The sequence below is a fragment of the Sarcophilus harrisii genome, chromosome 1 (genome assembly GCF_902635505.1).
Source record: "Sarcophilus harrisii chromosome 1, mSarHar1.11, whole genome shotgun sequence".
NCBI classification, from domain to species: domain Eukaryota; kingdom Metazoa; phylum Chordata; class Mammalia; order Dasyuromorphia; family Dasyuridae; genus Sarcophilus; species Sarcophilus harrisii.
The window spans coordinates 249,791,231-249,930,005 of NC_045426.1; the positions used below are offsets into that span (position 1 = coordinate 249,791,231).

Consider the following 138,775-nt stretch of genomic DNA (forward strand, 5'->3'; position numbering starts at 1 on the left):
CAACCTTTTGTAAGTACCATATTTGTTTTCAGTTCAATCAAAACACACACACACACACACACACACACACACACACACACACACACACGTTACTTTGATGATGAATAGTAAATTTATTTCAAGGAAACTCCTTAAATTAACTTTTTAAAACTTTCTTTGCAATTGCCTTCAAAGTCTTAGCACATTCTTGGTTTTTGATGGTGTGTTTGGTTTCTGAAAATAATCAAAAGTTGTTCTGAATTAAACCTGAAGAATGAAATGATAAGCTTATCAGGTGATATTTCATCTGGTCAAATAATTAATACTACAAAAGTTTGACTACCAAGTAATGAATATTTTCCTATGTAATCTTTCTCAGAAGGCAATTCCATATGAAGTTTTAAACATGTTCTTTTTTTTTTTTAATTTAATAGCCTTTTATTTACACGTTATATGTATGGGTAACTTTACAGCATTGACAATTGCCAAATCTCTTGTTCCAGTTTTTCCCCTCCTTCCCCCCACTCCATCCCCCAGATGGCAGGATGACCAGTAGATGTTAAATATATTAAAATATAAATTAGATACACAATAAGTATACATGACCAAACTGTTATTTTGCTGTACAAAAAGAATCGGATTCTGAAATATTGTACAATTAGCCTGTGAAGGAAATCAAAAATGCAGGTGGGCAAAAAATATAGGGATTGGGAATTCAATGTAATGGTTTTTAGTCATCTCCCAGAGTTCTTTCGCTGGGCGTAGCTGGTTCAGTTCATTACTGCTCCATTGGAACTGATTTGGTTGATCTCATTGCTGAGGATGGCCAGGTCCATCAGAATTGGTCATCATATAGTATTGTTGTTTAAGTATATAATGATCTCTTGGCCATGCTCATTAAACATGTTCTGAATACAGCAATAACAATAGAATAAAGACTTGTTCTTCACTTGTTTCAATGAAGTATGACTCTTCATGATCTTATTTTTTTTTTTTTAATGGCAAAGATAGTGGAATGGCTTGCCATGTTGTTCTCCAGTTCATTTAAGAGATATCTGAGCACTGGGGCAAATGGGTGAAGGGACTTGCTCAAGGTCACACTGCTAGTGTCTGAGGTCAGATATGAACTCATGATCTTCCTGACTCCAGGTCTGACATGCTATCCACTAAGCTACCTAGGGAACAGCACTTTAAACTAGTTATTAGCTCATTTGACTCTACTCTCCCCTTCATGTAGTCTCTATTACAACTAAACTGAAAATGGGAAATGAGGAGACTGAGAGAAGGTATTAGAAAAGATGGCCAATGATGTACTCTATTCTTTCAAGCAGATACTGACTTCTGAAATGAGCCTGGTTTTGCTTTCTTTTACCCTATGTAATCATAACAAAATGTCACCCATTTAGAGATATGTCATCCCAGTTCTGATGGACCAGGCCATCCTCAGCAACGAGATCAACCAAATCATTTCTAATGGAGCAGTAATGAACTGAACTAGCTATGCCCAGAAAAAGAACTCTGGGAGATGACTAAAAACCATTACATTGAATCCCCAATCCCTGCATTTTTGATTTCCTTCACAAGCTAATTGTACAATATTTCAGAGTCTGATTCTTTTTGTACAGCAAAATAACGTTTTGGTCATGTATACTTATTGTGTATCTAATTTATATTTTAATATATTTAACATCTACTGGTCATCCTGCCATCTAGGGGAGGGGGTGGGGGGGTAAGAGGTGAAAAATTGGAACAAGAGGTTTGGCAATTGTTAATGCTGTAAAGTTACCCATGTATATATCCTGTAAATAAAAGGCTATTAAATAAAAAGAGATATGTCATCAATTCTTATGTTGTCATCTCTTATAATCCCACCTCATTTGGGGTTTACATCTTGCCACAGGGAATGGAATAAAATCAAGATGATTCTCTAACTTGGCAATTGATTAAATGTGGGGAATGAGAGAATGTGAAGAATCAAAGATGAGTCAGATGATTTGGAAGAATAGTGACCTCAACAGCAGTAAAGAAGGTAAAAGGATGGCTATCTTTGGGAGAAAATGAGTTCTGTTTTATTATCTTTAGTTTAAGAGATGCCTATGGGACAACTAGACAGAGACATCCACAAGACAATTAATTGATGAGATCCTGAATGGTGGATGTGGTAGGCAGGGAGAAATTGGAGCATTGATAAAACTGTTCCCTGGAGTAGGTAGGAAAAAGATACTGATAGAGATCAATTTAGCTACATGGTTACACCTTCTTGGAGTTGGTACAGTCAGAAATTCAAATTATGTCAAACCCTTGAAGCCTACCCTCTGTGAGGTCATGGGCAACCTCATCTTGTTAAGTCTTGTCAGAAATCTCTATCATGTTCCTGAGATTAAATTTTCTCTATACATCAATTTATAGCACATGCTATCTTTGCTGCACTCCTTTGGGTCAGTCCTCCACAATACTGTCTCATGAAGTCTCTAACTCCACCATGCCTTATGGTGTCTCCCTTCTCAAAATGTATTTACAGCTCCTTACAGCTAACTAACTCTTTTAGGTGCTTAAATCAATTTCGGGATTTATCCTGCCAGCTAAGGGCATGCCCCAACCTCGTGGGATGCTCCCTTTCTCCTGGATAATTATCAGTTCCATCAAGGAACTTATATTACATTATTAATTATTAAAATCCCTTTCTTTCTAACTATATGTTCTCCCACTCTATTTCATATTTACCACTCCTGGTGTATCTATTTCATTTTGTCTATAACCTCTTTTCCTAAATAAACCTACCTTTTGCTAAAGAGAATGGCCATTGTGAATTTGTCACATGACTGAACCCCATTGGTGCTTTTCCTAAAGCACATTATCTAATGCTTCATCAACCACATCATAATGATGAGATTAGAACTAAACAGGCTAGAGTTTAGACATGTCTGTGACCTGTTTTCACAGAAAAGATAGCTAAACCCAAGAAAGCTAATGAGATCAACAAGAGTGTGTATACAGGTAGAAAAGAACAGTGGATGGAAGATGAGTCTTAGAAAAAAAAATTGTATTTATCTTTTGACTCAATTATACAAACAGTAGTCATCCATGTAGATGGAAGAAGTAAAAAATAAAATGAAAAACAATATAATTAAGTACTAGAAATTAAATGATTATCATAACCAGGAGTGTGTTTGGGGGAGGATGGTTGAGTGATGGTGATATAATCAGAACAATGTTTTAGAAATACTCAACACTGTTTCATGAGATGGAAGAGACTTAAGGTAAAGATACCAATTAGCAGATTACTCCAATATTCTAAGTAAGTAGTCTTGGGTGATTAAATTAGGGTGGTGGCCAAATGAGTTTTTAGAAGCATTCTTAATCTTCATTTTGCAGACAAGAAAACTGTCTCAGATAAAATTGAATTATTAGCCCAAGGTCACATAGTATAGTAATATAAAACAAGAAGTCTTTTGACTCTAACTTGCTCATCTATTAATGATAGAATGTGATATATGCTGTGTAGACAGCAAAAAAGGCCAGTCTAACTAATTCATGAGTGCAAGAATAATGTGTAATAAAATTGGAAAAGTATGTCTTGAAGGACTTGAAAATTAGAAAGATATAATAACTCACATTTATATATTCTTTTAAAGTTTTCAAAGCAAACTAATCTAATATTCATGTTAAACATCTTTAAAGGATATCTTCTAAGCATGTTTCACTTGAATTAGCATATTAGAGAAAACCTATCTCTGCCTAGTCTTCCAGTTCTCCCTTTTATAACTTTTTTCTTAACACAATCACTTAGAATTACATATGTACATAACTTTGCAGAATGCAATTAATAATGAATTTTCTCAAAAGAATAAAAAAAGTTGCTTAAGTTTATAGGATTCAGAAAACTACAAGAGACAATTCACCATGTTCCTATTTATTCTACTAAAAATGAGATCTCTTATTTCTTCCAACAGCAGATATGACTGTTTAAGAAATAGTTGAAATAATCAATGTAAATCTGTAAGAAAGGTGAAAATTAAAGATTGAAATCATTAATAATTTAATGGTATTCGATCCACTTAACCATTGGGGAAAAAAAATCCAAACAGCAACTTTTACAGTTCAAATGACAGGAGTAAAAACTTTTTTGGTGAGAAATTTAAAAAACACACTACTTCAAAGTTGGTGAGATCCTGTGATCACTACTGCTAGGCTCATAACCCAAAAAGAAGAAAGAGGAAAAAGCTATACGTACAAAAATAAGTTATTTAGCAGCAGCTCTTTCTTGGTAGCCCCAAACTGGAAAATGAAAAGGTACCCACATACTGGGGAACCACTAAAAAATTATGATAAATGAATGTAATGGAATATTATTGTTCCATTATGAAATGGACAATTTTAGAGGCAAATGGAAAAACCTCTAGGAACAGATATAAAGTGAAGTGAGCAAAACTAGAAGAGAATTTGTAACAATGATAACATTAAAAAGAAAACCAACTTGGAATGACTTTAGAATTCCAACCCAAAAGTCCAGAGGGCTGATGATTAAATATTCCACTTACCAGGAAGCCAGAGAGGTGCTGGACTTAAAATGCTAAATGGGATGTAAATTTTTGAACATGGACAATGCAGAAATTTGTTTTGGAGGACTTTGCAAATTTGTCACCAGGGTTTCATTTTTCTTTTCTAATTGTTCAATGAGGAGTAGAGAGATAATAAATACTTGTAAGAATAATTTTTTTAAATAACCTAAACAAAAAAAATAAAGAGAGTGTCACAGAAAGGAAGGCAGACACAGACCTTCAGACTCCTCACGAATGAAACTGGTTTGATTAGAAATAGATGGAAATATGGTTCAGAAACAGAGCCAAACATTCATGTTTTCTACAAATTCACTTTATTTGACTTTACTAAGAAACATACTCAACTTGATAATAGATATCTGGTTCTAGGTTCTTCCCTGATGATGTATTGTTACTGAATGCTAATTAATTTTTTCCTTAAAAAAATGTTTAATTTAAACTTATCATGGGGATTTAATGTGAAAACAAAAAGGCTACAAAGCTGCAAAGTTAATTTTCCTAAAGCACAGATCTGACCATGTCACTCTCCTCCTCAAACTCCAATGCTATTAGTCCTCGCATACCTCACAGGGCTGTTTTAAGGATCAAATTAAGATAATGTATACAAAGTGCTTTGCAAACTTTAAAATTGTATATAAATGTGAGTTATTATTACACTTTTCCAATTTTGAAGTCCTTAAAGACATACCTTTCCAATTGTGTTGCACTTCATTCTCCTTGCACTCATGAATTAAAGCTAGAAATTAAAGCTAGACTGGCCTTTTTGGTCCTCACATACACCACACTCCATCTCCCCTCTGTGCCTTTGCATAGTTTTCCCTTATGTCTGGAACACACTTCCTCCGTAATTCCACCTTTTGGAAATCCCCGATTTCCTTCAAAATTTAGCACAAGTATCACCTTTTACATGAAGTTTTTCCCGATTCCCTCAGCTGCTAATGCAACATTATGTTGTACTTTGTATATATACACACGTTTATATCTGAAGGGAGTCATTCAAATTCTCTATTTGAATTTTACAATGAAACATATTTAAGAATGGATGTTATGTGCACACACACACACACCCCTCTATAACAGAATGCAGGTTCCTTCAGGGCAACGGCAGTTTAGTGGCACTGAAGATTTTTATGGAACTAAATACAAACTTGAACCATTATTATCCGATGGCTGGTAATCACATTAGCTTGAAGAAAAGCTCAGAGCCTCAGATCAGAGAGAGTGTATTTGGAGTCGGAGGCCCGGGTACCAATTCCAGGACTGCCACCGACTGTGAGACCCTGGACAAGAGACTTGTAACTTCGCTAAGCCTGTGTCGTCTGTGAGGCTTCTTCCAGACCTTAAGATTATAAGGCTAGTCTCTCTGCTCCGGTTCCTCACAGGAGAGGTACACAACACACCACGGATGTCACTGAGCATGTGCGAAGGTGCAGGGCCCGCAGGAAGCCCCAGGCCTCTGCCGCGGCCCGCCTCCTGCACTCGCGGAGGGGAGTGGAGGAAAGGGGACGTCCTCCGAGGGGCCGGCCCAGGAAGGAGGCGGGAGAACGCGGGCCGAGAGCCCAGGTGCCCCAGTTCAGCCTTACCTCTTCTTCGCCGGGCCTGGAGCCTCTGGGCCGCGGGACCTCTTCTCCGGCGCCCCGCTCGGTCTCCGAAGCGCAGGTCCGGAGTAGTGTAGGCGGCCCGGGCTCCTCCGTGGGGCCGCGCAGCTCGGCTGGTGGTTTGGACTCTCCAATGTCCATGCGGGACCCGTCCCCAGGGGCCGGGCCGCTGGGGCCCGCGGCGTCGCCGGAGCGCTTGCTGGGAGAGGACAGGAGCTCCGCCATAGCCCCGTCCTCCCGCTTTCGTTTGCGGCGCAGCTCGGAACCGTTTACCGGCAACCGAGGCCCGAGCCCCGGCGGCGACCACGGCGATGGCGGCGGCAGCGGCTCGGGGTCGTCCAGGCGGCCGCAGGGCAGGAGCCGCTTCCAGGGCACGTGGAACGCCAACGGCTCCGCCGCGCGCCGCTTGGCCATTAGCCCACTAGGCCTGGCCTGAATCAGGCCTACTCCCAAATTGACGGGATTCGGCGAAAGCCGGGGGAGGGGGGTAGGGACAGACAGAAGATAAGGGTCTGACACCGGCTAGAGGGAGGCGGGGACGGCAAGTGGGTGTGGGGAGCCGCGGTGCGCGCGAAGAGCCCGACGTGGGCACGCAGCCTGCAGTCCGGACTCGGGGAGGGTTCTGCGCTCGCGCAGGTGTCAGCAGGCGGGGGGGAGGAGGTGGCGGCGGGGGCACTGCGGGTTTCGAATATGCGCGCGTGCTCGGTGCGGGCGGTCCCGGCCGAGCCAGCTGCTGGTTGGCGGCGGCTCCACTACCGGAAGTTAGCGGTCTACATGGGACGGAGGGGGGCGTTGCTGGGGTTGGGGAAGGTAACCGATTCTCAGCCCGCTTTGCGGAAAAAAACTAGTCTAGTTCTTTCCGTCCTGTGCCACCGAGCGTCTTTTGGGACCCTGTGTCCTGTCTAGGCACAGTGGGCGCTACCTACTAAGCTTTTTAACCAACATTAAATTATTTTTTCACTTTTAAAAATACACTCCCTTTGTAAGCTCGGGACCACCCCTAGAGGGGGTGCTCCAGGGTTTTTTCTTTGAACTCCGTAGGTGGAAATTTAGCTTTGTAGATCAACTAGCAGTAAGTTTATTGCAAGCCGTTACTGTGCTAAGTGCTCAACAAAGCACAGCCCTGTCCTCCTGCAGCTCTCCTTCTAAAGCAAGGAGTCACGGGCAGATCCCTTCTGGGGCACGTAAGTGTAAACTGGAGGCTGAAGCAAAAGAGAGGCGCAGCAAAGGCCTTTCGTGGAGGAGGAGAGAGAAGCATTTTTTTTTATTTTTTTAATTTAATGGCCTTTTATTTACAGGATATATACATGGGTAACTTTACAGCATTAACAATTGCCAAACCTCTTGTTCCAATTTTTTCACCTCTTAACCCCCCACCCCCTCCCCTAGATGGCAGGATGACCAGTAGATGTTAAATATATTAAAATATAAATTAGATACACAATACGTATACCTGACCAAACCGTTATTTTGCTGTACAAAAAGAATCAGACTCTGAAATATTGTACAATTAGCTTGTGAAGGAAATCAAAGATGCAGGTGTGCATAACTGTAGGGATTGGGAATTCAATGTAATGGTTTTTAGTCATCTCCCAGAGTTCTTTCTCTGGGCGTAGCTGGTTCAGTTCATTACTGCTCCATTGGAAATGATTTGGTTGATCTCGTTGCTGAGGATGGCCTGGTCCATCAGAACTGGTCATCATCTAGTATTGTTGTTGAAGTATATATTGATCTCCTGGTCCCGCTCATTTCACTCAGCATCAGTTTGTGTAAGTGGAGAGAGATATTCTTGATAGAGGTTTTAATTATCTGGCGTCTTGGGTGAAGTCCTGGAGAGGAGATGGGAAGAAATGAATACGGGAGTAAAGCTGAGGTTAGTTTTATCGAGAAAGTTGTATATGTTGAGATGGAGATAAGGAATAAATTAACATTCACTATATATAGTTTGAATCTCCTTTAAGCAGGTGAGACCATTTGCTGAAGGGTGGAAAGATGAAATGAGTTACCATATTATATATTACTTTATACACAATTAATGGGTTAATAGAGACAACAGAAATCAACTGGAGTAAATTAAAGAGTGTACCAGGTGGTGAGAAGAATGAAAAGAGCGTCATTAGGTAGAAATTGCTGTTGGTCAGAAAGAGTCTGTGATAAACTCTTAGTTCTGAATCTTCCTTTGGAAGCTCTGTACTGCAGGTAAAGCAATCTAGGGTGTGTGAAAATACAATACTGAAGTGATTAACCATAGATTTAGGGAACTAGGTTAAGTGACTGAAAGTGAAGGCAGAATGTTGGATCAACAAAAGATATAGCCCAAAGTCTGGAAATTTTTCTCTAGCATGATGCTAAATAGCTTTAATAAACATAATATTTTAATTATTCTTGATATAGGTACTCATTGAGAAGCCAACTAGGCAGTTATTTTGCCCTTGGATTGTAACTACTGAAAGCTTCAATAAGAAGGCCTTAGTTACCAATATTAGGGAATTTTTTTAAACCTAAATTAGGAAGATAAATGGTGGTATGGAAAAAAATACCCAGAAGCTGAGACCTAGAGTGTAGTCTTGATTTATTTTGGATAAATCACTTTATTCTTTCCCATTTTCAATTTTTACATCGGCAAATAAAGCAGATTAATCTCCAAGATCCCTTTTAGTTCCAATTCTAATTTATATAAAATTAAAATCTATAGTTTATATAACATGATATCTACATTTAATAGAGATCATATTTGACATTACATGGGTTCAGTTCCTGCTATACTTGCTTTTGATACGTAACAAGTTCACTGTATAACCTGGATGCTATCTTTTATGTCTATATTGAATGAACTTCCTGTGGCCTCACAATCTCAGAGGAGGAAGGAAATACCTTGTCTATTCTCTGCATGAAAAGAATCCCCACTACAAGGTAATACACAAGTGGTTATTGGGCCATTGCTTAAAGACCTCTAGTGAGGTAGAACTCACCACATCAATAATCATATTCATATTTCATATTAGGATATTCATATTAGGATACCTCTTTTTTTTTCCATCATATCACTCTTAGTTTTGTCTCTGTTGTCCCTAGTTCTCTGGAGCCAAACAGAAGATGGTATTTCTCAGAAGGATATGAGGGCCTTCAAGTCCTTGAAGGCAGTTATGTCATGTTTCAGTTAAACATCTTCAATTCTTTCAATTGATATTCATGGCATGACTTCAAAATCCTTTACCATTTTGGTTGCCCTTCTCTGGTTATTTTTCATCTAATAAGAATCCTTCCTAAAAAGATTTAGACTCAGAATTTGAACAGAATATACCAAATGTGGTTTGACTAGGGCAAAATAGAGTGAAACTGCCATAGATACTATAACACAATGTAAAATAACATTAATTTTTTTTGGCTAATATATCACATTGTTGATTAACTGAAATTGAAGTCTGCTAAACTCCTAATATTTTTCTTGTACTTTAGCCTAAGAACTTTTTGTTATCAGCAAACTTGGTAGTCATGATTTAAAACTGAGGCAAAAAATTCTGAGCATTATTATTTTATCATTAGAAATAGAGTATACCAATAAAATGGTCAGTGGCTAATTCAGTAATGTCAGAGATTTCTAGTGGGGGAAGCAGTTAATTTTTGTAAGTCCAAAACAAAGAGCAGAACTTGGTAGGCAGGAAGATGCTATGGTTATAAGGCTGACAGCATCTTGGGGCAGAATCATTATGGTTAGATTTCCTGAGGAATGCAAGCTAGTATCAACAAGGGACAACTGACTACTTCATTCTGTTCTTAAGGAATGCTGATTGATAATATGGGATCCATCTGTATCCTATAATCTCTGATAGTAGATTAGAATTAACAGACTCTCTGGCATTTAGAATGATTTAGCAAAATCATTCTTACACTTTCCTTAATGGTGCAAGGACAGTTCAGGGTCTCTTAAAGCTAGCTTCAGGACTTAAAGATAACATTAGATATCTTGATAATTACCCTAGAGCTAATGGTATAGAAGATAACAATCTTTTCCTTTTTAATTATAGAGACTTAATGGTCAAGCTGGCTTTTAAACCAGTTCAAAGGAGAAAGCTAAATTCCTGAACTTAACCAAAAGACATTGAAAGAGGACTTAAGTAGATAAAGAATTCAGTTACAATCAGTACAATATACAATCAGTATAGAATTAATTTGGATTTCTAAATAAATATGGCTTGATCCAACCACTGATAAAAATTGAATCACAGGATAGCTGAACCAGTTCAGAACCTTCATCTTTCCATCTTGGTTTTTTTTTTTTTTTTTCTATCCTTTTATAGGAAACCTCTACATCTGTGAAATTATTTATTCATTAAAATAATTTATTTCTTTGGCCCATGAGCTCCATACCTGTTGAATAGTGTACTTGGTAATAATATTACCTTTGTAATATTTTCTCTAAAATGTAATATTCTCTTGTTGCGGTTTTCTTGGGTTTCTCTGAGAGTAGCCTTCTTTTCAGTTCAGTAATCACCACAAGAGTAGCCAGGGATTAAAGTCCAAATTGCTCCCTAGAGTAGTTGGATCTGTTCACAGTTCCACCAATAATGTATTAGTGTCCCAGTTTTCCCACTGCCCTCCAACATTCGTCATTATCTTTTCCTGTCATCTTAGCCAATCTGAGAGGTGTGTAGTGGTGCCTCAGAATTATCTTAATTTGCATTTCTCTGATTAATAATGATTTACAGTACCTATTTATATGAGTAGAAAGTTTCCATTTCTTCATCTGAAAATTGTTCCTTTGATCATGTACCAATTGTAGAATGGCTTGAATTTTTATAAATTTGAGTTGATTATATATTTTGGAAATGAGACCTTGATCAGAACTTTTGAATGTAAAAATTTTTTCCCAGTTTGTTTTCCTTGTAATCTTACCTGCATGAGTTTTGTTTGTACAAACACTTTTTAACTTAATATAAAATCAAAATTATCTATTTTGTATTCAATAATGTGCTCTATTTCTTCTTTGGCCACAAATTCCTTCTTTTTCCACAGATCGAAGAGGTAAACCATCCTTTGTTCTTCTAATTTGTTTATAACATATAAATGAGAAAATTGAGGCAAACAGGGACTTAGCATAGGGTCACACAGCCCATAAGTTTTTGAGGCCAGAGTTGAACTTAGGTAGAGGAGTCTTCCTGATTCTGGACCTGATACTCTTACCTACTTTGCCACTTAGCTATCCAACTTAAGGAACAGAGGGATGACCTGGGCCAATAAAAATCATATCCTTGAAATCCAAAAGGTGTGTCTCCTTATAGCTTCTGTAGCTTTTCCTAGACCAGGCAGGTCTCTGACATAACCCCTCCCTGTCGAGACCAACAAAGAGCCTGTGGTCATATGTGCCCATTAGCAGGGGGCCAGAGCATATGCCCCTACCAGTGGAGGCCAAAGCATGCATCCCTAAATCTAAAGCAACAGTTCCAGTCCAACACTGTTACATGAATAAAAAAAATCCCTGACAATTAGAACAGTCCAAAGTGAGCCCTGGTCAGAGACTTTTTTTTTTTTTAATTTAATAGCCTTTTATTTACAGGTTATATGCATGGGTAACTTTACAGCATTAACAATTGCCAAACCTCTTGTTCCAATTTTTCACCTCTTACCGCCCCCCCACCGCCTCCCCCAGATGGCAGGATGACCAGTAGATGTTAAATATATTAAAATATAAATTAGATACACAATAAGAATACATGACCAAACGGTTATTTTGTTGTACAAAAAGAATCAGACTCTGAAATATTGTACAATTAGCTTGTGAAGGAAATAAAAAATGCAGGTGGGCATAAATATAGGGATTGGGAATTCAATGTAATGGTTTTTAGTCATCTCCCAGAGTTCTTTCTCTGGGCGTAGCTGGTTCGGTTCATTACTGCTCCATTGGAAATGATTTGGTTGATCTCATTGCTGAGGATGGCCTGGTCCATCAGAACTGGTCATCATATAGTATTGTTGTTGAAGTATATAATGATCTCCTGGTCCTGCTCATTTCACTCAGCATCAGTTCGTGTAAGTCTCTCCAGGCAAATCATCCTGTTGGTCATTTCTTACAGAACAGTAATATTCCATAATATTCATATACCACAATTTATTCAGCCATTCTCCAACTGATGGGCATCCATTCAGTTTCCAGTTTCTAGCCACTACAAAAAGGGCTGCTACAAACATTCGTGCACATACAGGTCCCTTTCCCTTCTTTAGTATCTCTTTGGGATATAAGCCCAGTAGTAACACTGCTGGATCAAAGGATATGCACAGTTTGATAACTTTTTGAGCATAGTTCCAAACTACTCTCCAGAATGGTTGGATTCGTTCACAACTCCACCAACAATGCATCAATGTCCCAGTTTTCCCGCATCCCCTCCAACAATCATTATTTTTTCCTGTCATCTTAGCCAAAAAAAAAAAGTCAGAGACTTTTAAGCAAAAATCAAATCTATGCCAGTTTATGTTATGGAAGAAATTTTTGTGCAGTACTGGTTAAGCTACATGCCCTCTTAAACTAAATTGCCAACTCTAAAATTGTGATTCTGTAGAGGAGGCAAGGGCAGCTGCTGTTTCATATTTACAGTTTCACACTCAGTAAAACTGATGCCAAAGGATAGAGGCAATCATGGAGCTACTTGCTGCTAGCACTGTATTCCTGACTTGTCTCACAAACTTCAGTCCCTAATCTCAGGTGGGCCCCTGTGCTTGGTAGTAACTTTGGCTAATAAAGGAATAATAATAAATAGGTCGCTGTCCGTTAACTGCCCCAGAACATTAATAAATATTAGATAAGCTGCAACAAGACCTGATTAGTGATCAATAGAAAGGACAGCAACACAGCCAGATTGATTGTATGCTTCTCTATCATAAATTTTTCTTTGGACTGAATCACAGAATTGCCATGATCCACTGCCCATTTTTAGAAATATTACTCTTAAGGTTTCATTTTTTAAGGTGCCACTTGCTGCTTAGGAAATGTTTAGTGATGATACTGACCAGATGTTGAAACCCCAAAGAACTTTACAGCTTTGAGGGAAGCCAGTAGCACTTAATGGATTTGATACTATTAACTAGATATTGTATCACTTCCCATCCTTAGTATTTTTGATTATATTAATTCCTGTTGTTATAAGGATAGAAAAGTCCATTTTTACAAGAAAACTTCTCATCTATAGTTTATTCTCATTTCTATTTCTTCCAGGCCTCTTTTAGATTTAGCTCTACTACATTAGCTAAAGTCAGGATAATACCTCAGTTTTGCATGTCTTCTGGGTAAAAAGAGAAGACATGCAAAACTGAAGTATCCTGACAAAAAGTTGCCAGATTGGGTAAAAGAATCTGGCAACTTTTTTTAGTGACAAGGAATTGGAAAGTGAGTGAATGCCCATCAGTTGGAGAATGGCTGAATAAGTTAGGGTATATGAATGTTATGGAATATTATTCTTCTATAAGAAACGATCAGCAGGATGATTTCAGAAAGGCCTAGAGAGACTTACATGAATTGATGCTAAGTGAAGTGAGTAGAACCAAGAGATTATTGTACACAGCAACAAGATTATGTGATGATCAATTCTGATAGACTTGTTTCTTTTCAACAATAAGGTGATTCAGGCCACTTCCAATAAACTTGTGATGGAGAGAGGCATCTGCATCCAGAAAGAAGATTGTTGGGATTGCATATACATTTACCTTTTTTGTTTTTGTCTGCTTACTTTTAGTTTTCTTTCTCCTTTTTTTTCTATTTGATTTGATTTTTCTTGTGCAGCATGATAATCGTGAAAATATGTGTTGAAAAATTGTACCTGTTTAACCTATATTGGATCACTTGCTGTCTAAGGAAGAGGTAAGGGAAGGAAGAAAAAAATTGGAACACAAGATTTTGCAAGAGTAAATGTTGAAAACTATCTTTGTATATATTTTGAAAATAAAAAGCTATTACTTAAAATAAAAATAAATTTAAAGGATCTGGCTATATCTAATGGTTAGTGAAAACAATTCTCCAAAATCCTAGGAAATGTTGAGCATAATAACTTCGAATTCCAAGGGGACACTAATTTTCGTAAGGGCAAGACTTACATATAGATGGTTATACACACACACACACACACACACACACATACTGGATTTATTATATGATACTTGTTTTCAAGATAACTGCTACCTCCTTTTATGGTGTTTCTCTGTTCAATGTTATTATTCTATCAGTGGAATTAAGTTTTGTGAATGGAAGACAAGTTAACAAACATCTGTATGGGCCAAGTACAAGAAAGGCAAAAATGGTCTCTGCCCTCAAGAAGCTCACATTCTAATGGAATGAAACTTTTCTAAGCACCCTCTTCTAATCATCAAAAAACAAACAAACAAAACCCTTTTATTTCATGGTACTCTCTAGGCCATTTCTCTCATTGCCAGAGACCTGATGTATAGCTATTGTCCTTACATTCCCTTAATAATCTGTGATTTTTTTCTATCCCACTTTAATTGAAACTATTTTCCTAAAGATTATCAGTTATCTCTCAGAATTATAGAAGGTTCTGTATTTAGGAGGTGCCCTCAGAGGCACCTGAAGGAGACTTCTTCTACAGTATCCCCAATAAGTGATTATTTAGACTCTGCTTAAAGACCTCTGTTGACCAAGAATCTACTGCTTAATAAAGGTGCCTGACCACTTTTGAACTGCCCTCTTGTTAGAATGTTTTTTCTTAAATAAAATTTGAATCTGACTCCAACTTTTATTTATTGCTCCTGGTTCTGCCACCTGGAGTTAAGTAGAACAAATCTACATACAAGATGTTCAGATACATGGTTTATACATAAAAGGTGATAGTATTAATAGTAATAGGAGAGCAAGGAATAGTTTGTCAAATCTATGAAGAAGTGAAAGCTTTATATATGATCAAATAGGAGAACATTATGAAATGCAAAATAGATAATTTTGATTACATTAAATTAAAAAGATTTTGCACAAACAAAACCAAATGCAACCAAGATTAGAAAGAAAGCAGAAAGCTGGGAAACAATTTTTTATAGCAAGTACTTTTGATAAAGATCTCACTTCTCAAACATAGAAAACTGAGTTAAATTTATAAGTCATTCCCCAATTGATAAATGGTCAAAGGATACATACAGGCAGTTATCTGATCAATAAAGCTTTTTATAGTTATATGAAAAAATACTCAATCACAATTGATTAGAGAAATGCAAAAGAAAATGTGGGAAAATTGAGACAGTAATGCAATGGTGGAGTTGTAAACTGATCCAGTCATTCTAGAAAGCAATTTGGAACTGACCAAAAGGCAATCAAACTATTTGATAACCTTTGATCTGATCCAGTAATACCACTATTAGATTTGTGAAAAAGATTCACATGTATAAAAATATTTAGAGCAGCTCTTGTAATGGCAAAGAATTTGAAGGAATGTACATCAATTGGGGAATGGCTGAACAAGTTGTGGTATATGAATATAAAGGAATACTATTCTATTAAAAATGCATATCGAAACATCCTGTTTTCACTTTTTTATGTCCTTTCCCTTTTGTTTTTTTTTTCTCTTACAGCATGACTTATATGGTAATATGTTTAACATGATTGCACATATATAACTATATCAGATTGTTTGCTGTCTTGGAGAGAGAAGGAAAGGAGGGAAATTTGGGACTTAAAATCTTATATAAAATGAATGTTGAAAACTATCTTTAGATGTAATTGGGAAAAAATACTATTTACAAAAAAGAAGAAAATGAGAGGAGGGGAGTATTCTGGATGTGCTCTAACTAGAACAAAATAAAGTGGAATTATAACCTCCCACATTCTAGATTCAAATCTCTTAATGCATATTAGGATAGCAATAACTTTTTTTAAGCTCTTAAATGAATATTTTGGAGGAAACAATTTTGTGTGATTTCATTTTGGAAAGCAATGGATGTAAATGTATACTTCTACTGATATTAGGCTGACTCAGAACATTTGACTGACCAAATCAAAGTATATTGGACTGACTTTCCTTGCATTAGTTCTTTATTAATTGAGTGCTGGATTTCATTCAATTCACATTTCATTGTTGTTGTTTTTTTAATTGTTTAATTTTTAATTTTGTGGTTTTTAAGAATGGATATTACCCTGAAGGTGCATAAGTATTAGAATCTTGTGAAATCAATGCCAAATCCTAAGAATAAATGATCAGAGCAAAAAAATATTGCTTATCAAATTTTTAAAAGCTGTAAAATGTTAAAGTTTATTAATGTCAGTAAGTCATTTTACTTTGTCTCAAATATACATAAACTATTATGTAACACTGTTGATACTTGTTCATCTTCTAGTTCACTAAAACTCCTAGATATTATTTGTAGGAACTGTTGACTAGTAACATCTCAACCCTATATTTGTGAAACTTGCTTTTTGACCCCAAGTGTACCTGTACTTATACATAGATGCAGCAGCTCAGCAATTACACCTGCTACTTCCTTCACTACCCTATAAATACTATTATAATATTTATTTTATATAATTTTGTTTATATAAATATAAATAAATATATACATATATATAAATTTATATAAAATATTCATTAATATAAATCTTAGCCTGTTTGTGCATTTATTGAAGGTTAAACATCGTCTTACCATCTCACTTGCCTTGATTTTGTATCTTGCTAATATATAACCTATAGGTCAGTTACATGTTACAATGAATAAAATGCTAGACGTGGAGTCAGGAAGACGCTTCTTCCTGATTTTAAATCAGGACAATCCATACTTCTCTCCCAAAGAAAACAGCTGATAAACCTTTAATGATAATGATAATTTTATGATCATTTTGTAAGTGGAAGAAGCCAAAAAGAGAATTCCTGACATTTTTTAACATGGAAAACAGGTTAAGAATTTAGGATTTGCTCCCTGGGCAGGTAACTTAACCAAACTTACCTCAGTTTCCTCCTCTGAAAAAATGAGCTGGAGAAGGAATGGCAAACTACTCTAATATCTTTGCCAAGGATACCCTAAACAGAATCACAAAGAGTTAGACACAACTAAAAAACTAACCGAACATCAATAAAAAATATAATCTTTAAAATATATCTATCCAAATACAAAAATTATTTTAGGAAGGAAAAAAAAACAAAGTAGCAATTGAATAGTTTAGTCATCTTACCCAGTGTCCATTATCACCATCCTATCAATCCCAATCTATCTTTTTTTGGATTCTCCAGAACCCCTACATAGCATATAGGTCATCGTCTTTTTCTTTTTTGGTAGTTGGATTTATTACTAGTTTTACCTTTTTCTGGGCTGTAGGTCTCTTGATGAAACACTTAGAGAGCCATCTTCCTTTTTTTTATACTCCAGTTACTGGTTCTTATTTTCATTTTTGAAAGCTGAATTTGTTGCTGAGTTTACTGTGTAGCCTAATCTGTCTCTTTAGTCATCTCTCTTTTTTACATAAATGTAATTTTTGCTTCCATATCTAGAATATCACTTTTTGAGATCTTTCCATCCCTCTTAGATTTTCTTTTTGTGAATGTATTTTCATCAATATGGTTGTTTCCTTTACTATTTTTTCCCTTAAGTTTTCCCTTCTCTATCCCATCCCCAACTGAATCATTTAACAAGGAAAATATTTAAAGAAAAGCTGAGGCAGCAACCATGTCTGATAATGTATGATGAATACATTTTCTGAGAGGAGCAAGCTTTTCTTTTCATCTTTTCCAGGACCAAGATTATTACCATTATAATTCATCAGAATTTTACTTCATTTTAGTGTTATTATCACTAGGTATTGATTGCCCTTTCTTTCATTTTTCAATCTTAAACTATCATTTCATACAAAATTTCAAGTTTCTCTGAATTCTTCATATTATTATTTCTTACTGCACAATAATATTGTATTACATTCACATTACAACAATTTTGTTCAGCCATTTTGTTTCTAATGCCTTGTTACCATAGTATGGTGCAATAATTACTTTGTTACTTAGAGGCCTTTTTTCCCCCAGCATCAATCTTAATAGTGGGATCTATAAGTAAAAGAAGATGAATTTTTAATAATTAACACAATTTTGAACTCTTTCCCTGCAAAATAAGTAGGCCATTGGACCCTACTGGTCCTTTCTCTGTACCCTTTGAAATATTCCTTTCCAAAATGTAGGGTGCATGTCAAATTATGTTTAATTTTCCTTTTCTTATCTATCACTCCATAATGGGGTGATCACTTGTTCCTAAATTCTTAACCTGTTTTCCATGTTAAAAAATGTCAGGAATTCTCTTTTTGGCTTCTTCCACTTACAAAATGATCATAAAATTATCATTATCATTAAAGGTTTATCAGCTGTTTTCTTTGGGAGAGAAGTATGGATTGTCCAGCAGAGGTCTGCAGGGACTTTTTAAAAGATTTTGTCCTGGATCTCACAATTTTGACATTATTGAAATAGCATTCTTCAAGAGTTGATTGCTCTCTCCTACCTGACCCTCTAAACAGCTCAAGAGTGACCCAGGGGTTTCTTCCCTTGGTGATTTCATCTGATTCTATGAGTTCAATTGTCATTTCTACATAAATAACTCCCACATCACCTGCATTCGTTAAATTTCACATCATCACCACAACAGTACTCACCTGCTGGACAGCTTTACTTGAGCATTTCATCAGCATCTTAAACTCAAAAGTTTAAACAGAATGTATCACCTTTCCCATGAAACTTCTCCCTATCAGAAATCTTGCACTTCTAATAAGGAAATTCCAATCCAATTAAGTTGTTAAACTCAGTCATGCTCAACTCTTTCCTTTCTCTCATACTCCATATCCAATAACTTGCCAAGTTTTGCTAACATTGTGTCCCCAGTATGTCTTGCCTCCATATTCTCTTTTCCACTGACATGGACTAATGTAATATCCTCTTATGTTTTCCAGCTCCAATTCATCCCTTTCTAATTATCCTCTACATAGTTGATAAAATTATTTGCTTTTTGAGCAAATGACATAGGTAGAATTGTGCTCTAAAACTTTGCTCAAAAGCTTTGGTAGTGAAGCTATTAGTGAAACACTAGTTGTCTGTCATGTTACTTTCATTATATCACCACCTCATCTTCTCTTCCAAATTTACAATTCCTTGAGTAAAATTTGAAAGTTGTCATTAACCAGAGGGAGGTGAAAGATGAGGACAGCTTCAGAGATATTACAATTCAGTTGGCATTAAAGGAATTTGAGCATTTGAAGTTCAGAGAATGCAAAGATGTTGATGTAAGAATAGCAGTAATTTGGCTGCTGCATAGCATTCATTCATTGTTTAAGGTTTTGAATTCCAGGCAAAAATGTGTCTGTAATACTTGAAATAAGATAAATTGAGGCACAAAGTTCCAAGTGAAATCAATTTATTGGCAAAGCAAAATCTACAGATAAATAGGATCTCAGTTTCTTCAGTAACCTAAGACTCCAAATGAGGGGGACAGTTTTATAGATTTGGAGGAATACAGAACAAAGAATTGAACTGGGTAAGTAAGTGGTTTTACTTACCATGGGATTGAGGATATGACTGATTACATAACTGAGGCACAGGGAACAATATGATTGGTTGGAAGTTTGGTAGCAATGATTCTCTTTTTCTTTTCTCCCATTCTTCATCCCCTAGACTAAGAAGTGATCATTGTTTGAGTCCAGATATAAGGTCAAAAGATAATGGCTCGACTTTTTGAATAACAAACCAAACATCTTTGAAGGATGGCTTGGATATTAGGCCAGATTCCGTGTTGTCCATGCATCCTCCAAGATTAGCAAAATTCCATGAGGTAGGAATAAATCAGCAATTAGAAAGAAAAATTAGATTTCTGAATTTAACCCATTACAGGTCAGCTGAATTCTGGACTATGATCAAAGACAGAAAACTATGATTTAAGCAATTATAGGACCAACACAGCTACAGGACAAAAATCAAGTAATTATAAATAGAGTCAATTTAAAAGAAGATACAGAATCAATCTTGATTATTTCATATCAATAAACATTTATTTGATGTTTTACTAGGTGAAAGGGAATGGGACTTTCCCAAAGCTAAACAGGTAGTAAACAGGTGGGTTTTAAACCTAGATCTTCTCACTCCAGAGCATATGGTCTTTCTATTGAACCAAGCTGCCTCCTGGCATCACATTCCCAAAAAGTAGATCACATAAATCATGCATTCAAATAATGAACACTTGTTAAGATTCATGAGAAGAGGGGTCATTGCTAGCTCCCATTACCATATTTCCAATTGTTTTGTTTCTTGTGCCTTAGCTTTGTAACCAATCGTGTTGTCCATGTTGCCTACTCTGTTGTTCTTTGAACTGTACTCCCCAAAACCTATAAAAGAGAAGCTGTCCATCTGCTTAGAGTCTTTGGCATAAATGGAGGCAAGTCATTGTCCTATTTATTGGCAGGCAACATGTCCCTTTTAATAAATGTTATTTTACTCAGAAAATGGCCTCAGTTTATTTACCCTTTTGTTAAATTTAATATTCAACTAACCTTCCTCAGAATTCTTCCCCTCCCCTTCTTTTGGGTCTGAGTTGGCAAAATTTCCACAAAAAGGGGAGAGGGAACTTTCTGTTGGGGAAATTTGTGGTGGTGGATTGGCTCTCTTCCTATTCACAACAGTTTCAGATCTTCTCCAGGAAAAAAGGGTGAGTATTGTGTGACTTATGATGTATTAATAGGTGCAATTTTGAATTTGGAAGTAGATTGGTTATATATAAAGGGAGTCATAAAAGCCTGGTCTGTCCTTCACAGGCAGCCTTAACAGATTTATCTCCATTGAACACCTTTTGACATAGGCTAGAGAGGTGAAAGGTTATGAGCTGAGCATGCACCAGACTACAACTGTTTTCTGGCCTTTAGATATTGAAAATTACCCGTTCACAACTACAAAAAGGTAGACATTGAATTACAAGCAGTATCCTTCCTTTCCAGTTCTTTCAGTCCTTAAATATCTTAGTCCTCCATCATTACATCACACTAAGTATAGGCCAACTAGAGTGATTACATCATTATATTACACTTAAGTATATGTGAACTAGAATTTGTGACTAAAATCTAAGTTCTCTATGTGACTCTCTGAATTGTAGTAGTAAAGGTCTTTTACAAATGCTTAAATATTCTAGTGAGTTTTGGGGTTAGCAGTCTTTAGAACTTATTTTAAGAGAAATAAAAGCATCCCCATTCCCTGTAAGATTATTTATTGTTTTATGGACAAAGAAGGTAGTTTTTCTGATTAGAGAGAAGATTGTAAGGAATAACAGTTAAGTTTCCAAATTTAAAAAATCCAGATTGCAGCTCATATTTTAAATATTAACTGTTTCGTGGTTCATGGAAAAAAGATAAATGTTTGTATTAATTAGGTAAACAAGATTTATTAGAAAAATCTAATTAGATATTGAAAATTTCACAAATTAAAAGCAAGTGGAAAAAAATTTAAAAGGAACTTCTGAATGAGTATGTTTTGAACTTAGAAATTTTACTGTAGATTATGAGATTCCTACTCATTTTTATAATAGATTGTGTATTTGAATTTTTGAGAACTATATTGCTTCTTTCCCAGAAAAAGAGCTTATTTTAGAAAGCAACTTGAAAAATAAGTGAGACTTATTTGGATAAATGCTTAGTGTTACTTTTGTGGATAATATAACAAAACTGTTATTTGAACAGATGATGTTTTTGCAAGGTGTTCAAGGTTTTTTTAATTGCCAAAGCATCTTATAGGATTTTTGATGCTTACATTATTTTTTTTTTAATTTGCTGAGGCAATTGGGATTAAGTGATTTGCCCGGGATCACACAGCTAGGAAGTGTTAGGTCTCTGAAACCAGATTTGAACTCAGGTCCTCCTGACTTTAAAGCTGGTGCGCTCTATCCACTGCACCACCTAGCTGCCCCTGTGCTTACATTTTTAAAAGAAATAATAGAATTAGCAATGATTCAATAGGTTTTTTTAAAATCATAACTACAGTGAAAGTTTTTATCATTGGTCTTGTTTAACAATATAAAAATTATTAATTAATAATTTTAATAATAAATAAAGATACTAATTACTATTTAATGCTAAATAAAAAAATACTAAAATAACAATACTAAACAATACTAAAATTATAGAGAAGAAATTAAATGAAGACAAAAGAATAATAGTCTGAAATAGTACTGAAATAAGGAAAATTTAGGGAGTAAAGAAAATAAAGTTTAAGGAAAGAATGTGAAGAAAGATAGGGGTTTTCATACCTCAGGAGAAAGTATAAAACAGACAGCAAGGTTTGAGGGAAATTTTTGCTTTGTTACAATAGAAACTTTATGTATTTGTTTTATGGAAATTACAGTAATAACAGTTACAACTTAGTTTGAAAGTAAGTAGAGAAAAATTGTAGAGCTAGGAGTACATTTATAAGCAATCAGTTCTTTCTGAGACTTTGGATACTGCCATCAGTAATTGTAGAACCAGATTTGGACTAATAGAATATGTCATTAAGTGTGCTTCCTCATTGGGGTAATTGGAATACATTAGAAATTAATATCAGACTGCCACTTTTTAAATCTTTGGCAAGTAGATTGGCTGAAACTAGTAGGGATCAAAATGTGAAATGCTTGGGATAAATGGCCCTTGTGAAAAATGTAATAGTAAAAAATTAAAATTATGATTTGAATTCCTGCATGATACTATTTAGGAAATAGATCCAGGTGTAATTGAATTTATTTTTTTATTTTAAATAAAATACATCTCTCCTAATAAGATGTTTATGATAAATCAATATTTTACTATTTGACATTAAGATACTGTTAAAAATGCATGTATCAGGAAGTGGAGCCAGAACAGCAAAATAGAGGGGACTCACCAAACTCTCCCTCAGATCCCTTCAAACTCCTTTAAATAATGACTCTAATCAAATTTTAGGACATCAAAATTCACAAAAAGACAGAGTGGAAATTTTTTTTTAATTCAAAGACAACTAAGGTCAGTGGGAAAGATCAGTGTATCAGTGTGGAAGTTGAGCATATGGTCCTACCAGGGCCCTGGCCTGGGCATCAGCAAAGCAGTAACAAGCCTTGAGGCATCTGAATCAGTGGCAGTAAAGACTGACAATTTCTTTCTCAGTCCAGAGATACCAAAGACAATTTGGAAGGTCAGCAGGAAAGATTTATCAGTAGGGTGAGCAAACCAGAAGTGGGTATGGGCAGTTTTCAGAAGCCTCAACTCACAGGAAGTCTCTTTACTATCCCTGAGGAAGGACTGTTGCTTTACCCCACTAGAATTTACAGCTACAATGGGGCAGGGACACTCCTAACAGTTCCAGGGCAGAAAAGAGTGCTTGTCAGAGCTTGTCAGAGATCCCTAGAAGGATCTCTGAAAACTGCTGCACAAAACTACCGAAGCTTGGGATAATGCACCCTCCACCCTGGAAACACAGCTCTATTTTAACAATGAGTTAAAAGCCAAGTAATGGGATGGAAAATGAGCAGACAACAGAAAAAGATTCTGACCGTAGAAAACTACTATGGTAACAAGGAAGATCAAAACACATACTAAAAAAGTAACAAAGTTAAAACTTTTACATCCAAAGGCTTCAAATAAAACAAGAATTGGTCTTGGGCCATAAAAAGCTCAAAAGGGTTTTTGAAAATCAAGAGTGATGGCAGAAAAATGGGAAGAGAATTGAGAGTGGTAAAAAAGGAAATTCAAAAGGCTAATAAGAAGAATGCCTTAAAAAGCAATTTAATTTTTTTTGTTATTATTTTTTTTTATTAAAGCCTTTTGTTTTCAAAACATATGCATGGATAATTTTTCAACATTAGCATTTGCAAAACCTTGTGTTCCAAATTCCCTCCCTTCCCACTAACCCGTCTCTTAGATGGCAAGTTTTCTAATATGTGTTAAATCCAATAGATGTATACATATTTATACAATTATCATGTTGCACAAGAAAAATAATATCAAAAAGGGAAAAAATATGAGAAAGAAAAACAAAATGCAAGCAAACATCAACAAAAAGAGTGAACAAAAATCACTATGTTGTGATCCACACTGTTCCCACAATCCTCTCTCTGGGTGTAGATGACTCTCTTTATCACAAGATCATTGGAACTGGCCTTAATCATCTCATTATTGAAAAGGGCCATGTCCATCAGAATTGATTTTTGTGTATTGTTGGTGTTTTTTCTTCTTTAAATATAATATAATAAGATGGTTCTCTCTGGGAGAGAGGGTTTCTTGGGGAGGTTTTCTGGAAGCAGCCTAAGTTTCATTTACAAGTAAAAATCACCCAAAATCGCAGCCAGCTGATAAAAGTTCAGATCTTTTATTGTGTCCTTCAGTATAGCCCAGTTGGCTCAGAGGTCTATATCTCTGCTTGGTTCCAAGAGTTTTTGCAGCTTTGTCCTTGGCTTCTGCTTCTGCTTTCTTCAGCCTCCAGCCAGCACCAAAGTGGAAGATGCAATGACTCTCTCTCTTGTCTTTGAGAGAGGGCTTGTGGGCTTCCTCCCAGAGTGTTCCTCTCCGACCCCAGTCAATGTTCCGAAGTAAGTCTGTCGAGTGGCTCAATGAAGCTCTATTTATGCTGAGTGTAAAAGGCTGACTCCGCCTTCTGGAGGCAGGATTAAGGGAGGTATAAATTCAGGTATCTCTTTCTAAACCCTGAAATCTCCCAAACATGTTAACTCCAATGAGTACTTAAATATTTCTTGCTTCTATGAGCTCTCTAAAGGTGTGAATACAAGCATTGTTTCTATCAGTTGTACTTAGTACCTTGTTTCAAATTCTGGCCCAAAATATCTCCTTCTAAGATCAAATCAATCATATTGAACCATGCTAAATTAGATAATTATTGTCTCTATCAACTCTAATGGCTTAACAGTTTGTAAAGATTCCAACAATGTATTCTTGTTATTGTGTACAATGATCTTCTGGTTCTACTCATTTCACTTAGCATCAATTCATGTAAGTCTCTACAAGCTTCCCTATAATCATCTTGTTGAGCATTTCTTATAGAACAATAATATTCTATAACATTCATATACCATAATTTATTCAGCCATTCTCTGATGGGCATCCACTAGTTTCCAGATTATTATCTCTACAAAAAGGACTGCCACAAACATTTTTGTACATGTGGGACCCTTTTCCTCTTTTATGATCTCTTTTGGATACAAGTCCAGTAGAAACACTGTTGGATCGAAGGGTATGCATTTTGATAGCCCTTTGGACATAGTTCCAAATTGGTCTCCATAATAATTGGATTTGTTCACAATTCTACCAACAATTATCAGTGTTCCAGTTTTCCCACATCCCTTCCAACATTCATTATCTTTTCCTGTCATTTTAGCAAATCTGAGAGGTGTGCAGTACTATTTCACAGTTGTCTTAATTTGCATTTCTCTGATCAATAGTGATTTAGAGCACCTTTTCATGTGACTAGAAATGGTTTATCAATTTCTTCATTTGATAATTGTCTGACCATTTATCAGTTGAAAAGGCTTGAACTTTTTGAGTCAATTCTCTATATATTTTAGAAATGAGGCTTTTATCAGAATCCTTGAATGTAAATTTTTTTCAGTTTGTGGCTTCCCTTCTAATCTTGTCTACATGAGCTTTGTTTGTATAAAAACTTTTTAACTTAATATAACCAAAATGATCTATTTTGTGTTCAGTAATGTACTCCAGTTTTTCTTTGCCCACAAATTCCTTCTTTCTCCCAAGATCTGAAAGGTAAACTATTCTTTGTTCTTTTAAGTTGCTTATAATATCTGTGTATAAATCATGAACCCATTTCGACTTTATTTTGGTATATGATGTTAGGTGCGAGTCAATGCCTACTTTCTGCTATATTAATTTCCAATTTTGCCAGCAGTTTTTGTCAAATAATGAGTTCTTATCCCCAAATCTGGGGTCTTTGAGTGTGTCAAACACTAGATTATTATAGTCACTATTTTGGCCTATAAACCTAACTTATTTCCTGATTGACTACTCCATTTCTTAGCCAGTACCAAATGATTTGGATAACTGCTTTGTTTTAGATCTAGTACAGTTAAGTCACCTTCATTTGCATTTTTTTCATTAATTCCCTTGAAATTCTTGACTTTTTGTTTTTCCAGATGACCTTTATGATTTTTTCTAGCTTTACAAAATAATTTCTTGGGAGTTTGATTGGTATAACACTGAATAAATAAATTAATTTAGGTAGTATTGTTTTTTATTATATTAGCTTGGCCTACCCATGAGCACTTGATATTTTTCCCATTGATTTAGATCTGACTTTATTTGTGTGGGAAGTGTTTTGTATTTGTGTTCATATAGTTCCTGACTTTATCTTGGCAGATAGAAACCCAAATATTTTATACTGTCCACAGTTATTTTAAATAGAATTTCTCTTTGAATATCTTGGTGCTGGACTTTGTTGGTAATATATAAAAATGTTGATGATTTATAGGGATTTATTTTATCCTACAACTTTGCTGAAGTTGTGATTGTAATGGGCTGAGGTTTGAGCTGATGCACTGAGGTCCCAAGTACATGAGGCTAGATAGTAATTGGGCTATACTCTATTAATATACATGATTGGATAAAGAATGGTCCCTGCCCACTCTCCTTGCAAGTCCTGATGTGTTGTATAGGAAATGACGATTTTGGTGGGTGGAGGCAGAGAGAGAGGGAGGAAGACAAGTGGGGAGAGATTGGGCTGGGTTCGAGACTCCGAGCTGCTGGTTGTGTGGCTGCTGGTCGAGCTAGCTTCTTGACTCAGCTGCACACATTGCTATTGCCGATTCTCTTCCACCTCCAATCCTTCTTCACTGAGAATAAAGACTGACGATTTTCCCCTAACCTGAATTCCTGACTCCTGTTGATTTAAAAATACACGATCTTAACATGTGATTATTTCAATTAGTTTTTTTAGTTGATTCTCTAAGTATAATATCATATCATCTTCAAAGAGTGATTTTTTGTTTTTCTCATTACCTACTTTAATCTTTTTCTTCTCTTATTGCCAAAGTTAACATTTCTAATACAATATTGAATAGGAATGGTGATAGTAAGCGGCCTTGTTTCTCCCCTGATCTGGGAATGGTTCTAGTTTATCCCTATTACATAGAATGCTTGCTGATGGTTTTAAAAAGATGGTACTGATCATTTTAAGGAAAATTCCATTTATTCCTATACTCTCTAGTGTTTTTAATAGGAATGGGTATTGGATTTTGTTAAATGCTTTTTCTGCATCTGTTGAAATAATCATATGATTTTTGTTAGTTTGGTTATTGATATAGTCAATTATGCTAAAAATTTTCCTAATGTTGAACCAGCTTTGCATTCCTGGTATAAATCCTACTTGGTCATGGGGTATTATCCTGGGGATGACTTGCTGTAATCTCTTTGCCAATATTTTATTTAAGGTTTTTTTGCATCAATATTCTTTAGGGAAATTGGTCTATTTCTTTCTCTGTTTTGATCCTACCTGGTTTCTGTATCGGCACCATATTTGTCATGAAAGGAATTTGGTAAGACTCCTTTCCATATTTTTTCAAATACTTTGCAAAGTATTGGAATTAATTGTTCTTTAAATGTTTGGTAGAATTCACATATAAATTCATCTGCTCTGGAGATTTTTTTTTTCATAGTTAATAGCTTATTCTATTTCTTTTTTCTAAAATGGGACTGTTTAAATAATTTATTTCCTCTTCTGTTAATCTGAGCAATTCATGTTTTTATAGGTATTCCTCCATTTCACTTAGATTATCAGATTTATTCACATACAGTTGGGCAAAATAATTCCTAATTATTGCTCTAATTTCCTCTTCATTCAAAGTTCTCCCTTTTTGATACTAGCAATTTTTCTTTTTTCCTTTTTCTAATCAAATTAATTAAAGGTTTATTTATTTTTTTCATAAAACAACTCTTAGTTTTTATTAATTCAATAGTTTTCTTACTTTCAATTTTATTAATCTCCCCTTTTCAGAATTTCAAATTTGTTATTTAATTGGGGGTTTTGAATGTTTTTTCTTCTAGCTTTTTTAGTTGTACACCCAATTCATTGATCTTTTCTTTCTCTATTTTATGCAAGTAACCATCTAAAACATAAAACTTCCCCTAATAATTTCTTTGGCTGCATCCCACAAATTTTGGTATGTTTTCTCATTGTTGTAATTCTCTTGGATGAAATTATCAATTGTGTCTATGACTTGTTGTTTCACCCACTTATTCTTTAGGATTAGTTTCCAATTAATATTTGGTCTGTTTTCCCCTGACCTTTTATTGCATGTAATTTTTATTGCATCATGGTCTGGGGGAAAAAAATCATTTTACTATTTCTGCTTTTCTGCATTTGATTTTGAGGTTTTTATGCCCTGATATATGGTCAGTTTTTATGGAGGTTCCATGTACCACTAAGAAAAATGTATATTCCTTTCTGTCTCCATTCAATTTTCTCCAAAGGTCTTTCATTCCTAAATTTTCTAGAATTCTATTTACCTCCTTAGCTTCTTTCTTATTTATTTTATGGTTCAATTTAGCTTATTCTGAGAGAGAGATTGAGATTCCCTACTAGTATAGTTTTATTCTCTAATTCTATTTACTTCCTTAGCTTCTTTCTTATTTATTTTATGGTTCAATTTAGCTTATTCTGAGAGAGAGATTGAGATTCCCTACTAGTATAGTTTTATTCTCTAATTCTTGCAGCTCCCTTAACTTCTCTTCTAGGAATTTGGATGCTATACCACTTGATGCATACATCTAGTATTGATTTTACTTCATTATCTATGGTACACTTTAGCAAGATGTAGTTTCCTTCCTTATCTCTTTAGCATAAAAGATTCTGTTCCAGCCTTTTACTCAGCTTTAAATATGTGTCTTGTAAACAAATTGTAAGAGTCTGGCTTTTAATACTATCTGCTATCTGCTTCCATTTTATGGGAGAGTTCATCCCATTCACATTCAGTTAAAATTACTAACTGTATTTTTTCCCATCTTGTTTTCCCCCAGTTATATTTTTCTCTTCTCTTTCCCCCTTTCCCTCCTCCCCAGTATTTTGCTTCTGACCACCCCTCCCTCAAACAGCTTTTCCTTTTTACAGCCCCTCTCCCTATCTTAAACCTTTCCCCTTCTACTTCTATTCTCCCCTTTCCTTTCCCTTTTCCCCTTCTACTTTCCTATAAGGTGAGACAAGCTTCTCTGTGAAGCTAAATATGTCTTGATATTTTCTCTTTTTGAGCCAAATCTGATGAGAATAAGATTCACACAGTGCTCATCCTCCTCCCTTCTTTCCCTCAATTGCAATATGTCTTTTTTTGCCCCTTCGTGAGATGTATTTATCCCATTTAAACTCCATTTTCCTCTTCTTACAGTAGAATCAACTGTCCTCTAGTTTCTTTTTTATATATCACAAAAAAATTTAAACCATATCTGTACCTTCTAAGTATACCCATAACAGAGATACAAATCACAAGAATTAAACATATCTTTCCATATAGGGATATAAGCTTTTTAACTTTTAAAAAAGTTTTTTTTCATCAAAAATATGTGAAATTCACCTGTTTCACTGAATGTCCATCTTTTCCCCTGGAAAAAAATAATGCTCAATTTTGCTGGATACTTGATTCTTGGCTGCAATCCAAGTTCCTTTGCTTTTCAGAATATCAGATTCCATGCTCTTCAATCCTGTAAAGTGGAAGCTCCTAAATTCTGGCTAATCCTGATTGTGGCTTCTCAACATTTGAATTGTTTCTTTCTGTTTATGACATTTTCTCCTTAATTTTATAGTTCTGGAATTTATCTATGATGTTCTTTGGAGTTTTCATTTTGGGGTCTCTTTTAGGAAATGATTGGTGAGTTCTTTCAATGGCTATTTTACTCTCTGATTCTAAGAGAGCAAGACAGTTTTCCTTGATTATTTCCTGAAAAATTATGTCTAGGTTCTTGTATTTCACCATGGTTTTCAGGAAGTCCAATAATTCTTAGATTATCTATTTTCCGGGTGAATTGTTTTTCAATCTATTTTTTTCCATTTGGGGGGTTTTGTTTGATTGAATTCTGATTGAGTCATTCACTTCCATTTATTCAATTCTAATTTTTAGTGAATTATTTTCTTCAGTTAGTTTTTCTATTCTTTTTGCATTTGGCCAATTAAACTTTTAAATAAGGTGTTTTGTTCATTGCATTTTTTTTCCATTTTGCAAATGCTATTCTTCAACAAATTGGTTTCTTTTTCATACCCATTTTTTTTTAATAGCTTTTTATTTACAAGTTATATGCATGGGTAATTTTACAGCATTGACAATTGCCAAACTTTTTGTTCCAATTTTTCCCCTCCTTACCCCCACCCCCTCCCCTAGATGGTAGGATGACTAATGCATATTAAATATATTAAAAGTCCATACCCATTTTGTAAGGAGTTATATGCTTTTTCAATTTCATCAAATCTATTTTCTTCAGATAATTTCTGTTTCTCAAACCTTTTTGCAAAGTTCTCATTTCCTTTCCTCATTTTTCTTTTAAGTCTCTTTTAAGATCCTTTTTGAATTCTTCCAAAAAAGCCTTATGAAATGGGGACCAATTCATATCACCCTTTGGGGCTTCATCTGGAGATGATTTGCCTTTAAGATAGTCAGGGTCTGAGATGTCTTCTCTTTGTCCATTAAAAATTTTATATGATCAGAGTTCTTTTTTGCTTTTTTTGCTCATTTAAAAAAAAAAATTGAGGTCTGCTCTTAAGTCAAAGAAGTGACAGCAGCTTTAGGTTGTCGTTGGGCCCATGCTGCTGACTGACTTCCAGTGCTAGGTAGGCATGGCCAGATCACGCATTTTCTGGAGTTCAGAGGCTCACTATTCACCTTTTGTATATTTGTTTTGGATGTCTAACAGCCAGTCTGCTGATTCACTGACTTGTAATCAGGACAGAGTAGCTCAAGAGTCTCCCAGTAGATGCTCCAGTTTGGGATGCCGTATGGCCATGGCTTCCTGTCCTGGCTCCCTGTGCTGCATCTGGGTTCAGCCACCTTTTCTCCCCTCCCCGCACCTGATTGAAACAGATCTTTTCTGAAGTTCTTCCAAAGTATCTTCTGCTGGAAATTTGTTACACTCCAAATATTTGTAGGTTCTTTCGCTCCAAAACTAGTCCAGAGAATTGATCTGGTGTCTGAGGGACACAAAGAGGAGCTCAGATAACGATGTCTACTCTCTACCATCTTGGCTCTGTCTCCCCTTAAAAAGAAAAATTACTCAAATGGTAAAGTACAAAAAGTCATTGAGGAAAATAATTCCTTAAAAATTAGAATTGAGCAAATGGAAGCTAATGACTTTATGAGAAATCAAGAAACAATAAAATAAAACCAAAAGAATGAAAAAAATAAGGTTAAAAAAAGTGAAATATCTTATTAGAAAAACAATTGATCTGGAAAATATATTCAGGAGAGATAATTTTAAAAGTACTTGTCTACTTGAAAGGCAGGATAAACAAAGAAACAAAAGAGCCTAGACATCATCTTTCAAGAAATTATCAAGGAAAACTGTTCTGATATTTTAGAACCAGAGGGTAAAACAGAAATTGAAAGAATTCACTGATCACTTTCTGAAGGAGATCCCAAAATGAAACCTCTCAAGAATATTATGGCTAAACTCTAGAACTCTCAAGTCAAAGAGAAAATATTGCAAGCATCCCGGGGGAAAAAAAAAAAAAAAAAAAAAACAATTCAAATACAGTAGAGCCACAGTCAGGATAACACGAGATTTAGCAGATTCTTCATTAAATGATTGAAGGGTTTGGAATATGATATTCCAGAGAGCAATGAAGTTAAGATTACAACAAAGAATCACCTATCCAGCAAAACTGAGTATACTCCTTCTGGGGAAAAGGTAGATATTCAATGAAATAGAGGATTTTCAAGCATTCATGATGAAAGGAGCAGAACAAATATCTGTAAAAAATAAAAATTAAGGAGTGAGAGGAATGTACTGGGAAAATGGGAAGAGGAGAAATGGAATGGTATATAAATCTGCTGTAAAAGAGGGAAGAAAAAACTTACAATGGAGAGGAAGAAAGGAAGGGGAAGTGAATGAACCTTACTCTTATCAGAAATGGCTCAAAGAACAAACAATATACACACTCAATATGGGTGTAGAAGTCTATCTTACTCTGCGGAAAAGTGAGAGGAAAAGGGCCTACAGAAAGGGGGAGAGGTGAGAGAAGATAGGGCATATTGGGAGATAGGGTGATTAGCATCAAAACACTTTTGAGAAGGGTCAGGATGAAAGGAGATAGCACAAACAAGGGAAACAGAGTTAGCAAGAGTAATTGGGAAAAGAATTTTGAAGTAAGTTTCTCTGATAAAGGCCTCATTTCTCAAATATATAGGGAACTGTGTCAAATTTATATATTTATTAAAAAAGAGCCATTCTCCAACTGAAAATGATATGAAATATGCCCAGAGGACTATAAAAATCATGCATACTCTTTGATCACACAATACCACAACCAGGATGAATCCCAAGAGATTTTTTTTTAAAAAAGGAAAAGAACCTATAAGTACAACAATATTTATAGCAGCTTTTCTCAGGGCAAAGAATAGCTAATTGAGCAGAGCTGAATCAATTGTGATATATAATTATGATGGAATATTATTGTTCTATGGGAAATGATGAGCAGGATGCTTTCAGAAAAACCTGGAAAGTTCTCCATGAACTCAAGCAAAGTGAAATGCACTGTGTATAAAGTAATAGCAAAGTTATGGGATGATCAACTTTGAATGATTTTGCTATTCTCAGCAATACAATGATCCACAACTGCTCTGATGGACTTATGATGAAAAATGCTATCCATACACAGAGAAAGAACTGATTGTGTCTGAATACAGATTGGAATATACTAATTTTTTTTAATTTTAATTTTCTTTTCCTTGAGGGTTTTTTGGGGAGGATCTTGTAAAAGAAAGATGACTTTTATGGAAATGTTTTGCAAAAAAAAAAAAAAAAAAAATCTTGCTCAGAGAATGGCTTCAGTTTACCCTTTTGTTAAATTTCACCACAGTTTCAAGGTTCTGGAAGACTATGATAAAAAACCAAAATAGAATCCTAGAGGCTCTCTTAAAGAATCATTAAATATATATATATATATATATATATATATAAATCAAAGAATCACAAAATTTTGAAGCTAAAATGGGAATTTGGATCATTCGGTCTCATTTATTCATATGAAAGAATTGAGGTCCAGAAAGATAAGATGATTTACCAAGGTTACACACGGATTTTTAAGAAAATCAGAATCCAAGTCTCTCTACAATTCAGTTTCTACTTTAGCATGCTGCCTCTAGTTCCTGCATTGAAGTCATCAGTTATATGGTGATTGTGAATTTTAATAGTTCAAATAATTTGAGCATAAGAAACCATAGAAGTATTTAATTCAATATCCTTCATTTTATTTATGAGGGAACTGAGACCCAGAAAGGTTAAATAACTTGAAATAACTTGCCCAAAATCACACATATAGGTAGCATAGATAGAATTTGAACCCAAATTCTTCAGATTCCAAACCCTATATTCTTTACACCAACCCCACTGCCTAAAAGCAAATGATCAAGCTCTCATAATTTCATAGCAATTGCAGATTTTAATGTTCAAGAAAAATTAAGTCCATCATACAGAATTAAAAATATAGGAAAGTTCATGCAGACATGAAGCTTTCAATTCAGCAATTTTAGCTGCTTTAGAATGAAGATTACATATCAATACAGTACATTTTATAGTTGCCAAACAACTTCATTTGAAGTTTTATACTGTGATTTATACATCTTTTCTTTGTATTTTACACTTTCCATCTTGCACACTTGATCAACCTATGTTGTTTTAGATTATGGCAAGAAAAATTAAGCAACATTACATGCTTATTTCTCTTTTATTAAAACATGAATGAAAATGCTTGTGCATATAGAACACTTCAGAAAGTAACAATGAAGAACATGCAATTTAGTGAAAAGGGGTAATTAAATGTAAGAAATACGAAATCATAACTTCCATTGGAGCCTTTTATTGATCTAAGCCACCTCTTCAAGTTTAGAATATTTTGGTTGAAAATAATTAAAAGACAAATGAAAATGTGCATTATAGAATGGGAAAAAAAAGAGACTGTGAAGGGAAAAGAAAAAAAATGAAACAATTGGTTCCAAATTTAACCAATTAAAGCACTACATATAATTTGGAAGTTAAGTTATATTATCTTATGATCGATGCATAAAATAGGAAAAAATGTAGTTCAATAATAAAGTTGACTCATACATGCTGATACACTCTTGCTTTAATTCTATGTCAAAATATAATCAACTATTTTGACCCAAGTGTATGAAAATGGAGTATATACCAGTAAATTGTTTATAGTGAAGTATTTTTATCCCCATTTGGCATGCTCCAACTTTTTAAGGGGTTTTATCGTTACGTAAAATTCCTTTCACACTTTCTTTTTCTTTTCTTAAAAGAAGTATGCTTTTTTTGTTTCTTGAAAGTAAGCTCAAATTAGTTTGTGGGGATAATGATTTATGGTGTTCTGAATCAATATTGCAAATACTCAGGGATCAAAAAGAGAAAAAATGATTCAATAAGGTAAAGTCCTCACAAGTCTCAAATTTCAATGAATAAGGCAATTCAGGGGATTTTCCTTACTTCCATTGTAGTCAAGGTCACAGAAGCCATGTTAAAAATATGCAAGTAGAGAAAAGTAGTGAATGGGGTCATAAGACACCTTAATGGAGTTATGACTTCCTAACTTCATTCAAAAGAAATATCTAACTAAAGATTTCCCAGAACTTTTCTTACCAATAAAAGTGTCATTTTATCAGCACATTATTATAATCAAGAAGTTTATCTAATACATTTCACCACAAGTTTTTTTTGATACAATACATTGTAATCTGTGAAATTCTTCAACAAGAGCAATTCCTCCCCTCTATAAATTTTAAAGTGTGGAAGAGATAGTCCTGCAAATTACAATTTCCACAAAGCAAATGTCTTCCAAAAAAGGAACTACTAGAGGTAGAAATTTAAAGCCGCCAACAATCATTACAATTGACCTGCTTAATCCAAAATTACATTAATAGCTGTTGCTAACAATATTTAAGGTGTATACTATAGGCAGAAATTTAACCCTGATTTTCACATTCACAATTTTCCCACATCACACCACACCTATGTTACCATGGTACAGCTTTTACTGTGTAATTATTTTTATTTTAGTATGTAATTATTCTAAACAGAGTGCCTGGTTATTAATAACTCAGATAACCTAGCTAAAGGAAAAAGCATTACGTAAACATTTACACTGATGAATACCATATGTCACTATCGCTTGAAGTCTTAATAAGTGGGCAAAGTCTCAATCCCATTTTTCAAATTTATTATACTTTTAATTCAGGGCTTTATGCTTCACTTCAGTCTCTGAGGTTTTACCAAATGTTTCAAAACAACTCAATGACTAGTATTTTTAAAAAATTTGTTTAGTATGACCAAAAGATTCAAAAAATTCACAGATCACTTAAATGCATTATCTGTTGATGACCCAATTTGATATTTCATGAAAACATTTTTTAAAAAAATACCACTCTAAATCAAATTGAACTGTAGAAATGAAAAGCTCAACTAATTTTAATGATAAAAAAGTCATTAGATATTCTGCCTCACATTTAAATTGAGAAAATTTTCATTTTGAAATGAAGATGGTTTAGACATTTCTTGAGCTGAATGTGTACATGTTTATCACAAGGCCAAGAGTGTATTAGGATTTCAATACGACTGAGTCAATCAGTGCAGCAGCCTTACAATAGGGCAGCCTCATAAAGACACAGAAGGATAGTTTTTTTTACTTGAGACAAACGATTCTGTACTTCAAGGAAAAAGTACATCTGAAGATCTTCCCTTCACTTCCACCCATTCATATAGTACAAATATGCATGGCATAGTACATGTCTGGATAGCAACAGACATATATTAAGAAAATAGACACTATATCTAAATCCTGTTAGGAATAAAGAAGGCACCACTGATTTGAGGTTGTGTCCTGTCACCACCAATAGTTGATTTTGCGTTGTTTGTTTCAACATTTGCTCCATTAATCAAATTTTTTTTCCTGAAGAATTCACAGGAGATAATTATTGTGGTTTACGAACCACAAACAGCACACATTCATAGTAGTATTTCATCATAGAGAGATCATTCACAGTGTATGTGGACAATACAGATTCCTGTTCTACCTGCAGTAGAAAATGACACAATTATAAAGTTTTTGATGTTAACGTATTTATATTGCACAGGTTCAAATTCTGCAGGGCACCAAATTTAACAGAAATTTTAAAGCCTTAAAATTTAATGCTAACGGAGAAAAGACAAATTTAAATTAAACTGAGCTATAATTTTGTAAAAAGAAAGGGAAAAAATCAGTTTCAAATTAAAAAATAATGAACAAAATAGGACTCACTCAAGTTCAAAGCAGAAAAGTCTTGCTTTTAACAAAAAGGCAATATCTATTTGTATTTATCAACATAATTTGTTAATATCCTTGAAAAATAAATGCCCTGCATTTTTACTTAATGTCATCTGCTTCTAGAGAAGAACTGATGGAATCTGAATACAGATTGAAGTACTATCTTTTTACTTTCTTTCTTGGGGGGAGGAGGAGGGAGTGGGTTGAGTTTTCTTCTACAAAATGACTAACATGGAAACAACATTTTATATAATTGCACATATATAAACCTATATGAGACTGCTTACCATTTCAGGGAGGAGATATGGAAGGGATAGAATTTGGAACTCCCTTCTTCTCCCATAAAAAAACAATGTTAAAAATTGTTTCTACATATAATCAGAAAAAAATAATTAAAAAAATAAATTAAATTAAATTTTAAAAAATTTCCTGTGACTACTCCCTAACTCATGCTATTTGCCTTTGATAGTTTTACAAACTAAAAAATTTAAATACTGACAAATCTTAATCTATATTCCACACTTACCTCTATATGGAACCCATACTGGAGAACAACATTTTTTATATCCTCATAGCTCAATTCAATGGAAAGTTCATTTGCCAAATTTTCAAAGTGATATAGTAAAGGACCTATGTTTTTAAAATAAAATCAATCAGTTAGCTGATTGGTAAAAATATGCACAATACCAGCACATAAAAGTAGAAATGGAAACAGCACCTCATATAGGTTTATGATAGTTTAGCGAATAAGAATAAGAAGTTAAATGTTTTATTAGATTAAAAATCTGAAGATGAATAAGGACTAAAAAGAATAAATAGTTTCATGATAAGACACACTAAGAATGGAATGTACTTTCTACTTTTTTGGAGTGAAATTAGTTGAAAACAAAAAGAACTGGAAAAAATAGCATTAATTAAGTAGGGTTGATTAATGAAGACCATTTAGTTGATTCATAAAAACTTTAAAGTACACTATTTTGAATATTAGGTCTACATAATTGTAAAATATCTCTAATTCTACAAACCATGTTCTCCAACTATCCCTCTCATTCTCTCCTTCCTTCTGTACCAAAAATTTTGGAGGTTTTTTATTCTATTGAAAGTCAATATGCATGTAGTTTAGTTATTCTAGTAACTGTTCAATTGATCAGAAGAGAAAGTAATTAGTTTATTAAATATTTTTCCTAAACTTAATAAACTGCTTTAAACAAAATGTGATCTTAACTTGATTTTGCATCATCTCACCTAATCCATTGTTCCTCTCTGACTACAACAGATTTCACAGCTGACTACTTCAAAGTTGTCCTCATCAATATTGACCTTCTTAGTGTCATTTCTCAAAATTTCATCATGATTTCTACACTCTTACTTTCATGGATACTTCTAGAGGAAGATAGGATCTCTCAGTCCTAACCAGGATAATGATTACTAGAATCAGTTCTAACTTTTGGGAACTTTTTAGTTTTTTAATCAAACCAAATAGGCCTTTCAGTAGATTCTTTAAAGAATTAGAGACAAATATATGTGAAATGCTAATTACATGATTAGCACAGAACTTTTATCCTTAGATTCAGTAATATGCAGTATTCATTCATTCAACAAGCAATTATTAAGTATATAATACAAAATGAATATGCAATTTACAAAGCAAAGTGCTAAAGATGTGGAGAGAGGAGAGGATGAGGGAATGCTTGGGAAAAGAGGAAATGGCCAAAAATTAGTCCTTAAAGGATGGATAAGAATTCAACAGATGAAAAAGAGGATTTCAGGCAAAGAGGAAAAAATTGAGGGAAGGCATAGAAATAGGAAAGTACACATTAAGTGGCTGCAGTATTAATTTCAATAGCTATCACAATACTTAATTAAATCAAGAATATTAGGTCCAGAAAAATCCCTTCCCACAGACCAGGAAATAGTTGATAACTTATTATTCTACTTTTCTTAAAAAGTAGAAATTGTAATATAGACTCTCACCTCCATTCCCAATCACTCTTTTTCATTTGGTTTTTAACATGCCTGACTAAGTCATGGAAGAAAAGAGAAGGCACACAAAAATTATTTTTTGCATAGGAAACTCATGGATATCATCTCTGTGAATCAGACAGATTAGATTATTTTATTCCCATTTCAAAGATGATGAAATTGAGATTGAGAGAGAATTCAGTGACCTGCCTGAGGTCACACAGCTATTAAGTGGTGGAGGTAGAATAGAACTTTATTCTTCTTCCTACTCCAGTGCTCTTTTCACTAATAGATCTAATTATAATGAATAGTTAGTTCCACATATAATTTCAAAAAATTAAGATGATTTCAAACCAGGCAAAAAGACAGCTTAGTGAGTATCTTGGGTATGAATTAGTATTACTAGACAATTTTCAGGATACTAGTATTTTTGAAACAGTTTTGTAGATATGTTCATAGAGAAGATTGGCAAAACTGGAAGTTTTTTGGATAAGCAAAATTGTTAGTCTTCTTGTTTGTCTTTTGTTCCTGAAGAGGACATTACATCAGTGAGATGATGTCATGACATTCAACTTAAGTGGATTTAAGAAAGAGAGGGCTGTGCCAGGTCACCCACTTCATTTTCCCTTCCAGAGTCATCTGGGTCCAGTGGCAAGATATAGATTAAGAAGACTGGAGATGGTTCTTCATTAAGTATCTAGTCTGTGCCAGACACTGTGTTGCGTAATGAGGGTACAAAGAAAAACAAAAAGATAGTTTCTATCCTCAAGATGCTCACTATCTAATGGGGAAGAAAAATATACTAATAAAACAAGACACAAAGTTTAAATATTAAATTTCATTTTAAAAAATTAGAAAAAAAATTTAAGAGGAGATTCATAGCAGCTCAAATACATTATTTTATGGTTTACAAGGTGGTTCCCCTAAAACAACCCCATAAGGTAGGTAGTACCATATAAGGATTATTATTCTCATATTAAAGATGAAAAAATTCAGGCTTAGAGGATTTAAATAACATTTGTTCCAATTATATAACTAGTTAAGTAGCAGAGATGGAACTCAAACCCACATCCTTTAAAATACAAAAAATAGCATTTAATCCAAAATAACATGATTTGCAACAATTCATAAAAGGCTATGGCTATGGACACTGATATAACTTACCTAGGTTTATCCAAATTCCTCCTGGTTTCAGTATTTTCCATATTGTATCAATGTAATCAATGACATTATGGGCCGTGTCTATGAAGAAACAAGTAGCAATACAATCCCAGGTATCTATTTCAAAACAAAACAAGAAAAATCAGGACTCTTGAGGTATGCTGTGGTCTGGCAAGAGAAAAAAGGGTCATGACTACAAATCTATCAGTAAGAGGCAATATAATCATTATTATATGAAAATGGAAAGTTTCACAAATTGATGAGCTTGGAAGTGAAAGAATAGGTAACTGGGGATAAACAGCAGACAAATATAATATCCATAAAAAACAGTGAAATGGCCTACTTATACTGATGAAAACTGATATTATTTGTAGGCTTTATCTAATCAGATTAATACAACTGCCATTTATTTTATTAATTACAAGTCATTTCTCTCTCATACATACACATACACATGCTAACATTATGGTTTTTAGGATTTAAGAAGGGATTATCAATTATATCTGAGACTCATTCTTGCTTTAAGAAGCTATATAAGGGACAGCACTATAAAGCATCTTATCTGCATACTATGTACTTCAGAAATTTTTGGACTGCTCTAGCAAAATTAAGTTACTCTAGCAAGGAAACAACTTTTTAATTAGCCACAGAAGTATAAGGATAACAACTAGAGGCAGGTCTATACCTATGTACCAAAGCACTTGGCATGTCCCCTGTGTCTCTCGATTTTTAAATTCATTTAGAGAAGGCCAAAATCATTAATACCCAGTTCATAGTTTACCAACATTTATAGTAACTTTTGGGAACACACAGTCAACATGGGGTCCCAATGGGAATTTCCTTCCATTGGAAGGGGAAAAAAAAGAAAAATACTGCCATTAAGGATATGATTTACCAAGAGGTCTGACCCTGTAGTACACAAAAATCTAAATATTTCCTCTTTTGAGAGGAGGCAGTCTGAATTTGTATTTCCAAAATCTACATTGATTACATTTGAGTTACAGAACTTGCCTCATTTCTATAAAATTTCAGATTTTAAAAAATCAATTATTAAATTATCTCTTCTAGAATTATTAATACTTCATATGATAGAAGGGGATTTTAAAGTAAACAATTTTTTATTAAATGTCTTCTACAGACAAGGCACTGTGCTAAGAAGATGAAATACAAAGAAAAATAAACCAAAAAATCCCTATTCTTAAGAAGCTCAAAGGAAGACAACTATAGTGAAGAATTATGTACAAAAAAGGATACATACAAAACAAATTGGAGGTAATCAAAAGATGGAAGGCTAGCATTAAAGGGAATCAAGAAAGGATTCTTGTAGAAAGCGAAACTTTAGCTGAAAAGTGGAAGAAACCTGAGAATTCAGAAAGCAGAGCTGAAGAGGGAGAGAATTCCAGGTAGAGGAGCCAGTGTTAACATTTGGAAAAAGGAGATAGAGTCTTATCTGAAGAACAGCAAAGAAGTCAATGCTACTGGAACAGTGCATATAGATAAGAAAGTGTAAGACTGGGAAGAGAGGGACCAGGTTACAAAAAGAGTTTTTAAAGTTAAAGGATTTTATATTTGATTTTGGAGATAATAGGAAGTCATAGAAGTTTACTGAATGGGGGTGGGCATGTAAGTGACGTGGTCACACCAAAACTTTACGAATATCACTTTGACAGAAAAATAGAAAATGTACTGGAGTGGGAAGAGTTGAGTCAGGGAGACCAACCTGAAGGCTATGGCAATAGTCCATGCATGAGGTGGTGAAGGTCTAAACCCAATGGTAGCATTTTGACAGGAAAGAAGGGGACATAAGTGAAAGACATTATAATCCATTCATTTTTCCCTCTTATTTAAAATCAATTAAGATGAAAAAGTAACATTTTACATTTAAAATTTTGATTCATACTAAGATTAATATCAATTCAGAGAAGATTTCAGAGAAAATGCAAAGTAATAATGCAATTATTGCATGTTAACAGAAATAAGTTTGAAAATATACTCATGAGCCTTTGCTTCTGATAATTAGGAGTAAAAGTGGGTTAAAACTACCACAGGGAAAACAAATTTCTATTCTTAGGAAGCTACAAGCATAATATACATAAGGAACCTATCAATTCAGATCAATAAGAAAGGTAGAACTAAATGGTATGGGCATAATATTTAAAAAGCAGTATACAATTTAGTTGTGTTACAGAGGTCAAATTTTAGGGCTAGTTGGATGAAAAATGTTTCTTAGCTAAAAATCCCACAACTAATAGCATGCTATATTTTTATTTGGACTGTCTTAAATATTAATTCAAGTACTAGGTGTTAGAATCCTGGTGTTAACTCAACTTGAAACAAGGTGATAACTCAAGGGAGATGTTAGAATCCTAGTGTTAACTCAATGGAATAGATACAATGCTTATTGGTTCACACCTTAGAGTGAATCCTTACAAAATGATAAGTCAGTTGCCTAATTTAGCATAGTATTTAGCAAATCCTCTAGCTCACTAATGTATGTAAGTAAATTCACAACTCCAATGAGTACTTAATCCTAATCAGATTAGGAACTAGGAATGCTTTACTTGGGAGAAGAGAAAACAAAGAGATCCAAGAAAGATGTTTTCAAATATCTGAAATACTATCCCATGGAAAGAGGATAAAATTGTTCTGCTTGCTTCCTTTCCTCTCCCCCTCCCCCCCCTAGAAATCACAGTAAAACAGACTAAGTAATGCAAAAACTCAAATTGGATAAGATAATAAAAGACAGGAATTAAATGCAGGAGAGGCTATGAGAAAATTGGCACATTAATTTACTGTTGGTGGAGCTGTGAATCCATATAACTAATTTGGAAAACAAAAAAGAATTAAGCCAAGAAGTCACTAAACTGTTCACACCTGGGAATTCAACTGCAAGGCACATAATCCAAAATCAAAGACGTGAAGACCTAATATCCACCAAAATACCTGTAGTGGTAGTGACAGCAAAAATTGGAAATAAAGTGGAAAGCCATTAATTGAGTAAAGGCTGAATAAATTGAGGTATGTGAATATAATACTACTCTGTCATAAGAATTGATGAATATGAGGAATACAGTGAAACATGTATAAACTAACATCAAGCAGAGTATATAGAGAAATACATATGACTACAATATTGCAAACAAAAACTACCCTAAAAGTAGCTGATCTCAGAAATTGCAACGTCTAATCCTAGTCTCTGAGATTAAAGAGCTCACAAAACATCTTTTCCTTCTGTCAGTAGAAAGATAGGAGAAGCTAAATTTTGCAAATACTGTTATACATGATAGTTTTGTTATTTGGTTTTACTTATTGTTCTTTTATTTTTCATTTTTACAAGGACAGGTGCAATGATGGTAGTGATGGGATGGTGGTTCAGTTAATTAGAAACTGGCATTAAAAAGGTACTTTTGAAAAAACAATAAACTTCAAGGAATAGTAAATTTCCTATTACTGAATGAAAGAAGCATTAAGTGCTATGTTGAAAGCATGCAAATAAAAAAAAGTAAAACTGTCCTTCTTCTCAAGGAATTTACATTCTAATGGGGGCAATAGATTGAAACTTTCAGTTGCAAGTTAGATGGAAAGGTCCTATCATCATTAGATTATAGCAGCAAAACAAACAGAAATACCTCTTCTTAAATGTCCTTTCACTAATAAAATCACAACAATTTCTGATTCTGAAGATTTGATACAGTGCCAAGGGCTGTAGTTATGACAAAATGATTTTCTGGGTCTTCAACAGATATGGCTATAATAGCACCTCCAGAAGAAATAGCTAGGTTACATCTTTATAGTGATTGCTTTTCAGCATGATAGAGATTGTTTTATTCATTGTATTTGTATCTAAAATATCCAGTAAAGTACAATGCCTGCCAGATAAATAAGTGCATAATAAATCTGTATTTATTAAATTGAACTAGTTGGCTTTTGATATCCTTTCCAACTCTTTAATTCTATGAATTTATCCAAACTGTGTGGACAGCAGCTTTATTTCTATCTCCTACATTAGAGGTGTGAAATATGTTAACAATCTCTCCCCTCCCCCAGATTAAAATGAAATTAGTATTTAATTAAATAAATACAAATATAATAGAACAAAGATAATGCTGATATAGTTTTCAAATCCCAATTCATCCCTGTTATAGATGCCTAACATGAGTATCCTTCAAAAGGACCCTTGTCCTATGCCTCTTTTAGTCTATTTCCCTTAAAGATCTCACTGTCTTCCATAGATCCAATTATCTCCATACTGATTCTTATGCTTCAGTTTCACATTTCTAACTACATGTCCCATAGGCACCTTAAGCTCCATATCCAAAACTGAACTCATCATTTTCCTTCCACTCCTCCAAACTCTCCTCTGCCAAGCTTCCTTATTATTGTTGAGGGCACCACAAAACAGTCTTAACAATCACCAAGACTCATAATCTTGGTATCATACTTGACTTCTCATTCTCAGCCTTCATATACAATTTATTGTAAAGTCCTATTAATTTTACCTTTGTAACATCTCTTTCATGCCCCATTCTGTTTTACCACTACATTGTAAAGGCCTTCATCACTTCACAACTGCAACTACTGAAAATAGCTTACAAGTGTATCTCAGAGGCTCAAATCTTTCCCCAGTTCAAGTTTAAAGCTGATCATGATACTTTTTGATTCCCCAATGGCTTATCTCCCGAATCAAATATAAATACCCCTAATTGTTACTCAAAGCCCTTCATAAGCTAGTACCCTACTACTATTCCTGTGTTCTTATACTTTACTCACCTCTCCTGTGATCCAGTGACATTGCCATCTTTGATGTTTTTCACAAAAGGCATTCCATCACCAAGTATTTTCACGGGCTTTTTGCCTTGCCTAGAACTCTCTCCCTTCTCATTTCTACCTTCTACCTTCCTTCAAGTTCCAAATAATATCTCATCTTCTACAGGAAGTCTTTCCTAATCTCCTTTAATGCTAGTTTTTTCCCCCTACTGATTATCCCCACTCTATCCTGCATATATCTTGATTATGTATAATTGTTTGCATGTAGTCTTCCTCATTATGAGCTCCTGGAGAGCAGGGTATTATCTTTGCTTTCCTTTGTATCTCCGAGCTTAGTATAGTACCAGGCACACAGTAGGTAGTATAAATACTTATTGATTAGACTTTTCTTTTCTCTGTCATGGTCCCACCTTCTTTTGTAGCCAAACTCCTAGAAAAAGCTCTTTGCAATCATTGCTCCCACTTTAGCTCCTACTTAAGTCTCAACTCCTTAAAATCTGCATTCCAGTGCTTCCACACTACTGAAATAATTTCCTCCAAGATTGGCATAGCTCTCTTTTGGTTCTCTTCTTGTCTGGCCACTCTTTTATTTAATGTGCTTTGCAGCAATATTTGTTCCATTCTCTACACATGCATATTCATCAGAGCTTGGTTCTTCTTTGGTGATTCCATTAGCTATTATGGAGTACATTATCTTTATGTAGATGACTCCCAAATCTACATACCTAAATCTCGCTATGGAGTTCCAGTCCTATGTTACCAACTATTTGATAGACTTTCTACCTGATTTGCCACAAGTACCTCTAATTCAGAAAATCTACAACAGAACTAATTATCCCTCTCTACCTCTACTTGAAACCCATTTTTTCCCCCCTAACTCTGATATTTGTTGAGGGTACTATCATACCTCCAATCTCCAAAACTTGTGAAGTTCAAGTCAGTCTGTCAACAAACATATTAAGTACCTACTATGTGTCAATCTGTGTTCTCAAAAAGTCCACAATCTAATGGGGAGACAACAAGCAAAGACCTATGTATAAGCAACCTAATACATAAGAAAAACAGAAAATAATCAATAGTAGAAGGTACCAAAAAGTAGAGACTGGAAAACACTTTGTATATAAGCAGGAGATATATTTTTCTCTCTAACCCTCTATGTCTAACCAGTAGCCAGGTCTTATTGATTCTACTACCACAATATCTTTCCCACCTACTCCTCTTATCCTTTCACTATTGGGAAGGCCACTAACTTAGTTCAGGAACTTATTACTTTTTGTCTGGACTACTTCATCTTCCTAACTGGTTTTCCTGCCTCCAATCCATCTTTCATACAGTTAAACAATAAGGTACTTTCCTATTAAAAAGGTTATGTTGGCTTCCTATTTTTCTAAAGTAAAATATAAGCCCCTTTATATGGCATTTCAAGCCCTGCCTCTTTCTCCTAATTCCATATTCTTCTCCTGATTCACTATATATTCTAGGCAAACTGGCCTATCTGTTGTTTTCCTACACATGATACTCCCTTTTGCTTTCAAGACTTTGCACAAGATGCTTCCTTTCCCAGAATGCTCTCCTATGTGAATATGGAATCTCTAGTTCCTCTCAAAGCTCAGCTCATTTTGCCACATTCTATACAAGGCCATTCCTATTTTCCAAGACTAGTTTGTTAAAGTTCTTCCCCTCTCCACAAATTACTTTGTATTATTTATCTGTTTATACTGTATATCTTCTCAGGAAAACATAAGCTTCACGAGGACAAACATTATTCCATTTTTTCTTGGACTACCCAGTTATCTAGTACATTGCCAAAACATGGAGGGTATTCCACAAATGTTTCTTCAATTAAATTGAATCCCTATCCCAAAACTATTAATCCTTCCTTACTGTAAACAGCATAAAGTAAAATTCCTGTAGCAGGAAAATTAAGGTGTCTCACAATATGACACTAATAATACCTTTCCCCAAATTTAACCCTGTACTACAAAACAATTCCACTAGACAATCTGGTCTATGATTTCTCAAATGCCTTGTTCATTCTTGCCGCCACACTTTGGATATAGGCCTCCTAGAAAGCAGAGAATGTTTTTTATTTTATTTTTTCATATCCAACAATATCTAGCAAAATTGCTTATATAGTATTTTTTTAAAACAGCAAATGAAATTCTCTAAACTTTATACTGATTTATCTTATATCAGGGAAATAATTTATTATAATTATTTTACTTGAACTTACTGCATTCTGAATATATCTCCTGAAAATCTCCTGCTGTCATAGAAAAGTTAGAACCAGGAGGAAGACTGTGGGGATCAACATCAGGAAAATAGACTGGCCGAATCTGATCAGCCGATCTTCTGTTATTGCTAAACTGATGAATCCAAGGATAAAGTTTGTGTGTGTTAATTTCAGAGCATCTGCAAAAAACATAAAAATCAAACTGAGTTTTAACTAATTATTTTACTTAAGGAATTATTTCTTTAATGCTAAAATATTGCATTTGATTAGATATATTTTAATTATAACAAATTAGAATTGGAAAGGATTTAAGTTGTCTGATTCTTTAGACCTCACATTGTGGTTTTCTTAGCAAAGATACTGCAATAAGTTTGCCAATTCCTTTTCCAGTGAATTAAAGCAAACAATTGACTTGCCCAAGATTACAAGCTAGTAAACGTTTGAAGATATAGTTGAACTCAGGTCTTTCTGACTTCAGCCCCAGAGGTCTATTTATGGGCCACCTAACTGTCTTCATTTAATTCATGCCCTCTAATTTCATAAATGAAGCAAATGTCATTTAACTGAATTGCCCAAGGAAGCACAAGTGGCAAGTAAGAAGCACTAAGATTTAAGTTCAAATCATTTGACTCCAAACCCAGTGCTCTGTCCACTACATTGTTTGTTATTCTAAAATGTAATACAAAATAAAATAGAAAAAAATCCACTGAAAACTATACTAGCTAATACATACACAAATTTGAAAATATGACCACTCAAGAAAAATGGAAAGAATAGGATTGTATATTAAGAGTTGGAAAGGCCATCAAGCCCAATCTTCTCATTTTTAACATATGGATCTAAGACCCAAACACATTAAGTGGCTTGTCCATAGTCACAATGCTAATATCTGAGGTGGTCTTCCTCAATCCAAGTCCAACTATATAACTACTATAATTACATGTCTCAAGATTATACTATATCTTTTGTTTTTCAGCCTTAATATTTTCTCCTTTAAACTTAAGTAGCATAGCTTGTTCCTTTAAAAGGTAGCAATGATTCATAATAAAATAAATTTCTATGATGCAATGATAAAACCAGCACTGTCTTTAGAACTAGAGATTCTTGATTAATATCCTCCTAAACTGAGTCTTGAAGGGAATAGTTTAATATTTATTAGTGCTCAAGCTAATTGTACAATATTTCAGAGTCTGATTCTTTTTCTACAGCAAAATAACGTTTTGGTCAGGTATACTTATTGTGTATCTAATTTATATTTTAATATATTTAACATCTACTGGTCATCCTGCCATCTAGGGGAGGGGGTGGGGGTGGGGTAAGAGGTGAAAAATTGGAACAAGAGGTTTGGCAATTGTTAATGCTGTAAAGTTACCCATGTATATATCCTGTAAATAAAAGGCTATTACATAAAAAAATAAAAATAAAAAAAAAAAGAATATTTATTAGTGCTCCAGAAAAGAAAGTAGCATTTCTAATGCTTCTCCCAGCTGGCAAGTATGCTCAATGAAGAGTGATACTGATGACATGAATCTAGTCACCTAGAGGAAGTAGAGTGCATTCTTTCTCACATAAGGTCTTTCTGCAATGGCTAAATGATGACCACTGATGAGGTATATTGTAAAGGTATTGCCTAGACTAGATGGTTTCCAAGGTATCTTCTGACTCTGAAATTCTGTCTGGAAAATCACTCTTAATGTTCTTGACTTTTTCTCACATGCTTTTCAGTGCTCAGAGAAACAATCAAGGAATGTCACAGAAGCAATGAGAACATGCTAATTTCTGAAGCAAAAAAAGAGGTAGTCTCAATTATTCTGAATAAAGACTGCTTATAAGACGAAGTCAGAAGACTTCTGCTAAGTTACTATCATGTGAACATGGGCAAGTCATTTAAAGTCTCTAAATCTCAGATTTCCTCAACTGCAAAATAAGTGATGTTAGACACACTGATCTATGATCCTATCATTTCTTTACAATTATGTATCCTACCCTAACATTCAAATACTTAAGTGTGTCAATAAAAGTTATTGTTATATGCAAAGTGATTTTAAAATAAGGAACACCTAAAATACAAAATATGAAAGTTCATCTAAGCAAGCAAAATGTAATTTTTCTCTGGGGAATTTTACATCTCAAATAGAAAGTAAATGTAAATACCTGTTGAGTACAAAATTGGAAGAAAAGAGCATAAAAAAACTCCATTCATTTCCTTGGCAAGCATAACCTAGCATAGCTATTTCCCAGGCCAATCTTCCTAGGCCAGCACCAGGCACCAGAATATTTACTTTAGAAGGATCCCTGAAAATAAATAAAAATATGGCAATCATGTCTAAGTCCTTAATGTTGTAAAACAAGAGGTAAAAATAAAAACATTTCCATTACAAACTGTTAATTAAATGAAAAGATCTGTATTAAAGTTATCCTCCCCTAAGAAAGTGATTTTCTTAATCACTTATAGTAAGTGATGCTTTATAAATAAATGCTTTAAGAATAAAATACTTTAAGAAGCTGAACTATAAATTACTAGATGATCTATATCAACAGATCATCTTTGAGGGTGGACATGGCTAAAGATTTAATATTTGATCAACCTGGTGATAATCTTTTCTAAACTTAGCTGAATTAGCCCCTCGATCAGGTATGCAGTCTATCATTATATATGTATTCAAAGCATTTACTACTTTGGTAGGGACCTGTCAGAACTTAACTGTCATCAATTTCAAGAACCCAGGGTAATTTCCATAACTGCACTTGGGGTTTAATGAAGATTTTCCCAAGAAACAACAGTAAAAAAGAAAAAGGAACAAATAAGATTGCTACTGTAAAACAGCAGATAAACTACAGCACTGATGGCAAAGATGATATAAATGCTTAAACAATAGTAATTTCCCTAAGCCACTATATATGATACAAGTTCTTCTTATTCCCACAAATATCCCAAGAGGCATCAGAATACTAGTTTACAATTTCTAAGCTTCTACTAGACAGAAGAGTTTAATAGTCAATATAATAAATCATGAAAGTTAAATAACATTAAGTATTTATTTTAGTCATAACAAGTAAAAATTTATATCATACATTAAAATAAAAACTACCTAAATGTTCTATAAATTAAAAATTGTTAAATAACTGAATCATTAGCAAACATTGTGAGTTTTAATTTTTGCTAAAATAATAAAGTTAAGTAAAATTTAGGTTTCTCTTCCATCCTAGGAATTTTTTTTTGAAGGGGGGAATATCAGTTTTTTTCAAGAGACAAATGAATTTGAACAAAGCTTACACATTTTCTCACCAACCTGTCATTTTTAATTATTACTTTAAGTTTTTAATGTTAAAGCCTAATTATACCACATTTATTGAACAAGTTTTTTTTTTTTAAGTGTATTAAAATAGGGCTTGCATTTAGAATATCCACCATCTACATGAATAACACAGCATCTTGATGCTGTAAAAATTCTTAGAAATAATTCAGCTTAACACATTCAAATTTTACAAATTAGAAACCCCAAGCTAGGCAAGTTAAGGATTACATTTCAGGAAGTCACAGAACTTCCTTTCTCTTAGCACTCTGTTCTTACTTCTCCCACTGAAGGCCAGTCACTGAAAAGAGAGGAGAAAGTGAGAAGGAAAAAAATCTTAATTTGCCTTGCCTTATATTTCCCACTCCTTCCCATCTCTTTGTCCTTTGTAGTGTTCCTAACATAGACCCAAAGATGAAATATTTGTCCAGGAGACTATACGGATGAAAGATACAGACATGGAAGGAAACTTAAAAGCCATCTATCTAGTTGAGCCTCTTTTTTGTAACTGAGGATCAAAAGGTCTTATCACATGTCTCCTGTCAAAAGATGCAGGTACTAGACCAGAATTCAAACCCAAATCCAAGTCCTGTTGATTTGATCAGCACTTTTCCCATTGCACTGGGAAGATCCATATTTCTTCTAAAATATGAAATGAATGTTACTTTTGTGCTTTGTGTATTCTAGGCTCTTCAAAGCACTTCTGCATAGCTCTCCTCCTCCCTACCCTCCACCCCCACTCCAAACAAGAAAATGGGAAAGGGAGGGCTGAGGGAGAAGACTCAAGAAGGAATCTTTTAAATGGATAAAACCAGAGAGAAGCTACTGAATTATGTCCCAGATCAAAGCAAAATATGATGGTAAGATAAGAGAATCAGAGGAATATGACAATCTCGAAATAGAAGAAAGGGGATCATTATTCTACATGGTAGATGTTTTTTCATTAAGGGATGGGATATAGAAGCAAGTATCCTAACTTACTATTTACCACTTAACAGAAGAGCCCTAAGCCATTAACTTCTCATTCTGGCCCAGTTGCTAGTTTGACCAGACACTTTTCCTAATACTAGGGTAATAGGTTATAGCAAATGAAAAGGTTAGACTCTTTCAATTCCCCCTTAACCTCAGCAGGTCACCTCACTCTGGACTATTGATATCCAGCTCTGCTGGTGTGGTTAGGAAGCCCAAAGTAGAAGGATTTCAAAATCACCAGTGGGAATGAGTTTCTTGGTCATTATGAATGGGATAGAGTGACTTATTTTAGTAGCAGTTCATGTGAAAAAGAGATCCAGACTTTATTCTATATAAACTAAAAACAAATGTTATAGTCAAGAAAGTTATACATTTTGAACCTTGTGAAATTATCAAGCAGATGTAGATTTCATTCTAGTTCTGCCATTAATTTTCCATAAACACAGACAAGTTATTTTATCTGTATACTTCATTTATAAAATGTGGAGATTGGTATAGATGAATAACACTGAGCTCCTATCCTTTCCAGCATTAACTTAAAATATTTCTAGGAATTGAAATTATGCCACAAATTGCACAATAATTAGCCTGAAGACACAAAAATGGCCATCTTCAAATATTTGAAAAATGGCATACAGAAAATGGACTAAAATTCTACTAACATTTCCAAATGACAGAATGAGGACCAAATTGGCCTAAGTTATAAAAAGGTGCATTTCAGTTCATAAGACCTTCCCTTGAAAACTTTCATCCTTCTTTCACATAACTTTGAAGACAATTATCATAAGCATCTTCCCTTCCATCCCCAGTCTTTTCTTTCTTAAGCTAAATAGTCCCAGTTTCTTCAGTCAATACTACCATACAAAAGGAGAAGAGCACTAAATAGAAATACTCAATAGGCATTTATCAAATCCCTAGCATATGCTTTGGGACTGTGCCAAATGCTAAGCAAAAAAAGTGGAAAAGGCCGTAATTTATGATCTAGATTCTTTTTTTTCAGAATGAAATCAGTGGGGAGTTGCAAAAATCAGTTTTGGAATGTAAATTGGAAGAAATTTCTGTTTGAGGAAGGGGTACAGCTCATTTTATGTCAAATTTATTTTAATTTAATGTGATCTGAAAATTTTTTATTTTCTCTTTTGAACAGTCCATGATAGCCTAATTTTCCTTGCTCTTTCTTTCTGGATGTAAAGTTTTTTTGCCTGTACTTCCAAAATGTTCGGAATTTACAAATTCCTAAATGTTTACAATTTGGTATGTACTGGATGTTCAGCTAATTATCAAACAATATATGATTGTTTTTTGACACCAAGGGGAAAAAATGAATTAGTGTCATATGAAACATGCAATTACTTCCATATCTTCCTTCCAATACTCATTTAAAACTTAGATTTCCTAAGTTTATCATAGGTATTAATTTTTTTATACCTAATGCGTGGATGTGCGCATGCGCGCACACACATATCACAGAAGCTTAATAAACAGTGACTACAACAAGTAAGCCATAAAATGAAAAGATGTCAGAAAAGGCCAATTTGAAAGGACATAAGGAAATGTGAAAGGAAGATTCTTGCTTTGGCAATGAGACAGAGAGAGATGAGGTGTAGAAGAAAATAAGCTATTAGTTAATTCCATTATAAAGTATAAGGGTTGCTTCAGAATGCTATAGGGTTTCCTGTTTTACATAGAGACCACATAATCATTTACTGGGGATATTGTAAAAAAAAATTTTGTTCAAGTGCAGGTTTCCAACTATGGAATAAATGTCAACTATTTTAAAAAGTAACTGAAGAATGTCTGATTTTTTGAAAGACTTTCAAGATATTAAAATGAGGTGATTATTTATATAACAAAAAATTTTGCAAGGATACTTTAAATAAGAGAATGCCCTTTCAAATTAAAAATGTTTTGATTTGTATGCAATATCTGATACTGTAATTTGTACTTCTAATAAACTTACCAGTAGTACCCTTCCTTATCCCTATTATTTCTACCCTGAAGTCAAGCAATTATTTCTCTATTTCCCAACCTTACTGGTAAATACATTTGTATTAATAATGATAATGCATCAATGGGACAGATTTGGAGAAAAACAGTTATGAAATAAGGACAGGTTAAGAGATCAGAACTAAAAACTGAAAAGATCAGAACTTGGAGGAAATAGAATAACTGCTCTAAGAATTCTATGCCTCTCTTAGGGGGAAAGACTCAGATTATATTTGGATCCCTCTTTAAAAAACAAAACTGAAATAAACTATTTGCTTTTAATGCTGTAGACCCCAAAGGTCTTCAGATGAAAAGGTAGATAACAGAATCTATTGTACTACTTTGGAATGTTGTAAATTTGTTTTCTTATGGTGGGTACACACATATCTTAAGAAAAAAGTAATTTGTTCTACAGGCCCAACTATCAGACAAAATGAGTATTATCTGAATAAGAGTACGTCCACAATTATATTGACAAAGAAAGTCCTCATTAAGCTTATCATCTTCTTATAAGAATTACTGTTTAGTCAATTAGTTGTGCCTGACTCTTCATGACTTCACTTGTTGTTTTCTTGACAGACACTGGAATGGTACGCCATTTCCTTCTCCAGCTCATCTTATAGATGAGGAAACCGAGACAAACAGGATTAAGTGCCTTGCCCAAGCATCACACAGCTAGTAAATGTCTGATGCTGAAGATGAGTCTTCCTGACTCCTGGTCTGGCACTCTACTTACTTTGCCATCTAGCTTTCTCAGTAAAGACAGAATTGCAAAAAGAACAAACAACAACAACAAAAAAAGATCATCAATGAATCATTAAAAATATGCAGGTGAAAACAAGGGGTTTTGAAAGGGGAAACAAAACAATTTTATTACTGTACTAAAAAACCTAAACTGTGTAACTGAAGTTAAGTTTCATATTCAATCTTCTTTTTTAAAAATCTCCTTTGTGTACAGAAACATTGTTGACCATAGTTGTGCTCATAATAAAAAGAATTTTTTTTATTTGATTTCTTAAATAACAGAAAATAGCAAGGAAAATAATACATAATTGAAAACAAGAAGCTCAGAAGGGGATACAAAGAGAACAATTTTGCCACTGTGCTAAATTTTATCATACTTAAAAAATACCCAAACTAATGTTTTAGGTGTGTGATATAAAATACATAGGATTACAAAGGAAACAAATTACATATACACTTATAAAAACAGTTTTAAAAACCAAATTTATGGAGCCCCTAAAATCTGTTCACAAACCTTTTGGGGATCTAAAGATCCCAGATTAAGAACCCTTGTTTTTGATTTATATATCTATATATTTACAAACCTCAAAGTAGTATTTAAGTATTGGCTATCATCATCATTATTATTATAGACTTGGCTTGAGTACTGAAAGGATAAGTGACTTGGCTCTAGTCAGAAAACTAGCAGGCAGGACTAGAACTCGTCTTCCTGACTCCAATATTGCTCTCTGTCCCCTATAACACCATCTCTCATCTCAAAAAATATTCTACCTATATTATTATAAGTCTAAAATATCTCTTAGTATATTCGATATTAAATATCTAGAAAGGACCTGAGTGATTTCCAAATTATTCTTTATTTGCCTATCTATTTAATTGCTGTCTCGCCTCCCCTTCATTTCCCCTTCTCTTCCCCCGCCAAGGAATGTAAACTTCTTTCAAGTAGGTGTTGTTTATCTGGTCCAATCCCATTAATTTACTTAAGTTAAGCATATGAGCCCAAGAGGGTGAAGATTAGCCTATGGCCAATCATTACTTAAGGTAGAAACTCTCTGAAGCTTTTAGATAATCCATAGCACCTATCACAGAGTCCTAAAAATAAGAAGCATTCAGTTATAGATGTTACTTAAATCTGATAACTTTATGAAGATGAATGAACTTTGGATAGACTGAAGATGTTTACGTATGGTAGGATTGATATCTTTTCTTGTATCTCTCTAAGTGGCTTCCTTGTTGTTGGTCAGGTTAACAGTTGCTACTATTTAGGGGGTTGACTTTCTTTCAAGGCAGTGAGACATAGTGAAAAGAATAATCTTAGACTTAGAAAACTGATTTGAATCCTGCTTCAACCATTTGTTAGTGATATAGCTTGAAGCAACTCATTAAACTAACCTCTTAGTGTTTCAATTTCCTCATCTGTAAAATTAAGAGTTTGGGGAAGATCAGAGGTATCAAATTCACTACCTTCAAAACTTAATATGGCCTAAACCAGAATGTAATGTGTAACTGGGAATTGTTTAGTAAAATATATAAAAATGCAACACAATATGTTAATTTGTGGTTTTCTAAATCAATGTATGACCCACTAAAATCCAGTTCTACTTGGGTTTGATATTATTGGATTAGATAATATTTAAGGGCCACTTCTGCTCTGATGTTGTTACACTAGCTCAACTGCTTTTAGATTTCCAATTCCTGAATTTGTCATTCCATGTTCCCACTTTGTGCTTTCTAGCTATCCCTTTTCCCGCATCCTGGAATACATTCCCTTTATAACTCTCTGTCGCTAATCACTAAGTCAACCTGGTTTGGGGAAATATTTAACAAAAAAACAAGAGAACATAGATAAGGTCAATATATAGTCCTCAGAAATCCTTATATGGAACTTAGTGGTTCCAGTTTCTATAAGAGTTTGATATCATTGTCAATCCCAGAGTGCTCTAGGTAATTCTCCATATGTATAAACTGCATAGAACACACCTCCACCATAAATCCACTCCTTCTCCCTCTTAAGCTTCAACTTAAGTGCCATATCCTTTAGAGAGGTCTTTTCCTAGTTATCAGTAATCTCTCCATCAAATCATCAAAAATCAATCAACAAAGTTTATTAAATGGTTCCTATGTGCCAGACCTGTGCTAAGCACTAGGGATACAAAGAAAAAGCAAATATAATCCTTGCCCTCAAGAAGTTTACAATTCTACTGTTAACAATTTGTACAGAAATCAATTCATCAAAGACACATTTAGGGTAGATGGAAGATAATCTTGGTAAAGAAGACACCAGCAGCAAAAGGCACAGGCTAGGAAAAACTTCCTGAATTAAATACTTGAAAAGAGTCTTAAAGGAAGCCAAAAGTTCCATGAGACCAAGATGAGGAGGGAGAGACATTATAGGAATGGAATACAATGTAAAGGCATGAAGACAGGATTGGTTGGTTTTATCTTCAATCTCAAAGAGAGCCAAAATGACACCACTACATTAGTTAGGTTACAGTGTGTCTGATTATAGTTCATCAGACCGATATAAGGTCAGAAGGCTCTGCTTAGAGGTCAGGCATACTTAGTCCATATGAACATTTGGGGTAGATTCTCTAACTTTGCACATCTCTTATTTCTTCTGAGCTATATCAACTCTGTTTTGCTGATAGAGCAAAGCATCTTCTCTGATGAGGACATGCTATGCTGGACAGGCCTGTTAACAGGATCTCCCATGCCATCAATTCTAAAGTTCTTCAGAGAGACCTTGAGAGTGTCCTTGTATCATTGCCACTATATAAGCATCTGCTCTGTGTGTGCGTTCTGCATAAAATGATGTTTTTGTCAAGTGTGCAAAGGCATAGAAACAGGAAATTGAGTATTGTGTGTGAAGAACAGCAAGCAAGACTGTATGGAAATGTCTTGTGTAAGACTAAAAGGGCATGAATTGGCCAGATTGAGAAGAGCTTTAAACAAAGCAGTTTATATTTGATTCTAAAGGTAAGAGGGAGTGTCACAGGAGTTTGTTGAGGAGGGAGGATGTATGAGCTGGTCAAATCTGTGCTTTAGGAAAATCACTGGCTGCAGTTTTGTGGATGAACTGGAGCGTAGATATACCTATGGCAGGGAAGAAGCTACTGTAATAGTCCAGGTAAGAGGAGCCGAGACACTGAACTAGTGTGATGCTTGTGTGAATAAAAGAGGGATAGAATAAAAGATCTGGCAACTAATTGGAAATAGGGAGTAAATGAGAATAAGTAGTAGAGGATAATGAGGTTGAGAACCTGGATGACTGGAAGCATGGTAATACCCTCCTTGATAGTAACTTTTTTTGGAAGTTGGGAAGAGAGGAGGGTTTGGGGAAGAAAAGAATGAATTCAGCTTTGAACATACTGAATTTGAGATACCTAAAGGACATCAAGTTAGACATATCTAATAAGCAACTGGTAATATGGGATTAGAGTTCAGAAGAGTCTAGGGCTAGATATATAGTTCTTGGAATCATCATTATACAGAAGAAAACTAAGCCCATTGGAATTAATAATACCAAATGAAATTGTGTACAGAAAAAAAAAGAGAAGGTTCAAAACAGCTTTGCAGAATACTCACATGTAGTGAGAGTGATATAAATGAAGATCTGGCATAAGAACTTGTGAAGTAGTCAGACATGCACTAAAAAAGAAGTCACTGAAACCCAGAGAGAGCAGAGTATTATGCACAAGAGATTAACAGTGTCAGATGTGGCAAATAAATCAAGAAGGAAATGGAATCAGGAATGCAAAGAAGCAGGAAGAAATACAGTCCAGCTCTCCCACCAAAACTTTTTGACAAAGATCTAGAAAATTTATCAGAATTTTGTTCAAAAAATCCAAGAACAAGTCATAGTGAGTCATTTTTCTAGTTAAAAGTAGCTTAGAGAGACAGAGATGTTTATGAACACTGGGGACAGAATTTAGCTAGCATTACAGAGCCCAGGGACTGAAAAGCAGCATTATGTAATAAAGAAAGAAAAAATCCCAGGGGATCTTTGAACCAGCACAAAATGCAGGAATGGGTGCCAAGTGGTAATTCTAAGCAAACACTACCCAGTTCTGAGTCTATACCTAAAGACGGCCACTAGTGGGCCCCAGCTAAGCAAGAAACAAGTTTAGAAACAAACAGTAAACATATAGTTCTAATCTCAAGAGTAGAGCAGGATCTGTCTTCTAGTCACCAGGATGCAAATCTGTAATGGAACCTAGACCAAAGAGGACCTTGTAATTCATTTGTTCTGAACCTACAAAATCTCTGAGCAAGCTAATTATAGTGGCCAAGTCTAGCATTTTTAGTCTGCTGAAACTCCTAACCAGGTGCAGACCTAAACCTCAGTGAGGAACGTACAGAATTTAGACCAGGAGATGGAATGAGCCCACTTTGCCCCAAATCACATCATTTTTAGAACACTGCAGATTCTCAGCCTAAGCTGAGAAAGTAGCAGAAGAATATAAGAGCACAGATGCTCAGAACATACATTCCCTCGAGAAGAGTCCAAAGTCAAGAAGCAGCATCCCTACCCCCCAAAAAATGAGCTTAAGAAAAAAAAAAGAATCCTGACAAAAAGACTTATTTTGGTGACTGAGAAGGCCCAAGACACAAAAGTAAAAAGGAGATATTGACTCCAAAACACTTACATGAAAAGCCTCAAAGAAAAAAATCAGCTTGGACACAAATCCAATTAGAATTTCGGGAAAAAGTTAAAAGCATATTTTAAAAAAAGTTTTAAAATTATTTTTAAAACAAAATGAGAATGGTAGAGAAAACATGGGAGGAGGGATAGAATGAAAGGTTTGGAAGAAATATTTGGAAAGGCAATTAATAGATTGGAGCAAGAGATTAAAAAAAAAATTACCCCAAGAACATAACTCTAAAAGTGACCAAAAAAACAAAACAAAAACAAAAACACAACAAAGTAATGAATTCAGTAAAACATCAAGAACATTTAAACAAAGTCAAAAGGCCAGAGGGGGAAAAAAAGTGAGATAAATAATAGCAAAAAGTGATCTAGAAAAGAGACTTAAAAGAAATAATTTAATATGTGTTGGGCTACCTGAAAACAATCACCAAAAAAAGAGCCCAACATCAATTTTTTTAGAAATCATAAAAGAATACTGTTCAGATCTTTTAGGACAGAGGGCAAAGTAGAAATGGAAAGAATTCACTGATCCCTTCTTGAAAGAAATCCCAAAATGAAAACTTCAGGAATATCATAGCCAAAATCCAGGTCAGAGGTCAACTGCAAGCAGTCAGAAATAAAGAATTTAAGTAAAAAGAATCCACAGTCAGTATTATATACAATTTAGCAGCCACTACTATAAAAGAGCTGAGAATTTAGAGTACAACATTCCAGAAAACAGAAGACCTAGGTTTGCAAGCAAGAATAACTTATCCAATAAATATAAATATAAACTTACATGGGGGGGGGGGGGGGGTGAAAATGGTGCTTTCATGAAATAAAAGATTTTCTAAACATTCTGGATGAAAAGACAAGAGCCAAGTTGGAAATCTGTCATCTTATAGAGAATATGTATGTACAAGCATAAGGAATTAAACAAGATTAAAATGTTTACATTATAATATGGGGAGATGGCATATTTAGCCCCACAGAACTCTTATCAGCATCGGATCTTAGAAGGAATCTGACTGGAGAGAGGACCTAAGAATGATTTTATTATATTTGGTTGAATGCAAAAAAAGAATGGAAAGGATGAGGAAGAGAAATTCACTAGGAGAAGCAGGAAGGGAGACAAGAATGGGAAAAATTGTTTTATATAAATGAAGTATGCAAGGAGGAGGCACATACAATTTTTACTGCATTTGAGACATTGACATCTGAACTTCAATCTGAACTGGTCAAGAGAGAGAATAATACACATGTACAGAAATACATTTCATCCCACAGTGAAACAATATAGAAAAGAGAAGCAAAATAAACTCTTAAAGACAGGTGGGAAAGAAAGAGAAGGAAAAGTCTAAGTACACAATTAATAGTCATAATTGTGAATATGAATGAGATGAACTCACCCATAAAGTGAAAGATGGCTGAATAGATTAGAAACTAGAATTCAACAATATGCTGTCTTACTAAAAACAAACTTGATATAGAAAAATACATATAGAATTAAAATAAAGGGTTGCCTTTTAATTTCAACTGAAGCATGAGTTTCTGCTCCAGTCCTTTATTATTATCATGACTTTAAATCTGGCCTCAGACACTTACTAGCTGTGTGACCCTGGGCAAGTCACTTAATCTTAGTGACTTGAGTGACTTAGTGACCAGAACCTCAGTTCTTCATTTGTAAAATAAGCTGGAGAGGGAAATAGCAAACATTCCATTATCTTTGTCCAGAAAACTCTAAAGAGATCACAAAGAGTTGGATATGACTGAAAAATGACTGAACAACAAAAAGCAGCTGCCATTTTTCGTAAGCACTAGAGAATGAGGGAAGAAAAGAATGAAAAAAGGGGGAAGAAAGGGAAATTGCTGCAAAGTCATAGAAGTCTTACAGTTGAGAAATGAGATTTTCTGAGTTGTACTCCTTCCTTAAATGGAGGTTTCGGAGTAACTGTAAAGCCTTAAAAGAAAACAAGGATCCTAAAAAGGATTCCCTAGAAGGGAATGCTGATAATTGAGTTTGACCTGCACAAAGTTCAGAAAGGGGATTAGTATGACAAAAGGCTTTAAAGGTAGGTGAGAATCAAGATTATGAAAAGCCTTAAATGCCAGGCTGAGAAGTTTTTACTGCATCATCTTATCTTTGGTAAATGATGGTTATTGAGAGACATAATAGCCTTTATATCTTAAAAACATTATTAATTAAGGCGGTTAGATGTATGAAGGGTGGATTAAAGATGGAAAGAACTGGAAACAGGGAGCTCAATTAATGTAAAAATAGTCCTGATAAGGGCCTGAGTGGAGAAAAGAAGAAAGACATGAAAAATGTTTCATTGTTAGAACTGACAAAATTTGACAGCATATTGACAACACACGCTAAAGGAGTGGAAAGAATCAAGAAAGTCTGGAGAACCAGACTTGTAACACAAGAAAAAAATAACATGTTGAGTTTGAGATGGCTAAATAACTTCCACAAATTGCTATGTCAACAAGCATTTGATGAAATATTACTAGTTTCAGAAGGAAATTGGTTAACTCTAGATTATATATAGTGTTAAGTTTGAAAATTTAGGCAACCTTGGATATAATGATCTGAACATTAACCAATGAATTGGGTCTATGGCCTCTCAATCACCAAAGACTCCAAAATAAGGTTCATCAGATTTCATATAGTTTTGGTAAGTACAAAGCTCGGCAGGTGAGGAAACCAATATGACTGGTTACAGTGTAAATGGCATCATGAGAATAGGGATAAAGTTAAGTGAGTTAGTAACAACTTCCCTCCTCCCACCCCCATGCCAATTAAGGAACATTAACTGTTTTATGGGACCCATTTGCATATTGTAATATTTGTTAGGTGACCAAAACTATCAGACTTTCTGTCTCTTTGGAAAAGACAGACCCCTAAATTTTCTGCCAGTCAAAAAATGAATTATTTTTAGCTGGAGAATTAGGGAATCCTTTATGGTGAATAATAAATAATTGAGCCAAGAATTTAGTAGAAGATACCTAAGAAACCTTTGAGAAATTGTGTTGGATGTTCAATGATCCTAAATAGTTTGTAGTCTCAAAAATCCATATATTAACAGTAATATGGCTTCTATGCATGTTGCTATTTATCATCTATTATATTTATAAAAACAACAAGCAAGATAAATAATATCCTTTTAGAAATGTAATAAGTTAACTTGTAGAGCTTAAAGATAACTTTAAACTAAGTGGGAAAACTAATTTCTGAATTCAACTAAAAAACAAAGAAAGATGGTTTTAGGCAGATGCAGACTCAATTATAAAAATGCATAGAGCATAAAATCAATTACACTATAGAATCAAACAGTAGAAACTAAAGATAAGATTAATTTTGATCTTCTCAATAGATATGGGAGTTGTGCACATAAAAAATACTTGAACCCATGAATTGGTTAAAAAAAAAAAATCTCCAAGACAATGTATCTAGAGAAGACCCAGAATAGAGTCCAAGGAAATACTCATGCTAAGAGGACAAGAAACAAGTGATAATTCAGTAAGACAAAACTGAGTCATCAGTAGGTAGTAGAAATTCTGTCAGAAGGTAGAGAGACAAGAGAGAAAGCAACATTATACAAGGAAGAAGCCCATGTCCTATAAAAGAGAGTAATCAACAAAATAAAAAACTACGAAGTTCAAGGACAAGAACTGAGAAAAGATCATCAGACTAAGCAGTTAGGACCCTGCTGGTAACCTTTAAAGAGAGCAATATTGTTCAAGTAGTTGGTTCAGAAGTAAGACTGCAAGAAACTGAGGAAAAGACTACAGATTCCTTCTAGGATTTTAATAATAAAATACAATACTACAATCTGCAGGAACGTCAAGCTCAAGTAATTTTTATTTGTTTGCTTGCATGCTTTAAAAATGGGGTAAAACTGGAAGGAGTGGGTATTGATTTTAAGCCAGTGGTGAACATTTTAACCCAGAGATGTAGGTTCCCAAAAACTGGTCCTAGCCCACACATGATAGAAGCTCAGTAGTTACATCTCAAAAGTATAGGGAAATGAAACACTCCCAAAAGAAATCCTACATATATAACATGTCTACTGTCAAGCCAGGTTTTTCTTGATATCCCTTAAAAAGTACAAGTTATAATTATTTTATTCTAATCCAAATCAGTCAGAGAAGGACATCAAAGTCACAAAAGCCTGAGAATTAGTATTTCTTTCTTTCTATATTTGTCCAATTGAGTTTTTAAATGAGTTGTTTTGTTCTATGGAATTTTTTTTCATTTTACCAATTTTTTTTTTAAGGAGTTATTTCCTTTTTTCAATTCACAAATTCTGTTTTCCTGGGAGTTATTTTATTTACCTTTCCCAATTCACAAATTTTGTTTTTCAGGGAGTTGTTTTCTTTTTCCACTCTATCTTTTAATGAGTTATATGCCTTATCCAGACTCTCTTGCAAGGTTTTCCTTTCCTTTCTCCGTTTTTCTTCTAGCTCTTTTAAAGAATCTTTTAAATTTCTTCTATGAGAGCCTTGTGTGGTGGGGACCAGGTCATATCCCCCCCCTTTGGGGCTTCATTTGGAGACAATTTGCTTTTAGTCTCCTCAGGCTTTGAAATCTACTCTCTTTCACAATAGAAGCTATCTATATGAGAGCCCGGTTTGCCTTTTTACTCATTTTAAAAGGGAAAAAAACCAAAAAAACAAAAAACGCTGGGGTCTGCTTTTGGGACAACGAGGGCTTTCCAAGCTTCCTCAACAGGCAATAGGAAGGGGCAGGGAAGAGGCAGTGTGGATCAGCAGAGGTTGCCCTGGGATCAGGAGCTGCACTTGGATGGTGCTGAGTCACTCCAGGTACTGCGTGGGTGTGGCCAGGTCCCATGAGTCTCCACTGCTTTGGGGTACACTTTTTACCCTCTGTGTTTATGTTGGAAGTTTTGTAATATCTCTGTTGATCTACTGGCTTGTAACCAGAGCAGAGAAGCCAACACTGTGGTAGAATCCATCCCACAGATTTTTCATCAGCAGAGACCACATCCCACCCCTGGTCTGCTCGGCATGTGCTCTCTCCCTACCTGGCTGCCTGTGCCTGCGCCTGGCTTGGCCTCCACCTGTGGCCTGTGCCTGATCAAAACAATAATGAAACATTATGATCTTTTCTGGAGATCATAGAGATTATCTTCTTTTGGTAATGTGTTGCATTCTCAATATTCATGGGTTCTGATAATCCAGCACTAATTCAGAGGCTGAATTTTATAAATAGTTTGAAAGTAGTAGGGGAGCTCAAAAAGAAGCCTGTATCCTCTCCTCCATCTTGGCTCCACCCCACCCCCCAACCCCAAGAATTAGTAATTAAGACCTGCCTTCTAGATAGTTGGGCAGTCTAGTTTCTGGACAAGTCACTTAATCCCTTATTGCTTTAGGAAATTAACTAAATCTATAAATTGCAAAGAAGGTGCTAATCATCATTGATAGAGGGAATTTCTTTATCTTGGACTTCTCTTATACCATATCCAGATCCTATTTCTTTGGTTGGAAAATCTAGTGAAATATACTTCAATATGCAGAATAAAAGCAACTATAAAATAAAATTCTACTCAGATGAATTTGTTAGGAATATGCCATCTATAGAAACTAATGGCCCATGCAATTGTGGTTTCTCAGAGGGAGCTGTGCTTCAATCTACCATGTTCCCATTCTCCTTATGAATCAGATATAGATCAAAAAGAGGGCATTCACATTCCTTGCACGTAAGATTTAATTGGAAAAGATTTAATTGACTTGGAGGTCAGATAATCCAACCCATTCATTCAAGACATGAGGAGAACAAAGCACAAATGATTTGCTAAAGTTCACAAGTAGTAGGTAACAGAGGTCTAGTCTAGGACTTGAATACATTCTTATTCCAATTTTATGATTTTCACTGTATCACGCTCCTTTTCCCCAAGTTCTGAGTATATTTTCCCATATATTAGGTTCTAAAATCAAGAGATTAATGTATTAGAAAGGATCCTATAATAATATCTTCTACTCTTGAATAAAATAGGCTTCCATTGACTGATATAAGAATCTATTATTTAGTTATAACATGTAATTTCTATTCAGACCTGAAATTGGTATACTCCTGGCAAGAGTGTTTCCTTCATTAGTGCACATTGCAGCATTTGCTCTGAAACTTCATGTCTAACGAAGAGAATCCTCCTCCTTTCAAGGCTGTCTTATTATCCACTGGGTCACACTATTTCTATTACATTGTTAGAATGAGAAAATGCATTTGGGGTCCTAAATAGCCAAATTAAGCACTTCAGAAACAGAAGCCATCAGTGAAACGGGTACCAACTATGTATAACACAAATTTTATTTTCATTAAGTTAGGAGATATTCCCGTTTCATCTTGAATTTAAATATTCCAAGTTTCTGAAAGCAAGTTCACAACTAAAAATATTAAATTCTATAACTTGAAAGGTCATCCAAAATACTATTCACTAAATAGCAATCTTAGGTCAATACTATATTAATAATTACCATTCCAATATAAATTCCAAACAAACAGCAATACAGTTTTTTAAAAATCACCCTTTCTTTTCACTTGCTTATTTCAAACATTAAAAAAAAAAAAAATTCATTTAAATTTTCTACAATAAAGCAGGCCATTTTGAAAAAATCATCACCTTGACAGTATAAGTCCAATTAATTCATTTCAAGATGAAGCAGCATAATTTTGGTAAAGGTATTCAAAATGTGCCTCTTAGTTGCTTATGTATTACTGACAAATATTAATCTCAACAAAATTGGTTGAGAACAAAAGCATTATTTACCATCTCTCCTTTGGAAAATTTTTTACAATTTCTTTAATGATTGGCTGGTAGCAGGCATCTCTTTCAGCTTTCCCAGTTTCACTCCAATCTCTTACAAATTGTTTCAACGTAGATTTTAACTTATCCATGTCAAATGTGGATGCTGGCATAATCTTCCCTGTCCCCTGTTTAAAATACAAACATCAGTGAGTAAACACAGTTTAAGAAAAACAATCTTGCTTCATTAGACATGCTAAAAACAAATGAGAGAGCTAGTTCCAGTGGTTTGGTGGATAAGGCTCTTGCCTCTCACTTCTATGACAACTTTTAAGCTTGAAATCATAAGTGAAATGAATTTGGTGTCTCAATTCAGACTTCATCACATTAAGTCTTTTATTAAAAAACTACCATAGAATTTGGCAGTGATCTTTACTCAGTAGATGATCAAACCTGAGCTATCATAGTGACCTAATAAGATCTTCCAAGTGATAGTGGTGGTTATTTGATGGAGAAACTCACATTGGTATGGCCCACCTGTACCCACTACAATGAATACAAATGAGGACTTCAGTTTCCAACGCTGTGATAAGAGTAACTATTTTTTTTAGTATAACTATAGAGATCTTAAATATTAGTTTTATGGTGTTAATAACAAAATAATTATACTGACTAAAGTGCAAATAACTAACACTATTATGGCAAGGGAACTACAATCAAGTGAAGAGGTCATATAAAATGTGAATTATTAAATTAGTAATAAAAATCAGAGTTTAAAGCTACTACCCTTCTATTACAGTTAGTGTTAATATTGTTGCTTTTTTAGGGAAGTGCATTACTAACTCTGGTTTCATGACCTGAAGGTAACTTTATGTTATCAATTAGCGCAGGAAGATGTAAGATTAGTATGAAACCAAGAAAGAGAGAGGAAAACATACATAGGTCAAATACTCATAATTTAAGAAGTGAAGAGACTTTTGCATTTAAAATATAGTCTGGCTTTACATACATCTTCTCCATATTCTTTATTTTCAAACATATGTATGCAGTCATTCACAATGGTTTGTAATATATCTTGATTATGATCAATGCATTTCCGAATCTTGTCCAAGTGAAGAAGAAACTGAGGAAGCAGGCTCTGTTGGTTAGCTGGAAGTGATCTGAATTGCCTTTCTGTTCGATTCACTCGTTCATGCATGCTTGTTCTAAAAAGTACAAAAAAAAAAAAAAAAGTTAGTGGCAGAAGGATTCACACCAAAGGGCAATCTCATCTTCTTTTATATAGCTATTCAATTGTATTCTTAGATACTATTAGACATGCCACAATACTTTTCAATTGAAGTTATTTCAATTTTTAAATGTTTTAAAAGACCACGTAATAGATGACTACTTTCATTTGTAACTTTTAGTTCATTAAACATTTTGAATATTTCTGTTCACAGATTCATAGAAGTTAAACAATAAGTAGTCTTGGAATCTTTTTGAAAACTAAGGATTTGAAAATAAGGATTCAAAAGCAAAAACTATGGAGAATTGAAATGTTACAGATGAAATATAATCATCTGACTCTTACTACAATATTTAGCCAAAGAACTTAAAAGTTTTAAACTTTCTACTAGCTAGAAGGCTGCCTTCCCCAAACTTTCATAAATGATAATCTCTTATATTTGTGTTTTCATAATTTATATTCATAATTTACAAAATATTCATATTCATTACCTCATTTGCTCAAAGTTTTTGAGTTAAATAGTACAAGATTATTAATCCACATTTTGTTAATAAAAAAATTATTATACTTTTTTTGTCCATTTCTACAAGGCCATATACATTTGTACCTCAAATCCCCAGATCCCCAAATTCAAGGGTCATTCCACAACATAACAAGATATTTTGTATTAAGTACAATTTTTATTCATATGAAATATTTCCCTGCAATGAATGTCAGTTAAAATGCCCTAGCAATTGAACTTAAGTCTTATGAAAAATGCCTTTGTTAATTTGATTGAACAAGCTTCTGATAACTATTTCCTACAACTGACTTTTATGATCAACTCATAAAATCAGAAAAAAAGAAAATAAAAATGAAGTTTGGGCATTCTACATATGAATCAAATTAGGATAACAGAAGCTATGTGAGTGGCCTAAGGTCACACAGCTGAATAAGTGATAGTTGGAACCCATAGATCTTCTGATTCCAAATGAGCTCTTTTTACTACCTCAGTTATAAAGAACTTTAGCTAAAGCTTTTGCCAGAATCTGACAACATTAAAAATCATGTGGAGTTCAGGCAATTACAAAGAATTCCCTCTCTATTCTGTCAAACCTTTTATCCTAATTCCTTAAGACCCTCCACTCCTCCAATCACTCAAGCAATAACAAGCTTTTCTACATATAGAAGCAATGTTTTTAATCATTTATATTGATTCCAGGAAGTACTTTCCTATGATTAATAACCTAGACCTAAGAGTTTTAGACAATTAGAAAATTTACCAAGGAAAAATGTTAACAAGGACTGAGTTTTCTTTTCTCCCCCACTACTTAGCAAAGAAGTGAGGATCAGGGTTTGAATCCTCACCTTGCAACTTATTACTTGTGCTTTCTACCTGGTTTGAAGTTACAACTTTTTAAGGATTAATTTCCTTCATGTGTAAAATTGTAAGGTTTAGAATCGGATGATCTCTGTGGTCTCTTCTAGCTCTGAATCACAGACTCCTATAATTAGTGGTTCTGTTGACAGGCTTATAATTACAGAATAGAAAAATCTGAATGCCAGAGAGACTTGGGAACCAGGACACCTGGGTTCAATATTCCTGGGTCTTTTACTAGAGATCTTATAAGCGATCTTAGAAAAGTCAGTATCTTTGGGCCTGAGTTTCCTCATATATAAAATGGCAGTACAGGGAATCTCCAATTCTATATGTGGTTTTCAAATCCTATCAAGATAACCAGCAGCAGGATAATTTCTTTAAGATTTGTTAAGACCCAGAATTCTGCCTATTTAGACAATATTATTTAAAGTGATTTTCCTGTCAATGTAGGTATGTAAGAATCCACTGAATGGATTGTGTGATAAATAATATGTGGATAACTGTTGTCTGTCCTTTGTTCTTGAAAAGGACCATGATGTGGAAGGTGCTGTAATGACTTGCAAGAGAAGTGGATTTAAATGAGAGAGGGCTGTGCTAAATCACCAGCCTCATTCCTCCAAAGCCATCTGGATCCAGTAGCAAGATATAGATAAAGATGACTAGAGATGGTCCTGCAAGCAAGTGGAAGACCTAGGGCTTTTTATGCCCAAGTCTTGCCCAGGTCACAGTTTGTCTAGGAAACAAAAACAAAACACCTATTCAATGATTAAGGCTAGGTAAGAAATGAGGCACAGAATAGCCTCACTTATTCCCCCCCCAAAAAAAAGAAAAGAAAAAAGAAAGAAAAAAAGAGGAAAAGAAAGAAAAGAAAAAGAAAAGATCCCCTCAGGGTGTCTGGTCAAAGCAGAAAGAATTGCCTATTTACACTCACTCTAGGCTAGCAGAGCCCAAACAATGACCAAGTGAGGCTTGGAAGATGACCTACTGCTGGCCAATCAATGGGAGCCAGAGTGATTTAGGTTTAAGGCATGGTCCTTAAAAAAGAAAACTTAGCCCATAAACCTCCAAGATATCTTGCAATATTTCAGCAATCAAAATTTATATTCCTTTTGGGCAAAACACCCACTATTTGGACAGAAAGAGAAGAGGGAGAAGAGGAGGGGAGAGGAGGGAAGGAGGAAGGAAGGAACTCCATTGCCCAACTGGGCCAGTTGGGTTCCCAGTGAAGTGGTTACTACTACTCAAGAGTCTTGGAAAATTACTAAGGAAAGCATGATTATTCAAATATGGACTAGACTGCTGAGATTCCCTTTTCAGCTTCAAGATTATGTGATATTGCTTGGCAGGCAAAAAACCATTTTTAAAAAAAGGTGACACTTTCAATATTAAATAAATGTTAGTATATTATTTTAAAAACAACTTTATAGCTATACTCAAAACTTTTCAACTTCAATAAACAAAATATGTATTTAGCATGATCTGTTTGCAGAACATAGAATAATTTCAGTATTTGGGGAAAAGAAAAAAGATAATCAAAGTACATTTCTTGTCCTAGGGGGAAAAAAATTATGAGGGAAATGGGGTTAAGTTACTTTCCCAAGGTCCCACAGTTAGTAAGTGTGAAGTGCCTGAGACTAACTTTAAACTCAGGTCTCCTTGACTCCAGGGTTAATGCTCTATCCACTGCATCATTCTAGCTACTTCTACTTTAGGAAATTAAAATCTAAAATAACCACACATAGTAAGAAATCCAAGAAAAAATGCTCTACTTGTAAAGACATATAGAGTATGAAGAGGGAAAAAAAAAAAAACAAATATACAAAGAAACCTGGGAAAGGGAGATGTATTTGCTACTTTGTTTTCAGGAATAGGGTGATGTTTCTTTCTAGATTGGTTAAGTGTGAAAATGGTAATAATGCAAATGAAACCTTAACAAAAATTAAGCAAAATTTCTCCCCTCCTATCCTTAAACTTCCATGAGGAGAAGAGAGGAAGGATAGAGAAGTTTTCAAAAGGCCCACAGAGCAATTTATATTGCATAGAAATTGTTAGAGGACTGCACTGAAAGAAAAGCAACACTTTATCTCCAAGTCACAGGGTTATTAGGTTTAGTCAGTCATCTGATAAACATAACTGTAATTCATTACAAACACTGGCTGTTAGAATGTCTCAAATCACTGAAATAAACTATCTGTTCTAAACTAATACAAGTCCATGGCTCTTCTAAGAAATTTTGAAACATCCTTTCCACATTTTGTAAAAGAAGAAAATCTATCAGGTAGTTTTCTTTCTTTCTTTTTTGTCCTTGATCCTTTCATTCTTCCCCATCCCCTACTACAAAAAAACTAGGAGCATATTTCTTCTTGCCTATTTTATGCTCAGGTGCCTCTCTCCAGTCCCCACTTCCTTTCCTTGTATTTGCTACTTTTAATTCTTCCGTCTAGTTCAATTTTCTGCCATTTTCATTTACACAACAGGTCAGAAGAGACATAGAAGGATATCTATGACAAGCTATAAAACTTGGAGAAAGTGAAGCTCCACACAAACTCTTTTTTGGTTTTGGCAGAGGAAAGGAGCAAATCTCAGGCTAGCTTCCTAATTAAATCAATAACTAGTATGCCAATTATGCCAAGGCATTGAACAGGTGGTAGGAATACAGAAGGAGTTTACAATTTTTTTTGGATACAGAACACTTCTGACTTTTTATAGAAAGTCCCTAAAAATCACAACATTATATATAACAAATTAAGTTACTTTTATCAAATCAACAACTCATCTAATGTTTAATACTCAACATTTAAAATTCAACAAAATTTTTCAAAGGCTATAATGTATTCAGCCCTGAGGAGAAAACAAAATAGATAAGATAATGTCCCCAACAACCTTAAATTTAAATGTTTAGTAAGTGTATACCATGTGCTAGACACTGTATGTGAGGCATTTCTAAGAAGCAGCTACAATTTTCTCTATCAGCTCATCTATGGAAAGGAGGATAAGAGAGGTGACTATTACCTAATTAAGTCAACGGCAAGGAGACTGCACTAAATAACATCTAACATTTCTGATTAAGGAATTTAAATAAATTTCCTTAAAAGAACAAGAGTTGTCCTGTGTGGGAAAGCTAAGGCACATTTATTGCCTCACTGCATTTATTCTTTCTGAATAATGTCATACACAGGTCATATCTGCTAATATCTAAGCTTCATTTGGTTGTTAACATTCGTGATAACTAAAAATACTTTTCAGTTCCAAAAACAGTATCTGACTTGGTATTCTGAAAAAGAAGGAATGCTGCTTTATTTTCAGATGCAGCACCACATGAGTAGAAAATGATAGATTTGGGTTAAAATACTGACAGACACTTAATACCTGTTTTTCAAGGAGAAATTATCTAATCTTTTGGAGCCTCAGTTTCCTTATTTGTAAAGAGAGGATAATAATATCTGTAGTATCTAGATTTATAAAGTCATATAAATGTCAGTCTAATCATTTGAAAGGGGGTCTATTCCAGCAAGATGAATACAGAGAAGCTTGGAGAGAATTACATGAACTGATGCTAAGTGAAATGAGCAGAACCAAGAGATCATTATATACGTCAACAACGATACTGTATGAAGATGTAATCTGATGGAAGTGGATTTCTTTGACAAAGAGACTTAATTCAGTTTCAATTGATCAATGATGGACAGAAGCAGCTACACCCAAAGAAAAAACACTGGGAAATGAATGTAAACTGTTTGCATTTTTGTTTTTCTTCCTGGGTTATTTTTACCTTCTGAATCCAATTTCTCCCTGTGCAACAAGAGAACTGTTCGATTCTGCACACATATATTGTATCTAGGATATACTAGGACACATTCAACATATATAGGACTGCTTGCTATCTAGGGGAGGGGGTGGAGGGTGGGAGGGAAAAATCAGAACAGAAGTGAGTGCAAGGGATAATGTTGTAAAAAAAAATTACCCCGGCATGGATTCTGTCAATAAAAAGTTACTATTATAATAATAATAAAAAAAAAAAAGAAAGGGGGTCTATTCCAAGTTTAAAAAGTAGATCATTTTAAGATGAAAAACAAAACAAAACACTACTAGAGCTTTTTTATAATGCGAATCAAATCATGCCTCTATGGTAGTAACAATGTATTTCATTGTAGCATGAAAAGCTCTAACACTTATTATATCATTTGTCCTTTTTTGGCCATTCAGTTTAGTTCAACTTTTAGGTGACCCCATTTGGGATTTTCTTGGTAAAGACACTAAAGTGGTTTGCCATTTCCTTCTTTAGCTCATTTTACAGATGGGGAAATTGAGGCAAATAAATAACTTGCCCAGGGTCAGAGGTCACATTTGAACTCAAGAAGGTGAATCTTCCTGACTCCAACCAATCCCAGCACTCTATCCCTTTCAACATCTTTAAACCTAAGCATTTCTGTATTTTAAAAAGTTGTTAGTTCCCTTCCAGTTTTAAATCTATATTCCTATGAACCTATTTTTGAGATTTAGAGAATTTTTCTTTTGCTGAAGAAGCCCCGTACTTTTCTACCCAAGTAATCTTTTCCTATATTAACAATATACACTCATTTTAAAATTGTTACTCATTATAGATCAATCTCAAGTGCTGATGGCAGAATAGAAATACTAATGTCAAAAACTAAAGATCACATTTTATTTAATTTGGTTTCAGTTTTCCCTACTTAGTAACAGTAGCAGATTTTTAAAGGCCTAGGCTTTTGTGAATTTCTACCAACAATGAAAACCTAAAACTGAACTGATGGAAATTATTCCCCATCCATCTTCCAACACCCCAACAAAGATAGCATCACTCAAAGACTCACCAATCTGCATTCATAAAGGATGCAAATTTCAAAATTCAATCAGCATCAGTTTGTAAAGGCTAATTGTTACGCACAAGTTTAAAAAGACACAAAAACAATGCTGGAGACTTGATTCCAAAGTTAAGAAAACTTAAGTGCTTCTATCTTAAACAAAAAAAAAAAAAACTGTATGAACAACCTAGCTTAAAAACATACAAATGTTTGTGCTAAGAAAGTAAATATCTATCAGATGTGTTGTCTTTATGACCTATAAGAAAACTGAAAAAAAAAATCTCTAAATCAACTTTTAAAAATATTTAATGCGAATTTAATAAAGACAAGATACAGTGCCTGGGATAGATTTTAAAAAGTCTTTGCCCTTGATGTGTACACTTAGAAGTGTCATGCAAAGTAGAATGAGATTAAGAGCGCCATTCTTTATATATCAAAAGTAACTGAGTGTCGGCGAATGATAATGACTTAATTAATGCCTGGTGACTGACCAATTGACAGATCAGTTTTAAAGAGCGATTCAAAGTCCTAAGAGAAAATCTGAGGCGGCAGGATTTCTTTAGGTGGTAGGGAGAGCTAACAACTCATTTCCAAAGTACTGAGTACAAATCTGTGGTAAAAAGTTGTTTGCATTAGTCTTCCCTCAATAGACTGTGCGTTCCCCGAGGGCAGGGAACGTTTTGTTTGGGGGGAGTGTTGGCTTTCCAAGGTATTCTCGGCGATCATCCCAGTTCCAGAGGCATTAATGGGCGCAGAATGAAAGCTTGGGTCTAGACAAGACCCTTATTAGCGCTCTAAGTTACGTCGGAAGGGAGTGCAATGCAATTTAACACACATTTATCAAGCATCATAACTAGCCAAGGCACAGCGTGCTCGGAGCCGCACAAGGACTGGGACCTCACCCTGGAAGTTTGAAGACAAGTTCAGACAGCAGGGACTGCCCCCATGGGTCGGGGGACTAGAGATGCCTGCGAGTGGAGCGGATGAGCGAGGGAAGCGGGTACCTGCGGGAGGGCAGACAGAGGTGGGCATTGTTGCGTGCCTGGATGAGGCCCGCCGGCCCGAGGGAGCGATGGGGACCCGAGGAGGGTGGGGGTGAGTGGGAAGGACGAGCCCTTTACCCGTAGTAGCGGAAGGCGTTGATGATCTTCCAGAAGTGCTCCCGCTCCAGCCTCTCCTCCTCCTCTTCGGCACTGTGCGCCACCGCCGCTGCCCCGGCCGCCGGCCCCCGGCGCCCCGCCGAGAACAGCACCTCCACATCCTCGCTTTCCCCTCTCCCTCCCACACCGCTGCTGCCATCGCCTCCGCCTTCGGGCGGCTGAGTGGCGGGAGGCGGAGGGCGGCGCCGACGGTGCATAGCCGACCTGGCCCGCTCCTCTCGCGGAGACTGAGGAGGAGGCGGCGGCTGCCGAGCTTTCTGCGAGACGGCGCACGCGGCTGACATCCCCTCCCTGCTCCCGCCCCCTCCTCTCGCTCCTCCCTCGTCCTCTGCCTCTCCCCCGCGCCGGCCCTCAAGACAGAGGCGATTCCCTCAGGCCGTCGCGGAGGCGCGCGCGGGACGGTGGGACCGGCTGTCTGGCTCGAGCTCGACCCGCGAGCGGCCCGTTTCTTTAGTGCCCCAGTGCCCGTCCCCCGCCCCCACTCCCACCCCCCCTTCCCCTTCTAGGGAACTCGGCGTCCGCAACGCCGCGCCGACGTCACGGCGACAGCTGCACGCGGGCTGGGAGGGACCGGAGGCGGGAGGGATCGCGCGGGGGGAGGGGCCTGATGGGTCTGAGGAGAGGACTCCTAGGGGAGACTTAGGGCCTGGGGAAGTACGTACCCCTTATCTGGTTGCGTTAGAGGTGGGTGCGGGAGGCAAAACTGCCGAGGGTTTCGGGGATCCATCCGCTAGCCCAACCCCTCCTTTTATAGATGGGCAGCCTGAGGCTGCGAGGGGGGCCTGGAGGAAAGGCGCAGGGAAAGATGACATTACCAAGGTCACTCAGCGAACGAGAGTCTTCTCCAGCATCGATTAAGCACTTACTGTATGCAAGGGGATGCAAGGGAAAGAAATGAGACAGAGACAGAGACAGAATCAGAGAAGACAAGACAGTTCTCAAGAAGCTCCCAGGGAACATAGTGCATGCAGCTATAGACCAACGAGATAAATGCGGGATAAATGGTAGATGAACTAGAGAGGACAAAGGCTTCCTGAAGAAGATGGAGACTTCTTTATAGCTAAGACTTGAGAGAGGCCAGGAGGTGGAGAAAGAGGGAGAGAATTCCAGACTTGGGCCATTGCGTCCAAGAATAAGAGGAGAGGAGAGAGAATAAAGTGTAAGAAGACTGGAAATGTAGATGGGGGCTCCTGGTTGTGAAGGGCTTTAAATGATAAACATGACTTAAAAAAAAAATTTGATCCCGAAAGTAAGAGGGAGTCCCCATGAAAGCTAGATTTGGAGTTAAGATTTAAATTCAAGTCCTGCCTCAGGCACTTCCTGGCTATGAGACCCTGGATTAGTCAGTTAATCACTGTCAAAATATTTTGGAGAAACCCAATTTCCCTGAAACAGCTCAGCAAACAGGTGGTGTCCTGAGCTTGGCATAACAATGATCCTTTGCACTCAGGAAGATATCACATCCCTTGGCAGTCTATTGCTTGGACAGCACCAAGTATAAGGAGGGATTAAGCTCCTATTTCCCAAGGCAATACATCCCATATTCACAATCCCTGTTCCTTGTCACTGACAGTCACAGAACTATGGTTCTGTGCCCCACAGCCTGATTATGACCCTCAAAGAAATGAGACAATATTGTTCTCACAGGGCTTGTGGGAACAGTGACTCAAGACCTAAAAATGATTATATCATTTGTGGCTTATAAAACTTAATCTTTAGTCCAGCATGTTAAACCTTCCTTTCTAGGAGAAGGAGCTTCAAGTTTGCAAATGTCATTTTCTTTACTCTAAAATTAAACTTCTGTTTGAGTCTAGACTCTCTTGTCTTTAGCCTACTCTGTTTGTACTTCAGCCACCCACAGGTTAGAGGCCAATGCTGATCTAGTTGACCCCATTGTAGCCCTGAGTTTCCTTGTCTGTGAGATAAGGATAATATTTCACAGGGATCTAATGAGATTCAAAAGAGATAATGCATATTAAACATTTTGCAAATCTTCAATCAGTTAATTTTTTTTCTTTATATCACATAACCTATAAGAAATTGCTTTAGACTTGGTTTCCTCGACTGTAAAACAGGGATAATAGTGCTTATTTCACGGATTTTATGAGAATCAAATGAAATAATGCATGTAAAACACTTTATAAACCTTGAAGTATTACCTAAATGCCAGGTGTTTGTTTATTTTTTCACACACACATACACACAACTTATAAGAAACTCAGATATAGTTGATGCTCCAGTGAGGACAAAGTACCTATGTCTCTCAGGAACAAACACCAAACACTTGGGAACATAAGGTGGTATCATGGAAAGATCCCCAGGAAACCTAAACTAAGATTTTAAAACAATCAAATTAGAAGTTTTTTTTTTGTTTTTTTTTTTTAATTAACTTCACATTCCACAATAAGATTTTCTGGAAGACTTATTTTAAAATTTTATTTCATAGGATCTTGGAATTGAAAAAAAACCCTCAAAGTTTAAACCACACAAGGCCCATTTATCTAGCCAAGATTTCCAACCCAAGAACCAGGGCCTAGGGTTTCTGTCTCCTGTTTGATCAAAGCCAAATTATTTACAGTATCTATATCCCTTGGAAACAATCATCAAGCATCCTAGAATATAATTTGCTGTCATAGAAAGATCCCTGGATTTGTACTCAGAAGATCTAGTTCATATTTTATATCAATTCCTTACAAGACATGTGACCTTGGACAAGTCACTGTCCTCAATTTACTCATCTGTAAAAGAAGAAAGGATGATTTCTAAGGCTCCTTCTAGTTTATAGTTTGTGTATTGACAGACTAAGAGATTATATATTCTACTGAATCTCTGTGGGATTCCTGACACTTTCATATCTCTCACAGTATAATAAGATCAATGCCAATGTGCTAGGAATCCCTGCCAGAGCTCTCACCTTAACTAGCTCTTAGAGCTTGTGTCATCTATTAAATGAGTACTTATACTATCTTACTTAAAACTGTTGTGAGGAAAACTTAAAGCCATATAGAAATGTAAATTATTTTTATAAACTTTCTTTTTTTTCCCTTCTTGGGTCTAGGTCTAAAAAGTTTGTTGATTACTGATTTTTTTTTACCCTAATTACCTGTCTTATTTACTTGCCTTCCTAAGCACTGAATACCCTTCTAGGGATTTTGCCTAAAACTAATGAAAACCAAAAATAATAACATACCAAAATAACGCACTTATACATACATTTCTGTGAGGTAATCTATAATACAATTATTCCCCTACAAATTAAAAAAATAAGTGTAGAGAGGTTGAGTGAGTGAGATAGTAAGGTTATGGGCATCTGCCATATATCTATTCTGCATCTGCCATATATCTATTCTTTTTTTAGTTCTATATAGATTTACATGAGTATTTGTCATTCCCAGTAGATTACAAGTTTCTTGAGAGCAAGGATTGTTTCATTTTAACATTTGTATCCCTTGCCCTGAATCCTCCAAGCAACAACCAGTCCCATAGACTCTTGGCACCTACTATCTTATTTTTTCATTTTGCATCTAGTAATTATGTAAAATTTAAATATATAGCTACACTTCCCAGAGTATACATTTTGTTCCATCAGAAGCTCTTAATTGCTTGATGCAAAACCCTTTTGAATGTTCCCAATTTCAGCTATCTACCAGGAATAGGATATACTTCCTAAATTGTAAATAGAAAGTAAGTGATTTTTAACAACTAAACTAAAATTTATATTTCCAAATGTATAATTTGATTTTTTGGAAACAGCTAAAAGTTGTGTATAACTAAGTCTAGTAAATGAAGAGGGTTACTAAAGTTGAGTAATGCTGAGAGATGGGAGAGAAGATAAATATATAATATGAAATTAATTTTCTTATGTGGCTTCTAAGTCTAAAAGAGCTCAACACACAACTACAACTTAGTTCAGACCCTGATCATTTTCTGGCTAGATTACAACAGTCTTAATTGGTCACTCTGCCTCCACTCTCCAAACTGCTGCCAAAAAATATTTTCTTACGTACAAATTTGAACATGTCACTTTCCCTCAAAAATCAACTCTAGTAGATTCTTATCACTTCTCTAAGTCCATTTTTAATATTTATTTAGTTTATAAATTCTTCACAACCTACCCGCAACTTATCATTCTGCACACTTCCATGCAACTAACCATCCTTCTCTCTGTGTTCTTTACACATCATTCCAGTATATCTTTGCACTGCTTTATAAAAAACTTCTCCCTTTAAGACCTGGCTCAAGCCTGACCTCCTAGATGAAAACTTTTTTAATCCTCTCAATTCCTGGTGTCCACTCTCCCAAACTTCAGTATAGTTAATTATTTTCTATTTACTTGAATTTATTCTGTTTTTTCTATCATGCCTAATATATTCTTATTGTCTTCCCCATTACAATGTAAACTCCTTGAGAATAGGGATTGTATTATTTCTTCATATATATATGCACAGGGGCTATAACAGTGCCTGGCACATGGTAGGCACAAATGCTTGTTGATTGATTGGTAATTCAAAAAGAGGACTTCTAAAAACATTTTTAATTATATCTGTCATTACCAAGTAAGGAATAAGGAGATCTGACTGAGACACTATACAGCTAAATTGAACAATAGACATTTGATTTTTTAAGTATTTTATCTCATAATTCAGCCCAATAGTATGATAATTTTCTTTGGTTGTTATTGTTCCTGTTTTACAGTTGTCTCATATTGCATTTGTAATCCACTAAAAGTTCTAATTTTTATCATGTGAACATTTATTTAGTCATGTTGGGTCAGTTACTGAACTCTAGATCAGGGTTTATTAAACTTTTTCTATTCATGACATTTTTCACCAGAGAAATTTTTACATATAAGAGGTCCCTGGAAAAATAATGCTTCTTGCCACTATTCAGACCCTTTATAGGTCTATTAAATGAGCAACCAGTAGAAGATGATTACAGGTGCCCAAGAAGAGAATTGATTAGGGAAGGAGTTAGAATAACAACCAAGAATAACCTACCCAGCAAAACTGTGTAAAATCCTTCTAGAGGAAAAATTAAATAGCACACTTTTAAGGATTATTTAAAAGACTAGAGTTAAATCGAAAATCTGACTTTCAAATACAAGACTCAAGAGAAGCATAAAAAAGCAAATAGGAAACAGAAATCATAAGAGTTTCAATAAGGCCAAACTTTATCTTCCTACATGGGAAAATGAGAACTTGCAATTACCATAAATTTCATCATTATTAGAATTATTAGAAGAAGTATACATAGATAGAGGCTACAGTTGGGTGTTAATTGACTATAATGAGATGATATCTAAGAAAATAAAATTTAAAAATGAGAATGAGAGGTAAAAGGGAAAGGGAAAAGGAAATAAATATTCTTTCATAAAAGAGATTCAAAAGAGCTTATGCAATGGAAGGGAATATTGGGGATAATACTTGAACCTTAGTCTCATCAGAAATGTGGGAATTACATATGCTCATTTTGGATTTAGAAATCTTTCTTATCCAATAGGGAAATAGGAAGGGAAGAGTTTAAGAGAAGAAAAACAGCTGATAAAAGGGAGAAGTTCCATTAACTTGAGAATGGGGACTGAGCCAAGTGCTACCCCTGATGGGGAGAGGACTTGCAAAATTTTCAGTTGTCACTTGGAGAATAAAAAGATAAAAAAGATTGACCACTCACTACTGATCCTTGACAATATTATGAAATACTGTTTCTATAGCTCCTGAAAGGTTTAGAGAATACAGGATCCTCTTGTGTGTGTGTGTTTTATATATATATATATATATATATATATATATATATATATATATATAACAAAATTGAAGCATTTGAATTGAGAAAGAAAAATGCAACTTCATACTATCTTTTCGAACAAGATAACTTCTTTGCATATGTAAAAAATATACAGTATTTCTCCAAAAAAGGAAAATTGAGATAACGGTTATAACTACCAAGCAAGTCATAAATTAGCAAATGCTGATCAAAATCCTGCAGTACTCTTTATTAGATACTTACCAATAGAGATCACATCCATATCTTTAAGGAGACATAATTAAAACAGAACTCACTATCTTTCTCCCACATCTTCCCCTCTTCATAACTTCCTTATTTCTATTGATGGTACCACTATTCTTCCAGTAATCTAGTTTCTCAGTGTTGGAATTATCTCAGAATCTTCTCTTTCCCTCACTCTTTATATCCATACAATTGCCATGTTCTGCTGAGTTTACCTCTATCAATACCTTTAGCATTCATCTCTTTTTCTCCTTCATATCACAACCATCCTTGTTCACTTCTTTCCTAGAAAAATTGCTATTTTATGACTTCTTCCTTGACTCTTGCCATAGGCTCTTAATCGATTCCCTTGACCCAACTCTTCCCTTTTTAGTTAATCCTTCATCTCAATACAAATATCAAAATGATGTTCTTAACACACATCTGACCATGTCATTTCTTGAGAAATTCCAGTATCATTTGACAAAAACTTCTGGGAAAATTGGAAACTAGTATGGCAGAAACAAAGCATTGACCTACACCTAACACCTTATACCAAGTTAAGATTGAAATAGATTCATGGTTTAGCCATAAAGAATTATATTATAAGCAAATTAGAAAAATATTGGATAGTTTACTTCTCATATCTGTGGAGAAGGATTTTTTTTATTATTATAGCTTTTTATTGACAAAACATATGCATGGGTAATTTTTCAACATTGACCTTTGCAAAAACTTTTGTTCCAACTTTTCCCCTCCACCCTCTCCCCTAGATGGCAGGCAGTCCCATACATATTAAACATGTTAAAGTATATATTAAATACAATATATGTATACATATTTATGTAGTTACTTTGTTGCACACAAAAAAAAATCAGATTTAAAAAGAAGGTAAAAATAACCTGGGAAGAAAAACAAAAATGCAAGAAAACAACAACAGAAAGAGTACAAATGCTATGTTGTGGTCCACACTCATTTCCCAGTGTTCTTTCACTGGATATAGTTGGTTCTGTTCATCACTGATCAATTGGAGCTGATTTGGATCCTCTCATTGCTGAAGATAGCCACTTCCATCAGAATTGATCCTCATATAGTATTGTTGCTGAAGTGTATAATGATCTCCTGGTTCTGCTCCTTTCACTTAGCATCAGTTCATGTAAGTATCTCCAAGCCTCTCTGTATTCATCCTGCTGGTCATTTCTTACAGAACAATAATATTCCATAACATTCATATACCACAATTTACTCAGTCATTCTCCAATTGATGGGCATACGTTCAATTTCTAGTTTCTAGCCACTACGAAAAGGCTGCCACAAACATTTTGGCACATACAGGTCCCTTTCCATTCTTTAAGATCTCTTAGGGATATAAGCCCAGTAGTAACACTTCTGGATCAAAGGGTATGCACAGTTTGATAACTTTTTGAGCATAGTTCCAAATTGCTCTTCAGAATGGCTGGATGTATTCACAATTCCGTCAATAATGCATCAGTCCCAGTTTTCCCACATCCCCTCTAGCAGCCAATTAGAGCCAATTCTCTATATATGTTGGAAGTGAGGCCTTTATTTTTGACCAAAGAAGAATTAGAGATCATTATTGAACACAAAATAGATAATTTTGATTACATCAAGTTAAAAAAATTTTGTGCAAACAAAACTAATGCAGACAAAATTAGAAGGGAAGCAATAAACTGGGAAAATGTTTTTACCTTCAAGGATTCTGATAAAGGCTTCATTTCTAAAATAGAGAAACTGACTCAAATTTATAAGAATTTAAGCCATTCTCCAATTGATAAATGGTAAAAGGATATGAACAGACAATTCTCAGGCGAAGAAATTGAAACTATTTCTAGCCATATGAAAAGATGCTCCAAGTCATTATTAATCAGAGAAATGCAAATTAAAACAACTCTGAGATAACACTATACAACCTGTCAGACTGGCTAGAATGACAGGGAAAGATAATGTGGAATGTTGGAGGGGATGTGGAAAAACAGGGACACTAATACATTGTTGGTGGAATTGTGAATACATCCAGCCATTCTGGAGAACAATTTGGAACTATACCCAAAAAGTTATCAAATTGTGCATACCCTTTGACCCAGCAGTGTTACTACAGGGCTTGTATCCCAAAAAGATCTTAAAGAAGGGAAAGGAACCTGTATGCACAAGAATGTTTGTGGCAGCCCTCTTTGTAGTGGCCAGAAACTGGAAACTGAGTAGGATGCCCATCAATTGGAGAATGGCTGAATAAATTGTGGTATATGAATATTATGGAATATTATTGTTTGGTAAGAAATGACTAACAGGATGATTTCAGAAAGGCCTGGAGAGACTTACACGAACTGATGCTGAGTGAAATGAGCAGAACTAAGAGATCATTATATACTTCAACAATTCTGTTTGATGATCAATTCTGATAGATCTGGCCATCCTCAGCAATGAAATTAACCAAATCAGTTCTAATGGAGCAGTAATGAACTGAACCAGCTACACCCAGCAAAAGAACTCTGGGAGATGACTAAGAACCATTACATTGAATTCCCAATCCCTATATTTTTGCCCGCCTGCATTTTTGATTTCCTTCACAGGCTAATTGTACAATATTTCAGAATCTGATTCTTTTTGTATAGCAAAATAACGGTTTGGACATTTATACTTATTTTGTATTTAATTTATACTTTAATATATTTAACATGTATTGGTCATCCTACCATCTAGGGGAGGGGGTGGGGGGAAGGAGGGGAAAAATTGGGACAAAAGGTTTGGCAATTGTCAATGCTGTAAAATTACCTATGCATATAACTTGTAAATAAAAAAGCTATTAAATTTTAAAAACAATAATCCACAACTTTTGCAAAGTTGCAGGATACAAAATAAATCCACATAAATCCTCAGCATTTTTATACATCACCAACGAAATCTAACAGTAAGAGATACAAAGAGAAATTCTATTTAAAATAGTTGTCAATAGTATAAAATATTTGGGAATCTATCTGCCAAAGGAAAGTCAGGAACTATATGAGCAAAACTATAAAACATGCTCCACACAAATAAAGTCAGATCTAAACAATTGGAAAAATATCAAGTGCTCTTGAATAGTCAAGCGAATACAATAAAATTGACAATACTACCTAAACTAATCTATTTATTTAGTGCATACTAATCAGACTCCCAAGAAACTATTTTAATGACCTAGAAAAAAAATAGCAACAAAATTCATATGGAAGAACAAAAGGTCGAGAATTTCAAGGGAATTAATGAAAAAAGAAATCAAATGAAGGTGGCCTAGTTGTACTTGATCTAAAACTATATTACAAAGCAGTCATCAAAACCATTTTGTATTAGCTAAGAAATAGACTAGTGATCAGTGGAATAGGTTAGTTTCACAGAACAAAATAGTCAATAACTATAGCAATCTAGTGTTTGACAAACCCAAAAATCCCAACTTTTGGGATAAGAATTCACTATTTGACAAAAACTTCTGGGGAAAACTGGAAATTAGTATGGCAGAAATAAGGCATGGTTCCATACTTAACACTGTACACCAAAATAAGATCAAAATGGATTCATGATTTAGTCATAAAGAATGAGATTATAAATAAATCAGAAGAACATAGGATAGTTTACCTCTCAGACTTGTGCAGGAGAAAGGAATTTGTGTGACCAAAGAAGAACTAGAGATCATTATTGATCACAAAATAGAAAAATCTGATTATATTAAATTTTAAAAAGCTTTTGTACAAACAAAACTAATGCAAATAAGATTAGAAGGGAAGCAATAAATTGGGGAAGCATTTTTACAGTTAAAGATTCTGATAAAGGTCTCATTTCCAAAATATATAGAGAATTGCCTCTAATTTATAAGAAATCAAGTCATTCTCCAATTCATAAATGGTCAAAGGATATGAACAGACAATTTTCAAATGATGAAATTGAAACTATGTCTAGCCATATGAAAAGATGCTCCAAGTCATTATTAATCAGAGAAATGCAAATTAAGACAACTCTGAGATACCACTACACACCTGTCAGATTGTCTAAGATGACAGGAAAAGATAATGACAAATGTTGGAGGGGATGCGGGAAAACTGGGACAGTGATGCATTGTTGGTGGAGTTGTGAACGAATCCAACCATTCTGAAGAGCAATCTGGAATTATGTCCCAAAAGTTATCAAACTGTGCATACTTTGATCCAGCAGTTTTACTACTGGCCTTATATCCCAAAGAGATTTTAAAGAAGGGAAAGGGACCTGTATGTGCCAAAATGTTTGTGGCAGCCCTGTTTGTAGTAGCTAGAAGCTGGAAAATGACTGGATGTCCATCAATTGGAGAAGGATTAGGTAAATTGTGGTATATGAATGTTATAGAATATTATTGTTTTGTAAGAAATGACCAGCAGGATGAATACAGAGAGGCTTGGAGAGACTTACATGAACTGATGCTAAGTGAAATGAGCAGAATCAGGAGATCATTATACACTTCAGCAACAATACTATATGAGGATCAATTCTGATGGAAGTGAATATCTTAAGCAATGAGAAGATCCAGTTCAGTTCCAATTGATCAATAATGAACAGAAGCAGCTACACCCAGAGAAAGAACACTGGGAAATGAATGTAGATTGCTTGCATTTTTGTTTATCTTCCTAGGTTATTTTTACCTTTCTGATCCGATTTTTCTTGTGCAACAAGAGAACTGTACAAATATGTACACATATATTGTATTTAAGATATATTTTAACATGTTTAACATGTATGAGACTGCCTGCCATCTAGGTGTGGGGGTGGAGGGAAGGAAAGGAAAAGTTGGAACAGAAGTGATTGCAAGGGATAATGTTGAAAAACTATCCATGCATATGTTTTGTCAATAAAAAGAGATAATAAAAATAATAATTAAAAAAAAGAATGAAGGACAAACAACAACAACAAAGGGTAATATCTTGCTTTGGAGGAAGCTCAGTTTATTAATTATAGTAGAATAAGAATATAATAAGACAATATAATAATACATATAATATGTATTAATATAATATTATATGAATATAATATGTATGTATGAATATAATAATACAATAAGAAACATTCCTTAAAGGGGAAGGTCTTTATGACCAAAGCAGAACTAGAGATCATTACTGATCACAAAATAGAAAATTTCGATTATACCAAACTGAAAAGTTTTTGTAACAAACAAAACTAATGCAGACAAGATTAGAAGGGAAGCAATAAACTGGGAAAATATTTTTACAGTCAAAGGTTCTGATAAAGGCCTCATTTCCAAAATATATAGAGAATTAACTCTAATTTATAAAAAATCAAGCCATTCTCCAATTGAAAAATGGTCAAAGGATATGAACAGACAATTCTCAGATGAAGAAATTGAAACTATTTCTAGTCATATGAAAAGATGCTCCAAGTCATTATTAATCAGAGAAATGCAAATTAAGACAACTCTAAGATACCACTACACACCTGTCAGATTGGCTAAGATGACAGGAAAAAATAATGATGATTGTTGGAGGGGATGTGGGAAAACTGGGACATTGATGCATTGTTGGTGGAGTTGTGAACGAATCCAACCATTTTGGAGAGTAGTTTGGAACTATGCTCAAAAAGTTATCAAACTGTGCATACCCTTTGATCCAGCAGTGTTACTACTGGGATTATATCCCAAAGAGATTATAAAGAAGGGAAAGGGACCTGTATGTGCACGAATGTTTGTGGCAGCCCTTTTTGTAGTGGCTAGAAACTGGAAACTGAATGGATGTCCATCAGTTGGAGAATGGCTGAATAAATTGTGGTATATGAATATTATGGAATATTACTGTTCTGTAAGAAATGACCAACAGGATGATTTCAGAAAGGCCTGGAGAGACTTACACGAACTGATGCTGAGTGAAATGAGCAGGACCAGGAGATCATTATATACTTCAACAACAATACTATATGATGACCAGTTCTGATGGACCAGGCCATCCTCAGCAACGAGATCAATCAAATCATTTCCAATGGAGCAGTAATGAACTGAACCAGCTATGCCCAGAAAAAGAACTCTGGGAGATGACTAAAAACCATTACATTGAATTTCCAATCCCTATATTTATGCATACCTGCATTTTTTATTTCCTTCACAAGCTAATTGTACAATATTTCAGAGTCTGATTCTTTTTGTACAGCAAAATAATGTTTTGGTCATGTATACTTATTGTGTATCTAATTTATATTTTAATATATTTAACATCTACTGGTCATCCTGCCATCTAGGGGAGGGAGTGGGGTAAGAGGTGAAAAATTGGAACAAGAGGTTTGGCAATTGTTAATGCTGTAAAGTTACCCATGCATATATCCTGTAAATAAAAGGCTATTAAATTAAAAAAAAAAAAGAAAAAAGAAAAAAAAAAAGAAACATTCCTTATTAGGATAATGGCAAATACTCTTTTCAGTCATGTGGGAAAAACAGTTTTTAGGTCCTTAAAGGAAAGTCTGGTTTACACAATAGCATCATAGTAGAAACTAAAGAATCAAAACCTGGGAGTCAAAAAACCTGGCTTTTCATCTTACCTCATTTTGCTATATACAAGCTGTTCATCCTTGGGAAAACCATTTGGGCTTACCGAGCCTTTTGTCCCACTCACTCATAAAATGAAAAGATTGAACCAAATGATTTCTAAAGTGCTATCTTACTCTAAAATTCCATAATCCTCCCATTAGATTAACAGAAAATAACAAAGTACAATGTATCTATTATGGCAACTAGATGGCTCAGTGGATAGACTTGAGTCAGGCCTAAATTTGTTTTTTTTTATTAAAGCTTTTTATTTTCAAAACATATGAACGGACAATTTTTCAACATTGATCCTTGCATAGCCTTGTGTTCCAAATTTTCCCCTCTTTCACATCATTCCCTCCCCTAGATGGCAAACAATCCAATGTATGTTATACATATTAAATTATATATTAAATCTGATATATGTAAACATTTATACAATTATCTTGCTGCACAAGAAAAATCAGATTAAAAAGGGAAGAAAATGAATAAGAAAACAATATGCAAGTGAACAATAACAAAAAGAGTAAGAATGTTATGTTGTGATCCACACTCAGTTCCCACAGTCCACTCTCTGGGTGTAGATGGTCTTCATCACAAGATCATTGAAACTAGGCCTGAATTCAAATCCATCCTTAAACACTAATTAACTGTGATCCTGGGCATGTCACTTAGCCGTGTTTGCCTCAGTTTCATTATCTGTAAAATAAAGCTGGAAAAAGAGATAGCAAACCATTCCAAGTATCTTTGCTAAGAAAATACCAAAATGGATGATGAAGAGTTGGATATGACTGGAAAATGACTAAACAACAACACACATCTGTGTAGTATGTGCCCATAAACCATATGTTCCAAGATTTCAACAGACTCTTTTCTGAAAGAGACTTTTCATTCATCATTTGAGTATTAAGTTTATATTCTTAAGGCACCATGCTAAGTATCCAAAGCCTGGGCAACTTGATACAAAGAAGTTTGAGACCTGCTTCCTGCTCTGAGGGGCTTACAATGATGTAGAGGAAGTTAAAATCAGACATTAATAGGGCGGAGGCCTGAGGCTGCTGGGAGATAGCAGCAGCAAACTTTCAAGTGAATTAAGGGTTGATGAAAAGGAGGAGGAACCTAGTGGATCTTGGGAAAGCAAAGTTGGGGAGAAACATCAAGGCCAGAAAAATCAATTCCTTGACACAAAGACCCACTGAATCTTGTATAAAAGGAAAGAGTATCCCAAGTAAACAAGTACCTAAAGCTTTAGAATTCAGAAAGGCTTAAAACTACTATTAAAGTAACTAAGTGGCCCTGACCATTAACACTGCAGATTTAAGTACCATCTTCTTAGGCAGGCAGTAGAGTGGATTGGGGGAGGAGAATCTCTTAAAGTCCCTTTAGATTATGTCCCATCCAGGGTTTCCCCTGGGAAGATAAGAATTTAGTTCATATCTCTCCTTCAGAAGATTCTCAACTCTCCTATGAACATTCAAGTTAACAAACCTCTCCTCCATTTGTTTTTATTTTTTTGTATGTAAATTCTTTGTTCATTTTAAACTTAAATAGAAAAATGAGTAAAGTAAAAAAAAAAATTTCCATGTTTGCAGCAGAACATGAGAAGAATTCAAAATTTAAAAAAAATCAGTTTCAAGAAAACCTACAGAATAAATAATACACATTACTTTCAAAGCTATCCAGTTTTCTTTGTTTCTTTCTAGGTTTTCTTAGGGGTTTTTTTGTTTTGTTTTGTTTTGTTTTTGCTATGTGTTTTACTTTTTTTTCCCTTCTCCCCCAAGAAGGTATCAATTAAATTAAGACACACACACACACACACATCTATAAACACACACACACACACACACATATCTGTCATTTCTTTCTCTGGAAGTAGATAGCATCTTCCTTCATAGATCCAAGTCTTTCCATGTTTTTCCAAATTAACCAACTCATCATTTCTTATATGACAGTACAATCAAATCCTATCTGAGAGACTGTTTATGAAAGTCTTTCCCCAATTTTCTGCTTTCCTTCTGTTTGGGACAAAAAGACCTACCCAAATTGACTACTCAGAGATCACTCATAAAAAGCAGAATTATTTATTAGAATCTTGAGAAGAAGACTCCATCCTGGTCTGTGAGCCAAATTCACAGCTCGAGAGAGCCGAGCCTTGAAAATGAATTATTTTTCACAATATTTATACATTTCAAACAAAGAACTACCAAAATCCCACCCTCTATATCGTGTGATTGGTCACAAGTCTATTCCCCTATTTGGTCAGTGGAATTCAGTAGATGTATAGCTTTCTCACCAATGTCTTTCTTTGAACAATAGAATATAGTCCAGGCCTTATCTAAAATCATATGCTTCCTAAACTGAAACCTTTAAGGCTTTAGATAACAGTCCCTGATCAATATGTGCTTAATTTGTAAGTTCTTTACCTTTTTCCCACACAATCCCCCCTGTTACTCATAAATATATATATATATATTTCCTCATGAAGAACTAACATTGTGGTTAAACTCAATTAACATCTCTACACATTGCTTGTTAATCTCCTCATCTTGATCATCCCCTACTACTGCCTCCCATCCCTCTTTCTGTAAAATCATCATTTTAATGGCATGCCCTGTAAGATTCTTGACAGCGATCTTTGAACTATTCTTGTTACCAATGTAATTATACAGGGTAAACATAGTGGGAACACAATAATACCACTGATTGCAATAAATCTATACCATAAGAGCTGTTTCCACCAGCCACTATCAAAATAAGACCACCAGCTATTTGTGAAGGGAGATTTCCAAACTTGTACAGACAAATGAACTATCTTACGAATGCCCTTAGTAATTTCTTTTACTACTTGTCTTTTGTCATCAATTTGCATACAACAGGTGGACATGTTCTGTTTGTCACAGATCCTTCCTCTGCTAACAGATAACCTAAAACTAATCTATGTTATAAAACCACTTCCCTTGTCTGGGTGGCTTGATCGGCTAATAGATCAAGGGCCTGAGCAGTTTGGTTAGTTATTACCTCTAAGACTGCTTGCAGTTGAATTAATCTGTTTTATATGTGTGTGTGTGTGTGCGCGTGTGTGTGTGTGTGTGTCCAATATCCCTAACCACCATCTTGGGCCCATATCACTGGTCTATATTCCTTGATAATTTGTGCTGGGAGCCAGGCATATCCCCACCCATTAGCATCACCAGTTTATCCTCATTACCCCCTAATGAATGCTGGTGGACACAATTAAGCCCTGACCCATCATTACAAACAATATTTGACTTTCTCCATCTGTTTCTATACTCACTACAATTTATAATATCTACCCTCTCTGGTTGATGAGTAAAAGTCCATTCACACTTACTCTCTCCCATCCATGGCCTGTTGGATTTAGGCAATGCCCCAATAAGGTACCCCAGATCAATATCACTATCAAGATTTTACATGCATAGTTCATCAGTTCCTTTTTCAATGTTTGTCTCAGCTTATTCTCTGGATTCAATTTGGAAGTCCACACCCTCAGAGTATCTACCAGTCCTTTAATTCTGGTATGCTGAGTCCACTCTCTTTCCTGTGTAGCACTGCTGTATCTGATGTCAAGAGGATCTGGAATGGTCCTTCCTAGGTCGGGATCAGCTTGTCCTCCTTCCACATCTGAACCAGGACCCAATTTCCAAGCTAGAATTTATGCACTGTGAATCCTAAGGGAGGAGTTTGAGCAATAAGCCCTTTTAGTTGTAAAGTTTTCAGATGTTACAGTAAATACATGACATATTTCCTTAAAAATAAATCCTTGGTCTCAAATATTGGATCCAAGGAAGAATTTTGAATCCCTTTTGGATAAGGGTGACCATACAATAATTCATAAAGTGATAATCCTACATCCTTTCGGGGTTTTGTTCTATTCTTAATAAGGCAAGGGGAAGGCACTTGGTCCAAAGCAATTATGTCTCTAACTCCAATTTAGTCAGTTGCTGTTTAATTTCCTTATTCATCCTTTCCACTTTACCTGATAAGGACGGATGCCATGGGATGTGTAAGTCCCATGATATTTCTAGAGCTCAGGCCACAGATAATTTAGCTGTGAAATAGGTGCCTTGGTCCAACTCTATCTGCTCCACCAACCCATATCTCGAAATGATATATGCTCAAGGAGTACTTTTACTGCTGCCCAGGCAGTTGCCTGGGCAAGGGGGAAGGCCTCCACCCATGAGGTCAGATGGTTCACTACGACCAACAGGTATTTGAGATGCCCCATTGATGGCAGATCAGTAAAGTCACCTGTATGCTTTGGAAAGACTTGATACCAGGGGCCTTCTTCCTTTTTGGACTTGTCATTGGGCTGTCCTATTCATCCTTTGATAAACAGGACACCCACTGACAAGTTGCCTGCTATTGTGTACAAGCCCTGTGCCATAAACTGACTAAGCACCGCATCACACAGGTCTTGGACACCCCAAGGATTGCCCTGATGTAAATGTTGGAATACATGTCTCATGCCTGCTGTGGTCAGTACCTCTCTGCTGTCAGGGAGGAACCAGTGCCCCTCTTTAACCTCCTGAGTGCCAAGGCTTTGTATTTCCTGCTTCTCTTGTGGGGTAAGGGAAGGTGGAGGCATTTGAGGCAGAAATGCCAGAATTAGCACTATCATTTCCTCTGTACTTACAGATTCCTCTTCTCCAGCCTGTTTCTCCTCCTCATCCACAAAGCAGTTTCCCCTTGTCTCAAATGAATCTCCTCTTTGGTGCCCCTGCATATGAATCACTGCAATGTTCTTAAGTAACATAAGATTAGTCAAAATTTCAGTGACCAATGCCCTATGTGCCAATTCCTTACCTTTACTGTTTCCATTCTTTCCCTCAAGTAATTTACAAGATCTAATTTCTTTTTCCCTTCACTTATGCAATGACCTAAATATTTTACCTCACGTTCCACAAACTGCAATTTGTCTTGAGAAATTCTCAGTCCCTATGCTCCTAAATAATTTAACAAACTGATAGTGACTTGGACAAGGTCACTCTGGCTCCTCCCTGATACAAGAAGATCATCTACATATTGTAAGACTTTTAATAGTAAGAAATTTATCCCAGAATGTTCACACAATTCTTATATACCCAAGTAGATGTTTCATTAATTGAATATTATACCAATCATTTTGCTTTTAAAATATTCAATACACAGAAAAATCCCAACCTACATATTGCCCATGACAAAACATTTTCAAAAGGATGAAGGCAAACAAAAACAAAAACAAAAAACTATTATCCTTGATGTCCCTTTAAATAATTGGCATCAATAAAGTTAATTAAAACTTCCTATTTTCACATAAAAGAATCTGAAAATTTCTTAAAAATATCAATTAAACTTTTTGAAATAACCTTTCAAACTATAGATTGCATTTATGATCATGTTCCTTAAACAAGAAAACCATTATGTTTCAAAGAAACACATATTCAGTCAATTAACACCCTATGAGAGCAGCCTGTCCCTTTAAAAGATTAGACTGCTTTTTTCAGCAATTCAGCTGTAGCACAAGCAAAGGCTCCTTTCCACTGCTGCCTTTCCCCCCACTCAATTTCCTACACAGGAATCCTTCTTAAGATTTAGGCAATCAGTTTATTTCCTTTCTTTTTCCAACTGATTCCTTCTGATATTATTCAGGCTTCCAATTTGCTCCAAAAATCAATCCTTCATAAATCTCCTGCATTCCTTCTCATCTGTCCTTTCAAAACTTTTGAGATTCACAATATAGTGAATAGCTAGATAACTCCATAAAACATAATTTGCAGTGTTAACAAATTACCCAATATGTTTCAGAATGTAACACACTGAATCAAACTAAATACAGCTGTTTTTAAAAGTTTTTTTTTTTTCCTGCCACATTTCTTCTCATAGCAATTAGCATCTTATCTTCAGAGCTTTTTATTGCCCAGGCCAGACTAAGCTTGAATTTTATTACTCTTTACTCTAGCAGGCTCTGAAAACTCTTCAGCCCAGTTTTTCCTTACTTACAAATTAGTACATCAGGTTAAAAAGTTTAAAATCACAAGCAAATTGTCAAATAACCAATTCCCCAAATTTTTAATCATTATTCTTAAAACTTAACAGAGCTTTTAAATCAGCAAAACAGACTAGGGGCTTTTTCCAGGACCCCGCCCCCAGAGAGAAGTTTGTTTCACCTTGAACATTCTTTCCTTCCAGAATCCAAATGGAGTTTCTCTAAACTTTCAAGCCCGTTTAGTGCATCTATCTGCCTTCACAGAGAATGCCTAGATATTTTATTCAAAATTCTTTTTCCATGATTTAAGACCAATACATTCTGAGCCACTCTGAAAGAATTACTACTCTGAATGAAGTTCAACTCCCAACAATTCAGCTTGATATGTTTCTAAGCCTACAATACAGAGGCTGAATTCTTATCTCTTATGAATTTACTAACTTTTAACACAGAACAAAAAATGCAAAGCAGACAAACATACACACACAGACAGACACAGAGCTCTTATTTTCCCTTTTTATATCTGAGAAGTTCATCCCAGTCTTGAATTCCCTACCTAATGTCCTGATATCCATTTTTAGACTGTGTCTTTCCCATACTTAGTTCCCAAACTAAGTTCAGCAGTTTCCTGGAAGTTTCCCTTGGCAGTTCTTTAACACTGGGGCCTGTCACAATCCAGCACTCAACAAAATTTAGCAAGGGCTATTCCCTCGGGTTCTCTAAGACATTGCCAATAAGACCTCCAAACTGTTCTGAAAGCTTACCGAGCCAACACATATGGATTCTAAAACTGCACTGGCCAGTGAGGACTCTACTTCCTTCAATCTCCAATTCTGCTTTCCACTGAGTATCTCCGCCTTGGGTAGTTGTCTAAGAGGGGAGGGAGGCTGCTCACCCAGAGCCAGGGACCATGGAGAAAACTGTGTACCTGTCCCTGTCCAGGGTGCACAGCCATATCCCCAAAGACCTCATCCCGGATGAGCCCCCGACTGTTTGGGACAAAAAGACCTATCCAAAGTGACTACTCAGAGATCACTCATAGAAAGCAGAATTATTATTTATTAGAATCTCTAAAAATAGACCCCATCCTGGTCTGTGAGCCAAATTCACAGCAGGAAAGAGCCAGAGTCTTGAAAATGAATTATTTTTCACAATATTTATACATTTCAGACAAAGAACCTCCAAAATCCCACTCTCTATATTGTGTGATTGGTCACATAAATCTATTCCCCTATTTGGTCAGTGGAATGCAGTAAATGTATAACTTTCTCACCAGTGTCCTTCTTTGAACAATAGAATATAGTCCAGACCTTATTCAAAATGACATACTTCCTCACCATGGATCCTCTTTTGGACAGTGGAATGTAGTCCAGGCCTTATCTTAAGTCATATGCTTCCTAAACGGAGGCCTTTAAGGCTTTAGATAACTGTCCCTAATAAATATGTGCTTAATCTGTAAGTTCTTCACCTTTCCCCACACACTTCTATTCTTGGCTACATTGCTTTTATTATACAAGAAATTTTAAATTTGAAATAATTGAAATTATCCATTTTCACTTTATCAGTGTTTGCCTTATAATAAAGTTTAAAGTCTGGTATTGCTGAATCTCCTTCCTTTACACTTTTTCCCTCTTAGTTTCTTTGAAATTCTTGACCTTTTGTGCTTCCAAATGAATTTTGTTATTTTTTTTCCCAATTCAATAAAATGTTTTAAAAAGTAATTTAATTGGGATGGCATTGAATTAATAGATTAGTAAGATAAAAATTTTTTTATTCTATTGACTTTTATCTACCCATGAGAAATAAATATTATTCCAATTACTTAAATCTGATTTTATTTGTATAAAAAGTGTTTTATAATTGTGTTCAAGTAGTTTCTGTGTCTGTTTTGGCAGGTATACTCTCAGATATTTTATACTGTCTGGTTATTTTAAATGATCTTAAACAATATTGAATAATATTGGTGACACATAATATATTTTTCTTATTTTCTCCTTAATTAAATCTACTTTAGCTTTAATTTGAGCTTTGAGATCATGATTACTACTTCTGCTTTTTAAAGATAATATATTCTACTCTAGTCCTTTATTTTATCTCAGTGTGTATCTCTCATTTTTATTGTGTTTCCTGAAAGTGACATATTGTTGAATTTAGATTTTTCATCCATTTTGCTATCCTGTGTCCATTTTATGGGCAAATTCATCTCAATTCACATGCTAGGCTATAATTACTTGTTGTATATTTCTCCTCTTTTATTTTCTTTTAATATCCTTTCTTGCCCTATTGTTAAATATACTATACATACTTCTTCACTCTTCTAATTTACTTTTATCCACTATCTTGCCCTCTTATTCCTTAATCTACCTAATCCTTTAAGGATCCCTCCTTTATCTTCTTTCCCTCAGTCTCTGCTTTAATCTATCTATATTTCTAAGAGTTTCTTCCTTATTCCACTTCTAATTCTTAAGCTATATACCTTTCTAAAAATCACTCCCTTATCCTATCTCTTATACCTCTTCTTTCTAAATTTAGAAGATTTCTATACCCTTTTATATTATATGTATATGTTATTCCCTCTTTAACCCATTTCTGATAAGATTAGGTTCTAGCACTAACAGCCCTTCCCCCTCCTCTTTCTGTATCAATTCTTCCTTTATGTCTAATTTGTATGAGATAATTACTCCTTTTTTTAAATCTTCCTCTCCACATTTTTATTTTCCTAGAATGATACACCACTAAACACAAATTTTTCTTTCAAACCATCTAAACAATGATCACAGTCATGAGAATAGTGATAACATTTTTATAGATAAGAAGTAAACAGTTTGACTTTATTGAGTCCCCTATAATTCGTCTTTGATGTTTACCCTGTATTTCTTTTGGATCTTATATGTCAATTTTCTCATTTAGTTCTGTTCTTTTTGTTACAGATTTCCAAAAATCTTTCAATTTCTTAAATATTCATTTTTTTCCAATTTGAGATTATACTTAACTTTGTTTATAATCCTAGCTTAGTCATAATCCTAGCTCTTTTGTTTCATGAAATATAGTATTTCAAGACTTGTGGTTCTTCTATGTAGAAACTTCTAGGTTTTGTGTAAACCTGATTGTATCTTTGAGATATTAAATTTTTTTCTTGTAACTTGCAATATTTTCTGTGTAATTTAACTTGGGAGCTTTGAAACTTGGCTTTGAAATTCCTATGAATTTTCCTCTCCAGATCTCTTTCAGGTGGTTATCAGTGTACTTTTTCTATTTCTATTTTATCTTCTTATTCTAGAACTTCAGAGCAATTTTTCTCAATAATTTCTTGTAATATTGTAGCAAAATTCTTTTTTTTTTTTTTATCATAGCTTTCAGATAGTCCTACAATTCTTTAATTGTTTCTCCTTCATCTGTTCTTCAGGAGGGTTGTTTTTCTGATGAGATATTTCACATTCTCTTCTATATTTTTATTCATATAATTCTCTTTTGTTATTTCTTGGTGTCACAGAAAGTTATTATCTTTCCCTTGCCCAATTCTAGTTTTCAAGTAATAATTTTCTTGAATTAAGAAATTCAATTTCTTAAATTGAATTTAACATATATTGGATTACTTCCTGTCTAGGGGAGGGGAGTGGGGGAATGGAGGGAGAAAAATTTGGAATGCAAGGTTTTACAAGGATGAATGCTGAAAACTATCTTTGCATATATTCTGAAAATAAAAAAGCTATTATTTAAAAAAAAAGAAAAAAAGTAATTATTTTCTTCCTTATGATTTTGGTCATCTATTTCCAATTGGTTTTCTTTATTTTTATAATTTTCTTGATTATTTTGGAATGCTCTTATTCTCTTCCACCTCAATTTTCCCTTGATCTCTTTTATTTTATTTTTATTTTTATGTATTATTATAGCTTTTTATTTACACAACATATGCATGGGTAATTTTTCAACATTGATCCTTGCAAAATCTTCTGTTCCAACTTTTCCCTTTCTTCCCCCCACCCCCTCCCCTAGATGTCAGGTAATCCAATACATGTTAAATATGTTGAGTCCAATATATTTATACAATTATCTTGCTGCATAAGGAAAATCAGATCTAGAAAGAAAGAAAAAAATCTGAAAAGGAAAACAAAAATGCAAGCAAACAATAACAAAAAGAATGGAAATGCTCTGTTGTGGTTCACACTCATTTCCCATAATTCTCTCTTGGTATAGTTGATTCTCTTCTTTACTGAACAATTAGAACTGGCCTGAATCATCTCATTGTTGAAAAAAGAGCGCCATCCATCAGAATTGATCGTCATGTAGTGTTGTTGTTGAAGTGTATAATGATCTCCTGGTTCTGCTCATTTCACTTAGCATCAATTCATATATGTCTCTCCAAACCTCTCTGTATTCATCCTAATGGTCATTTCTTACAGAACAATAATATGTCATAACATTCATATATCACAATTTAATCAGCCATTCTCCAGCTGATTGACATCCATTCAATTTCCAGTTTCTTGCCACTACAAAAAGGGCTGCCACAAACATTTTTGCACATGTGGGACCCTCTTATTTGATTTTTAAAGTTCTTCCTAGACCTCTTTTTGATGTGGAAAAACTTACTATCTTTGATTCCCAAACCACTCTAGTGAATGTAATTGCCCTTTGACTCACAAATCCTGGTCACTTTGAATTCCAATAGAAGATCCGGACCTGTTCCAGCCCCATCTGGATCTGAACCAACTTTAGGGCTACACCCAAAAGCCCCTCGAGCTAAATCTCCAATTATAAAAGGGCCACACTGGGAACCTCTCTTTGCAGAGATTCCAAACATGCCAGCCATGTGAGGACCCTCTGTCCAGTGCCCCCCTTCACCTATCTCCTACTTCTAAACTCAATAATAAACCTCTTTTATCAATCTAGCTCTCCGGGCCAATAAATTCTTTTATTGGGAATTCGCACCGCTACTAGACCTCATTTACCGCCTTATCCTTGCACCGAATCCAAGGGGGTTACAGAGGAGCTTTGTTTGACTTCCTGTACCCCAAATCTGCCACTAGACCTTAACTAAACCCTAATTTCTTTTAGGTACCCCAAATCTAGACCTCAACATTTTGAGGTTTGTAACAATTTGACATTTCTCACTAAAAAAGAAGTGGCTTTCTTAGCTTTACTACCTTCTTCTGAATTCAAATCTAGATCTCCTCTATCCCCAAGATAGCTATGTATGGCTGGGTTCTTCTCCTTTGCTAACTCATTTTTAGTTTTATTTTGCTTTATTTTTTTTTTTTAATAGTTTTTACTATAATCAGGTCCTAGTTGGGAATGATGCCACAGGCCTCAGGTCCTTTTTGCTGTTATTTTCTGAGCTCTTCTGGGGCCGGACCTTGGACATGCCTCTGTTCCTAGGTCACAGCTAGAGCCCCTAGCCATGTTGTTCTGCAAATCACAATAGCAGGGTTCCTGTCACACTACTACCGCACTCACCAAACAAGAGCTAACTCCTACTCTCCCCACACCTGGCTTTAGGGCTTGTAGTTTGTTGATTTAGTGGAAATTGCCTGGAGATGTTTGCACTCAGGTCAAACCTCTGCCCTTGGAAGTTGATCTTTCCTGAAATATTCTCAAGTTATCTTAGGAAGACAATTGCTTTACCCCAAATTCTGTTTATATCTGCTACTCAATATTCCCTCTAAAATGATGCTTTGTCTTTTTTTGTGGAATAAATTTAGAGAGCTGAAAATTTTCTTACCTACCCTGACATCATCCCAGAATCTTCTCTCAATTTGATTTTACTAAACAGAAAAATGAAGAATTAATTGATTTGACAAGCTCCTTGGATATCCCTTTTGGTAGAATGCATCAAGCAACCCTCCTGCTTGGTGAGCTTTATCTTTCCATGGGACCTATCCAAAAGTCTCAAGTTTGCACCCTACTCTAATTGATGAGGTATGGATCGTGGCAGGAATATGGGTTGGTCTCCTAGTTCTCCAAAACACCAAGTTAGGGCGGGTTCGCAGTGAGAAACGCTACACAAAAGGCTGTGATAAGAAAAGGCACTTTATTTAAAAGAGAAAGACACTAAGATGTTCTCTTAGTGGGCAATGTCAAAGAATTGCAAAGAGACATTTTCTCAGGGCTTACTTATATACAGAAACAAAACAATTTGGGCTTTGCATCCGAAAGGAACATACTTGAGATAGGGTGTGGGAAAAGAGTCTTTCACTGGGAATGTAGAATTAGCATCCAAAAGGTGCATAATGTGTGGGAAGAGAGTCTTTCCCAGGGAATGTAGGTTTTGCATCCAAAAGGTGCATAATGTATGGGAAGAGAGTCTTTCCCAGGGAATGCAGATGCTCTTCTGGACGAGGCTGTATTGTCCTCATCATAATGAAGGTATTCTTTTAATGTACTCCACCTAAGTTCAGGAAAGAAGCAATGACAGTGACAGAAGCAATATCAAATTCAAATCTCATATCAAGACTTCTCTACTTCTGTTGCTCCTCTGATTGGTGAATTATTTCTCAGGTTCTCCATTTGAGAAAACAAATCAATCATGATCAGTCTTTGACTCTGAACTTTTCTACATGGTCTCCGTGCAGATAATTTCTCACTTTTCTCTCACTTTTCAGTTCTCTTTTATATATTATTTTTCCCCATTAGAATGTAAGCCCTTTGAGGGCAGGAACAGAAACTGGCTTTTTATTTACCTATATTTGTATTTTCAGTGCTTAACACAGCATTTATTAACACCCCCCCCCCTTCTCTCTCTCTTTCTCTCTTTCTCTCTCTCTCTCTCTCTCTCTCTCTCTCTCTCTCTCTCTCTCTCTCTCTCTCTCTCTCTCTCTCTGCCTCTGTGTGTGTGTGTGTATCTTTCTCTTTCTTTCTTTTCCTTTCCTGCTCCCTCTTTCCTGTCTCTTAAGCAGGTCTCTGGGTATGAAGTTAACTGAAGGCTTATAGCACTCCTAGCTTGATCATAAGTAATAGAGGAAAAGGGCATGAATCTTCCTAGTCTTTTCGGATGTATCCTGCTAATTACTTTTTGTAAACAATCTCAGTTCCATCTCAGCAGACAATTTAAAGACTAATCTTCTTTACATGGTGGACAGACCAGAAGAAATACATGCCCCATAGTCTGAATGGATACTGCCTTGGGCAGATCATGTTTAATATGCTCTTTTTTGGGGTGGTCACTAGTCAATATTAGCCCTTGTTATACATTCACTTGCCTTTCCAGTACTAGACTCTGTTTTGGGACAGGTATCAAGAACAGGTTTTGTAAAAGATCCCTGGGTGGAGTGGGAGGCTGGAAAGACCACACCACAATCTTCCACCATTTGCTTTCTATATTAAGAGAACACATACAGTAGACACACAGGACCTCTTCAAAGAAGTGTCCCTTGAATGGGGCTAGGTTGTACTTAAGTTGTAAAAAGAAGACTGCCTGAGATGCCCACACAGGGCACTTGTGCCATGTTCCATTCTGAAAAGTCTTAGTAGATCTTCAGAACCCAAGTCTAGAACTTCCCGTTCTCTTGGGAAAGTTAAGCTACTTAACTACCTGGGAATATAACCCATTCATCTTTAGTTGAGACATTTTGATAGTGATATATTTACCTAGCCTATTTGTCAAAAGGGCCACATACCAGATAATCATTCCTTGTTGTTAAAGTTGTGTCAGACCTTTCATTACCCTCACAGATAAGAAGAGTGCTTGGGAGCAGTGGAGAGTCTTAAGGACTTTTTTACTTTTGAGAGATGGGTGGTTAAAATAAGGCCTAAGTGAGAATCAAAAAGAAAAAAAAGGGAGTTCTGAATGGCCTTGTGAGAAGATATCTGCCAGGTATGGATGCTTTCTGATGGCCCTGGGCAACAGGGCCTAGGGCTGGGTGTTTCTCCCTTGACCCTAAATAACGTTTATCAAACTCATATTTGGAGATTTTTTATTTAGAGAAGATTTTCTACATTTAGGCGGACAAGAAAGGAAGCAGAAGGATGTTCAACATTTCAGTGTTATTATTCTAATAAAATTTTACTGGGACTTCAACATCTGTTTGTAAAAAAGTAGTTAAATTTTGCCTAGGACAAAATAGCAAAATAGCACACCCATTTTCCTGAATACTTGGGAAGGGTGAGCTGGGAGGAGTAGATCCCAATAAGTGAGATAATCCTAGAAATGAACCTTCATGCCGAGGATGTCTCTGATCCAAAGGCTGTAATTATATTTTTAATATGAATTCCTAGGGTTATGACTACATGTCACATTACCCATGTAAGGATTGAAGAAAAATTCAGAGGCAACTGTGTTTCCAGAAAAACATATATTCTATTTCAATGTTTTAAGAATTAAACATTTGGAAGATATTTTAAATGAGCAACCTGTTTTGTTTTTTGGTTTTTTTGAGTCTTTTTTTATTAAAACTTTTTATTTTTAAAACATATGCATGGATAATTCTCCAACATTAACCCTTGCAAAACTTGTGTTCCGATTTCCCCTCTTCCTCTCCCTCCTCCCCTAGATGGCAAGTAGTCCAATATAGAGTATCCTGGTTTCTAAAACTTATGATAGGAATAAAGAAATGTTTCCTTGGACTTGGCTTAGCTGATTTGTCAGAATTAGATTACAATTAAGACAGAGCTATGAAATGGAAGAGGGAAAAGGGAGAGAAGAATGAAGAATGATGTGTGGGCACTCTCTCTTGCTAGTTACATTTATACCTTACTAGACATCATAATTCTAGTATTTCTTTACCTTCTTTCTCCTGAAGTATATGGAGGCATGATGCCAGGCTATTAATCTAATCAACACAAATGCTTAAAAGTGCATGTAGGCTTGGAGTACCCAGATTGTACAAAGATCTCCCTTAGATCAACATAAGGGATGTTTGAGGTTTGCTGTGAGTATATTTGCCAACAAGAGAAAACTAAAGAAGAAAAGTATCCCATTTGCTAGTTTGAAATGAGATTGATGCACTGAGAATTGGATCATTTTGTTTTAATTTGTGTTTTAAAGAATATTTCTTCCTTCTAAGCCTCAGTTTTCTATCCACTGATTTTATTTTTTCTATAATGACTCTAATGAAAAAAATGCTTCTGCCAAACCAATACATGTAGACTATAGGATGTCTCATGTTCTTGACTACAGGTGTTCTGAAACTGGCAGACAACTGGGAGTGTGACTTGAGGGTAGAGTCCCTTGACTTCTGTAAGGAATACTGCAAGGATAAACAAAAATTTATTATTAGTTTCCTGAGACTGTCACCCAGAATTCCCATTACCTGCTCCCTGATTACCAGAGGGAACCCTGAAGTTGCCTAGGCAACTTTGATCAAGTTGGAGAACAAGTTTAAAAGGGAACCTCTGAAGCTTAATATCTCAGCATGATTTATGACTGTACTCTCTTTAGAGTCTGTCAGAAGAGATTCATTCAATGCCAATGAGTAAGGAGAAGGAGGTCTTCCCCATTGCATTTTCAATGGTGATTCATGAAAAGATTGAAAATTTAGAGAGGCTTCTGAAGGTTGTATATGCCCCATAGAACATCTACAGCACCCACTCACATGTATAAAAGGTATCCAGAAACTTTCAAAGAGGTAGTTAGTTCATGTTTCCCAAATGTCTTTGTGAGCAACTAGTCTAATTAGTGTGCACTAGTCAAGAGTACAAATTAAGCTGAACTTCATAAAGGAGTTGCTCCAGACTTCTGTACCCTAATCTCACATCCTAATATAGATGCTAAATAAATGTTTGTTGAATGGAATTATCTAACTCTTTTTCTCAGTGTTTTTTGAGATATCTTACTATATCAATGTATTCTTGGTTTTTTCTTCTTGTCCATTATATCTTTTTTTTTTTTTATACTCTCTTACCTCTTAGAGTATTCTGATAAATCAATAAAGAGGGTGACCAAATGTCTTTCTCTACATTATCTGCATTTTCTCTTATGACATGTGGACCATTTCACATCAGGTCCAGTTTCATTGATTCCTCTCAATAATTTAATCTTGGGGATCATATATATTTTTCTGATAGTGAAAACAAAGAAGGAAAAAAAATGGTTCCTATTGGATGGAAGTAAACTAGTGTAAAGTGAGTCTGGAACTCAAAGAGCTAGATTTTTTTTTTTTTTTTTTTTTTTTGTGGAAATGGTGCCTTTATTTATTTATTTATTTAATAGCCTTTTATTTACAGGATATATGCATGGGTAACTTTACAGCATTAACAATTGCCAAACCTCTTGCTCCAATTTTTTACCTCTTACCCCCCCACCCCCTCCCCTAGATGGCAGGATGATCAGTAGATATTAAATATATTAAAATATAAATTAGATACACAATAAGTATACATGACCAAAACGTTATTTTGCTGTACAAAAAGAATCAGACTCTGAAATATTGTACAATTAGCTCGTGAAGGAAATCAAAAATGCAGGTGTGCATAAATATAGGGATTGGGAATTCAATGTAATGGTTTTTTGTCATCTCCCAGAGTTCTTTTTCTGGGCATAGCTGGTTCAGTTCATTACTGCTCCATTGGAAATGATTTGGTTGATCTCGTTGCTGAGGATGGCCTGGTCCATCAGAACTGGTCATCATATAGTATTGTTGTTGAAGTATATAATGATCTCCTGGTCCTAAAGAGCTAGATTTTAAAGACAGAAAAATTCTTCACATCTGGTACCCCTGAGGTGACCAATGTGCAGGACATTGCTGGTCATTTCTTACAGAACATTTGGCTTACCTCACATGAATTCCCTGGGGCTATAAAACATAGGGAACACAGAGACATGTAGGGAAAGCCATATTGGAATGGAAGACCCCAAAGCAATATTATTATACCACATAGCTCCTTTTCTCCCCCATCTTCCAAACAAACCATTACATTGATTTAGGAAGAAGGTTAAATATTATCAAATACTATCCCAGAAGTTCTGACTCTCTTTAATTTAAATTTTGCCTACAGGCAGTCTCAGAATGGGTAAGAAGCTTCAGGTCTCATTAACTTTATCAGAAGCACTTCTGCATTCCAACCTTCAACCTGCACAATTACTTTTCCTTATAATCCTTTATGATCTATAATAAAATTTGCTTCATCGCCAGATGGTCAACAATGATTAGCCTTAGAAGTATCCTTTTTTTTGTAGCATAATAGTTTCTAGATTTAAAACATCTGTTTTTATTAAAGCACAATTCTGATTGATTAGAATAACGAGGATTGCATGACTAAAAAAAATGTGTCTGATGAAGAAAATAATTTTCTGAAGGATTCTTTTTTTCTTCATTTCTTCATTTCCTTTCAAAGCACTCAAAAGCCAAATCAATTTCTTCTGTATTCTTACCCTAACTTATCATGACCTTTACATTACACTTTATGTACTTTTCAGTGGCTTCCTCACTTTAAAACAAGTTCTCTTTGAGAACATTTGGGATTTTTCTTTAATCTGGGATCCCCATTATAAGATCTGATAACAAAATTTATTTGTAAGATCTGATTACAGAACTTATATACAAAACATCATTATCATTCTTTGCAGATTATATGAAGATATACTAAAAGAAAAATCAACTAAACAAGGACTTGAAATAGAATTACAGGATATAAAATAAATTCAACATAAATTATGAGCATTTCAATATATTTCCAACAAAGTAAAGAAATTCCACTTAAAATTACATGACAAACAGGGGAACTATATGAACAAAATTATAAAACACCATTCACATAAATAAATTGCATCTAAACAACTGAAAAATAATAATAATTGCTTATAGGTAGGCTGAGTCAATATAACGAAAGACAATTTTACCTAAATCAATTTACTTATTCAGTGCCATATCAAACTATTAAAAAAGTATTATACAGAGCTAAAAAAATCAACTCAAAGAATAAAAATCTAGAATGCTAAGAGAATTAATGAAAAAAAAATGAAGGAAAATGGCCTAGCAATAGCAGATTTCAAACTTTATTACAAAGTGATAATCATCAAAATAGTCTGGTACTGGCTAAGAAATAAAATTATAGATCAGTGGAACAGATAAGATGCACAATATATAGGAATAAATTGCCATAGTAATTTAAATTTTGAGAAATGCAAAGATCCAAGCTTGTGGACAAGAACCCCACCTTCAATAAAAATTATTGGGGAAACTAGAAAACAGTTATGCAGAAACTAGATAGAGATCTCACACTGTATATCAAGATAAGATCAAAATGGGCATATGATTTAGCCATAAATGGTAATACCATAAGCAAATTAGGGAGCATGGAGCAATTTACCTAAAAAGAACCTTAAATTTTGAATTTGTGGAGTTATTTAAACTCATAGGAATTTTACTCTAATTTCTCCTATATTCTTTCCTTAAGTTCTTATTCTAATGCTTCACTGAATTTTGCTAAATTTTTTTGAACTGCTATCATGATCAATAAAACAATTCCTTGTAATGCTGGAGAAACTGAGGCAACATAGAGATTAGAGAGTTTTTAATATTTTATTTGAGTTTCTGAGAGGGAGAGATTTTCTGGAACCAAAGGATCCATTTTGGTCCCAGGGCTGATGTCTTAAAGCATTCAGCAGCAAATGTGAGATTTATATATGGCTCCAAGTGATCAGGATAGACAAAAGCAAGGGGGTGGGGGGAAGTCTGAACACTGATGAGCGTGGGAATTTCCAGGAAGGGATCATTGATTTGGTTCTGACAGGTGGGGGATAGGACCATAAATTCTTCATAACTTGGGAGTGAAGGGGATAGTCAGCTAGAGACAGGAAGTCTGGAGAGATAGAGGTAGAGGATGCCAGTTAGGTATCTGAGGTAAAACATCTGGAGTTTTATGATTCTTTTGGAATACCAGAGTGACCAGATCTCCACAGCCCTAATTATCTCAGTCGTAATGAACAGGAAAGGGCTACAACGAAGGGGATTAAGGCAGAACATTCAAGGAACTAAGGCAAGACAATTTAGGGAAACTGAGGCAGGACAATTTAGGGAAACTGAGGCAGGACAATAAAAGGAAACTGTGGCACAACATCCTAAAATATTTCAAAGTTTACTTGATCCCACAAAACTCATCAAAGTCTTCATAAAACATTTAAATCAGAGTTTAGAAATTTTCAGTAGAAAAATGACCCTCCCAGTTTTAAAGACTCCAATTAGTTTTTGTAACTGTCTTTAATTTCTAATTAATCTTTGTATCTGTCTTTCATCTCTGTGATTTCCAAAGTAGCTAGTATTGGAAGTAGAGAAAAAGAAAAGATATGTAACTTCTAAAATATTTTGAAAGTTTTGCTTTTTACATTTTTTCTATTAGTTGATCAGAACAAAAGAAAAAGAATAGTTTAAATGATCAGGATATAGACCATAACAAATTCTTAAAAATATGTGCCAGCATAAAATAACAAAGCACAGATAATATAGACCTTCATTACTACCCCACTCCCTTACTCTCAGGCTGTAAATTTCTATTTCATTATAATTGAGTAGGTATGGAGGGAAGAGCAAAAGACAAGGTTACAGTAAGAACAGAATAGTCCGAAGTGGGCACTTTAGAAGAAGTGGGTATATCACAACAGCCCACAACATGTTTTTTCCTTTTGGGTGAGATTATTCATTGGGCAGTTTTTTAATGTGTAATAATCAAAAAGGGAAGGTACAATCATTCAAAACATATTTCCATCTAATAGGAACTATCAAAAAATAATATAATAGATAAGTCATTAGTTAATTTAATTAAAAAAAGAAAAACAAATTATCAGTATCAAAAATGAAAAGGATCAATTCACCACCAATAAAGAAGAAATTTAAACCATATTATATGCTTTTTTAGCCAACTATATGCCAAGAAATCTAGCAATGGATCAATATATGTAAAAATATAAATTGAGATTAGTAGAAGAGTAAGTAGGATACCTAAATAACCCTATATGAAAAAGAATTTGGACAAACCATAATTGAGCCCTCCAAGGAAAAAACAGCAGGACCAAGATTTAAAGAATGAGTAATTCCAATACTATATAAAGTATTTTGAAAAAGAGGCAAAAAAAAAAAATCCTATCAAATTCCTTTTAAGTCACAAATATGGTTCTGATATTTGTATCAAGAAGGGCAAAAACAGAAGAAAACAAAAGCTCAATTTCCCTGATGATGTTGATATAAACATTTAAAATAAAATAATAGCAAGGAGATTACAGCATTATATTAGAAAGGTCATACACCATGACCAGCTGGAGTTTATACCAGGAATGCTATCAGCATAATTGACCACATAATAATAAAAACAATGAAAATCATATGATTATCTCAACAGGTACAGAAAATCTTGACACAATACAACACTCATCCTTATTTAATAAACTCAAAATGCATGGGTCTAAATGGAACTTTCCTTAAATGATAAGTAGTATCTATGTCAAACCATCATGAAGCATTATCTATAATGGGAATAAGCTAGAAGATTTCTCAGTAAGATCTGGAGTGAAGCAAGGATGTCTATTATCACCACTATTATTCAATATTGTACTAGACATGTTAGTTATAATAATGAGAAGAAGAAAAAATTGAAAGGATTTAAGATCCTTCTGTGGCTTACTGCTTTTAAACAACCAACCTGAAGACATCAAGCAAGTTCTGTTATCAGCTCCTAAATTAAGACTCTCAGATTAAAGGTGAATCCCAAAGTGATCCCAGAGAGAAAAACTTGTTTTAAAGTAACAAAGCAACTGAAAAAGTAAGTAAAGTTAAATGTTTTTGGTGAAGGCTAAGTAAGGGTAAGAAAACAGAAGAATTGAAAGAACAGAGAAAAAGTTAAACCTAGAACCTTTCAGAAAATTAGTTTCTATCAGACACATTTTTTTTCAGTAGTCTTTTCCCTGTAAGGTCTAATTAATCAAAATAGTGTTTTAATAAAAGCAGATGCTTTAAATCTGGAAATTATCATGCTACAAATAAAAGACTACTTCTAAGACCAATAATTTTTGACTATCTGATAATGAGGCAAATTTTATTATAGATCACAAAGAATAATAATAAGTCATTGTACAGGTTAGAGATTAAAATGCAGAAATGCATCTGAAAAAGTTAATGAGAACTGAAGTATCTGACTCATTCTGAGACTGCCTATAGGCAAAATTTAAAGAGAGACAGAACTTCTGGGGTATTATTGGATAATATCTGACCTTCCTCCTAAATCTATACAATGGTTTGTCTGAAAAAATAGAGAAGAAAAACTATATAGTACAGAAATATGGTCTTGGGATCTTCTATTCTAAATTGTCTTTCCCTATATGTCTTTTTGTTCCTTTCTACTATATAGACTCTGGGAATTTTTACATATTAGGCCATACTGAAAGCTGCATAAAGTCTTTCTGCTTGCTATGTGTCAGATTCTGTGCTAGGTACTAGATATGCAAAAACAAAAAATGAAATAGTCTTTGTCCTTAAAAAAATTCTACTGAATGCATATGTTTATGTGTGTCTATGTGTGCATGTATGTGTGTGAGGGATTTGACACATATACACATAAGCATATTAAAATAATAATTGAAACAGGAAATAGTAAATGGGAATATCCCAGGTGATTCATGAATCTTGAAGGGAAGATGAAACTTCTGAGAGACAGAAATCAAGAAGGAATGAATTATAGGAATAGAGGATGATTATGAATGTTTGAGATGGGAAATAGGGGATCAATATTGGGGAGTAGCTAATGTTACAATTTGGCTATGATATAGAATTAATGAAAGCCAATCTGAAAACATTTCATTTATATTACATAGGGAATAGGGAACTTTTAATGGCTTTATGTATCTAGGTTTTAGCAAAACATTTCCAGTTCTTCAAATGTCTAGGCATCTAGTTTATGACTAATGACTTAAATTCATTTTTATTATCTAGATACTCTTTTTTTTTTTTTTGTTACAACCTCATTTATTTGAGGGCTTCAAGTTTCTGTTAATCAATTTGGATCTATAGTTTGCACTCTAAAATCTTTATCCTTTGTAACTCCATTTCCCCTCCCCCCCCAAAAAAAAAGAACAAACAAAAACAAATCAGAAGCAACCTAAGAAAGAACTCTCTTCTCTGTTATTATTCCTTTTATCTTAACATTTAAAGAATTTCAAAATTCTGTAATCTCAGAATTAGAAGGACTTAAGAATGCATCTAATACAACCTCTACCTAAGAAAAAATCCCTTCTAACAATGTAATTGTTTTTGTCTCTGTTCTATAATTTTGTGAAAAAGTTCTGATTTAAGGTCAGAATAACTGGATTTTATATATGCCTAAATATCCATGGCAGCATATTTTGTAGGAGCAAAGGATTAGAAATAAAATAGATGCCTAAACATTAGGGAATGTCTAAACAAATTGTGGTATATAGATGTAATATAATGTTACTTAGCTATAAAAAATGATGTATATGAAGAATTTTTTGAAGTATGCCTAGATTTATTTAAACTGATACAAAGTTAAAGTAAACAGAATTAGGAAAATAATATACATGGCTACACTAACATAAATCAAAAGCACAAGAAACTGAAACTCAACTTTATGTAATTATAATAACCAAACATAGCCCTGGGAAAGAGAAAAGAAAATGTGATTTCTTTCCTTTGCAGAGTGTAGAACATTGTATATATCGTTAAATTTGCTGATGCATTGGTTCATTTTGATGAACTCCTTCCCCCCTCTCTCCCTCCCCCTCTTGCTCTTTATAAAGAATTCTTCTCCATTAGGAGAGGAGAGAAGGATATATTTGGAAATGAAAATGATATAAAAACAAAATATATCTGTAAGAAGAATCTAGGTTCAGTATGTAATCCTTGTCAACATAAAATCCTTGGCAGATATAGAATCTCAGAAGGGAAGGAATCTCAAAGAACACTCTAGCTAATCCTTTTAAAAAATGGTTTAAATTTTCTTTAATCTGCCTCCAGCCCCTAACTTAATGAGAGCAGCCTCTTATTTTGTTAATCATATAATTAAGTACTCTAGCCTTTCCTCATCCTGAACTTTAATGCTCCAGACAGTATTCTTAAAGCATTCTTCTGTTTTTTTATATCCTACAATCTGTCCTTGTTTGCCATGACTACATGTGTTTTTTAAAAATATTAAATTATCAATGAGTTTCCCACGGAGTCATATTGATAGTTCCTCTTTCATTCCTTCTCTGAATAGTCTGTATCTTCAAAATTTTGTTCTCTTCAAGCCATTCTCCATTTGATAAATGATCAAGAATATGAACAATTTTCAGATGAAGAAATTGAAACTATTTCTAGTCATATGAAAAGGTGTTCTAAATCACTATTGATTAGAGAAATGCAAATTAAGGCAAATTTGAGATACCATTACATACCTCTCAGTTTGGCTAAAATGATAGGAAAAGATAATGAAGAATATTGGAGGGGATGTGGAAAAATTGGGACACTGATACATTGTTGGTGGAATTGTGAATAGATCCAGCCATTCTGGAGAGCGATTTGGAACTATGTTCAAAAAGTTATCAAACTGTGCATACCCTTTGATCCAGAAAGTTTTTCCTGGGCTTATATCCCAAAGAGATCTTAAAGGAGGGAAAGAGATACACATGTGCAAAAATGTTATGGCAGCTCTTTTTGTAGTGACTTGAAACTGGAAACTGAATGGATGTCCATCAGTTGGACAATGACTGAATAAGTTATGGTATATGAATATTATGGAATATTATTGTTCTATAAGAAGCAACCAGCAGGATGATTTCAGAGAGGCCTGGAGAGACTTACATGAACTGATTCTAAGTGAAATGAGCAGAATCAGGAGATCATTGTACATAGCAACAACAAGATTATATGATGATCAATTCTGATAGATGTGACTCTTTCCAACAATGAGATGATTGAGGCCAGTTCCAATGGTCTTGTAATGAAGAGAGCCATCTACACCCAGAGAGAGAACTGTGGGGACTGAGTGTGGACCACAATATAGCATTTTCCCTCTTTTTGTTGTTGTTTGATTGCATTTTGTTTCTTTCTTATTTTTTTTTTAATCTGATTTTTTTTTTTTTTTTTTGTGCAACAAGATAATTGTATAAATATATACACACATATTGGATTTAACCTATTTTTTTTTTTTTATCATGTTTAACATATATTGGATTACTTGCTATCTAGGGAAGGGGGTGTGGGGAAGAATTTGGAACACAAGGTTTTGTCAGGGTCAATGTTGAAAAATTATCCATGCATTTGTTTTGAAAATTAAAAGCTTTAATAAAAAAATTTAATTCTCAAAAACCTCTCATTATTCTAGGGTCAGATTTTTCTTTTAATTTTAAGCCATGAGCAATGCCTAATTTTAGTGAAGGCCTTGAAATGCACTCTCAAAATCTAGGGTAAATTTCAGAGTATGCCCCAAATTATTTAGCTTTCCTCCCATAAGATTCTGAGGAGGGGTATTTTCCCTATTACCCCATATTTTCCATTTGTTATCATTTCTACTTCAACCTGCAACTTCTTCTGTTTGTTCAGAATTGGATCCAAATTGGCAGCTCTTTTTACTGCTTCATCACTTTTTGAAGAAATGATTATGAAGACAAGTCAAGTAAATATTGGCTACCCTGATTGTGATAGAGAGTCCTTTAGCAGATGTTTGAAAAACCTGTCTTTCATAAATATCAGGTTTCTCTTACCCATCTGCAGGATATTTAGGCCTTGATTGGATTTTTTTTTTCATTTGTTGAAGAAAGAACTCGGGACACAGGTGATAAGCAGTAGCAGCCTAAAGAACAATGTGACTATGGGGTAGTGGTGATGTCTGGTTGGTGCTGGTAAGAAAAAGTGTTATGGTATAAGCCACTGGAGACACTCAGCCTCAACTCACTGGACAGGACACTGTTACCATATTAATGCCCTCTAGCAAAGTCTAGGATATCCATTTCTAGTAACATTTCATAATATATGCTGGTGACACTATTGTTTCCATTTTCTTCCATCTGAAAATAACTGAACACCAAGAAAAAGAAGTAGTCGCTAGGAGTTTGGCAGGTAGTACTAGAGCTGAAGTCAGGAAGAATTGAATTTAAATTCTGATTTGGACACATACTGGTTGTGTGGTCCTGGAAAAATCACTTAACTTTTCTGTGAGCCTTATTCCCTCACCTGTAAAATAGAGCTAATGATGGTACCTACCTCACAGGACTGTTGTGAGGGTCATATGAAATATCAAATGGAAAGTGCCCTGCCAACCTTAAAGTGCTATATAAATGCTAGCTAATGTTTTTATTAAACATATCATTTCTTCTCAATACTCCTGCATCTTTCTAAACTTTAAAACTAGAATTACTGAAACTCCCCATTACTCAGGCTCTGGAAACCAATCTCTCCTAGGGCAAAGGAACCATAAAGATTTCTAGGCCAGTAGCTTTTACTGGCTTATTATTGAGGACATTTTGGTGCTTCTATTTTTCTGCTTTTAGTATTTTAGCATCTTATTAATTGAGTTTCTTCCCTATTTCTTCATGAACTGAATGCTCTGGGATCTGTCCCTATCTCTCTGTTATTTAACATTTGTATCTAAAACTCTGACAAAAAAGAGGTATCTGCTAATTCACATTATGAAAAGTGAAGATGCACTATTGCAAACATTGTCTTCCTTGAGGTCAAATTTCCCACAATATGACCTTAAGGTTCAAATCCCTTGAAAATTCCACCAGTTGGATCCTTTCTTACATAAAGCTTCTGTTAATCAAGATATCTAGCTTATCTCTTGTTTTTGTATAACATTATTCCCACTTTTTCAGTTGTTTCAATTGCATCCAACTCTTTGCAAACCCATTTGAGGTTTTTGTAGCAAAGATATTGGAATGGTTTTCCATTTCCTTCTATAACTCATTTTACAGATGAGGAAACCAAGGCAAACTTGAAGACAAATTTCAGGACTTCCTGATTTTTGGCTTGCTCTCTATCCATTGTACCACCTAGATGTTTCCCATTTACTTTTGCCCTCATCCACTGGCGCTCAAGATTTTAATTCTATGCCATTATTAACTTTTTTTTTTCTGCGGATAAACAATTCTCTACTTAATCCCAATATTTCAATGCTAAGATTTCTGATTTATCTTTATTACAATTGATACTTTGTACAATTATGTGGGTTTCACTGGTGTCTTCCTTCTTGTTTCTATTTCTCTGATGCTCCTTTAAACCCAGGTTTCTTAAACTGAGGCTTGTGATCCCATATGAGGTCCCATAACTGAATGTGGGGTTTATGATATTATGATTTATTCTCAGTAAATGATTGATTTATATATCTATTTTATATACCATACCTGGGTTCATGTAAAATTTCTTGGGCAAAAGGGAGTTGCAAGTGAAAAGGTTTAAGAAATATTTCTATAAACTTTTCTTATATAAAAAACTGACTTGCCCCATAAATCCTGCCTGTTTTCTCCTTTCCTTTGATTTTCAGCATAAGCCTTGTTGATCAAGTTCACAAGCCTCTATGCAAATACAGATTTTCTCATCAGCCTCTATCCCAGGATGGCAGTACTACCTACATCAACAATAAGGACCATGATTACCAATGTTTCAAGTATTAATATAGGAAGGACAAAACTATCTAGTCAGCTGATTCTTACCTTCTCTCAAACCACCTCTTAAAGATATGGAAGAATTGCAAATATAGTCTTTTTCTTTATATGTTATTTTCTTTAATTCTATATGAGAATCCCATTGGTAAGTCTAAGGGTACTATTTAAAAATAACTTGTATATTTGTGAGGTGCTGTTTTAAAAAATAATTTTATTGTGATCTTAATTAAAATGTCAATAAAATAAAGAACAAACTGCTAAATGAAATCCTAAAGTCTGAACTATTTATATTTTGGGGAAAAAACATCAACAAAACAGCTCATTTGTTCTGTTTTCCACAATGGGAACTCCCCACTCTGATAAAAATCATAGATTAAATTCCTTAAGCAATTCCATTAACAACCATAACAAATATTGCTCAGTATCTTCCAATTGCTCATGATTTGGATTGCTTACCATTTTTTAAAAAATAGATTGTGCATCTATCAACATTTTTCATATAGCTAAATAATTTTTCTCTTTTAAATAAAATTCTTAGGATAGGGGTAGAGGAAAACTGACTAATTCTTCCCTTCCCTCCCTATCATCAGCTAATGGGAAGCAATGTAATGATAGAACCACTGATCAATAAGTATAATCAATTATGTAACTCTTGTTCTGCATCAGTTTACAATTCAATAACAATGTAATTTTCCCCATGCCATAACCAAAATTGAATTTTATAATTTTTAATTATTTTCTTGAAATTGGTTAGTATAAAGTGATATTTAAGAGTAAATAATATTTGCATTTTCTGACAGTTTGAACAATTTTGAATGAATATTAAAAATTATAATTAAAAAATTTGTTCATCACAAAATGTGAAGTGAAATGAATTTCCTAAAGTCATCTAGCCAGTAAGTAATCAGAATAGGTCTAAAACCTGTCTTTCATCTCTCTAGTCCTATTTCCATTATATGCTCAAATACATCTTTATTGGTGAATAAGTATTACAATTATAAATATACATATCGATTCTTTGTAGGTAATTGACAAATTTTTTCAAGTATATAAATAAAAATACTTTTGAAAAAATATTTCTTTTTTTGATACATTGATATTCATTTTGTGAAATTCTAATATTTTTGCAAAATTAAATTATTTTGTTTAGAACAATTTTATCCATTTGTGATAGATTTTTTCTTCTCATTGCAAAGAATATTAATAACACACTTCATTTTTCTTCTAATTGTTTTAAATGGATAGTAATCTAATTTGTTTAAAAAAACTATACTCATTTTTTGGCCACATTACAATCTGACTTCCAAATTCTTGTTTTCTTTTCTAAGATTTTATATTCTGTTAATCAAATACATATCTTATGTATTCATTTATTTCTGCATGTACTTTCTCAATTTGAGTCTACTAATTTATGTTTCTATTACCAGAATGACACCACTTTTTAGTCTGTTTTTAAATCTGAAAAGAAAAGCCTCATTTCATTAATTTTTAGTTGCACTTTAGATTATAATTATTTAATGCTGTTTTTCTATACCTGACACTTAAAAATTTCATTCAAGAAAATAGCAATAGTGATTAGACCTGCTTTATCCCTGTTTTGTTGGGAATGTTTCCAGTGTTTATGCATCATGCATAAAGCTGAATTTAGAAGTTGAATTGCCACTTTAAAAATTATATTTTGAAAAATTCTCTTTATGTGTGTGATAACTGATGTTATCATCAGGAAAAGATTACTAGAGTAACAAAGGTCTTTTTTGAACTTGTTTATATAATTATATATTTAAATAATTCTTATTAGTATTATTTATTATACTGATAGCACCTTTCTTCCAAGATTGTTATGAGAATCAAAATATTCCGAAAACATTTAGCACAATGCCTGGTACACAGTAAGCATTATTAACTAGTTGTTAACTAGAATTATTATTAATTAACACAACCAGCCAAGTTGGACAATGTATGAAACATTTTTCACCACTATCCCAAAAGTCTACTATATTCTATGAAAAGAAGGGGATAGTTCATTATCTATTCTCTGAAACAATAAAATTATTTAGGTTTGGCTTCCTTTAGTTTTTTTTTTTTTTTTAATGTGCACTTTACTTGATCCACTATACCTGCTATGTATCTGTCTATCTACTTATCTATATATCTACCTATCTACCTATCTATCCCCCTTTTCATGTCTAAACTCCTTAAGAACACTATCTGCAGTTCATGCCTTCATTTCCTCCTTTCTTAATTTTCTTTAATCTATCTTTTAACTTTATAATTGAACAGACGAGGAACTTTTTTTTCCCTTGATTACACAAATTTGTTGCAAAAGCTTTATTTTTTTCCAACTTTTGTTTTATTTGTAGTACTGTTTTTAGAAAGTAGTAGTTGGGAGAGAGGGGAAAGTACTGCATATAGGGTTGTGAAAAACTAAAGAAAAAGAAAAGAGGGTTATCGAAATATTTTTTTAAATTCTCAGAAGAAATTAGAAGGAATAAGAGAGGCAAATAGATAAGCCAGGCAGTATTAAAAGTTCCATGCTGAATTTATTACATATTTTACATGAAAGATCATAGAGATTCATGGTTTTATGTTCTATTTTACATATGGAAATGCTCAATTCATTTGATGTCTATTAAATTTGAGATTAATTTTTAAAAAATAATAAAAAGCAACATTGTTCATAACCTGACATATCTACTGGGGAATGTCTCTTGGGTGACATACTGAAGCACCAGACTTTGAGTCAGGAAAACCTGAATATGAATCCTGCCTCAGATGCTTACTAGTTGTCTGACTCTGGGCCAGTCACAACCTTTCTCAGATTCAGTTTCTTCATCTGTAAAATAGAGATAATAAAAGCACCAACTTCTTAGGGTTATTGCCAGGATTAAATTGACGTGATATACTTAAAGTGCTTTGTAATCCCTAAAATAACATATGAATGCTAGCTATGATTGTCATATTTGTTTTAATTCCTTATAAAACTCAAATATCAGATCTTTATCAAATTAAACTCAATTCCATTCCTGATTAGCTGTGTGACTATGAATAATTTATCAATTTCTACTTCAGCTTCCTCAAAGAATGGGGTAAATTTTCTTGAGTGCTGCCTACCTTGTAGGAATGGGATAAGGGATAAATGGTATAACAAAAGGAGGCAGCATTTTCTTTTCCTAAGAGGAAAGGTCTAATTAAAACTAAAATATGATTTTTCATGCTTTTATGAAATAAAATTATACTCAGATATTATACATTACCTTTATCACTTTTTTTTTTTTAAATTAAGGTGCTAAATCTTCCAATTTAGTTTTAAAGGTCAAGGTGCCATCCCCCATGCTTGCAACATGTTTCCTTCTCACCTCTAACTCTTAGAATCCTTACTTTCTGCAAGGCTCAGCTCAAGTACTACCTCTAAAAGTAAGACTTTCCTGATCCCTCTAGTAGTTGTTATTGTATTTGAATCATTTCAGTTATGTCTAACTGTTTGCGACCCCATTTGGAGTTTTCTTGACAAAGATACTACAATGATTTGCCATTTTCTTTCCAGTTCATTTTACAGATGAAGAAACAGAGATAAACAGGGGTAAGTGACTTGCCCAGAGTCATACAGCTACCAAGTGTCTCAGGACAGATTTGAACTCAGAAAGATGAATCTTCCTTATACCAGGCTTGGCACTCTTTCCACTGTCAAACTGAGATCTCTTAAAGACCTTAGGTTAAAAAAACCAAGGTCTCCCACTGCATCCAGAGCCATCTCCTGTTCTTTATCTGGTCACTGGACCTAGATGACTCTTGAAATGAAATTGTTTAGAGAACTGTTTGGTTCTGCACACATATATTGTATCTAGGATATACTGTGACATATTTAACACGTATAGGACTGCTTGCCATCTGGGGGAGGGGGTGGAGGGAGAGAGGGGAAAAGTCGGAACAGAAGTGAGTGCAAGGGATAATGTTGTAAAAAATTTCCCAGGCATGGGTTCTGTCAATAAAAAGTTATAATTACTAAAAGAAAAAAAAAAGAAATGAAATTGTTTTTACTTATTTAGTTACTTGTGTGGTACAATGGAAAAAAACTCTTTTTATGTTTATAACCTGGAAGACCTTGATCAATTTAATTCTTTTTGCCCCAGTTTCCTCATCTGAGATGATCTCTAAGCTCCTTTCCTGCACTAGTTCTATAATCCTGCCCAGTTCAACAAAGTTCTTGGAGAGTTTTGAGGGTTCTTTCATTTTTGTCTTTCTTCATTGCCTAGCATATTATTTAACACAAAGTGGGTATGGTAAAAAGGACATGGTAAGAAGTGTGTGCTATTTCTCCATTTGGTTGCTCATAATGTCCTAAAGGCTGTAATAATGTAGAATAGGACTGTTAGTGAGATTGTTCTAACAGATTGAATGTTGGCCCCAACACAGATTTTAAGACCTAGTTATACTCTACCACCATCTTGCCTCTTTCAATAGTAGTTTAGTCCCCAGTTCTTCTTTTCAGCCCTGCTGTTGGTTGTATTAAGAAAAAGTGATCACTCCCCTGCTATGATTTAGAGGATTGGTACCCAACTTGTCTGAGCCACCATGAATTTAGGTAATGATCTCCATTTTCTTTGTGATAGATATTGTGATATTCAAAGTCATCCAAGTAGTAGCTTCGAGCACACTACCTACTGGGAGCCTATACAGGCAATCCAGCATCCCAATATTTTGCAGTCCCTGAGACCAAGGAGCATGATAGACAGGAGTCTAAAAAACAAAAATCCCGCAATTGTCATCCATGTAGCATCTGAGGCCAGATTCCTAAAGAGGACCAATGATAAGAATCAGAAGAGTGAAAATGACTTTTTAAGGATGAACAATAATAACGAGGCCAGATTGGAACTCATGTCTTCCTGACTTCAGTCTCAGAAGTTCTATCCACTGAGCCACCCAGCTGTCCCTCCATTTTAGAGACTCAGAAAAAAGAAACAATTATGTATTTTATTTTAAAAGACTGTTAGGTCTATTATTTTCACTGAATCAAGGAGAAGTCACTGAAGGAACTAAAATTATTTAGTTTGAAGAAGTGAAGACTTAGGATGACATCATATTTGAAGAATTTTCTTGTGGAAGAATTGCAGATTTAGGCTTGATATTAAGCAATTCATTGCTAACAATTAGAATGTTCCGAAAGAAAAATGGGTTGCATTGGGGGTATAAAACTGCCTGTTACTGAATGTTTTCAGTGGAAGCTTCATAGCTAGTTTTTTTTAAAGTTTTTTATTTTCAAAACATATGCATGTGTAATTTTTCAACATTGACTCTTACAAAACTTTGTATTCCAAATTTTCTCCTTCTTCCCCTCATCTTCTTCCCTAGATGGCAAGTAATATATTATGTATATGTTAAACATGTTAAAATATGTGTTAAATCTAATATATATATTATAATATACATATTTATACAGTAATCTTGCTGCACAAGAAAAATTAGGTGAAAAGAGAAAACAAACTGAGAAAGAAAACAAAAGGCAAACAAACAACAATAAAAAGAGTGAGAATGCTATGTTATGATCCATACTCAATTCCTACACAACTTTCTTTGGTTGCAGATGACTTTCTTCATCACAAGACCCATTGGAATTGGCCTCAATCTTCTCATTGTTGACGAGAGTCATGTCCATCAGAATTGATTGTTGTATAATATTGCTGTTGCTATGTACAATGATCTCTTGGTTCTGCTCATCTCATTTAACTTCAGTTCATTTAAGTCTCTCCAGGCCTTACTGAAATCTTCCTGTTGATCATTTCTTATAGAACAATAATATCCACAACATTCACATATCTTAACTCAATAACTCATGTCCAAATATGGGGTTCCAGCAGGTCACTTTCAAAGACCTCAATCCTTGTTCTTCAGGACATCAAGGCTATTCTAATTACAAAATCAGGTTCTGAATTCTGATTCCTGGATTCTTGTGGCTCATTCTCCCAATCAAGATTAAGGACTCCACTTCTTTCACCCCAAATGGAAAATAATGAACAAAAAACTCATGAATCAAGGTCTGTTTGTCAGGGGCAATATAACTTTAAAGGACATAAAACCCTAAAGATTCTCTCCTAAAAGCAGGATCTTTCATTGGGTCCAATAAATGAAGCCATTACAGAATAAAGTGAATTGAGGCAAAATGGAAGTTGTTGTAAGCTTTTTGAATGCTTCTGAAGATAATCAGAGAACTTCCCATTCACCATATGGTTGGCTATCTAGAACCAAATACAGAAAAATCTATATATACTTCTGGATCCATCCAAGATCCATTCACTACAGGGAAAGAGAAGGTAAGGTTAAGGAAAATTATCTTACATAATCAGGATTGGATGTAGCCTGAGTGTTTTATTAATATTTATAAAATGTTTAAAATCATAGAAGAAGTCTTCCAGTGCATTGGTAAAACCTCTTTGGAGGGTTTAGGGAAAGAGATGATTAGAATCATAACAGATAAGAAGACATGGATGCATTTCAATTTTCACCTTAGGGAGAAGATATATCAATTATATCATGAGTTTTTAAAGCTAGAAAGGATCTTAAAAGTCATCATGTCCAACCTCTTTTAGATGAGAAAAGTTAGACACATGGAAAATAAATGATTTGCCTCAGATTATAGAGTCCTATATAGGTGAGAGTTGAACCTTGGTCTATCTTGACTCCAGGACTAGTTCCCTTACCCACTATACCATCCTACCTCCTTAATGAAGGCTTGCCATTAAAAACATCAAAACATGGGCTCACAGCTTTAATGAAGTGCTGAATATCAAAATATTAGTTTACCAATATATTTCTCAGAAAGAGGAAGATATATGGCAACTGGGGTTGTTACTTGTCACTAAATATTAAATATTAATATTAATAATATTAATAAATATTAAGTGTTTGAGGCCATATTTGAACTCAAGTCCTCCTGACTCTATCCACTCTATCTCTATCCATTGTACCATCTAGCTAATCCCTTCTTTTATTTGTTTGTTTTTTTCATTTTGTTTTGTTATATTACCAATTGAAACTAAAGGGGAATGTATATCTTGTAAAAATCATGAAGGCATTTCATTTTCAAGAAAGTAGACTAATCTGTCTTTTCCAGGGTCAGGGCAAGTATTTGATTGCTTTTATATTACTTGTAGCAATAATATTGTATGGAAATTTATGCTATTCTAAAATGAACTGTCACTGACAGAAAAATGGTTTTCAAGAAATAGGCATATACAACTACTTCTACAATGATTATCTCTTAATCATCACAGAATTTGTCTCTTGGGAATGAGTTTAATTTAAAATCTAGAATGCCATTGGGATAATTATCTCTACTTTATAGACTTGGGTTTGCAAAACTATCACTCAGGAGTGATTTTGTTTCTCTTAGACATTTTGCTGCATTTAAACTTTGATCTTGGCAAGCTAAAAGTAATATGGTGGTGATTATGCTGATCCAAGAGTCAGGAAGAAGTAGAGTTGAGTCCCTGCCTTTGACACATAATAGCTCGTTGACTACGCTTAAGTCATTATTATCTCTGAACATGTTTTCTCATCTGCAAAATGGCATAACAAAATATGCACTATCTTCACAAGATTGTTGTGAGATTTAAATGAGATAATAATGCATGTAAAGTGCTTTATAAATGTAGTCTTGGATTTTCAGCCAAGGTAGAAATGGCATGTAAACTAGACTTAAGGAAACAAACACTGTTTTGGAGTTTTTCAATCTTTTGAACTTAGCTTCAATTCAAGGAGAGACACAATTGGGGCAATATTTTTTCCTACCTTGTTAAATTTAATGTACAAATTCTATCTCCCCTCAAAAAATTGCATGAAATCTAAGTTCATAGGTTCATACACAAGGTTTTTTGAAGGAAAGATGGAAGGAAAGATGGAGGAAGGAAAGAAGAAAAGAAAAGTAAGGAAAGAGGGAAGAAATGAGAGAAGAAAAGAGAGAAAGGAAAGAAAAGGAAAAAGGAAAAACTAGTGTAGAAGCAATGTATCAGAAATTCATATTTTTACCCTCTATATGCCATAGTTCAGAGACTTCCAAGTCAATTAAACAGTATCATCTACCAAGGTTGTTAATTTTGGTCTTCCCTGAATTCTTGTACTCATTTAACTACAAAAGGCTCATCCTTTAATTATTTTTGTTTTACTGTAGGAAGAACTTAAGAAACTGTGTATTATAGCTTTATTGTGTATGTTTAAACTGCTGTTGTTCCTTCAACAGGTAGAACCAGCTATGCTTAGCTCCTAATTAAAAAATTAATTAGTCAAAATAAGAATCCACCTACCATATTACATACACATTCCTATTTCTACACTCATATTTCAGGTGAACACCTTCTCAACTTGTCCCGCCTTGATATTTTTCTTACCTGGCCCCCAAAAGTGGACTCCCCAGAAATAGTCTCAAGCTGTTTAGGCTGTTCTATTTTCTCCCCATCTCATTCCCACACAAACTGATATTCTGCAGTTTCTCTCCTAGTGGGATCTTGGGTTCCAAGTCCTAAAGGTACTTCAGAATCTCTCTCCCCATCCCCTTCCAAAATCTCATGTTTTATACTGCTTGCTTCAGGAGACAGAATTTAGTTGTCTTACTTCAACAACATAATGTTCTTTATTTTGCCATACCTATTTCTGCACATAGGCAAATATGGGTTTCCTGACTCCTTTTTGTTCAAAAGTGTTACACTCTTAGTCAATGAAAACTGTCCAATTTTCTTGGCCTTGGATTCCAGAAGCTTTTAATAACTCATCTTTTTAGACAATCACTATCATCAGTTTCTTTAAAAGTTGTGCAGAAAGATTTTGAGTCTCAAACTAATTGACTACAACTTAACCTCACAGAATGATGCCAAAAATATTTTTATTATATCCTTTCAAAAACTCAAAGTTCAGTAATATTCATAAATTCAGAGCTGGAAGAGGATTAGTTTATTTATTTATTTATTTTGATGAACAAGCTAATTTTATTTTTCTAATTTTTTAATAATTTATTTATTTATTTATTTTTTAATAATTATAACTTTTTATTGACAGAGCCCATGCCTGGGTAATTTTTTACAACATTATCCCTTGCACTCACTTCTGTTCCGACTTTTCCCCTCCCTCCTTCCACCCCCTCCCCCAGATGGCAAGCAGTCCTATACATGTTAAATATGTCACAGTATATCCTAGATACGATATATGTGTGCAGAACCGAACAGTTCTCTTGTTGCATAGGAAGAATTGGATTCAGAAGGTAAAAATAACCTGGGAAGAAGAACCAAAATGCAAACAATTTACATTCATTTCCCAGTGTTCTTTCTTTGGGTGTAGCTGCTTCTGTCAGGAAGAGGATTAGTTTAACAGCTTTATTTTATAGTTAAGAAACAGACCTGAGAGAAGAAATGACTTGTCCACTGTCATACTGACTGTCAATGTCAGTGACAGGATTTCACCAATCCTTTGATTATACCCAAAATGAACTGGAATGTTTTTGCTCTTGATTTTGTGTCTCATTTAGTTGTGACCTATACTTTGCAAGGAAGGGATGAATGGGACACTGGTTCTTACTGGCCCTGGAAGCTTTACAAATTCTGGCCTAGAGTCTCATGGCAACTAGGATCACCTGGAAATCTATTAAGGATTTTGTGGTTTTGGGAGAGGTAGGGAGAAATATTCTTAAAAGCAGATACAGGCTTCAGTTTATATTCCTAGTCTTATAGAAATGTTTTACTTTCTTTTTTTGTCATTCAGAATTCAGGGCCATTTTTCTTGCCAATTTTGGCTAACTAAAGTCTGTCTTAATATTAACTTTACCAAATTGAAACCTGTTGTTAAAATTTACTCAGAGCTTTAAGTATTCTTTGGCTAAGAAGCCAGAAAAAGAATCTCAACTGTTCAAGAATTTTTGATGACATGTAAATACTTCTCCTCAATCAGTCTATTTGTAAAGCTTCCAAGTGTAGTTTAATCTATTATCTGATTTAGTTTACTATATAATGAAATTTATTTCCTTAAGTGAAGCATGAGTTTATGATATTGTTTAAGTTCATTCAACTTTTATGATATTGAAGGAAGTATATGATTATGGGATCTCTCTTTTATTTTATCACTTAAGAAAATTGCAATAAGTTAAAGAATTATTTCTCTGTCACACTGGTGTAATTTTGTCTACAAAATGCCTCGTTAGAATTCTCATTATTATCAAGGTTTTTTTTTTTTCCTCTGAGGCTTTCTGAATCTATGCTTGAGCATCATAATAATACCTAGGTTTTTATTTCTATAATTTCTGGTATCCTCTATACACGGGTCCTCAAACTTTTTAAATAGGGGGCCAGTTCACTGTCCCTCAGACTGTTGGAAGGGCCAGACTATAGTAAAAAACAAAAACTTTGTTTTGTGGGCCTTTAAATAAAGAAACTTCATAGTCCTGAGTGAGGGGGATAAACATCCTGAGCTGCTGCATCAGGCCTGCGGGCTGTAGTTTGAGGACCCTTGCATAATGTCTGGCTTTGCAGCAAATATATTATTGGTAATAGTTGTCTATCATATGAACTCAGAGAGGAAATATTTCTTGCCTAACACCATACATGACTGGTTTGCTTAACTGACTTAATATCTCCAAACTACATGGAGATTATCACTTTATTTAGTTAACAAAGGATCACAAATAAGGGTGAAATAGAGGGGGAAAATGATTATAATACATACAAAGCTCTTTGCAAGCTGAAGGTGCTATGTAGATGTCACTTAGAAAAACTTTATGAACTAGTTCGTAGAGATAGGAATATCTAAGTTTGACGCCTATTTCTGACACATGGCTTAGCAAGTCTTAAACACAAACTCTCAAATATACCAGTTTCAAGTATGCTCTTGAGACTATAAATTGCAAAGAATACACAGATCTGCATTTCTCGCTGAGGATTCCCTAGACCAACGAAAGTACAATGAAAGACCGATCCAAATGTTAAAAGTAAATAATCATTATTGTTATCTGATTGGGGAACCAAAGGAAAGAGAAGATGGTTACCTTTACACAGTAAGTCATTTAAAGTTTAATAAGGGGACAGCTAGGTGGTGCAGTGGATAGAGCACCACCCCTGAAGTCAGGAGGCCCTGAGTTCAAATTTGATCTCAGACACTTAACATTTCCTTGCTGTGTGACCCTGGGCAGGTTGTTTAACCCCAATTGCCTCAGAAAAGAAAAAAAGAGAAAATTTAATAAGATCTGGGCAGGATAATGAAGTGGGGAACTAGGGACAGCACAAGGACCAAGGAGAAGAAAAACACAAAAGGACAAGGAAAATAATAGAAAGGGATGGGGAGAATGCTTACTTTAAACTCTGATTTAGGGCTGGCTGGTCAAAGGAGGAGAAAATTTTCCATGTATTGAAGTATCTAAACATATGCTTATATACTTTTGTGTGTACATACATATATATGATATCATGATGTATATGATCATATATATATGATATGTGATATATCACTATAAACAAATTACCTAGTCACATTTATTCTATTCATTTTATCACTATAAACAAATTACCTAGTCACATTTATTCTATTCATTTTGTCACTATAAACAAATTATCTAGTCATATTTATTCTATTCATTTCAGAACATTCATTTGCTTAGAAAATTAGTATATCTGATAAATACGGAAATGTGATTGGAAGAATTGCACATATTTAACCTATATTAGATTAATTGCTGTCTGGGGTAAGTAGGGGAGAAAAATTTTGAACACAAGATTTTGCAAGGATGAATGTTAAAAACTATCTTTGCATATATTTTGAAAATAAAAAGCTATTATTAAAAATAAAAAATAAAAGCACCTTGAAAGTTAAAAAAAAAAAAAAGTATGCTCAGTCTTTCATAATCTTAATCTCATCTTTTGTATTCAACCAGTCTGCACCAGACCTGAATTTGTCTTGTCACTGGACATCAAGGAGTCATGGTCATTTTGGTCTACCTAGATTTGCTCTTAATGTATTACTGCATTTGCTTTAAAATATTGAGTAATTGTGATATCATGTTTCTTGTATTCCTATATCAATCATCTTGTATCAAGTAAATACTTTGTTTGATAAAAGCTGAAAGTGTTATGGTGCCTGATTTTGTATAAATAAGAATCACACCTGTGAGGACTTAAGAGTTACAATGGAAAGTAATAGGAATGTTTCCACTGGAGTAACCAGAGTTACTTCTAAGATCCTAAGAACATTTAACTTGTAACTACATGGTTTCATGTTTAACATATATCGAATTACATGCTATCTAGGGGAGGGGATGAGGGGGAAAATGGGAACACAAGGTTTTGCAAGGGTTAATGTTGAAGAATTATCTTTACATATGTTTTGAAAATAAAAAAACTTCAATTTAAAAAACAAATTGAGAGAGAACTCTAAGAACTCTCTGAGTTTTTCTGAGAATTCTGAGAACTTCAGACCTGCAGGTGTGAAAGCATGTCAGAGAAAGCAAACTAACCTAGAGTGGAGATAGGTAGATAGGCTTCTGTAGGGGTTACACAGAACTACTTTTACAGGGACCTAAACCCAGTCCCATCTTCTCCATGAAACTTGATATATTCAATCTAGGACACAGAAATATCTTCCTACAAGAAAATATTCATCATCTATTTTTATAAATCTATTAAATGCATTTTGTAAATCTATTAAAAATCATTGTTAGGTCCAAGGGTATTAGGCATTGCCCTCTGTGCCTTTACACTAAAAGTCCCCTTGGCATTTGACTCCAGGTATTTGTTGATTAGACTTGGTTTAGTCTTACAGGAAAGCTTGGTTTCTAATGAGAAGAATCAAGCTGCCTTCTCACATTCTTTGACTCTTAATATTCCCCACCCTGTTACCTCAAGGGAAAATTGCTGAAAGTTTAAATTTTGGTTCATGTCTACCCTTTTCTCAAAGTAGCAAAAAGGTCATGTATTGTACAATATGAACTAAGTATAGAACAAGTATAAATTTCCTTTTTCACAAAAGAAATGCTTAATACAAAACACACACAAGTTCATTGACAGAAACTCTTAAAAAGCATTTACTAGCTTAACATAACAATTGTCACATTCCAGTAGATTGAGACTTAAACATCTTTAGAGTGTAAAATAACTTGTAAAGATTGCATACATAGTCACATTTCACACTGACTTTATAGGGTATATGAGGTTTTCAGAGGGGACTAGTACCTTTGGTGTGAGGACTTGCCAAGCCCTTTTCATCTACTTTTCACCTAATTTTTTTAAATTGAAGTTTTTTATTTTCAAAACATATGTAAGGATAATTCTTCAACAATAACCCTTTCAAAACTTTGTGTTCCCACTTCTCTCCTCTTCCCCCCATCTTCCCTAGATGACATGTAATCCAATATATATTAAACATGGTAAAATATATATATGTTAAATCCAATATAGGCTTACATATTTATATAATTATCTTGCTGTATAAGAAAAATCAGACCAAAAAGTTAAAAAAAAGAGAGAGAAAGAAAATAAAATTCAAGCAAACCACAACAAAAAGAGTGAAAATGCTATGTTGTGTTCCCACAGTCCTCTGTGGTTTTCACCCAATTTACACCTGTGGCAGTAGCAAGAAAAGATAGCTTGAACACTGACCACACCCTGGTAAAACCAACTCTGCAAACAGGCTAACCCAGGTTGAGGGTAATTGACAATCCTCATACTCGTTAATGATTTAGGGTAATGATTACCCCAAGCATGTAAAGACTTCTCCCAGTGGAATGGGAGGATGAGAACAATTGTTCCAACCCCTATCAAGGTGGCTGAAGCAGGCACTGTGGACTGGATAGATCTTGGTCAGAGAGCAAAGATGCCAAAATCATCCACTGCAACCTAGGTCATTGCCAATCCTTTTGACTTTTGTCTTGCCACTGGACTTTGATAAGTCTAGAAGAGGAAGTGAGGTTAATGACTTTGTGCAAGGCTGTCTCACTTAAATCCACTTCCCAGGTGAGTCAAAGCTTCATTAATCCTTTTCAAAAAATGAAAGATGAACAACAATAACAATATGGTCCCTTTAAAGTCCATGTCTTCAGAAAAGATGACCAATGTTGGAGGGGATGTTTGAAAACTGGGACACTGATACATTGTTGGTGGAATTGTGAACAGATCCAACCATTCTGGAGAGCAATTTGGAACTGTGCTCAAAAAATTATCAAACTGTGCATACCCTTTGACCCAGCATTGTTTCTCCTGGGTCTGTATCCCAAAGAGATCTTAAAAGAGGGAAAGGGACCTCCATGTGCAAAAATGTTTGTAGAAGCCCTTTTTGTAGTGGCAAGAAACTGGAAACTGAGTGGATGCCCATCAATTGTAGAATGGCTGAATAAATTGTGTTATATGAATGTTATGGAATATTATTGTTCTGTAAGAAACAATCATCAGGATGATTTCAAAGAGGCCTGGAGAGACTTGCATGAACTGATGCTAAGTGAAATGAGCAGAATCAGGAGATCATTGTACACAGCAACAAGATTATATGATGATCAGTAAGCATCATATGCAATGGGAAAAAACTGGAATCTTTCCCAGTAAGATCTGGAGTGAAGCAAGGTTGCCCACTGTCACCAATATTATTCAATATTGTATTAGAAACACTAGCCTTGGCAATAAGAGTTGAGAAAGAGATTAAAGGAATTAGAGTAGGTAATGAAGAAACCAAACTATCACTCTTTGCAGATGATATGATGGTATACTTAGAGAACCCCAGAGATTCTACTAAAAAGCTATTAGAAATAATTCATAACTTTAGCAAAGTTGCAGGTTATAAAATAAATCCCCATAAATCCTCAGCATTTTTATACATCACCAACAAAATCCAACAGCAAGAGATACAAAGAGAAATTCCATTCAGAATAACTGTCGACAGCATAAAATATTTGGGAATCTATCTACCAAAGGAAAGTCAGGAATTATATGAGCTAAATTACAAAAAACTTTCCACACAAATAAAGTCAGACTTAAACAATTGGAAAAATATCAAGTGCTCCTGGATAGGTCGAGCGAATATAATAAAGATGACAATACTCCCTAAACTAATCTATTTATTTAGTGCTATACCAATCAGACTTCCAAGAAAATATTTTAATGATCTAGAAAAAATAACAACAAAATTCATATGGAATAATAAAAGGTCAAGAATCTCAAAAGAATTAATGAAAAAAAATCAAATGAAGGTGGCCTAGCTGTACCTGATCTAAAACTATATTATAAAGCAGCAGTCACCAAAACCATTTGGTATTGGCTAAGAAATAGATTAGTTGATCAGTGGAACAGGTTAGGTTTACAAGACAGAATAGTCAACTATAGCAATATAGTGTTTGACAAACCCAAAGATCCTAACTTTTGGGATAAGAATTCATTATTTGACAAAAACTGCTGGGATAACTGGAAATTAGTATGGCAGAAATTAGGCATGGACCCACACTTAACACCGTATACCAAGATAAGATCAAAATGGGTCCATGATTTAGACATAAAGAATGAGATTATAAACAAATTGGAGGAACATAGGATAGTTTATCTCTCAGACTTGTGGAAGAGGAAGAAATTTGTGACTAAAGACGAACTAGAGACCATTATTGATCACAAAATAGAAAATTTTGATTACATCAAATTAAAAAGCTTCTGTACAAACAAAACTAATGTAAACAAGATTAGAAGGGAAGCAACAAACTGGGAAAACATCTTCACAGTTAAAGGTTCTGATAAAGGCCTCATTTCCAAAATATATAGAGAACTGACTCTAATTTATAAGAAACCAAGCCATTCTCCAATTGATAAATGGTCAAAGGATATGAACAGACAATTTTCAGATGATGAAATTGAAATCATTACCACTCATATGAAAGAGTGTTCCAAATCATTATTAATCAGAGAAATGCAAATTAAGACAACTCTGAGATACCACTACACACCTGTCAGATTGGCTAAGATGACAGGAAAAAATAATGATGATTGTTGGAGGGGATGCGGGAAAACTGGGACACTGATACATTGTTGGTGGAGCTGTGAACGAATCCAACCATTCTGGAGAGCAATCTGGAATTATGCCCAAAAAGTTATCAAACTGTGCATACCCTTTGATCCAGCAGTGTTTCTACTGGGCTTATACCCCAAGGAGATACTAAAGAAGGGAAAGGGACCAGTATGTGCCAAAATGTTTGTGGCAGCCCTGTTTGTAGTGGCTAGAAGCTGGAAACTGAGTGGATGCCCATCAATTGGAGAATGGTTGGGTAAATTGTGGTATATGAATGTTATGGAATATTATTGTTCTGTAAGAAATGACCAGCAGGATGAATACAGAGAGGCTTGGAGAGAATTACATGAACTGATGCTAAGTGAAATGAGCAGAACCAAGAGATCATTATATACGTCAACAACGATACTGTATGAAGATGTAATCTGATGGAAGTGGATTTCTTTGACAAAGAGACCTAACTCAGTTTCAATTGATCAATGATGGACAGAAGCAGCTACACCCAAAGAAAAAACACTGGGAAATGAATGTAAACTGTTTGCATTTTTGTTTTTCTTCCCGGGTTATTTCTACCTTCTGAATCCAATTCTCCCTGTGCAACAAGAAAACTGTTTGGATCTGCACACATACATTGTATCTAGGATATACTAGGACATATTCAACATATATAGGACTGCTTGCCATCTAGGGGAGGGGGTGGAGGGTGGGAGGGAAAAATCGGAACAGAAGTGAGTGCAAGGGATAATGTTGTAAAAAAAATTACCCTGGCATGGATTCTGTCAATAAAAAGTTACTATTAAAAAAAAAGATTATATGATTATCATTTCTAATGAACATGATTCTTTCCAACACTGAGATGATTGATGCTAGTTCCAATGATCTCGTGATGAAGAGAACCATCTATACCCAGAGAGAAGACTGTATAACTGAATGTGGACCACAACATAACATTTTCACTCTTTTTGATGTTGTTCATTTGCATTTTGTTTTCTTATTCATTTTCTTTCTTTTTTGATCTGATTTTTCTTGTGCAACAAGAGAATTGCACAAATATGTTTATACATATTGGATTTAACATGTATTTTTAACATTTATAACATATATTGTTTGCCATCTAAGGGAGGAGGTGGGGGAAGGAAGAGAAAATTTGAAACACAAGGCTATGCAAGCGTTAATGTTGAAAAATTATCTGTGCATATGTTTTGAAAATAAAAAGTTTTAAAAATAAATGAATGAATGAATGAATGAATAAATAAAATAAAATAAAATAAAGTCAATGTTTTCTTGCCAACCAGACAGTCTTGAGTATCTCCTCTAGGGTCTAGTAATCTTCTCTAAGGTAGAAACAAACTCTGTTAAGGCTCCCTCTTATGGACCCAAGGCTTCTGCCTCACAAACTAACAAGATCATTTTCAAACTTGGACCAATCTATCTCAAGGTCATTGGGTCAGTCAGTTATATTCAAGAAAGAGATAGAAAATAAAAGAGACAGATACAGTTCTGAGCTCAATTTTCAAGCTCATTTAGGCAGAGCATTTGCTTTAGCTGCTTTGTGCTCATAATTGCATGGTGTTTGGGGTGGAGAAAAATTTCAAGTGTTCTTTTCCCCACTCCTTATAGGAAGTCTCAGAGTGATGCAATGCCACCTGAGCAGTCAAAGGAAAAAAGGCAGGAATAGAGTCACTCCATTTTTAAAGGTTCACTGAGTCACTACTTCTTTCTTATTATGGGCCAATGAGGAGTTTGTTTCATCATCCCAAGAGAACTCAAATGTTGGATCACACATATGATCATTTGGAAGTCAGGCAAAACAGCTTTGTATATGTCTTGGTCAACCTCCACTTACCTTTAATTATAGTGCCAGGCTTTGGTATTTAGAGCTTCCCTCAAAAGAAAGGAAGTGTTTTCTACTTTTGTAATGTCCTATCTAGGCAAACATTACCTACTCATTAATCAGTAAATGACTACTAATTGATTACTTCCCATCCAAACTAAGGGTTGTCCATCTTCTTAAAATCAACTAGACTCTGGTTGCAGTTCATGCTACAGCTTCTTGGAGCCACAAGTAAAAGATGAATGAAAGGTAGACATGAAAAATGGATGAGTAGCCCTGAAAAGGGCTTAGCAAGTCTTCACACCAGAGGTACTGGTCCTCCCTGAATACCCTGTACACTCAGACAACCTAAACGGGATTGGAGATAACAGATAGGTTTTAAACTTGCCAGCAAATTAGGGAGATGCTTACCCCAAGCAAGTGAAGACTTCTGGTGGAATGAGAGGATGAAAACAATTTGTTCCAACTGCCATGAAAGCAGTTGAAGCAATTACTCCAGAGCACTTAGAGGTTTCAGACACTGAAGATGCCAAGGTCATCTACTGCATTCAAGGCCATTGCCAGTCATTCTGACTTTTGCCCTGCAACTGGATTTTGAAGACTCTAGAAGGACAATGAGGCTGATGACTTTGTGCAACTTTGCCTCATTTAAATCCAATTCACAAGCAAGTTATATCACCTCATGATGTCATTGGTCCTCTTCAAAAATGAAGGATGAACAACAACAACAATAACTTCCTATCTAGAAAAACAATACTTAAATTTCAAAAGTATATGTAAATTACATGTTTTTTCTTCTAGCTTGAGCCCAAGTTTCAGTATCTTTTGGAGAAAAGGAACAACTTTTGTAATACACCTAGGTCTTTATAATACCAAGTTCTCTAACACCTTTATGTGAACTTGTTTAGCCTTCCTTGCTTAAGAGTGATGTAGAACAACAGAGAATGCCTGGAATTGTATGCAAAGGAGGAAACAACTCAGAGGAGAGAAAAAGGAAGCTAGTTAAAGAAAAGTCATAGACTAGAAATCCCAAAAAGGAGAATGATTTAATAGAAAGAGTAACACATGTAGAAGCAGAAGCCTTAAATTCTACTCCTGGCATTACCACTTACTAGCACTACACTAGTTGTTCAAATTTTAATAACCCATAAATCCATGGGACTAGGAATCAGGAGCTCTGTGTTCAATCTCAGGTGTGCCACTTACTCAATCTCTAGAAAAGTTACTTCCTTTCTCTGGGTCTATCTCTAAAATAAGTGGATTGGATTAGAAGTACTCTGCTTCAAAGTTCCCTTCTTTCAAACTCTTTCAAATAAAGATTCTTAGGGAGGCAGGATGATATACTGCTTTGGAGCCAGATAACATGGGTTAGAATCAGTCTTCAGTTAAATTATGTTAAAAATCAGTTAAATTATGAACATAATCCCCCTGACTCCTAGAAACTAAGATAACAAAGGAGAGATGATGCCCCTGAGGTACTAGGGAAATGCTTGTACATTTGTTCTTTCTATAACAACTATCTTATAAATAATAGGAAACTCAAGCCTAGGGTAATAGAGAAGAGATATCCAAATCCCTCTGAATGCCCCTTCTAGAAGTCTGTAGAGGAGCTAGTGTTGGGAAAAGAGGTCTAAAGTATCACTATTTTGACAATGATGAAGCTTTATAAAAACTTTGTGAAGTCCAACCATTCTGGAGAGCAATCTGGAATTATGCCCAAAAAGTTATCAAACTGTGCATACCCTTTGATCCAGCAGTGTTACTATTGGGCTTATACCCCATGGAGATACTAAAGAAGGGAAAGGGACCAATATGTGCCAAAATGTTTGTGGCAGCCCTCTTTGTAGTGGCCAGAAACTGGAAAATGAATGGATGCCCATCAATTGGAGAATGGTTGGGTAAATTGTGGTATATGAAAGTTATGGAATAGTATTGTTCTGTAAGAAATGACCAGCAGGATGAATACAGAGAGGCTTGAAGAGACTTACATGAACTGATGCTATGTGAAATGAGCAGAATCCAGGAGATCATTATATACTTCAACAATGATACTGTATGAGGATGTATTCTGATGGAAGTGGATTTCTTCAACAGAGAAGATCTAACTCAGTTTCAATTGGACAGAAGCAGTTACACCCAAAGAAAGAACACTGGGAAATGAATGTAAACTATTTGCATTTTTGTTTTTCTTCCCGGCTTATTTCTACCTTCTGAATCCAATTCTCCCTGTGCAACAAGAGAACTGTTGGGTTCTGCACACATATATTATATCTAGGATATACCATGACCTGTTTAACATGTATAGGACTGCTTGCCATCTGGAGGAGGGGGGTGGAGGGAGGGAGGGGAAAAATCGGAACAGAAGTGAGTACAAGGGATAATGTTGTAAAAAATTACCCTGGCATGGGTTCTGTCAATAAAAAGTTATTAAAAAAATAAAAATAAAATAATTAAAAAAAACTTTGTGAAGTATACAGGTGGCATGTCAAGAGCTATAATCATGTTCCACTGTGCTGTTGGAGATGAAGAATTGGTTCTCTTTGAGAATGTAGGATGAACAAGAACAATGATGTAATTTATGATTTTATGTCATACTCACTTACCAGAGTAAGACGAACATAAAGGAAAATATCTCCTTTACCTTCCTGAAATATTTGACATAGTCAATTCTCTTCTTTGGATATTCTCTTCTTTGGGATATTCTTTCCATGACAGGTTTTTGTGCAACTGTTTTCTCTTACTTTTTCTCCTATCAGTTCATCTCCTCTTTATCAGTGACTGATATTTCATGTCATGCTTACTAACCATAAGCAATCTTCTTTTGTCACTCTATACTACTTTACTTTGTAATACTATTCTTATGGGCTCAATTATAATCTCTATGCAAATAATTTTAAAATTTAAATATCTAACCTCAGTTTTTCTCATGAGTCATAGTTGTATGTATAGGACTGCTTGCCATCTGGGAGAGGGGGTGGAGGGAGGGAGAGAAAAAGTCGGAACAGAAGTGAGTGCAGGGGATAATGTTGTAAAGGATTTTTTTTCAAAATTAAAAAAAATAAAAGAAAAAGGAAACAGAAGAAGAAAAAGAAAAAGAAAAAGAAAAAAAAACAATGAATCATAGTTGTGCATCTCCAAGTGCCTCTTAGATATCTCAAACTAGATGTCTCTTAAGCATCTCATGTCCAAAACAGAATTTATCTTTCTCCTGGAACTCTTCCCTCTTTCAAATTTCCTTATTATGGTTTTCCCAGTTATTCAGACCCGTGATTTCAGTGTAATTTTTTTATTCCTCATCCCACATATCTACTCCATTGTCAAATCTTACAAATTCTACCTTCACATCTCTTAAATATAACTCTTCTTTCTATTTATCCAGTCACATATATAGTTCAGGTTCACATTACCTCTCATACAACTTACTGGAATGATCTTCCTGCTGGTCACCATTTTAAAACTCTTTCTCCACTTCAATCCATTCTATACTCAGCTGCCAGTGAACTTCCTAAAACTTGGGTCTGTTACCATGTCACCTCTCTGCTTAGTGAGCTCCCAGTGGCTCTCTTTTCCCTGTGCATCAAATATAAAGTCCTCTCTATGCACTGGAAGGATTTGATAATCTAGAACTCAGTTTCTTCCATCATACTCCCATTTGTACAGTATAATTCAGATATATCAGTTTATTTGCAGTTCCTCCAATTCTTTGAGCAGGACACACTGTCTATAGTGTGTATATAGTGTGTATAGCTCCATGCCTATGCATGAAATAATGTTATTCTTCACATCTGCTCTTATAAGATTCAGCTCAAATCCCATTTTCCGCAGAAGGCCCCTGTTGCAGTTGGTAAGGCTTTCCTTTCCCACTTTACTTTCATTTACTATTTAATACTGAGTTGAGGGATGGAGCTGGTATACAGAGTGACTTCCCAGGGAAGGTGGGCAGCTGCATAGGGTATAACATACTTGTTTGACTCTTTGTGATTCCTTTTGGAGTTTTCTTGACAAAATGGTTTTCCATTTCCTTTTCCAGCTCATTTTACAAACGAGGAAACAGAGGCAAATAAGATTAAGTGATTTGCCCAGGATCACACAGCTAGCAAGCAGGTATCTAAAGCCAAATTTAAACTCAGGTCTTCCTGAGTCTGGAATCTATTGTCCCATCTAGTTGTCCTTTGTAACATGTAATAAGGTACAATTTATAAGTCTTTTCTAGGATCAATGAAGATCTCATCTTGTCTCTGAGGCCTCCTGACCATGGTTTTCAATGGATATAAATAAATTGCATTTTCTTAATACCACTAGATAGGGTGCTCACTCTGAATCAGACTCAGATTCCATTTTTCTAAATTTTTAAAAAATTGCTATACTTATATATATGTGCTACTGGGGCTGTTAGTAGAGTGTTGGAGCTCCCTTGAACTGGTCCAAGAGAGCCATATTTCTTTTCCTCTTCACAAAGCAGGTTGTTAAACATTTATCAACATATATTTTATATTAGCAGATACAGAGGGAAGAATCTTCTTTTCCTGTTACCATTTTTTCTATATTCTTTCATTCTTCTTCTCCAAAAGAACTGGGAAAAAATGCTGGTAATACGAACAAACCCTGAGCTCCCTATCCAACTCTAGCTTAGAACCTATTATTCTTTGCTCTATGCTGACTTCCCATCTTTCTAACCTCCCCCCTTTTTTCCTGAGGCAATTGGAGTTAAGTGACTTGCCCAGGGTCACACAGCTAGGATGTGTTGTGTCTGAGCACAGATTTGAACTCAGGTCCTCCTGTGTTCAGGACTGGTGGTCTATCCACTTATTGTGGAGGTCACAGCTTATTAAGATCTTTTCCAGTTCCAATATTTTATTTTCCTTATTTAATCTTTTCAAGACAATTTGGATAAGTGATTTGTACAGAGTCATACAACTAATATCAAACGTCTGAGATTAGATTTTTAACTCAGGTCTTCTTGATTCCAGGACCAGTGCTCTATCTACTGTACCACCAAACTGCCTTCAGTTCTAATATTTTATGATATTTATGATAGTCTTGAAAGCCGTATTATAAAGAGATAGTTGGGTATGTAAAGTAGGACAAGGCAAAGTTCCTCTGTTGTTACTGTTTGGATTCACTTTTTTTTTTTTCTAAAAAATTTTAATTTAATATTTTTATTTCCCCCCAGTTACATTTAAAACAATTATTAAACATTTGTTTTTAAAACTTTGTTTTAGTTCTAGATTCTCTCCCTTACCCCTAACTTACCCCAACCCCCTTTAAAAAAGCATGTGTGAAGTTATGCAAAGCATTTCCATAAGTTATGTTGTGAAAGAAAACATAGTTCTCCTCTCCTAAAAATAAAAGCCCTCAAGAAAAATAAAGTTGAGAGAAACAGAGAGAATGCTTCAGTCTGTATTTAGACACAATCAGTTATTTCTTTCTCTGGATTTGGATAGGATTTTTCATTATAAGTTCTTCAGAGTAGTCATGGATCATTGTATTGCTGAGAATAGTAAAATGGGATCAACTTTTTCAAAGGAACTCAACTCAGCTCACATATGGGGCTGCTGATACCCTAAATGCCCAGCTAATGTGACATTTAGTAGATATAACCACTGCAAAGTAAAAAGCAAAACAAAACAAAGTAAAAGGCAATTGGAACATATTTAGTAAGTTATTTTGTTTTATATCTTTAACAGTTCATTTGGATTTTTAAAAAGTACAGTCTAGAAACATTTAGGTTTATGAGCATGTGAGAATATGAAGAGTGTGAACATATGAGCATGTATGTGTGTATACATGTGTGAAGAGGAAGGGAGCTCCCTATGTAGGCAACCTATTCATTTGTAGACACATTTGGGGAGGGTTTGTTTCAGAACCAGTTTCTATCTACCATTTCCCCAATTTTTTCTTTCCATAGTGTATCATTAAACATATTAATGTTTAATCTGAACCTTTTCTTCCCTCTACCAGTACACTAAAGGTTACTTAGCAGATTTACTACTTGTGCTGGTAGAAAGCCATATATGTTTCTATTTATATGTATTATGACTAAGGGTTTTGAAAGGGTGTTATTTTAACATGAAACAATACAAAAGGGGAGGAGGTTAATTTTTTTTATCACTTCAGATTTTGAGTAGTTCTAGGAATATAGTTTGTAAGTTTATAGATTTGTGGAATACTGATGATAGATTAGAAATATTAATTTCTTCACAAAGTAAACCAAGTATTTTCTTGTAACAGTGAATTTCCTCTGGCATTAATACTTATGCTTCCAACAGAGAATATAAGGGTCCTCTAATTAATAAAAGACCCAATTATCTTTGTCTGATTTGCATCCTAAAAAGAAGGCAATCTCTAAGGAACCTGTTTTTTATTTTTTATTATTATTATAGCTTTTTATTTACAAAACATATGCATGGGTAATTTTTCAACATTGACTCTTGCAAAACTTTCTGTTCCAGCTTTTCCCCTCCCTCCCTCCCACCTCTTCTCCTAGATGACAGATAGTCCAGTACATGTTACATATGTTAAAATATGTGTTAAATCCAATATATGTATCCATATTTATACAGTTATCTTGCTATACAAGAAAAATTAGATCTAGAAAGAAAGAAAAAAAAATCTGAGAAGGAAAATAAGAATGTATGCAAACAACAACAGAAAGAGTAGAAATACTATGATGTGGTTTACACTCATTTCCCATAGTTCTCTCTTTGGGTGTAGCTGATTCTCTTCATTACTGAACAATTGGAATTAGTTTGAATCCTCTCATTGTTGAAGAGGGCCGTGTCCATCAGAACTGATCATCATATAATCTTGTGGTTGCCGTGTATAATGATCTCCTGGTTCTGTTCATTTCACACAGCATCAGTTAATATAAGCCTTTCCAGGCTTCTCTGAAATCATCCTCTGCTCGTTTTTTATAGAACAATAAATATTCCATAACTTACATATGCCATAGCTTATTAGGGCATCCACTCAGTTTCCAGTTTCTTGTCACTATAAAAAGAGCTGCCACAAACATTTTTGCTCATGTGGGTCCCTTTCCCTCCCTTAAATTCTCTTTGGGAAATAAGCCCAGGAGAAACACTGTTGGGTCAAAGGGTGTGCACGGTTTGATAACTTTTTGAGAATAGTTCAAAATTGCTCTCCAGAATAGTTGGATTCATTCACAACTCCACCAACAAGGTATCAGTGTCCCAGTTTTCCCACATCCCCTACAACATTTGTGGTTATCTTTTCCTCTTATCTTAGCCAATCTGAGAGTTGTGTAGTGGTATCTCAAAGCTGTCTTAATTTGTATTTCTCTGATCAATAATGATTTGAAGCACTTTTTTCATATGGCTGGAAATAGTTTCAATTTCTTCATCTGAAAATTGTCTGCTCATATCCTTTGGCCATTTATTTGGAGAATAATTTGATTTCTTATAAATTAGAGTCAATTCTCTATATATTTTGAATATGAGGCCTTTATCAGAACTTTTGATTATAAAAATGTCTTCCCAGTTTATTGCTTCAAAGGAACTTGTTTTTATTTTTTAATGAATTAAGAGTTTTAAAAAAAGATTATTTTTTTTTTCTGAGACAATTGGGGTTAAGTGACTTGCCTAGGGTCACATAGCTAGGACATGTTAAGTATCTTTTTTTTTTAATTATTGCTTTTTTATTGACAGAACATATGCATGGGTAATTTTTTTTATAACATTGTCCCTTGTACTCACTTCTGTTCCAACTTTTCCCTTCCCTCCCTCTACCCCCTCCCTTAGATGGCAGGCAGTCTTATACATGTTAAACATATTAAAGTATATCCTCGATACAATATATATGTACAGATTTGTACAGTTCTCTTGTTGCACAAGAAGAATTGGATTCAGAATGTAAAAATAACCTGGGAAGAAAAACAAAAATGCAAGTAGTCCACACTCATTTCCCAGTGTTCCTTCTCTGGGTGTAGCTGATTTGGCCCCTCATTGATCACCTGGAACTGAATTAGGTCTTCTCTTTGTCAAAGAAATCCATTTCCATCAGAATACATCCTCATACAGTATTGTTGTTGAGGTATATAATGATCTCCTGGTTCTGCTCATTTCACTCAGCATCAGTTTATGTAAGTCTTGTCAATCCTCTCTGTATTCATCCTGCTGGTCGTTTCTTACAGAACAATAATATTCCATAACATTCATATACCACAATTTACTCAACCATTCTTTAATT

General features: G+C 34.8%; 2 protein-coding genes across 3 annotated transcripts in view; both read right to left on the bottom strand.

Annotated features, from left to right (window-relative positions):
- Nucleotides 1–6,776, bottom strand: part of C1H9orf40 (chromosome 1 C9orf40 homolog) — an 8,318-nt gene extending 1,542 nt beyond the window's left edge. The window contains exon 1 of the mRNA XM_031939585.1: nt 6,125–6,776. Coding sequence (XP_031795445.1) covers nt 6,125–6,553 — 429 coding nt within the window. The 5' untranslated portion in view covers nt 6,554–6,776. The remainder of the gene's footprint in view (nt 1–6,124) is intronic.
- Nucleotides 6,777–33,721: 26,945 nt separating this feature from the next.
- CARNMT1 (carnosine N-methyltransferase 1) lies at nt 33,722–74,162 on the bottom strand. Of its 2 annotated transcripts, none has more exons than XM_023497547.2 (8): nt 73,651–74,162; nt 66,125–66,320; nt 65,140–65,303; nt 48,878–49,018; nt 46,724–46,902; nt 39,727–39,840; nt 37,127–37,230; nt 33,722–36,370 (listed from the first exon to the last, which is right to left on the bottom strand). In XM_023497547.2, the coding sequence occupies exons 1-8, from the start codon at nt 73,971–73,973 to the stop codon at nt 36,269–36,271; spliced, it is 1,323 nt and encodes a 440-aa protein (XP_023353315.2). In that variant the 5' UTR covers nt 73,974–74,162; the 3' UTR covers nt 33,722–36,268. The 2 variants fall into 2 exon arrangements, with proteins under 2 accessions (XP_023353315.2, XP_031795465.1); XM_031939605.1 differs by lacking the exon at nt 73,651–74,162 and adding an exon at nt 73,432–73,575.
- Between the last annotated feature and the right edge of the window lie 64,613 nt (nt 74,163–138,775).

Excerpts from the sequence above, each read along its gene's own strand:
- CARNMT1 (XM_023497547.2), bottom strand. The coding sequence starts at position 73,973 with ATGTCAGCCGCGTGCGCCGTCTCGCAGAAAGCTCGGCAGCCGCCGCCT. Across the intron at positions 65,304-66,124 it reads ATAAAGAATATGGAGAAGAT|GGGACAGGGAAGATTATGCC; the intron begins GTATGTAAAGCC and ends TATTTTAAACAG. Across the intron at positions 49,019-65,139 it reads AATTTTCCAAAGGAGAGATG|GGATCCTTCTAAAGTAAATA; the intron begins GTAAATAATGCT and ends ATTTATTTTCAG.